We start from the raw sequence: 139,662 nt of genomic DNA on the forward strand, positions 1-139,662 counted from the left end.
TCATGCCGAACTTGGCTGTAATGTTTCCTTTATAGTGGACACAAATTATGTTTTTGGAGTGGCACAAATAATTTGTGGCATCTTATTGAAGAACAGCTGATTGTTCTGTAAATAGTTTGAAATGGTTATTTTTACAAAAGGGTAAAAGTTAAATGGCTGCCAATAACTTGTGCGTATGATTTTTAAATTGACCATTTATGTTTGCATTAAGTTATGAAATATGATTCATTAAAGGTGTTTGTGGTTGTTACAGTAAAAATATAACTTTTTCTACTTGAATTTGGTTTTTTTCTGATTTTAGATCAGTTGTGTTAATACAGTCAACATGAAAACATGACTGTAAATTCAGACACGTGAGGTTGTGCTGAACACAAAGTCAACAGTTTTTAAAGGTGGAATAGAGGAAACATCAAAAGTAGTTAAAAATGGCCGATACCCTGGACCCCAGAGGGTTCAACTTTGTTTGTAAGTAACGCGATGAGTACAGCGCTCTAGAGTGCGGCCAAATTGTTCAATGGTGTGACTAAAAGAAGTCTTAGGTGGCACCGGTGTGACCACCTGTTCAAGTAACAAAAAAGTCTGCGTGTGGTCAACAACAGCCACACATTATGCCCCTATCGTGGTCTAAACCAATCAGAGATAGTCAGGACCGCTCTGATTGGTTCATGTGGTCCTTCGTGTGTGCGTTTGAAAGTGCAGGCGGATAGACAGAGGTGAATATCAATTCATTAAATCCTGAATCGACTTTTAAATATAAATGTTTTTGCCAGAAACGCGAGAATCTCAGGTTAAAGCTCACAAAACTATTTCAACAAACAGTCAGTGAGAGCAGCTACACGGACTCTGCACAGAGACGTAAACGCAGACCCGACGCATCAGAAGCAGCTTTCTCGCCTGTACATGGACACGCGGTCAGGGCTGAACGCCCACAGCTCGCTGACAGCTCGCTGACTCTGAGGCATCGCGCTGTGTTTACATCTTTTTTGCGCTGATTCTGAGCTGCAGGTTTTGTTTCTCTCCACCCAAACTTCACTGAACCAGCAGCAAAAGAAGCAGCAAAAGAAGCAGCAAACTGCGCTTCACATTTGATAAACATCGTCACTAACTTTTGCTGTTTTGCTTCCCCCACGATAAAATCCCACTTCATGCACAGCTCTCTCTCTCAAGAACAGTTTCCTGTCTCAGATCTTTGTTTTCAGTATTATTCATTCGCTTATCACCCATCAGTCTACGGTTGTTTTCAGCGCTGTCGGCCGCTGCGTTTTGTTTTTGACTTAAATGACCTTGGACGAGAAAGCCTCATTTCTTACCTTGTTTTTTATAAGATTTGGCAACCAGTCATCAGCCTGATGAACTTAAGTGCTCTGTTTAAACATTTATGTGTGCTGTATCACCACCTTGTTGACTTGCCGTCCACCTTCTGTTGTGTTCTCTTGAAGGTGATTGTTGTATACTGTTCAATTATAAAATCAATAAAAATATATTGAGAAAAAAAGCCTCATTTCTGCTGTTCAATACTGAAGAAATGTAAACTTTTTAAAACTATGCAAAGTTGCAGAATATTTTTAAGCTTATCTGCTATAAACATCCAGACCAGGAGAATCTGCTTCATGTTTTTCTGTTTTATTCTCACTTTCACACAAAAGCCTCTGCTGTGATGCTCACACCTCTGATGAAGGCTCACAGTATCAGTGCTGATAAATGATCAGAATTATAATATCTCTGACTGTCAGAGGCTAAACTGAATTGAATCAGGATCTCTTGAATCAGAATCGAATGGGTTACAGAAATCAGTGATGATACCCAGCCCTGGTGAGCAGCCTAGGCCCGACAGAGTGGATGTAGCTGTGGGTGATGAGAAATGATGAAGAACAATTGATAACTTTTTTGTTAAGTTAAGGCCTGATCCGTCTGAAATTCACAGCCAGCTCTGACACGGAGCCATCAACCTCTGAACGCTGAAAAAGCAGCAGTGTGTCCAGGAAACACAATATATGCTGCGATAAATGCCAAGTGTCCCCGCGGCCCAGCAAACAGGTCGTCAGAGACGAGATGATTATTAAGTTTAACATGGTCTACAGTAGTGCCAAAGAGTGCCTAAGCACAAGCACAAGATTGTTAGTTAATCATTTACAAATCTATATTGTCTGTGTGGACAGCAGTTCCCCCCAAAAAAGTGCACGTGTAAAAGTGCACGTGTAAAAGTGCACGTAAGTAAGTAAGTAAAATTTTATAAATATAGCACATTTCTAGATAAAAGATCACAAAGTGCTTTACAAGGTAAAAAAACAAAAACAGTCAAAAGTTAACAAAATGCCATTTTAAAAAGATGTGTTTTTAGCTGTTTTTTAAAAGTAATCACTGAGTCTGCAGATCTTAAGTTCTGAGGAAGAGAGTTCCACAGTCTGGCGGCCACAGTAGCAAAAGCTCTATCACCCTTGGTTTTCAGTCTTGTATACTGAATAACAAGTAGGCCCTGATCACAAGACCTCAGGGACCTACTAGGGGCATAGGGCTGTAAAAGTTCGATGATGTACGCTGGTGCTTGTTCTTGAAGAGCCTTAAATGTCAGAACCAGAATCTTAAAATGGACTGTGCAGCTGTATAAGCAACGGTGTTACATGAGAGTATTTCGATGTTTTTGTCAGAAGCCTTGCTGCAGCATTTTGGACAATCTGCAGACGCTCAAGGGAGTTTTTGTTTAGACATGTAAACAGTGAATTACAGTTGTCCAATCGTGATGAAATGAATGCATGAATAACAATCTCCAGTTCAGTATGAGACACTATGGGGCTCAATTTAGAAATGTTTCTTAAATGATAGAAGCATGACCGAACCAGAGATTTGACGTGGACATCCAGGGTAAGAGCAGAATCAAAGGTTACCCCGAGGTTCCTGATAGACGATTTCACACATGTAGAAAGAGGACCAAGAGCATTCATTATGTTAGGTACATGTCTGCACATACAAGGACTTCAGTCTTTTCTTCATTAAGTTGGAGGAAGTTGTCAGCCATCCAACCTTTAATGGTTTCTAAGCACACATTTAGAATCTGCAGCTTAGAAACATCTTCAGGTTTAAAAGATATATATAGCTGGATGTCGTCTGCGTAGCAGTGGTAGCAAATGTCCTCAAAGGGGCTCAAAATATGCTGGAGAGGAAGTAGATATATTAAAAACAATAAGGGCCCCAGCACAGAACCTTGTGGCACACCATAGGACAGGGACGTGGAAGATGACCTGTACTTAGAGACCGCCACAGAAAAGTATCGTTCATAGAGATATGAGGAGAACCACTCTAAGGAGCCGGAGGTTTCTTCCTGTTAAAAGGGAGTTTTTCCTTCCCACTGTCGCCAAAGTGCTGCTCATAGGGGGTCATATGATTGTTGGGCTTTTCTCTGTATCTATGAAGCGCCTTGAGGCGACATTTGTTGTGATTTGGCGCTATATAAATAAAATTGAAATTGAAATTGAAATTGAAATTAAGGCAGACCCAGATACACCAACCCAGTATTTCAGCCTTTCAAGCAAAATATAATGGTCAACAGTGTCAAAGGCTGACGTGAGGTCCAACATTAGGAGTACAGAACACTTTCCTGCATCGTTTTGCATCAGAATGTCATTGGAAACTCTAAGAAGGGCTGTTTCAGTAGAATGAGCTCTACGAAAGCCAGACTGAAATTTGTCAAAGATATTATGTTTGTCTAAGACTGCTGTAAGCTGCTTAGCCACAACCTTCTCTAGTATCTTAGCAATTAACGGTATTTTTGAGATTGGTCTGTAATTGCTAGTGAGAGATGGGCAAAAAGTTAGTCTAGAGCCCTGAATTACTTTTCAAGTAATTAATTACTTTTAGAATCTTGTAACTCAGTTACAAACTCAGTTACTTTTTTGAAGAAGTAACTAGTAACTATAATTAATTACTTTTTCAAAGTAACTTGGCCAACACTGCTAATTACAGAGCTGTATCTAAATGACCACGTCACAGACAGTCGTTTATATCGTGTGTGGAAGAGTTTCAGTCGGGTTCTCGATCAGAGACCGCTCTGTGCTTCCCGTCTGCTGCCTTTGGCGTCCTCCTGTCTCAATCAAAGCCACTTCTGACGAGGTTCATGCCTCACCAGCAGAGGTTCCTCTGTGCTTGTGGGAGACTGTTCTTCTACAACATCACCTCTCGCTTTAGGAGTACCTCAGGGTCTATTTTACCTCTTTGCTAACGTGTGTGCTCACTCGGCTGAACAGCAGAGATCCTGGGAGCCTGAGCTAAACTGTTAGCGATTCAGCCCTGGATCAGGATACGTTTGTTAAATCTTAATGACAGAAAGACGGATGTCGCAGGCTTTACGTTTGACCCCTAAGCGAGTCTTCTGACACGCGAGTCGTTTGGCTCCTTACGGTTGTATTGCTGTAAAAAGTCTGGGCTGGTTTCATTAGAGCCCAGCTGAAGCCTTATCGTGCCGTCTTCACAGGTATCGAACATGCATGCATGACCACACCCCTTATCTTCACCTGAGAAGTGATTTTACGATTGCACCTGTGCACCTGTCTGAGCTGCTCCACATTCACACACCTGTGAGAGCTCTGAGCTCACCTGAGGCGACGCAGCTTTTGCAGCAGTAACAGCAGATCAATGGAAAAAGCTACCTTTCCATACCTGCACACATTTAAGTCTTTATTAAAAACACATTGGTATATATTTGACATCCTCACAGACGATCGGATTTTCTGATTTTATTTTAATGTTGATCGTTGTGTCAGGCTACGTCCACACGTACACGGGTATTTTTGAAAACGCAGATTTTCCGTTTTAAAAAATAATCCCGTCCACACGTAAACGCTGCTAGGAACATGCCAAAGCAGCAGGTGGCGCTATATTCCTAACCGTGCAGAAATGTTGGCCAATCAGAAGTCTAGAAGCCTCGGTGGGAAAAAGTAAACAAAGCTGGGGCATAGAAGCAGAACCGAGTCGTATGTGTGGAGGGACAGTAACTGTGTGTGTATATGTAAGCATTTAAACACTGCAGAGACAATTAACAGTAACAGTATTGTAGAAATTCATTTCACCGAAACAATAACGTGGCGCACAGTGTGACGTCAAAAAAGGCGCACACCTTTGACGCTGCGTTTTCTGCGTTTTTCTCGTCCACACGTAAACGCCAAAAACGCCGTTTACGTGTGGATGAAAGGTGCAAACGCATAGAAAAATCTGCGTTTTCAAAAATACCCGAGTACGTGTGGACGCAGCCTCGGTCAGCTCTGCTGTTTTAAATGTGCGACGTGAATAAAGTCGAGGTTCTGGCGTGCTCCACCTACAGGTTCATCTATGAGACGGAACATCACAACGGGATCGCTGAGCTGCTGGAGATCCTGGGCAGGTAACACACACACACATACACACACACACACACACACCCTGTGACCTCTGACCTCAGTGACACCCCCCCACCCACCCCCTCTGTGTGTCTCAGCATCATTAACGGCTTCGCGCTGCCTCTCAAAGAAGAACACAAGATGTTCCTGATCCGGGTTCTGCTGCCTCTGCACAAAGTGAAGTCTCTGAGCGTGTACCACCCACAGGTCAGAGGTCGCCCTGTCCGTCAGTTCGTCCGTAGCGTCCGTGTGTCTCTGCTGACTGCGTCTGTCTGTTCGTCCTCAGCTGGCCTACTGCGTGGTCCAGTTCCTGGAGAAGGACAGCGGCCTGACCGAGCCTGTGAGTCCCTGCTGAGCCTGTTTCCATGACAACCCTGGGTTTCTGCAGCGCCACACACAGAAACACACGGTCACGCACTGAAGTGCGTACCGAAGCACGTCAGCGCCTTCACCCAGCGGGGCGTTCGACTCTGCACCGGCCTCACTGGTCGCTATTGCGCCTGAGCCTGCCGAAACAGGAAGTTCAGACTGTCAGCATAAACCCACGCTGACGCAGAAATGTCACAAACATTTAAACTGTGCATGTGGACGCCATGTGCACGTTTGATCGGCCAATCAGACATCAGAGTTTAAGGCGGAGCAGATTTAACCCAGAAAACAAACAAACTTTATCCAAGTGGCACGATCTGATGATGTCATAATTATTGGCAGAGCAGGTCAGCTACTAATCGGAAGGTTGGCGGTTCGATTCCTGGCTGCAGGTGTCCTGCACGCCGGGCTCCATTTACACTTTAGTGAGAGCCGCTCTTCATCACATCGAAGCTCAGCCACTGAATCGTCACGCTTGTTTGGAGCGCTGCAGTTATGATCGCTGTAACTAAACTTTTGTAACACGCTGACCTTTGACCCTTGCAGGTGATCATGGGTCTGCTGAAGTTCTGGCCAAAAACTCACAGTCCGAAGGAGGTGATGTTCCTGAACGAGCTGGAGGAGATTCTGGACGTCATCGAGCCGTCCGAGTTCGTCAAAGTCCAGGAGCCGCTCTTTAGACAGCTCGCCAAGTGCGTCTCCAGCCCGCACTTCCAGGTACCAGGGCTTCTGTTAGCGTGGCAGCGCAGTGGTTAGCCTCGCAGCAGCAAGTGCGTCTGCCTCCGCAGTCCAAACACGTGCATGTTGGCCGCGACTCTGAGATGTGGGCCGGATAACGTGCTCAGTGACGCCGGGACACGGGGTCTGAACCGGGCACGGAGAGCACAGCCTTCAGTGTGTCGGATCCAGTGAACGATGTTGTGTCTGAGCGCGCTCAGTTGCGGCTGTTTGTTTCTGTGAAACACGACCGCGTCCTGTCCCGCCGCCTGGTGACACATGGGATCAGATTATGAACGTGATTGGTTGAAAAGGTGTTCAGTTGTGTCCATGCAAACCTGAACGTGTCATTTCCTGTGTCAGCTTTTGTAAAAATGTGTGACATCACAGCGGGCTTCTAACCCGAGTCCTGCAGATCAGACCAGAGCTCCCAGTTACTGCAGCTTTTACCTACACAGGTGTGTGTGTGTGTGTGTGTGTGTGTGTGTGTGTGTGCGCGCGCAGGTGGCAGAGAGAGCGCTGTATTACTGGAACAACGAGTACATCATGAGTCTGATCAGCGACAACGCCGCCAAGATCCTCCCCATCATGTTCCCTGCACTCTACAAGAACTCCAAGAGCCACTGGAACAAGTAACACACACACACACCACTGATTAGCTCCGCCCACATCTCTGTTAGCCAGTCAGCAGCGTCCTGACAAAGACAGCAGCAGCGCTGATGTGTTCAGATCAATACTGAGCCAATGAGAGCTGAGCTTTGGAGGGTTAGGGTGAGGACGTGAGCTCGTTTTCTGTCCTGTGAGATCAACAATGTCCTGCAGGGTCCTCAGGAGTGACATCACAGGTGTGACATCACAGGAATGTGTGTGACTCCTGATGGTTCTCATACAGTCGTAAAAATAAGTAATGAGCACATTTCAGTGGTGCAGCGAGCCTTTCATTTAAAACAGGAACTGACCAAAACACTCCCCTCACCCCGCCCACAGAGCTCAGTGTGACCAGTGAGGCCATTGTAGTCCCGCCTCCCTCACAGTCCCGCCTCCGTCACAGTCCCGCCTCCCTCACAGTCCCGCCTCCACAGACGTTACAAATGAATAAAACGAAGTCTTGGCTCCTGTTTGTTCTCCTCCTCAGGACAATCCACGGCCTGATCTACAACGCCCTGAAGCTCTTCATGGAGATGAACCAGAAGCTGTTTGACGACTGCACGCAGCAGTACAAGGCCGAGAAACAAAAGTACGGCTCGGGGACTCAGCAGCTTTCTTCCCTCTTCCTCTGCTCCTCTTTCTCACCGTGTGCGTCTCCTGCAGGGAGAAGTACAAGCTGAAGGAGCGGGAGGAGGTTTGGCACAGGATCGAGGAGCTGGCTCGGCAGAACCCTCAGGTACAGCATGGGGACGTGAAACACACTGAGCCCTGCAGATGTGACTGACGCTGGCTTTAACGTTTCTGTCAGCGTGGCGTCGTGATTGGTTGATTGGTTAGCTAACTATTGACAGGACGACACCTGGGAGGAAACGTCAGTGTGAGGGGAGCACTTTGTGCTGCAGGGAGTTCATGTTAAACCAGGACGTGTGTCTGTGGCAGGAGGCGGCTGTTCACTGTTTCATGTCCTCTTTAAACCTGATCACAGTATTGATCCAGATAAATGCTGATTTCACTTTGTGGACGATTTCTGTTTGATCGATCTGCAGATTGATCAGCTCTGTCCCCCGAGTCTCCAGATGAAATGTGGGTCAGAGGTCATCGGGATTCCTCCCCTATTAACGTTTTGTGTCTCTCTTTACTTTCAGAGCAGTAAGCTCCACCCCCTACGCCCAGGACTCCACCCACAAGAAGAGGTCAGCTCCCAGTGTGTAATTAATGTGTGTATGTGACGATCCACGAGGATCAGGCAACCTGTAACGTACGTGTGTGTGTGCGTGTGTGTGCGTGTGTGTGCGTGTGTGTGTGTGTGCGCAGTACATGGTGTACAGTAACAGCAGCGTTGCTGTGTACTCGATGGAGACAGAGACGCCAACAGCTGAAGACATCCAGCTGCTGAAGAAGACTGTGGAGAGCGAGGCATCACAGGTAACGCACACACGTGCACACACGCGCACACACGTGCACACATGCGCACACACGTGCACACGCACACACGCACGCGCACACACGTGCACACGCACGTGCACACACACACGCGCACACACACGCGCACAAAGACACGCACACACACACGCACACACACGTGCACACGCACACACACACAAAGACACAGACGTCCTCACTCACGTCCTCGCAGACAAAATGCTTTAATATTCTGGCGTGACATTTTCTCTGACTTCCTGTTTGATGTGACGACAGTTTGATTCCAAACTCTTTGACATCAAAGTCACTAATAATTATTAGTTATAATTACATCAATGAGTATTGTTAATGAAAAAATTAGATGAATATGAATATTATGAAACTTATTGTTAAAGATTTCCTGTAATTTTACATTTTAATGTTTGAATCAGAGCAAAAAAATCATTTTTAGAATTCGTTTCTCAGCGATTGTCTGACATTTAAATACGAGAAGAAAAACATTTAAATCCCAGAGAATATTTTTATTTGTACATTTGTTTTTATTTAGAAACACATTAAAATTTACTTGAATTTTATTTTGAAAAATTCAAAAAATTAGTAATTTCTAAATTTAACGCCGACCAAGATTAATGTTGTTTCAGTTTCAGAGAGTGTGAAATATTTGTAATCACTGAATCTTTGTGTGTGTGTGTGCGTGTGTGTGTGTGCGCGTGTGTGTGTGCGTGTGTGTGCGCGTGTGTGTGTGTGCGCGTGTGTGTGCGCGTGTGTGTGTGTGTGTGCTTGTGTGTGTGCGTGTGTGTGTGTGTGTGTGCTTGTGTGTGCGCATGTGTGTGTGTGTGCGCGTGTGTGTGCATGCAGGGTCTGAAGGATCTAAAGAAGGATAAGGTCCTGATGAGGAGGAAATCGGAGCTGCCGCAGGACGTCTACACCATCAAAGCTCTGGAGGCTCACAAGCGAGCTGAAGAGTACCTGACGGCCAATCAGGAGGCTCTCTGACCAGAGGAGGCGGCCCCTCCTAATCCAGACTCCGCCCCCTCGCGTCCGTCTCCGTGGGGAGGAAGTTGATGCCGTCGTGGAGAGCCTGGTCCCGGGTCAGACTAGGGCGGAGCTGACGCCGCCGCGTTCACCCAAAAAATAAAGTAAAAATAAATAAAAAAATAAGAACGGCTCAGCTCTGCCCCCCGGTGGCCGACCACACGTAGGACACTGTAGAAGCTCCGTCCGTCCACCTGCTGTTTAAACTGTGTCAGCGGTCCACCGTGATTGGACATCAGCTTTATGTTGCACTAACACTCCCACGCCTCCACCCACGCTTTAACTGCTGCTGTTTGTTCTGAACCCACATCGGGCACACCAACGCATCACCGGCAGCCCGTCCTGCCGCAGGACGCCACGCTGCACGATCTGCAGCTGCTGTCTCTGCATTTGCTTTCTGCCCACACGCCTCACCGTTACTTTTACAATCGTCTTTGAATGCTTCATCCAGCGAGCCAGCAGCAGGTCAGCTGGTTCCTGTTTTTTAGTGATCAGGACCTTAGCAGGTTCAGGACAGCAGAACAGCGATGATCGCAAACGCGCTAACAAATAAAAGTCGGCCGAAACGATCAACTAAAATTTTACCTGCAAAATAAAAACAGGACTGAAAATACCTGGATGTGTTTCAGAATAAGAGCATTAGCTGTAGCATCTGTACGCTTCAAACTAAATGCTTTTCATTTTCTATTTTTCAGAATAAAAGCATCATCTTCACAGTTTAACAAAAAGGCATCAGCTACAGCATTCTGACATTTCAGAATAAAAGCATGAACCGTGACAAGGCGGAGTTTTTTGTGTAGAGCCCCTTCCTCAAAAGGGGGGATTTTTGACCTAGTGTTTCCGTGGAAACGAGAAGTAGACGCAGAGTGGTCTGGGCTTCGCAGTGCTGCTGCAGCTCCTCACTTCTGTCCCGTTGCACCTGAACGCAGCGCTGATGCGTTCACTGACCCGCTTGGTTCTCCAACAGCGGCTTCACAGCTCCGCCCCTGAACCCTAGCTCTGCCAATCGACTGCTAGTCTGTACGTCCGGCAGACTGAAGCGGGCCGATGATGATGATGTGGAAGACGCAGTGAATGTAAACATCCTATCAGGACCCCCCCACACACACTGTGTATCTTTGTTTTAGTCCAGCTGAGGGCGCCTCGCCTCAAGTGTTAGCCAGCAGCTTCTTGGGTTAAAGGTCAAATGCTTCTGATTATTGATCAGTTATTGATTGACTGCACTGGTGCCAAATGGGAGGGACCTTAAAGAGGACACAGGAGGAAAGGTTAGCGACGCCGTCATCATGTAAAACAACAGCAACTTCATTTTGATTTTTTCTTCACATTTTATTTTTAAATTTGTAACTTTTTAAAATCTAATTTTCACCTTTTTTTTTTTACTTTTTTTATTACGTTTTGCTTCTTTTTAAGAAAAAATTTTTTTGCGTTTGATTTTTCTGTCAGTGGAGTCGGAGTCTTATTGGCTGCTGAGGTCACACGATCCATCCTTTATTCTTCACGGCGTAAACTTAATTAGTTAATCGTAATAAAAGCAGATTTGGAACAATGCGATTGGCTCGTTTTCAGCTTCCTGTTTGGCGTCGCTGACATGAAGTCAGTTGTTTGAATTTAGCACCTCATTGACCAAACATTTTGCACGCTGTGACACGTCCACCTCGCCGTTCGTGTGTTTTTGTTTAACAGTTTGAAACATGAGGAACAAAAGAAAACAGGCCTCCGTGGAGGTGGACGGTCTTTTCTGTAACCATCCCACGTACGGACTTGTGGCCACGCCGACATACTTTCTAGTCTTTGTTCTTGTGGGCCTGTTTCATTTGTTGTCGCTCGTGCACTTCTTCCTGCTGCCGTGTGGGCGTGTCCTCTACAGACCCAGCTGTCAGTCAGAATCGGAGACCGTTCCAGTGTTAGCCCCTCCGCCTGCCAGTCATTTGCTGCTGGAGTGAAAGCTTCCGTTTCCAGGCTGAACCAAACTTTCCTGCACTCAGTCTTTAAGTTATATTTTTGTTTTTTATGAGAGCTGAAAAAATGTTTTTGAATCTGCTGCTGAACCAAACCTTTAGCACAAACAGCTGTTTGTTTTTCCCTCCAGCAGTGACTGACAGGTGGAGCGGGGTCATGTGACGGCGTGCTGTCCACTCGGGCCGTGACAGTGAGACATTGCTTCCTGTCATCGTGTACAGATGTTTAAAGAGGTCGAGCATCACATGGTATGAAAGTCTGATTTTGTTCAGATGTTCATGTACAGCAGAAATAAACTGAAGTACAGTCAACCTGCCCACTGCGTGTTTCTTTCAAACGCACACACAAGTGAACTACAAAAAACTACAAAGATGGCGGTCTCACCTGTCTCACAGCAACACTCAAACATCTCAGCGGCGTCCCTGAACTGAACTCAGTCTGATTAACTCGTCCATTTAAACAACCTGAACTGCTTGGTGGGGCGGAGCCTGTTCATTGTTGACATCTGATTGGATGTAAACCCACGGCTGCTCCCCATCACGCACTCAGACTCAAGTTGAAGGAGGGAGTGTTTCAAATGACCCCAAAACTCTGCAGTGCTGCGTTCAAGCTCCCGTTGATGTTCTCGGACATGCTGACCCTCAGAAACATCCTGTTCACAGCTGGAATGAAACCAGCTGAGAACCTCAGGCTGGTGCACAAACAGTTTGGGGACCGATGCTGTTTCACAATAAAACACTGATGCAAACATTGAAGTCGGACTTTATTTGATCTTCCACTTCAGTTTAAAAACTCGTCACAGAGACAAGAAAAAAAATATTCCAGTGAAACTACATTTACACCGTGCGCCGGTGTGACGCTTTTATTTGGAAAGGGAAAGATAGGAAGGTGTTTTCACACAGGTGCAAAATAAGTCAGGCATGAGTTATCAAACAGTGATCAATAACTGATTTATATATCTGTATGATTTTAAAGTTAGTAAACGACATTATTGTCAGTTACATATCTGATTTTTTATCCAGTGACAAACAAACACCAGAACAATCACTCACTGAAACTGTTAATTGATTATTCATAATTACCATATTGATCACCTGGAATCTTTACGGGCTTCAATAAATTACACTTCTCTGGAGAAACAAAGCACTGTATTTATCTTTGGGCCCTGAAGTGGTCATAATGAGCTACAGGTGAGCTCAGCTCAGGTGTCCAATGTCACCTGGGGGCTCCTGAAGTGGTTGTGCTGTGCTCAGTCCATTAATCTGTAGGAATGGTCGCGATGCGTTCAGGGTCCCGCGGTGATGGTGATGTCTATGTGGTGCATTCAAGGACAGTCAGAGTTCAGAGTTGATGTAGTTCTTGTGGTGCGTTCAGGGCCCGGGGAGGTTTGCGCAGGGCGGCGGCGCTCTGTCGGCTCTGCAGCGTGTCACGCACCATGTCCTTCCACTGGTCGTCGGAGATCTCCCGCGCCCACGGCGGCACGCCCAAAGATGGCAGCGCCACGGCCGCCATCGTCCTCTTTACCAGCTCGACGTGATCTGCGGGTTACAGGAAGTGATGTCAGTGTTTATTCTGAGTCACCGAACAGGTGTCACAGGTGTGTGTCTCACCTGCGTCCATGGGGATGGAGGCGCGGCTCCTCTCAGAAGCTGCTCCTTCGGGGTCCTCTTCCTCGTCGCTGTCAGGAGGCGGAGCTTCGGGGAGGTGCAGCCCCAACACCTGTGGAAAGACATGCAGGTGAGCTGAGTGCCAGGGGAGGCGTGGCTCACCTGTCGTGGGGCAGATCTCACCTCTATCCGCTGCTGCACCTGCTGCAGCTGCTCGGAGTGGGAGGCCGCCTCCCCCGTCTCCTCCCCCCGCTCGTTATCCTCTGGCTGTTCGCCACCGTTCACACCGTCGGGCTCCTGGTTCAGAGGCTGGTAGTAGTACCCTCCCCCACTGCCATCTTCCTCGTCCTCCTCCTCCTCGCCATCCAGCTCCATCTCCCCCACTGCCTCCTCCTCCCCATCCCCCCCACCCCACATGGCACCCGGCGGCAGCGTTCCGTCCGTCGGTCGCTCGTCCTCTCCCAGCTCGTCCTCGGAGCTCGGTAAGACGCGCTCTGGTCCCATTGCAGAGCTGCACACTTCCATCCACAGACACACCTGATGACAGGTAACAGGTCATGTGACTGCCCAACCTAATGTGACATTATCATGCTGCTCACACACACAGATGCTAACAGTTAGCAATCATGATCATGACAGGGAGTGTTTACAACATCTAACCAATGAAACGAGTTCTCAGGAAAACAGCCAATCGAATGCCTCCTTCAGTATTTCAGTATCAATTTTTTTTTCATTCAAACCTTTATTTAAACATCAGTACAATACAGAATAGAATTAAACAGTGCCACATTAATGGTGTTGTACTTCAGAACCTACAATATAAATATGCTAGGGGGAAAGTAACTGATCAAGCCAAAGAATAAAGTGATTGAAAGATTCACAAACACAATAGTTTTTATAGCTTTTGGGTTAGTGGAGCTCTTAACTGAATTAAGATACTTTAAGTTCAAAGGAGAATACATAAAAAGGGGGAGGTCTTCCTAAACATTTGGACTTGTGAATATGAAATTCAGCCATTAAAATTAACAAGTTAATCATATATCTGTTATCAAAGTTGAATTGTCTTTGGTTTTCACACTGATAACCACTGTCCTGACACCTGCCACCATACAGTAATCAGAGTACTCTCACTGTAGTAATCAGAGTACTTTAGCACCTGCTAAAGTGCAGATGAAACAGAATTAATAATGCAGCATTTTTCCTTCTCATTTTATTTATTTTTATTATTTCATATTTATATATCTCCTTAACAGAGCGAGATTTTTAGCATGAATTACTTTAGGGTCAGTGTGATGACCCCTGAAAACCTTACTTCCGGCGCCCCCCTGTGTGGCAGCCTGTTACAGCAGCTCCGCTCATTCTGAGCTTCTTTCTTATCTCCTCTTTACTTTCTCGTACTTTTTTGTAACTAAAGTTTTAGCAATTAGATTCTGCAATCATGGACTACCGTTTGGTGCTAGTCTTGGTTGTCTTTCTCTCTCTTTTTTCCCACCTTTTTCAACCGTGTTTGGGGACCCAGCGCATGGATCCTTTGTTTACAGTAGGGATCAGCTGTTAGTGGTGCTGGCATGACACTGGCAATGTAGCATCATGATGCTAACGGAGTCCTGGCTAACACCGCTAACTCTGGACACGAGCGTGACGCTACCGGGATTCCAGCTGCTGCGGGCGGACAGGACGAGAGAGAGCGGTAAGAGGAAAGGAGGGCTGGCAGTGTTTGTGAATGACAGATGGTGTAACCCCGGGAACGTCACTGTGAGAGACATTGAGCTGTTAGCCGTTAGCATGCGACCGTACTACCTGTTCCGACAATTCTCGCATGTTATCGCGATAACCCCGCGCCCGCCCCCTTGGGCCAATGCGGATGCAGCCAGTGTTGCCAACTTAGCGACTTTGTCGCTATATTTAGCGAGTTTTCAGACCCCCCCCGGCTAAAAAAAGACGTGAAAGACATTACAAAAAACAATAATTGCTAAAAGAAATTTAATTTGTAGTTCTAAATAAATTATAAATGCATTTAGGACGTTTTTTGCTCACTTTATGTCTCGTCCACGATGTTATTTCTCTCTCCAGCAGCATAGGTTACAATTACATTAGCATGACCAATTATGCAAATTAGGTGATGACGTCATTTAGCGACTTCTAGCGACTTTTAGGACAACCAATAGCGATTTTCCTTACTGAGGAGTTGGCAACACTGGATGCAGCCTGTGACACTCTCCACTAGGGCCGGGTATCGTCACTGATTTCTAGAATCGATTCGATTTCAATCAGGGAAATTTCGCCTCCGAGAGTCAGAAATATTATAATTCTGATCATGCATCAGTACATTTCCATATTTTATATCTATAAAAACAAAGCTGACACTTGCGAGACTTTATCAAAGGTGTGAGCATCTCAGCAGATGCCTTTGATAACAACTGTGTGGGGTGATGGAGCACCTCTTCAACCTGAGGCTGGGGAGAGTCCCACAGCTCTGGAAAACCTCCTGTGTTGTACCAGTGCCAAAGACTTCACGCCACAAGGACCTCAACAGCTACAGGCCGGTGGCTCTGACATCCCGCCCGATGAAGGCCCTGGAGCGGCTGGTCCTGGCTCAGCTTCGGCGCCTGTGAGCTCATCACTGGACCCACTTCAGTTTCTGGCATCGTTGTATTATTGTTGTATAATTGTGTGGATGCTTTAAGGCATCCACACTATTGTTTTCCTGTTTCTCTTTATTCTTTATTGTGTGGATGCTTTAAGGCATCCACACTATTGAGTTCCTGTTTCTCTTTATTCTTTATACTTTATTATTATTATTCCAGTTGCTTCCGTACGTTTTTTGGCACTTAACTAAGTTACAATATTTCTGCCAAGTTCTGCTATGCTATTGTATTTCTGCCAAGTATTATGTTTCCTCTAAGATATTGCAGTTCTGCTAAGTTATTACTTTTTAGCAAAGTTCCTTTGCTTCTGCAAAGTTTTTACAATTTCTGCAACTTTTCAGCTTTTTCAGCTAGTTTTTGCAGACAGCTTCAGCTTTAAAGCATCCACACTGCATTTTCGCAGGAAATGCAAATTTTTCTAGTTGTATATAGCATTTGTATTCTGTTGTGTACAGTATCTTATTCTTATCTTATTCCAGTGGGTTTTTTCTAATTTTGCTGTGTAACACTGTCCACTTTCTGCTGTAACAAAATCTTATCTTATCAACCTCAACTCTGAAGACAGAACTAGCATGCTAGCAAAGCTACTGAGTTCAGCTCAGTAATCTGTAACTGAAGCGTAATCGAATTACCTTTAGTCAGGTAATCCGAGTATTTTACTGTTTTACTTAAACTAATCAAAGTAGTTGCTCTGCAGTACTCAGAGTATTTGGAGTAACCCAATTACTATGTTAGCATCTGGAGGCTAACCGGGTATACACCGGGCTCAGAGACCCGAAAGGCGTCACCTGTGACCGACACTACCTGCTGCTGCTGCTGCTGCTGCCGCCACACACACACACACACACACAGAGAGGAAGATGAAACAGCTGGAGCAGCTAACAGTGACTCAGACGCGGTGTGTCTGTCGTGAAGCCTCCAGCTGTTTCTTTCTTTGTTTGTCAGAGTCGTAAACACGCCGGTCGCACGTGAGCCTCACCTGTCTGTCGTTCCGTCTGTCCTCTCGGAGGAGCTGCTGGGACTGTTAGCCGCTGCTAGCTGCAGCCGCTACTGCGCACAATTACTTCCGGGTACGTTAGGACGCAACAGCGCTGACGTCAGAGTACGTAGTGGAGGTCGTCCAAACATGAGTCTCTTAAATTATTTGAATGTATGTAACTTTTTATATCACACCCCCTGGCTTATGTTAATTTTGTTCAAGTTGTACGTTTTCTGCGTGCTGTTACATAATAAAGTTTGTTTTTTAAAAAACATGTACAGTGTTTGTTTTTCCTCCAGCTTTATTTCAACGGGAATAACAACAAGCATAACACATGGAGGAGACACTGGAAGAGTACTTACAATTAAACAAACTCGACAGACACAGATTAAAAGGGAGGGGGAAAATAAAACATTAAATTAAATTAAACCCATAATAAACCCGTTTATTCCTGTAAAGAATGTTACAGTTGTTCCAAAAATAAAGTCTTTGTGGAGAAAAGTTATGTTTATAGATCAAGGAGCCAAAAGAGCTTGTTGATGAAAGTTTGAGAGTTTCATTGGGATTTTCTGAATATTGCAGAGAAGAATAAAGTCCAAGCCACCCAAATGTAAAAAGATCATCATGATGTAATAATTATTACTCTCTGCATTTAACCCATTCACTCAGTGAAGCAGCGGGCAGCCACCAATCCAGAGCCCGGGGAGTGGTGTAGGACAGCACTTTGCTCCGGGGTATCTCAGGATAGCCGTTCGGAGGAGTCAAACCTCCGACGTGGCGAATCACAGAATGACGTCAGGGAGGAAGGTGAGGGCGTGGCTGCCTTCATCACTCAGTGATGTCAGCAACATCAGACCATTTAAACATGGAGACAACGTCATTATAAAAAAGGGACATTTTGTTGGTTTGACTCCTAATATGAACAAAGTGATTTTCATACATTCAACAAACTTTAGTCTTCATTGATGATCGGATTATTTTAATGACTGAATCTATGGAGGGTATTTTTGTACTGGGAACATGCATGATTACAACAGCCACACAAACACGATAATTTTTATGAATTCAAAGAGGAAACTTGAACTTTTCAGATACCGTTCTGAATAAAAAGCTCATTTTAGGAGGAGAGTAGAACTGTAATAATAATTGTTATTATTGTTATGTTTATGGTAAGCACGGGGAATAAACCCAATGTCGATTAAGAGATGGAAGAAATGAGCCAATGAAAAGAGACTTAACAAAATAAAATGATAAAAGAAATAGTTGGTATCTGTGAACATGATGTCATTCAGACGGACATCGTCAATCTGAATGACATCATGTTTATCAGGATCTCAGAATGGATGTGAAGGAAAACAAATTTCAACGAATCAACAGCTACACTCTAAAAACCCGACAGCTATAACCGGCTCCCGCTTCAACTATTGAAAAACATCAAAAAGAGTCATGTGATCAGGAATGATCCCTGGAACAATCTGCAAAATCCCGGGGAATGACGGACACATCACTGACTTCTTATTACGTTTAGGTTTTTACACTTTTTATTCAGTTTCTTTCCCCTCGCCATCTCCCTCCTAAACAGTTGACCTGTCACACTGCTCCCACTGCCAGACCGCAACTGCACCTCATGTACGTTCTGCAGTTTCATTCCACCTCATTCATTTCTGTATTTTATGTATATAAGTTTAGTTAGTTATAGTTGGTTTACACAGCTTTGTGTATGCATGTGTATGCATGTGTAATGTATATATAGACACGTGTGTGTGTGTGTGTGTGTGTGTCTGTGTGTGTGTGTGTGTGTGTCTGTGTGTGTGTGTGTGTGATTTACATTGCTGTGCTTGAGAGCCTCCATCTACCGGAACCAAATTCCTTGTATGTGTCTGCACATGTACTTGGCCAATAAACACGATTCTGATTTATATTCAAAAACGTATCCAGCAGGCCATCCTTGCCCTTTCACATTTACCAGCCTTATTATGGATACGGTCATCCATCGTAATCATCGGCGTAACTTTGTGCTGAACATTGGGGTCAAGTTCCTCTCAGAGAGGCTCATCACTGTCGAATCTGTGAGTGCCCAAATGATGTACAGCCATCCAGTCCTTCTCTAAAATTGAACATTAACTTTCTAAAAAGTCCTTTAAAAGGCCAAACAACCCACAGCTGCAAACATCTGACTGGCACTACCCCCTCTACGTGTCCTACAAAGGATTCTCGTTGCATCATTATGTATCGGGTTAGCTCAGTCGGTAGAATGTTGGCCCCATGATCGGAAGGTTGGGGGTTCAAATCCACTGAGGTACCCCTGAGCAGGGTACCATCCCTACTCACTGCTTCACACAGTGAATGGGTTTTTTATATATTACACTCTCTCTCTGGCATGCAGAAGCAACACGTAGCTTCTACATGCCACAGTGTTTGCAGGATGACCACAAGGGGGCAGTATATAGCGGTGTGCCATACGCTTTACACAAAGCCACTTTGACTGGAAATGAACAAAAGTTTGGGTGCAGTAGTATTGCTATGGTTGTATGCGAAGAAATCAAGATCCTTCGATCGCTTCACTTCTGGGCTTAATCAGTTAAAACTTCTCCCTCTAGTGTATGGTAGGTTCGAAATAATGTTGTTTGTTTGTAGTTTACAATTTCTGTAACTACAACACCTTCAATGTAATACTGTTTAATTCTACTTTGTATTGTACTAATCTTTAAATAAAGGTTGGGGGGAGAGTACTGCATAATGTCATTATGTAAACAGATCTGTCGTAAATAATCATCCTTATAATCACGGGTGTAACTGTGTTAGAGCCGAATCATGCTGATCTCAAACAGACTGGAGGACGGGATTCCTCCTTCTGTGTGACTCGGATGTCAACAGAATTCCCATTCAGTTATCCAACTTCCACGCACAGGATTTCCGTGTTTTTGACACGGGTATGGTACATCGGAGCAGGTGAGTGACGTCATCACCCGGAGCTGCAGACACCAGCGGACCGGAGGTTGGGCTGTGATTGGAGACCGGCCCAGCTGGCAGCTCTCACCTGTCGAGCGATGACATCATCAGCCGTCTACCTCAGGTTTGTTGTTTATTCACAATAAAACTGAAGGTGAAGCTGTGACAGATTCAACTCCATCAATAAACAGGAAGCAGTAAGGCAGCTGACGTCACGCCATAAATATCTCCTTGCTCGTGCAGGTGAAAGACGCCAGAGCGTGAAGTTTTCCGCTTTTATTGTGAAAGTCAGCACCGGAAGCTGTAATAGGTGATCGGCTCAATTTTATTGGCTTCGTTCGTATCGTGAAAATCTGCTGATCGATCATTGATAATTAATCAGTGAGTAGAATCAATGATCAGAGGAGTGTCCGTTTCCATGACGACGCCAATCACAGAAGGTTAAAACGAGGCTTGGCGAGAAGTGACGTCACAGTCGTGAAGCTCGTGTATTTTGGGTGAGGATCCGCTCCGAGCAGGATTTGAAGTCTCTCTTTGACGTCACAGAGAACCCCAGACTTTAGAGTTTGAATAGAGTCTGTGTTTACTGTGTTTACTGCTTCAGTAGAAATTCAGCCTGTCAAAGGCTGTTGTTTTGTCATTAGCCTTGTTGCCATGGTGACCGCTGCTTCCGGTCCCGGTGACGCGCTCGGAGTGAGTCCTCTGTCCTCTGCGAGCTCTCTGGGTGTCATAGTAACGGTCACCTGCAGAAGCACACCGGGACTGGCGGAGCTCGCGGACCGACGGACAGACCTGCTGCCACACGCGCCCCAGCTGATCTAATCCATCGATGCCGGATCGATCGGCTCTGATGTCCGCCGCTCTGCATCGGAACCCGCGCGTGGCCTGCGGCGAGATCGGCAAATAATGACATCAGCGCGTGACAGCCCCGAACCTCCCCGCGTGAGCTGATCGATCATCTATCAGGTTAATTGGTTACCTCATCGATACCGATCAGCTGATCGGTCCCTGCCTCGTGTGGAAATTTAACTTCAGAATCCTGCTTTAGTCGAGTAAAAGTACTCAGTTACTTTCAGCTCTCGTTTAGGAGCTTTATCGGGGAGTCATCGAGGAGTCACGTGACCTAAGCTGTCACCTGACACCTGTCCTCCTCTTTGAGCTCAAAGATTCGTGAGTCAGTCAGGTGGACTCACCTGAGCGGGTCCTGCTCGGCCTCAGCGCAGCGATGCCACCAAGACCAGATCCCGACACGTTTGGGACGTAAAAAGTTTCCAATTTTACGTTCAAAATAAACACAAGAACCAGACTTCCTGCTCTTATCGTTAATTATGAAGAATGATAAGAAGTTAAAAACCCTGAAAAGTCGAGACGACATCATAAAATATTCATCTAACAACGAAAAACAAAAGTGACTGAAAATACAGCTGAGAAGCAGTTTAGAGTTAATATCCGTTTCATGAATGAAATGTTTGTATTTTAACGATTCGCCTGTATAATCCACTTTCAGTGCTCTGCGAATAGTTTCAGATGCGGTGGATTCCCGTCATTGAAGCGCAGACAGAAAACGCTAAACCCAGGCCAGAGTTTCTCCCTCTGTACCTGGATAACTCCACCCTAGCACCACCTGTCTCTCTCCTCCTTTTCAGTTCACCGCATCATAAACTCATCATCATTCTGTTATAATTTACTTTTATTTGTGTCTGACAAGGTCTGTGATCCTGCCACGTGTGTCACAAACCTCATCTTGCATGTTTGTAGCTCCACAAAAGTGACTCTGCTTACGATTATCAACTGAGCGCGCACGCGTGAGCCGTGACGCAGTTCACGTAACGCTATGAAAGGCAGAAGAGGAAGTAGTTCTTACCAATCATTTAGACGATCCCAATAATGTTGCTTTTTACTGTGTTCCTGTTAATGATAAACTCTCATTTTTTTCAAAATTACTAAATAATAATAATAATAATGGATTGCATTTATAAAGCGCTTTACAATGCCACTATTCATTCACTCTCACATTCACACACTGGTGGAGGCAGCTACAGGTGTAGCCACAGCTGCTCTGGGCAGACTGACTAAAATATCAATATTTTAATAGGAGAATCGATTCTAGAGCATAAATGTCTGTTATCAGAAGAATCAGTACATCAGTGTCCATCTGCACACCACTACTGTTGACCATAATATCCTATTAGAGCGATTAGAACATGCTGTAGGTATTACAGGTACTGTGCTGCAGTGGTTTGTATCATATCTATCTAACAGACTCCAGTTTGTGCATGTAAATGGAGAGTCCTCTTCACACACTGAGGTTAATTATGGAGTTCCACAGGGTTCAGTGCTAGGACCAATTCTGTTTACATTATACATGCTTCCCTTAGGCAGCATCATTAGAAGACATAGCATACATTTACACTGTTATGCAGATGACACCCAGCTCTATCTGTCCATGAAGCCAGATAACACACACCAATGAGTTAAACTGCAGGAATGTCTTAAAGACATAAAGACTTGGATGGCCACTAACTTTCTGCTTCTTCATTCAGATCAAACTGAGGTCATTGTACTCGGCCCTGAAAAGCTTAGAAATATGGTATCTAACCAGATTCTTACTCTGGATGGCATTACCTTGGCCTCCAGTAACACTGTGAGGAACCTTGGAGTCATTTTTGACCAGGACATGTCCTTCAACGCACATATTAAACAAATATGTAAGACTGCTTTCTTCCATTTGTGCAACATCTCTAAAGTTAGAAATATCCTGTCTCAGAGTGACGCTGAAAAACTAGTTGTAGTCAAATAATTCAAGTCAGATCTGTTTCTTTGTCACCTGATCAGGTGTAATGGTGGCTCCCAGTCCCGTTCAGAAAACTTGGGTTAACTCTGATCCAAAAACTAGCCAATAGCAGACTTTGGTGCAGTACCCATGTCTCACCAGGTGAGAAAACACTTCAGTGTTCGTTTTCCTGTGTAGGTGTCCCAGTGCTCCCAGTGGCGTCCGCAATGCTGCCTGCCTCTATCCAGATCACAGGCGAGATGCTGTCAGCGGCTGAAGTTCAGGACATCTGTGAGAGTCTGAAGGAGGATGGCGTGCGCCTGCTGTCTGTGCGTGGCTGCCAGCTCTCAGATCGCGACTTTGGGCGTGTCTGCCGCAGCGTTGCTGAGTCGCGCTCGCTTGCTCAGCTGAACCTTAACCTGGGCGTTGTCTCCAGTATTGGCCGGACGCGGCACCTGGCTGACGCCCTGAAGACTAACCGCTCCCTGCAGACCCTGTTGTGAGTAGAACTTAAAGCTGATTGGCCACTAATCTAACTGTGAATGGTTTGTAAGTCTCTAACTCCACCCCTCCAGCCTTCATGGCAGCCCACTGTTGGACGCCGGCTTAGTGACCCTGAACCCCGCCCTGTCCACCCACCCTTCACTGGTGTGCCTGGATCTTGGTGACTGCATGCTGGGAGACGAGGCACTGGGTCTGATCTGCGGGATGCTGCCGCCAGATGGCGCAAAGTCAGGTAACACCTTCTGCCCTCCCACCACAGGTGAGCCAGGTCTCTCAGGTGTGACCCTGAACCTGGTCCGACTCTCACAGACAGAAGCTCATTAAAAAACTCCCGATTTGAGGAAGCCTGAAATAGCAAGGATCCCTGAGGGTTATCCCCCTCAGGCACCCTTGCTATTTCAGCATGACTTTGGACTGTGGGAGGAAGCTGGAGTACCGGGGGAGAACATGCAAACTCCACACAGAAAGGTGGAGTGAACTCAGGACCTTCTTGCTGTGAGGCAACAGTGCTAACCACCGTGCCACCGCGCCGCCCGCAAATTCAGGTCATGTGAGCCAGTTAGTGGGGTTAGGTTAACTGGAAACACTGTAGGTGTGAATGGGGGAGTGAATGTGAGTGCGAATGGTTGTCTGTCTCTGTGTGTTGGCCCTGCAACAGACTGCCGACCTGTCCAGGGTGGACCCCGCCTCTCACCCTATGACAGCTGGGATAGGCTCCAGCGTCCCCCGCGACCCTGAAACGGACAAGCGGAAGCAAATAGATGGATGGGTGACCTGAATGGCTCTGCTCAGACCACCACGCAGCAAAGCATTCTGGGAGTTTTAACTCTTCACTGTGTGTGTGTGTGGTAGGGCTCAGGGAGCTCACTCTCAGTGCTAACCCAGGAATCAGCTCCAAAGGCTGGGCTCGACTCTCCATTGCTGTGGCGCACAGCTCGCAGCTCCGCGTGCTCAACCTGGACTACAACCCACTCGGTAACACATGTGTCATGATAACATGATGTCATAACAGCGTGATGTCATTATTGTTTGACGCTTTCGCTCTGTTTCCAGGTGATCAGATTGCAGGGATGCTGGCAGTTGCCGTGGCATCCAGCAGGACTCTGGAGGTTCTGGACCTGGAGGGAACCGGACTGACCAACCAGTCAGCACAGGTCGACCAATCACAGTGCTGCATTCTCTTCTTTGTCTCCAGTTCTCATCAGCAGAGAGCAGCTCTTTAAATACAACTAGAATGCAGTTTTCAGAGAAGAGATGAGCGTCTGTTGGAAATCATTCAGTCTAGTTTTATTCACACCGTCAGGGTTTCTCCTCCGCTCTGAGAACAAAGCCACCATCCTGCAGTGATGTTTAGTCTGACCTGGTGGTGGCGCTGTGTCCCTGCAAAAAACTGTTCCCAGACCCTGAGTTTGGACTCAGTTTTCAGTTCACTTGTTTGTCCACCAGGGGGAAGTGATATGGCAGCATTGTGGCCTCGTTAGCGCTGTGTTTCCTGTTTCAACTACTTTCACAATAAAAGCCTGAGTGTGTGGCCTGTGAAACTGCTGGATAAACAGAGACAATAACATAAATAAAAACACAGTGAACATCTAGAAACTCTGAAGTGGTTGGAGGTGGAGGTAGATCACCTGTTCTCTCTTGAGCTTCAAAATGCTCTGAATGTTTTTGTTTGTTTGTTTTTGTCAAGGTCAGGGAGTAAAATCCAGGAGAATGTAATTAAAACTCTGTCCTCGCTAAACTGCATTTCTCACTGATGTATGTAAATTGACTGTGTGGTCCAGCATCAACACATGGCATGCACATGCACATGCATTGGTGCGTTCCAGTACTGTAAACACAAAGGAGCACACCTGATTGTAAAGATGGTTTTAAACTGAAAAGCTGCAGTCACGACCGAGTGGGGTCAGGTTCACTGTCCTCCCTGTCACGTTAAACATTTTGTACAGTTTTATTTTGAAGCCATGCTGCACTTCCTAAGAGATTTATAATGTGGTGGTCTCACCTGTGTGCAGGTATTCCTGGACATGGTGGAGAACTACCCGACCAGCCTGCGGGTCCTGGTTCTGGCTGAGAACGACATTAGTCCGGAGCTCCAGCAGCAGATCTGTGACCTGCTGTCTGAGGGGGAGGATGACGATGACAGAGAGGCCTTGCCTCTGGTGCCAGATCCTGCCTCCATCACTGCTTTCCAGCAAATCAGAGACAAGTATCACCCAATCAGAGACAAGTACCAGCTTCCCGCCTGGCTACCCCACAGCAGTAAGGGCTGAACATTCACCTTGTCCTCAGTTACAGAGTGTCCCTGCTCAGACTGTCTCTCCCTCAAACTGCACAAAACCAATACAGACCCAGCAACCTGGGATTATTTGCCAGGTTATTGTACTGGCAAGAGCAATATTTCCCCCTTCCCCTAGTATAGACTTCTCTTTTCCACTTTAATCTATTATATATCCTTTTCTATCCCACTTTGCCTTGTATAGATCTGATTCTGTCCCACTTTACCCACTAGAAACCCAGTTCTGTTCCACTTTCCCCAAAAAACACCTGATTCTCTGTTACTGTAATCTGTACAGAACCAGTTCTTTGAAACTTTAATCTCTATAAACATGGTTCTTTCCTACTTTACGAAATGTAAATCTGGTTCTGTCGCAGTTTATCCACTATAGTCAAAGGTTTACTTTACTCAGTACAGAGCCAATTCTCCCACTTTAGCTTATATAGACATGACTATGTGCTACTCAACACACTATAGACCTGGTTCTTTCATTATTTACCAAAAATAAACCTGGTTCTGTTCCACTTTACTCAATTTGAACCTGTTTTTTCCACTTTGTAGATCTGTTTTGTCCCACTTTACCTTGTATGGACCTGGTTCTAGTTCATTCACTGTAGACTTTGCTCTTTTGTACTTTACTCAATAATTTACTTTACCAAGACCATTTTCTTCCTACATGACCCAATATAGAACTAGTTTTGTGTCACTTTACACTGTTTGTGTGTTTTTTCATTTTAAAAATATAAACCTGATTCTGTCCCATTGAGTATAGACTTGATTCTGTTGAAAATTCATCTCTATAGACCTGGTTTTGTCCACTTTATCCAGTTTAGATTTGGTGGTGTGCCACAGTACCCTCTACAGACTTGGTTCTATCCAACATTACCCACTATAAACCAGTGTCCCAATTAGCCAGGTATAGATCTGGTTTTGTCCCACTATACTGAGTATAGACCTGGTGCCGTCCTTTGTGTGGTGTTTAGGTGTCCTTGGTGACAGTAGGAGGTTTGTATTTTGTATAATTGTGGACAAAGTGTTAATCTGGGTTACCTGCTACATATCTAGTCCCACTTGGTTTTACAATAACGGATATTTAATCAATATTAATCAATATCCCTTTTAAGATTTTCTGTTCTTTTGTGGTTCCTCTGTGATCCATAACAGCAGTGTGAGCTTGTCCTGATCCCAGGTCAGGTGAAGACCAGATAAATTATTCTTAAAAGCTGCAGTAACTACTGAGCAACAAATTTAAAAAGACACAGTGCAGACTCTTTGCTTTTTATTTCATACAGTGTCATTAAGTTTGAAAACCACTGCATACCAGCGATGAAGTTGAATTTAAGACTGAGTGTGATTCAGCTTCTCAGCAAGTTCAGCAGCTTCATTTTATTTGAATGTGCCACAAATTTGGCAAACGGAGAGAAAATCTGCACACAAACCTAATCTAACAGCCTCTGTACACCAGGGGTGTCCAACTCCAGGCCTCGAGGGCCGGTGTCCTGCAGGTTTTAGACGTGTCAGCCTATTTAAATGGCTAAATGACCTCCTCAACATGTCTTGTAGTTCTCCAGAGGCCTGGTAATGAAGTCATCATTTCAGGTGTGCAGACCCAGGGTGACGTCTAAATCCTGCAGGACACTGGCCCTCGAGGCCTGGAGTTGGACACCCTGCTCTACACTGTGTCATTAGATGAACGAGGTGTTTTTGTCTTTTTCTCTCAAATGTTGAGACAAACTGATTGATCTTACTGTCGCTGTGACCGAGGCTTCAAATGATTGATCGTACATATTTAAACCTTTTCTACATCAGATTTTAGGTTGGTCTTCTTAAAGGAACAGTTCATTGTTGCCCTGTAGCTCAGTTCAGTATAAACAGAGGAATTACTGGACTTCCACCTAATTGTGCTTATTCCTGGACTTTTTCTGGAGTCTTTGAACCGACTTTTATTGATCCAGTGGAAGTAAATCAATCTAAACGTGTGATCTGGAAAGGGCACAGAGGCCGTGGCGTGAGCTGCTGGTCCTGGTTAGAGAAACCGTGCTGAACTATGGCGTTCTCAATGTCTTATTCTTTGACCCCACAGACTCCAGCACCCAGGCGGTTTTGCTGACGTCAGGTCTAGGTGAGAGCTTATTGGCTGAGACTGAGATGTGACCCCTCCCACAAACATACCCACTTCCAGTCAGGCTGCCGTCACTTTTTTCGGTTTGAATGGTTTTTTTTCTTCTGCACTGCACTTCTGTGGTTGTCAGATCACCTGATGGCTTGCACCCAATCACACGCCCCGCATGGTTCGATGTAGCACCTGAACACAGACGAGCAGAGAACTCAAACACGTCACGTGACCTCCACACAGGTGTTTGTTCTGCTTCTAATGAATGTACCTTTGGCTCTGTTGATTGGTTCTGATGTCACAATAATAAAACTGTTTACAGCTTCTTAAAAACAAAGGCTCTGATTGGTCGTTTGCTGCCAGCACACACTTAAACACACTGAACAAGTTTGTCTGAAACTTGCTCCCATGTTTGGCGTTTAAAGGTGGCCCTTAAACCGATCTCCGTTTAGCGAGCGGGCCAGTGGGACGAGCGGTTTCATACAGTCCCGTTACCAGTCTCGACAAACAGAGCTACTGCTTTAAAGTTTTGGATCATTTAAATGAAAATTTTCAAATATCAGTCAACACACAAAGTGAATCTGTACCAGGAAGTGTTGCGAAATCAGTTTCACCTCGGTTCTTTTATTCGTCGAAACTTCCAGAGACGGCACCGGAACTCAGTAGTCATTTTCACAAAACTTTTATTCATCTTTATTCATCTTCATTTAAGCATGCACTTCTAGAAGGGAAGACGAGGCCGGTGTGTCCCTCTGCAAAATCTTCACCCCTTTGTTAGTTGCTGCCAGCTTTATAGAGGCGTCCCCATCATAAAACCCCCCTACGGTGTGCTGCAAACTGTGTCTGTGTCTATGTGAGTGCTCGTGTGTGACTGTGTACGCATACCTGTATGCATGTGTGTGCGCGTAAGTGAGTGTGCGTGACAGTTAAAACACTGTGGGTGTAGGTGACTCCCTAGAGGTCATAAAAAACCCATTTCCCTTCCAGACCACAGTTATCCAGGTCAAATGTTGAGACCTTTCACAGTTCAACTGGGGGAGGGGTCTCCTACCATCTACTCCTAAGTTCATGACAGTCAGGCCTTTATCAAATTGAGGGCAGTGTCAGTATGTCTACAATAATTCTACATTCTATGTTAACCAGTGTTGGGACTAACGCGTTATTAAGTAACGCGTTACAGTAACTACGTTATTATTGTGGTAACGAGCACGGTAACTAGTTATTTTGCCAAAACCAGGAACGCGTTACTCGTTACTGGGATTTAGATAGGGTCGTTACTCGTTACTTCGTGTGGTGGCTATCGCGGAGCTTCCACAGATTCAATAACATTAGCAAGTGGTGGAAGCCAGCAGGTGGATGAAGGAAAAGGGAGGCAAGAGGAGAGACCCGAAGCGGCCGCTGGTCCGAGAGTGTCAGGTGAACTGAACTTCAGGTAAGAAGTTATAGCATGCAGTCCATCTGGGTCAGATATGAACCAAGTTTAGGTGGAGTTTATTTTCGTTATGCTGACTTTTTCGTACTGCCTGCTAGCTAGCATGACGGAGTTTCTATACAGCTGGGTGGGTGAGCTGAAAAGGAACACAGTTTGTCCCGGACTTCAGCTACAATGAAAGAGACACAAAGTTGGAGTTATTCTGTGTTTACGCTGCACAGCTGCCTCTTCTTCTCTCATCCTCTCACCCTCCCTCTCCTGTTTCTACTTCAATCATGAAACTGATCAATGATCAGCTGATCGGCTTTTCTCTCTTGTTTATTTATCGCCCACTTTGCTCCAGAAAGAGGAAACCAGCGGATGTCACGGTAAACAACAGCAGCACTTTTAAGCTTGATCAGCTGTTGTTAGAATTTATTTAATATTAATTAAGTATCAGCTGATGTTTGCTGGAGCCACAGCTGTAAACCTGCTGGTCATGATATCGGTTTGAATATGTGGTGAGAGGGAAACATGAAGATGAAACCAGGAGATGACAGCTGGTAACTGTGCAGGGGCGGGTCTAGCAAAGTGTTGCCAGGGTTCCATGTAGGGCATTAAAAGGGAAAGGGGGGCACAAGGAAATACTTTTCTTATTCTCATTTAAAATGTCTCACTTTAAAAAAAAATAATTATCTGAGTCTTTAAACAAACAATTGATAGATTGATACATATATACCATCAGAACAGTGTACATCACTGTCACAACAGTGTTTATTTTCATTCAAAGGCTTTATGATTTTTCCTATAATGGTGAGCCGGTCTCTAGCCAAAATGCCCGGGACGATTTTTTTTGTCAAAGTCCAGCCCTGTATGCAGCTCATCTGCAGTCTGGTGTTGCCTACATCTTCATATTCAGAAGGCAGAATTTCCGAGTTCTGAGTACAATCGAAAACACCATGACTGCAGTTTTTGTGTTGGATGTAAAAAGCAGGCTAGGATAGAATCAGGTGTGGGATTTCTCTCGTGGAAATGTGCACATTATTTTTTCCTTTCTATTGGTAGGTGGCACAGTGCACTTGTGGCAAGTAAGCAAGCTAGAAGACTGGCAATCTTGCTGGGTATCCAGTTACGGAAGCAACACATTAACAAGAGAATTCTGAGTAAAACCAAAGTTACTTTCCCTAGTAACTAGTTACTCTGAAAGTAACGAGTAACTTGAAGTAACTGAGTTACTTTTGATAGAAGTAACTAGTAATGTAACTAAGTTACTAATTTAAAGTAACTTACCCAACACTGATGTTAACACATTTCTAAACTCTAAAATAAGCTAAACATTTCTACAGAAGCGCAAAACTTCACTGTTTGATGAATTCAGTTTCACAGGTGACGAAAGATGGAAGGAGGAAGAGAGTTTTCAAAAGTCATAGACACGAACTGATGAAACCTTGCAGTTAGTTTCAAACGTTTTAATCAGATGCAGTCACCTGATTATTTAATAAATGTAACTGTAATGTGTGAGAGTATGGTGTGGTTCTGCAGGAGGTCTTGATGAGTCTTTATCTTTGTCTGAGTGTTGGTAAGTTTCCTGGCTGGTCTCTGTTTTATCGGTCGAAGGATAAAGATGCTCAAACACTTTGTGAAGGTTCGCTCAGACCTGCAGACGCCATAGAGCAGCAGCAGCACGCAGCAACAGGACGTGACGACCGTCATTACGGAGGTTAGGGCCGCACGGTGGCGAGGTGGTTAGCACTGTTGCCTCACAGCAAGAAGACCTCGACTCCACCATGTCTGTTTTCTGTGTGGAGTAGGTGGGTGCTTCTCCTCCTTCTCCTTATTTTAACCATGATTCTGAATTGGACATAAATGTGAATGGTTGTCTGTCTGTCTGTGTTAACCCATGCCCGCCTCCCGCCCTAGCTGGTAGCGAAGGGCTGTGAAAATAATGGATGGATGTAAGAGTTTTTCCTTTTTTCTAATGGTAATGGTTTTTACTGCCCCTGGTTTTTAATTTTACTTCACTGTAATGACCTTCCTGTGTTACCATGGCAACATGACTGCCTAAGAAAAGCCTGAAAAGACAGCGTTAAACCTGAAGACACGTCAGTGGCTACAGATCCAGGCCGCTGACTCCTACCTGCAGGTCAACGGTTCAGTCCTGCATGACTGACTCGGGGATCTCGGATCGGGACTCCTGCAGGCTCAGACGCCCCCTGGTGGAGAGTCCGACTGCTGCATCAAGTATTCAGACACGAAAGAACCCAGGAGGTAAAGTTCAGAAACAGCTTTAATGTCTGTGTGGGGATCTGTTCAGTGACATCAGAAGTTTCCGTCTGCGTTTTTGTCCCTGTAACGTGATGAGGTCTGACAGCTGTGTGTGTGTGTGTGTGCACACGTGCATGTACACCATACAATAAATAAACATGTTATATACAAATACAGTCGTAACATATTCACACTTCACTTTGATGTGAGTAGATTTCATCTCAAAGATCAGACTGTGGTCACGTCCCATCAGGCTTCACTCAGTAACCCACGACGACGCCAAACTTTCATTTAGCGGTTCTTGTTGGGCAGGAAGCTGCAGCTTTCTAAAAGCTGGCCAATCAAAGAAAGCTAAAACAGGAGGATTATTCTGAACTGTGAATCATGCAAAGCTGCTCAGTCTGAGAATAAAGAGGCGGAGCCAAGCCACACAGATCTCCACCTGAAAACTTCTGGAAGCCTCAGAACGCCATCTGATTTTCATCCACATTTAAATTCTGGACTTTTGTGTCGCTCGGCGTGGCCGAGTGTGGGCTGATGATGTCATTCTTTTAAAGGTCAATCTACTCACAGTTAATTTTATTTTCCAAGTGATTATAAGAAATGAGTTGATAAATTATTGATTTATAAAATAAAGCTTCAGTTTCAATTGACTTTTTCAAAATAAAAGCCTCCACATGCCCCTGGGACAAGCCCCTCTGAGCTGACTGCAGAGGTGCACCCTGGGTAATGTAGGTGGGGTTTAAACTGTCCATTCAGTCGTCCTGTGACAACATGGATGATGTCATAGTTCAGGTGCTCGCTGGGAGCTGAACCTGAGGCAGGTGGAGCTGTGTCCCGCCCCCTCGGTCAGTCTAAATGACCTCCGTGTTGAGTTTCTTCGGTTCTGCTGCGCTCAGAAACCTGATTTGTCCCTCCTCCTCGTCCGGCCACGCTCGCTGGCGGCTTTTCTGTCCTCTCTGTGAAGGCGATGATGTCACAGAGGACCAGCAGGAGGTGTGTCCACAGTTCCTGCAGTGACCCTGCAGAACAAGGGCGGTGGTCAGCACCACCATGGTGAGCGTCACCCCTGCCAGCACCAGCACGATGATGAGCTGCACCTCTGACAGGCCGGCGCCACTGCGCTCGCTCACAGTCACTTTCAGCAGTCTGTCACTGTGACGGCTGCTGTTCCTACCGTCGCCGCTGCTAGTTGTGATTCTCTGGCTCCTCCCTCTACGTCCTCCTCCCTCCCACCCAACCGTTGTCCAGCCGGGTTTGCCGGCGTCGCTGCTAGTTGGCGTCTCACAGATGTCTCCAGTGAAGCCAGGCCGGCAGACGCAGTGGAAGCCGCCGGCGCGGTCGAGGCAGCGGCCCCCGTTCAGGCACGGCTGACTGGCACAGTCGTCCAGGTTGACGGTGCAGAAGCGCCCGCTGAATCCCACCGGGCAGACGCACAAGAAGCGGTTGAACCCATCAACACAGGTGGCGCCATTGGCACAAGGCTTCATCAGACAGTCATCAACGTCAGTCTCACAGCGCGGCCCCGTGAAGCCGGCCAGGCAGCGACACGTCAGCTCTGGTGCGAAACCGTCAGCGTCCTCACAGAGACCGCCATTTTTACACGGAGACCTGCAGGTAGAGAAGAGGAAGATAAGAAAACCAGCAGACTGCAGCAAACATCAATGCCTGGTTCATAAACAGGAAGTACCAGAACCTGCAGTTCCTCTACCGTCCAGCAGAGGCAGCAGTGAGTCAGCCCCCACAGACTCCCATGTTAAAACTTTACAGCAGAAATTAACGTGTTTACAGCCTGATGCACAAACTGTTCTGGGCTCTGTAGATAACATCCCCTCCATAACACCTGTATTAAACTTTACAGAATAAAGAGAGGAGGAAGTAGACGAGAGCAGAAGAAGAGTGTCAGGATATGCAGATGACACCGTTTTATATACGGGAGAAGACGCTGACCGTTTATCTGGATTTCATGTCAGGAGTCAGAGACAAATGTAACAATGTGTAACAATGTGGGTGTAACAATGTAACACCCACATTGTTTTGAGGCTTAAAGTGTGGATCATTAGGGGTGTGGCCTAGTTGATAGACAGGTGGACGGTGACACAGGCAGCTGTCCCTAAACTCGACCTCATGACCGTGTTTGTGCCGTTGGAGCACTTTTAATGACATCATCAGGCCAATCATATGGCTGCTGTGAGGTGAGTGTACTAACAGAACATCCAGAAGGCGGAGCTCCAATTTCAGGATTTTATTTGGATGGAGCACTGATTAGCAGAAATCTGTGTCCATGTGATGCTCCGCCCTCTCATCCAAAGTGCTAACTGAAACGCTCAAATCAATGATGTCACAGTGGCCACGCCCATCTGTTCTACAGTTTACGGTCTGCAGTGTGTGCACCTGAAGCTACTTCTCCTTTACTGCAGTAAAATCTGTCAAATGTACTGAAGTCGTTTATTTTTACTGCTGCTGTCATGTGACAATCACTGAGCTCATTAATCAGCATAATTATTCTGCTAATTATTAAAAATAAATTCAGCTGAAAACGTTCAGGAAAAACAGGAAACCCTTTGTTGTTTGATCGGTAACGGTAGTGTGTTGGTGTGTGTCCTCCATAAGAGGAGCTCACACCTCCTCTGGTGACACGGGCCGGTCCTCTGCTGGCAGTTGTTGCCGTGGAAACCTTGAGGGCACAGACAGGTGAAGTCGCCGCTGTCCTGAATCACACAGGTGGCTCCGTTCTGACACGGCTGCTGCTGCGAGCACACGTTCAGGTCTGACAGACAGCAGGAGACAGATGAGCTCAGACGCACTGACGGAAAGATGGCAGACGTTAATGCACAGGTGACCTCTGACCTTTGTCACAGAAGCGCCCTCCCCAGCCTGGCTCGCAGGTGCACTGCCAGGGCTGCTCGCAGGAACCGTGCACGCAGCCGGGCATCGGCAAGCAGCGGTCGCACAGTTCGCCGTCCCAGCCAGGGTCACACCTGGAAGTGGGAAGGAAGCAAGGAGACATGAGGGGGAAAGTTAGTAAAATAGATCTGTGACAGAAACACAGATCAGGTGAGTTACACCTGTGTAAAGTCCTCCTGAACAAGCCACGAGCTGACAGGCAGCCGGGACATTGATCGGGCAGTGATGGACGATTGATTGATCGATCAATTGATTGATGGAGTGTCACCTGCAGACTCTGAACTCGTCACAATGGCTGTTGGCGATGCTGCAGCTGCAGTCAGTTTCTGCAGGGTGAGAAACAGGTTGCATCAGTCACACCTGCACAGACGTTTAACATAGAGCAGCAGAGCTCATGTGATGATGATGTCACTGTGACATCATGTGATGATGATGTCACAGTGCCCCTTTAATCAGATACAAACAGAAGCAGCAAACTGACGTTTGTTACCTGAAACAAAGAAAATTAGCTGAAAGAGCCAGAAACCTGATTGGCTGACCAAACACAGCCAATCAGCAGAGAGTCTGAGGGGATGCAATCATGTGTTGAGGTGTGGCAGGTAGAGTCAGGTGGAGTCCCTGATGATGACGATGATGATCCCCTCATCATCCTCATCCCGTTATCATCTTCTTCTTCGTCTTCATTATCTTTACCCTCAAAGTGTTTTTTATCTAGACACCATTTTGGGAGCTGCCGGGAACACTGAGCGCGCCTCTCATAACTGCAGCAGCAGCTGGGAGTTATGTGAGACGGGTCGGACAGCAGCGAGGGGGCTCCGGCTGACAGCTGGGAGAGCCCGGATTAGCAGGAACAATGAGCCGCCGAGCGCTTCGGAGCGTGCTCAGTGAGGATCCATCCATTCAGCCGTGACAGTGGATTGTGTGTGTGTGTGTGCTGATTGAATCTTCCTTTCTCACTGGTCTGCTGCTGTCTGATTGGTCAGGGGCACACCTGTGGCTCTCGTTAGCCATCCAATCAGAGTCCCTGATGGAGGCTGTAGTGGTGGAGGCGTGCCCACAGAAAGGTCATGAGGTCACACCTTCAGGAGCCCACCGCTGTTTCCTCCGAGTGTCCGGTTTAATTTGAGCGTTTGAATGTTGCCCTCGGCTGTCGCACCGTGCCGCTATCACGGAGTAAAGTAATCTCATTACTGCTGTATCTACTGATGTAATTAGAATACCTCCGATCTCACGCCGACGTCTGTAAGTGTGAAGATCATTTTAACTCAGAGAGAAGAAACTGTGAGTGCGGAGCACGCCGTGTTTCCACGTTAGCATGAAACACGTGACGACAGCTAGCACGTGGCGTTGGGGTTGCAACATTTGATTTTGCTCGTGTGCATCGTGACAAATGAATGCACGTTTGTAGCCTCTGATCAATGGCTGAGCCTTGAAGCAGCAGTCTACAGAGTGATTGGTGCACAGCAGGAGGTGTGACTATGTGACCTACCTTGACCTGCGCAGGGTGGAGTGATGATACCGTGGAGGACGCAACAGCTCAGCGCCAGCGTGGCGGCTGCGGCTCTGAGCACCCACATATCGACTGGGGCGAAGACGACGGCCTGTAACAGAAAACGGAAAGCTGGTCACGTGACCTGCAGGGTCGTACGCACAGCAAAGACTCGACAAGCTGCAGGTAAATGTGAGCGCGCTCAGTAACAGCACAGACACACGAGACATGACAACAGACGCAAACAAAACACAAGGCTTTTATTTTTAAACCCACAAAGGAAGGACAGAGCATCAACAGACGCCGGAAGACCGACGGGTACGACTGACTGTGTGAGGTCAGGAGGTCAGGGAGGCGGAGACAAGAGGGACAACCACAGAGCAGGACGCTACAGATACAGAGCGACTGGAAGCTCACCAAAGCGGACACACCATCTCCAATCCTACAAAATAAAGGTCTGAACCAAAAAACACAAAGACGAAGGTGAACACGAACCACAGAGCCCAGCGCCGCGGTCACACGGCGAGAGGAAGCTGACCCCAGATCAAACACGCATTGACTCCTGGGAGCTTTTCAAAGGCGTATCTGCGGCGCGGGAAGCTGAGACGGCGCTTATCAAACACAGCACTCTGTGATGACGCCACGGTGCATCTGAGAGAAGCTGTGAAGGAAAAGTTGGAGAGCATCAGGGATGAGGCGGCGAAGCTCAGACAGGAAGTGATGCTTCCTGAAGAGGAAGTAGTTCCTTCCAATGTAGACAATCCGAATAATAGTTTCTTTCCACCGTGTTCCTGTTAATGTTAAACTACAAATTTACTCTAAATTACTAAAATATCGATATTTTAATGTGAGAATCGATTCTAGAACATAAACGACTGGTATCGGAGGAATCGATATTTCAGTATCAATCCGCACATCACTAGCCGAAGCTTTAGACTCCCTCCCCGTCCTCCTTCAGGGTCTCGTGGTGCGCTCTGAGCTGGCCTGTTGCTGTAGTGACGGCGCCTCAGGTCGCTCTGCCCACGCGCTCGACTCGCAGGCGGGAAAGAGCGCGGATCATTTTTCCTGAGATTACAGCGACGAGCTCAACCTCCGCACGGACAGGAACCGACATGCCAGATCAGTGTGTCTGGCATACCACAGCACACACACACACACACACACACACACACACACACACTTTATCCTGCCTGTTTGCTCCAGAAAGAGAAGAATGAGGGGAGTGTATGAGGAGAGATGGCAACAGGTGGCCAATTTAATGCTTCAGCACACACACACACACACACACACACACACACACACACACACACACACACACAACAAGCTGACTCACTGCATCCAAGTGTTTCTGTGGAAATAAACCAGCGGTCTGTGTGAGCGGCATCGACAGGGGGCGGAGACAGGGCTGTGAGGTCCCGCCCCCCACCACGCCTGAGTGTAACCACACACACCTTCAGCTTTCATCGGTTTTTGTTTGTTTTGATGTGTTGTACAAACTTGCTGTGTGTTTTTCTACGATCGTGTTTAATAAGTGGAGGGCGTGGCTAAAAGAATGATCTCGCTGACTCATCTCGCCGCACACAGGCTGACCATGTGTCGGCCAGCATGCGGCGAGATTATTTAGTTTAGTTTTTATTACAGCATTTTCACGTGAATTTCATTTTAATATCTTTATTTTCATTTTCCTGTTATTTTAATTTTATTTAAATTGTTATTATAGTTTTATTATGTTTTGTGAGCAAACAGTGTGTGTGGCGAGGCGTCTGCGTGTTCTCCCTGGCGTCGTGCTGCTGATACTGATGCCTCCTTCAGTCTGAAAGATCCTCCAGCCTCAAGGGCGAGCTTTCAGCGGAGCTCCGCCTCTTTCACTGTTTGATGTTCAACTTGTTTTTTCCATTATAACTTCCTCCATCCTTCAGAGGTGGCGAGGGTTTGTACAGCTGTAAACGATACCTGTGAGAGACTCTGTCCCTCAATGGTTTGCTTCAATTACAACTTTAAGACCTACGTCCATCTGTGATTACAGCTTCTTCATCAAACCCGCAGACATCCGGCTGCAAAGATGGTGCAAAAGGACTCCACCCATTGCACAGCTGGGGGAATTTATGAGGTGTTTATGGGGGAGGACGAGGTGAAACATGCAGAAATGTTTCAGGAAATGAAACGATAAACGTGAGTGCGAGGCTGAGTGCACGCCGCTGGCAGCCAGGAAGCAGATGAGGAGGAACATCTTAGAGCGTCTTTGATGTCGGCGACTCTGACAGGTCGAACGATCCGCTAACAGGAACACTGAGAACGGTGCCTTGCACCGCAGGTCTGAGCCGTTGCCCTGGCAACAGAGTCAGAGAATGGGGGATAGGAGGGGCAGCGGGTTTCCGTGGACGCAGGCAGGATGCGGATGCTGTCCCCACTGTGATGTTTCTGAGGGTATCATCAGTCTGACACGGCTTGCATCACCGTGTGTTCACGCATCATAATGTCTGCTGCTAGGGTCAAAGGTGAAACAGCCTCTGAGAGCTGCAACATTTCACTTCACAGACTCTGCTGTGAAGCTGCATTTAACTGAATCTAGCTGGACAAGAGTTGACCAATCACAGAACATCTTCAGATACAAACCACTCATCCAAACATCCATCCATCCAAACATCCATCCATCCATCTAAACATCCTTCCACCCATCTAAACATCCATCCATCTAAACATCCTTCCATCCATCCACCCATCTAAACATCCATCCATCTAAACATCCATCCATCCAAACATTCATCCATCCACCATCCATAATTCATCCTTCCATCCTTCAATCCATCCATCATCATCCATCCATTCATCCATCCACCCATCTAAACATCCATCCATCCATCCATCTAAACATCCATCCATCCAAACATTCATCCATCCACCATCCATAATTCATCCTTCCATTCTTCAATCCATCCATCATCATCCATCCACCCATCCATCCACCCATCCATCGATAATTCACCCTTCAATCCATCCATCATCATCCATCCATTCATCCATCCACCCATGCATCATCCATCCATCCATCCATGCAAATATCCATCCAAACATCCAACCATCCATCCATCTACCCATCCATAATCCATCCTTTCATCCTTCAATCCATCCATCATCCATCATCATCCATCCATTCATCCATAATTCATCCATCCATCTATCCATCATCATCATCATCCATCCATCCATCCATCCATTCATCCATCCACCCATCCATAATTCATTCTTCCATCCTTCAATCCATCATCATCCATCCATCCATCCATCTATCATCATCCATCCATCCATCCATCCATTCATCCATCCACCCATCCATAATTCATCCATCCATCTAAACATCCATCCATCCAAACATTCATCCATCCACCCATCCATAATTCATCCTTCCATCCTTCAATCCATCCATCATCATTCATCCATTCATCCATCCATCCACCCATCCATAGTCGATCCTTCCATGCTTCAATCCATCCATCATCCATAATTCATCCTTCCATCCATCTATCCATCCATCATCATCATCCATCCATCCACCCATCCATTCATCCATCCATCCACCCATCCATAATTCATCCTTCCATCCTTCAATCCATCATCATCCATCCATCCACCCATCCATCCATCCATCCATCCATCCATCCATCCATCATCATCCATCCACCCATCCATCCATCCATTCATCCATCCATCCATCTATCCATCCATCCATCCAGTCATCCATCCACTCATCCATAATTCATCCATCCATCCATCTATCCATCCATCCATACATTCATCCATCCACCCATCCATAATTCATCCTTCCATCTATCATCCATCATCATCCATCCATCCATCCATCCATTCATCCATCCATTCATCCATCCACCCATCCATAATTCATCCTTCCATCCTTCAATCCATCATCATCCATCCACCCATCCATAATTCATCCTTCCATCCTTCAATCCATCATCATCCATCCACCCATCCATCCATCCATCCATCCATCCATCCATCCATCATCATCCATCCACCCATCCATCCATCCATCCATCTAAACATCCATCCATCCAAACATTCATCCATCCACCATCCATAATTCATCCTTCCATCCTTCAATCCATCCATCATCATCCATCCATTCATCCATCCACCCATGTATCATCCATCCATCCATCCATCCATCCAAATATCCATCCATCATCCATCTATCCACCCATCCATAATTCACCCTTCAATCCATCCATCATCATCCATCCATTCATCCATCCACCCATGCATCATCCATCCATCCATCCATCCAAATATCCATCCAAACATCCAACCATCCATCTACCCATCCATAATCCATCCTTCCATCCTTCAATCCATCCATCATCCATCATCATCCATCCATTCATCCATAATTCATCCATCCATCCATCTATCCATCCATCATCATCATCCATCCATCCATCCATTCATCCATCCACCCATCCATAATTCATTCTTCCATCCTTCAATCCATCATCATCCATCCATCCATCTATCATCATCCATCCATCCATCCATCCATTCATCCATCCACTCATCCATAATTCATCCATCCATCTATCCATCCATACATACATTCATCCATCCATTCATCCATAATTCATCCATCATCATTCACCCATCCATCCATCTATCATCATCATCCATCCATCCATCCATCCACTCATCCATCCACTCATCCATCCACTCATCCATAATTCATCCATCCATCCATCTATCCATCCATACATACATTCATCCATCCACCCATCCATAATTCATCCTTCCATCTATCCATCCATCATCATCCATCCATCCATCCATCTATCCATCCATCCTTCCATCCTTCAATCCATCATCATCCACCCATCCATCCATCCTTCCATCCATCTATCCACCCATCCATCTATCCATTCATCCATCATCCATCCATCCATCATCTATTCATCCATCCATCCATCTATCCATCCATCCATCTATCCATCCATCATCATCATCCATCCATCATCCATCCATCCATCCATCCATCCATCCATCCATCCATCCATCTATCCATCCATCATCATCCATCCATCATCCATCCATCCATCCATCCATCCATCCATAATAGCTGTTTCCATTAATGTGACTGTATGCAGTGAGCTACTGAGCTACTTTGTTAACCAAAGTGTGAGATGTGAAAACATCACTGCAGCTCTGTAGAGTTTTACAGATAGTTAGGACTGGGGTCAAAGTTCACATGAGCAGGAGTTCTCCCTGTCCAGTTCCAGTTCTGTGTTTAACTGTGAGTTAACCTGCATCCGCTCATTTTAGGCTAACCTAAGCTCTATTTAGACTGTTTTAGAGGTGCTCAGTAACAGCTTAATGAGTTTGACATGATAACGCTGAAAACAAAGCATCACTTTCACTGGTTTACAGAAACATTCAGATTCACAGTCTGGTGTGAAATCAGAGCTTGAAACAAAGAACAAAGAAACTCATCCTCACATTCAGTCACACAGGAGGTGAAAGGGTAAAACCTTCAAGAACTTCAAGAACACAGCACCGACTGATGGATCCATGACGTATAATGACTGCCAACCATCTGTGCAATGCCAGCTGTTCCTGATGAAGGTGAATATTCCTTTCCTCTTAAGCAGAGAGCTGAGGGACCATTAAACCTCACTGTAAAACTGCCCTGAATCACAGCATTTAATTCAGCTGCTGCAGCTCCTGATCCACCTGATGGTTCCACATGTCAGGAAGAGCCACACACCACACCTGCCTAATCTGGCCCAGACACTTGCTGCAGCTGGGTCTAGAGATGGCCTTATAAGTAACGCCACTTACTACAGCCGGCTTGAAGGCCTGTGGTACATAGCTGATTATTAGAGATAGGTTGATCATATTTAAGATTGAAGCATTAATTAATGGCAGGACTTCTTTGAGCAGTTTTGTAGGAATGGGGTCTAAAAGACACGTTGATGGTTTGGAGGAAGTAATGATTGAAGTTAACTCAGAAAGACATCTACTGTGATAAAGTCCACTCCCCACTGCTCAGTATCAGGAAACACTGTTAAATGTTCAGTTTCTATGCCATATGTTAAAACAAGATCTAGAGTGTGATTAGAGTGGTGGGTGGGTTCTTTCACATTTTGACAGAAGCCAGTTAAGCCTGAATTCCTGCTGTAGCGCTCTAAATGGCAGAGCCTCTTTTAGATATATGGGCTTCCCTCACAGACACATCACATTGTCCACCTTCATGTTCATGTTGTTCAGGTTATTATGGTTCACAGCCTCCCTTCATATGCACAGGTCTGAGGACACACCTGGGTGACTCGGGACTGGAACTGTGGCTGAGCTGCAGCAGCTGGACTCTGCAGGTGTGCGCCATATTTGACTGACAGACAGTATTCAAAAGACTGAATGCCTGAAACCTGATTTCTCTCCGATGACCAGCAGGGGGTGACTCTTGTGATCCGAGAGCAAATGTACGCCCTGCTCAGTGCACAGGCTCAGTCTCTGGTTGCAGGTTTGACTGAATGAAACACGAGCTTCACTTTGGAACCAAAGGTCATCACTGAATGGACTCTTAGGCAGGTTAACATTTACTTCCTGTCATGTGACTCGTGTTCCTTTGGTGGATGTTTGTGGTAAACAGGACAGTTTGTACTCAGTCATCCCTGTAGGCTCATAGCTCAGGCTCTAAACACTCAGTTTATCGTTTTTTTCTGCTCTGGGATCTGTATGATGTCAGAGAGAGAGGATGGTAGTCCCACCCACTTGCTGGCAGCAAATCAGAAGAAAGCTAGCTAAGAAAAAGGGAGGATCCCATTGGTATAAGCCAAAGATGGCTCATTATGAGCTGTGAATCAAGCACAGCTGCTCTGAGTGAGAGAACAAAAATATGGAGCTGGAAATGAACAGCACCGCGTCAAGCTTTACATTTTAGGAAATAAAACCCCAAATTACCAATTGTTCTGTAGAGGTCAGAGGTAGAGCTGACGTGGTCGTCCATTAAACCACCACAGAAGAAGTTTATTTGTTTGGTATTTAATTGTCAGTTTCTATCAATATCTCCTCAGCCCCAGTGATCCTTACAGTCACATGATCTTTACGTCATGTTTGTTCCTGACTCTGTTTCACTCTTTGAATTTACCCAGTGGAAAACAAGGAGAAACCTTGTGGTTTTGTCACCTTCTGACACGCGGCACAGACGTCTTAAAAATAACTGCGAGCCAAAGAAAACATCCAGCAGCCCCCACCAATCAGAGATGTCAGGAAGTCTGTACCTGCTGCACGGCAAAGTTTAGAGAGCGCAGCCTGGAAACCAGAGCCAGAGTGTGATCTGCGATCTGATCTGCGATCTGAGCCTCAGGAACTCTGGACTCCGCAGCAGCAGCGCTCAGTGACAGCTCTGAGCTGGTAGGGTGCTTACCTCGAGCTGGCAGCTTCCTCCTCGCTGATCCGCTGTCACAAACCAACTTGATATTCAGCTGCCGTCCACCCCGCGTCTCCAACACACACTCGGACACGCACACACAAAAACACTGTGGGACACACACTGCGCCGTCGTTCAGAGTGTGTGTGTTTGAAGCTGCAGACGAACGACGGGGAGGCGCTGCTCCGGCCGTCCTCCCCTCCACAGAAAACACTCCCCCTCTGCAGGGTACGACCCCGACACAGCCCCCTCTGTGTGTGTGAGGAGGAGGGGCTGTGTGCTGTTACATGTGATCAGAGCAGGTTTACTCACCTGGAGCAGGGCTCTCAGGTGTAATGGGTGCTGATTGGCCGATTACGCTCGGATCTGAACATACTCCTTTGAGCTTCAGCTTTTTTTCACACTGACTTTAAACAGGAAAACCCACAAAATCCACGAATATGATATTAAACATGTGACTACTTTTCCTGAAAATGTCCCAACAAACGGCCGGCTCACCTGACTGAGGAGGCGGGTCGAGTCTGTGGCGTTGTCACGGCTCATCTCTTTTAGCTCCACCACAAATCACAGAAACGTTCATAAGGACTTATGAAAGGTTTCTATAATAAAGTCTGAGTGACGGATCAGGTGACAGCGCTCTGACCACCTGCGCAGTCTGCAGGTAAACATCTACAGCATCACGCTGGCTAGCCTCTGTGCTACGGGAACTTCCTGTGGTGAACCCCACGCAAGGCCTCACGGTACTAAAGGCAAACTTATTACTGAAGTCGCTGCTTTGGAGCAGCAGGTATGAATACACTCAGAGCGGAGACTCCCACAAACAGCTGGAAGCAACGATGAGCCTGTAAGTCAGAGCGCTGCCTGCAGGGGGCAGCAGGATGCCCCTGTGTTTGTGTGGCAGAGATTAATGCACGATGTGTGTGTGGCTCACAGTTTGTGTAACTGGCGGCGGCAGAAAAACACTCTGCAGTGTTCCAAGCAAGTCTCCTCCCCCTCTCCTCCCCCAAGTGTTTGTTCAGGCCTCCCTCCTCTATCTGATCCTCCTCTCGTCTGTTATGTCTCTGCGCCTCAGCTCCCAGCAGGGCGAGCGCTGTGTGCGTTTGTTACTGAATCAGATCCGCCTTCAGATCGGGCGCCGGCTCACGTCCCGGCAGGCTCGGACTCGCCTTGCCTGGAACGCCGTGGTGCTTTTAAATGTTTTAAAGAGACTCTGAGGGAGCCACAAGCTCTCAGAGGAGAAGCTTCACTTTGACCCTGAAACAGCTCCACTTTGCACAAATCAGACCTTTCTTTATTCAGCAGACTGAACAGCGCCCGAGGAGGTTCCTCAGACTGTTCTACAGTTTGACCTTTGACCTTTGCTTGGAACCTCCCAACAGTTCGAACTGGTTCTGGTGTCAAATCGGTTTGCTTAAACTGCTCAACACTGCAGATATCCACCAAACCAGATTATTACCAGGTGTCACAGTTTCATCTCTGAGCATGAACACCAATACCAGGCTGAACCTTTACCCAGAATGCACTTTGTCAACTTTCCAAGTGAAAATGGGGGAACAGATGAAAGTGGGCAGTGTGTGAGGGATCATCACCCTGAAGCTGAGAGCAGGAACCTGGTTCAGAGTCAGACCGAGGGCCGGGCGGAGGGACTAAAGCTGATCTGGGTTCAGCTTTGATGGCTCTGGTTTGGAGCAGAGCAGGTGTACGGGGCTGTGACACTTTCACAGATATTTTTATCCGACGATGGTTTGGTCCTGCTCAGGTGATGAACCAGGTGATGCTGGGGCGGGCAGGGAACTCGGGCCATGCTCACGGGACGGTGTCGCTGCTGTGAGACGGTCCCCGGCCCTCCTCCTCTGGACCTGATCTTTAACAACCTGCAGGATCTGTGTGGCGGGAACATGTCGCAGCTTCAATGGTGGAGGACGAGGCTATGACGCCCGCTCCCTCCATCCTCAGCAGCATGTATCTATCGATCAATAATCAATACCTACTGGTTACTTGACTTCAGCTTAGCTGTAACTCGATCCCCCCGTGATGGCGTCTGGATCTGAGCATGTGCCGAGGTTTGCCCTGCGGTGGGTAGCGGGTCAAGCAGCGCTGTTGAGGCGTTGATGATGGTGTAACCTGCAGCCAGGGCAGCTGGGAGATTCCCGTGTTGGAGCACCGGAGACACATCGAAGCTCTGTTTACCCTGGGGGGGGGGGGGGTCAGCCTTGACCCCTCCGTCACCACAGCAGCTGAGGAAGCCTCTACCCACTCTCAGGGTGATTAATAACCAATGTGTGTGACCTCTGACCCCAACATGCAGCCGTTTCAGCCTGAGAGCAAACACCGACATGCTCGGGAGGTGTGAGGTTTCACTGAGAATCTCTGCGTCTCTGAAGCGCCACAGCAGTTTGTGTTTAACCCTGTGAGGCTGTTATCAGTGAGGACCCCTGACCTCTGACCCCTGAGCTTGGAGAGAAGCAGTAAACAGTGTTTGATGTTTATCAGAATGGCTTTTGTCTGACTGCTGAGACACGAACAAGTTTAAACCTAAAGAAATCTTGTGAGTGGGTAACAATCCTCAGTGAGGATGACTCAGACCAGCAGGCCCAGTTCTGCTCTGGTTCTGGTTTTAGAGAAACCTCCTGAACCTGGGCGTGTCCTTCCTGTCCTGCTGTAATGGTGTCTGAGTCTAATCCCTGACTGTAGTCTAAAATAATCCCGGCTCCTCTTCATGCAGTCTTCCTCCTGCCGGCTGGTTCCTGAGGTCAGAGAGACACGAACAGCTGCCGGGACTCAAACCGCCGGCGTGTTCTCCATTCCTCTCATTCCTCCCATAGCCATTGGGGGGGGGGGGGGGGGGGCATTGTTGTGGAGCAGCTGGACATTGTCTTCTTCTTTGCGGGCAGCGAAGACTTGATGAGCTCGGCAGCTGCTGTGTGTCATCACTTTACACACACACACAGTTGTTTTTCATATCCTTGTGGGGACATCTAATTGACACATAACCCCAACCTGAGCCCAGACCTAACCGTGACCTAACCGTGACCTAACCGTGAGCTAACTGTAACATTTTCAAAAATGCCTTCAAACTTGTGGGGACGGGTCCAAACACACACAGGTGGATGAAAGTTTAATGACCTGCAGGAGGAAGTGGGACACTGCAGAGGGGACAGCATGACAGTGAAGCGACACATGTCATGCTGCCACACTGCAGGGAAGCGTGTGCCCTCAGTCCTGTCTGCAGGTGCCAACAGACAGAGAAAGACACCAAAACTGTAACCGCCTGCTTCACGCCGTCCAAACTGATCTGCAGAATAATCATCACAGAAGAAGAACAATCAAACATCTCCTCAGTCACTCTGTCCTCTGTCAGGGGCTCGTTAGCATCACTGATATCCAAACAGCTGAGTCTGAGCCCCGCCCCCGTCCCAGGTTCTGCAGTTTGGGGGCTGAGCTCAGAGATCAGCCCACCTCACCCCTACTTGCACTCCGTATATAGATGTGAAGAAATAAAATGCAGTTTGTCCCTTGGTTTTTTGTTTTAACTTATGTTAAAATAAGTTCTTTAAATGATTTAATATGAGGACAACATGAGGCTGCTAGTTCAGTCAGAGAGTCACAAACGCATGTCTGCACAATGACAGCAGAAGTGCTGCCCTGTGTCTGCGCAGACAGCCGTGTGTTTATTTGGTCGTCCAATCAAAGGCTTCAGTTAGTTACAATCTGCGTTCACGTTTGTGGTTTTGTTTTGTTTGACAATATTTGATATTTAAAAAACAAACATTTTCAAAACTATTGCTGGGTGGTTTCTTGTTTATTTTTTGCACTACTTGAACACTTGGCTGTCCAATGAGACGACAGTGCCAGCAGCGGCTCATTTCAGTTCGACACCCCTTGTAGGAGCCACATGAGTTGTTCCTATTTTGACTAAGTGGGTTGGTTTAAATGGACTCACTGTATTGGTGCACGGGCGTGGGGCGTGTCTCATGGGTGTGGTAGATGATAAATGTGGTTGCACTCACCTGATGTTGATGAGCAGAAAGGTAGGGTGAGCATGAGGCAAAACTTTCTGTTGAGCACAGCTTGAATGATTTTGATGTATTTTAACTGTAACTTGATGGTTTTTGTATGTTTATGCACTAATTGATGCCATAGGCCAAGTTGTGAGTTGGCACTGTAATTAGTGCAGTTATTGGTGAGTTGCAGTTATTTGTTTGTGCAGTCTGTGAATTTGTCTAATAGTTATATTATATTATTGGACAGATATTGGACAGCTGCATGTGGAATAAAAGGAGCAAATGGTAGAGAAGTGTATTTTATGTTTATTGTTGCGCGTCATCTGTGTCCTCATGTTTAGCCTGCCGCGGCCGTTGGTTGGTTGAGCCGCAATACCCCTGATGAACTTACCTGAATGAACTCTGTTCTGTGGCCGTGACATCAGGTGAAAGGCAGACAGCTCAGGTAGGAAGGTCAAGAAACACCTGGAAGGTAGAGAGGAACAGGTAGACAAACGGCACACGTGCACGAGGTTTACTGGGTCGGCTGTGAGTGGCTGATTACAGCTACAGCCTCACACACAGACCCTGATCAGGACACACATGTGGATGCGCAGAACTTTGTGTCATCAGAAACTGAACTTGAATAAGTTAAATTTGAATATGAATTGCTCAGATTGAATCTGAATTGTAACTTAATAAATGCTTTTTGAAACTGAATTTGAATTAGCCTAATTTGAAATTCAGTGTATTGGTTTGAAAATGATCGGAACTAAATTGAAAATGAATTCATTTGTTTTGAAATGGTATTTTTATCCTTTAAAAATGTAGCTCTCAAATAATTTCAGTTTCAGTCCTACAATTCAGTTTTTTGGGACTTGCATCCGGTTCTGGTTCCAGAGTAATCGAGCACAGATTAATAGAACTGCGTTTTACAAGCAGACTGAAAGTGTCACTGACGGGAATCTACAGCATCTTGAGCTGGATTAAGACCTCAGCAGTCATTCGTCATATCGCATGACCAGCAGATAAACTCTCAGGTTGGTAATAAATGTATTACATCTATAAGAACAAGAAAGAAGACCGCTGTCCTGCAACTTTTCCATGTGTCCCTGTTGCAACACATCTGAATATGATTAGTAGGTCATTGGCAAGACTATCGGTCTTTAAGTGATGACATGACGAATTCTGCTTCCGGGCCCAAACTGCTCTGTTTATTAAGGCTGTTGTGTTTTTAACATGTTTTAATGTTTTGTATCTTGTTCTGTTTAATCTGAACAAGCCACTAAAAACAGTCAGTGATCACTGCCGGCCTCTGTTTTTATCACCACTGTTCATTTTAAAACTCAGTTTTAAACCCTTGTAATGTAACTACAGCCCAGCAGCAGTATATTAATGACTAACCTCGTATTGTGGATGGATTATCTCAGTTGTTCTCCTGACTGAAGTTTGGTCCGTTTACAGCATCCTGCCATGCGACTGCATTTGTCTCTAACCATCAGGAACCCTCACGTTAACTTTTATCGAGTGGAAAGAAGTTAGCGTTCATCCTCCAGCTTCACTGTGTTTTTGTTATGCTAACATAGCTGTGTTGCTAGCAATCACGTAGCACATCATTATATAGCAGCTAGCCCAACTTCAGTAACCCTACAAACGTCACTGCTGTTTAGTTTTCTGTCTTCATTTATGTTGGAAGTGGTAGCAGAGCTGTACGTTTGAATTTTTCAGAAATCTCTCAGTCAGAACATGCTATATCATGTTTAGATAGAAGCTAGCGAGCTAACTTCCTGCTAACTTCTAACTCTGTTAAATGTCATAAATTCCGTTTTCATGGATGCCTGGATGTTAAACTTAAGTGTTAGACCTGGTAAAGCAGCAACGCTGGTCGTTTTATTACAGATGAAACTCTCAGTAATGCTGCAGTGATCATTTGACTTTGGGACCTGCAGCGGAGTTTGGGCCCAGACATGGCTAATGACGTCAGAGTTAAAGACCAGATAGAACTTGACTGGATGCTGAGGTGGGCGTGGACCAGAAAGTAAGTAAATCCAAAGTGCCATTACAACCAGGAGAGGTTTCTTATATATTTTAGAAGAAGGGATTATTAAAAAGAATTCAAAATAAATTATCTCAATGCCAGATTTTATCTAGGAATCCTAGAGAGCCCTTTGCAAAATAACACATTCTTATCATTTCACCCTCTGATGGGCCAAGCTACGACTGTCAGGGAGGGTGATGTAGGTACAGAGCATGTGAGAGTGGTCAAGTAAATGTCACTTGTCTAGATGAAGGCACAAGAGGGATCAATGGAAAGGCGTAAAGATTCATTATCTTCAGTCTTCAGTGGACGCTCCATTTCTGGCACAAAACACCTGTAAAACATGGTCGATTTATGAAGTGCCTTGGTGACCCGACAACTTCAGCCTGTCAAACATAATAATGGAGCAGTATGTTTAAAAAAAAAAAAAAAAAAAAAATCCAGCTCAAGATGCTGTAGATTTCCGTCAGTGACACTTTCGGTCCGCTTGTAAAACGCAGTTCTATTAATCTGCGCTCGATTACTCTGGAACCAGAACCGGATGCAAGTCCCAAAAAACTGAATTGTAGGACTGAAACTGAAATTATTTGAGAGCTACATTTTTAAAGGATAAAATACAGTTTCAAAACAAATGAATTCATTTTCAAAGTATTAAATTCAATTTCAATTTAGTTCCGATCGTTTTCAAACCAATACATTGAATTTCAAATTAGGCTAATTCAGACCTTCCCAAAGTGTGGGGCCCGCCCCCTAGGGGGGACGCAGAGCCATTGCAGGGGGGCGCGGTATGAAAAGGGGGGTGGGGGGAAAACAACGCTTGGACACTGCTAGCACCGGGCGGCCACAGAAACTCAAAGCAGGAGATGAAGCATCGCTGAATATGTTTCCAAACCAACTTCATTCTAAGCCAAAGACTAGAAAATATGGTGAAGCAAATCTTCCCTTTGGCTTCACCTGCACAGGTGCTGAGGTAGGTCTCTCTGCAGGATTGGTTTCCCTGCGTCAGGAGCAGCTGGGCTGTTCAAATCAGGACGAACAGTATCCCACATTCTTGATTTTTAGTTCACAAACACTTGTTGTAATGACTAACTACTCCTGACATGTTGAAGATGTGAGCTCTTTATACAGTAAAGTTACAGCGGGATACAAATAATATCAGGCTGCCATGATTTGTTCCCCCTGTCTAAATCACGGACAAACAGGATCCTGTGATGTCTCTGCCTTTGTAAATAGAAGGACAGTAACTGCTGTAAAACCTGCAGACAGTCAGATTAACAGTATTTCGTCTCTATCTGCCATTCTGCAATTCATCTCATGTAAACAACAATGTGGCGGTGTATTTGCTTAATTGTTTACCAAATGTTTGAGGTGTGAAATAAACTGCAATGGATTGTGGTTTGCAGTGTTTTGTGTTGTTTCACTTTAAATTTGTTTAAAAGGAAAAAGCTGAAAATTTAAATGGTTAAAAGTTAAAATGTGAATAGTTGGTTTTTGTATTATATGATTTATTTATTACATTTTATGTGGAGTGAATAAATAAAATTATATTTACGGTGGCCGCTAAAGTGCTCCAGGATGCTAGGGTGCAGTGTTGAGCTTTTGTTACCTGGTGGCTACACAAGCCAGGAAGTACCAACGACCTGATTTGGTGTGTGGTAGTAACAGGTAAATTAACATTTTTTTTAAATTATTTGAATATATATGAATGCTTGTGTATAAATACACAAACAATACACACATGCTTTCAATTGTGTAATTTAAGTGATCTAGGTAGCTGTTTTGAAGTTCAGTTAACTCTAGAAATGTGTTTTGGAGTTTGTAAGTGTTTTGTCTCTGGGTCACCGTATATATTTATATATAAATAAAACCACTTTTTTTTTTTTTTTTTTTTTTTTTTTTACACATTACTAATTCCTTTTGTGCATAAATTAATTAAAGCAACAAAACAACCTGAAGAGCCAGTTCTCTAAAAAGAGCCGGAAATCCCCTCACCACCGTGCTGAGGTCTGCATACACTCAGCTTTAACGTCAGTCTGGGTTCATGGCTGGCTTACCATTAGCATGCTGTCTGCACAGAGGTTGGCTGCAGATGTTTCCTTCCTGGATGCAGTTTGCATGTCACCATCGTGCTCTCGTAACATCCACGCTGTCGACTGCGCCATTAATTTACTCCTCCAGCTCACAAACTGAAATCAGCTGATTGTAGCAGGACGGAAAAAACTTTTTAATGTTTTTGTCTTTCCATCCACAGGAGTGCCGGTAGCTGAAGTAACTGTAACTGTAATGAGATTACTGCATTTAGTACAGTACGTGTATGTTACATTACTGTGTTACTGAAAAATGTGATGTGATCACAGTAACACGGTACAGGCCGGAAACAGTGCACGTGTCGATTCAATTAAACTTTATTTACACAGCGCCAAATCACAACAGCAGTCGCCTCAAGGCGCTTTATATTGTACAGTAGATCGCACAATAATAGATACAGAGAAAACCCAACAATCATATGACCCCCTATGAGCAGCACTTTGGCAACAGTGGGAAGGAAAAACTCCCTTTTAACAGGAAGAAACCTCTGGCAGAACCAGGCTCAGGGAGGGGCGGGGCCATCTGCTGTGATTGGTTGGGGTGAGAGAAGGAAGACAGGATAAAGACATGCTGTGGAAGAGAGACAGAGGTTAATAACGGATATGATTCAGTGCAGAGAGGTCTGTTAACACATAGTGAGTGAAGAAGAAACACCCAATGCATCATGGGAATCCCCGGCAGCCTACATCTATTGCAGCATAACTAAGGGAGGATTCAGGGTCACCTGGTCCAGCCCTAACTATATGCTTTAGCAAAAAGGAAAGTTTGAAGCCTAATCTTGAAAGTAGAGATGGTGTCTGTCTCCTGAATCCAAACTGGAAGCTGGTTCCACAGAAGACTGAAAACTGAAGGCTCTGCCTCCCATTCTACTTTTAAATACTCTAGTGTCCATACGTTTGTGGTAGAGGCGAGTGGATCGATCCAAACACCAATAGCAGCTGTGGTACTGATATCTGATTAATAATTGCAATATAAGATCAATGCTTTATTTCTATCCTCCAAGTTCAGTATGTGGCCCAGCTAAATATATGATCTTTTTGGAAATGAGAAGATAAACTTCAACCATGCTCTAAACATCTGAAGCTTTTTGTGTTGTCACGTCTTTTGATTTGCCGCCTACGGCACATTCAAACATCACGCGACAGGCACATTTACATCCCTGCTGTCCAAAAAAAACCCACTTTCAAAATACATGCAAGTAAAACTGACAGTGAAATTACAAGTTGATGATTCATCTAATAAATCACGACACAGTGCTCTCAGCTACAAAAGCTGCCTTCACAAGTTACAAATATCGGTATCAGAATTGGGATTGGCAGCACCGGCCTGTATTTACCCACATGGAAAAGATATTTATAAATAATAATAATGGATTGGATTTATATAGCGCTTTTCAAGGCACCCAAAGCGCTTTACAATGCCACTATTCATTCACTCTCACAGTCACACACTGGTGGAGGCAGCTACGGTTGTAGCCACAGCTGCCCTGGGGCAGACTGACAGAAGCGAGGCTGCCATATCACACCATCGGCCCCTCTGGCCAACACCAGTAGGCGGTAGGTGAAGTGTCTTGCCCAAGGACACAACGACCAGGACAGAGAGCCCGGGGATCAAACCGGCGACCTTCCGGTTACAGATACAGAGTTTACATGTAAGTTGATGATGCTGAGGTTCATCCCCACTTGCTGAATCCACTGTGACCCCTGACTGTGCTTTACTGTGGAGGTGTGGAGGTGAAGTCACCCTCCACCATCAGGGCAACACAATCGTGTCCTACACAACATGCTGAGTACATTCATTACAATTAGAAATACTAACAAGCATAAGGTTCAGTTACTTGTATACAAACATGGTTAGTAGCAGAGTACTTTTTCACTTTTACTTGAGTACAGGAGTTTCTTCATTACTTCACCTTTTACTGGAGTACTTTTAAACACAGGTATCTGTACTTCTACTTAAGTAAAGAAAGTCTCCGCGCTGAGCAGCTCGGCCTGTCTGTAGGTGTGAGGAGCTCCATCAGGGTGGATGAACGAACAGCACCGTCCACATACTTCTGCACAACTTGAAACTTCTTCTTCTCTGGTTTAATTGTTTTCACGCTGTGACGTCACGTTAGAGCCGCCGCAGCGTTGAAAAAGCTCAGTCCTTCATCCTGAGCTCTCATCATCGTCATGATGTTCAGCCCCTCCTCTCCAGGTCTGTGGCTGAAGGTGACGTGAGTCACTCGGATCACCTTCCAGGTAGCCTCGTCACCTGCTTCTCATTCTGCTGCTTCGTCACGGTGACGTCAGCACGCAGGACGTGAGGGGGCTTTAAAGGAGGAGGGGGGGCCGGGATTCCTGAGGATTACCCGTCATGCCCCGCGGGTAAAGATGGCGACAGCTGAGCAGGGCAGCGGATCAACTTTCTTGGAGCGGCTCTGAGCGGATTTCCTTCCGCGGTCGGAGCGTCTTAGCCGGCCTCAACCCGACCCACTGCCCGGAGCTCCAGCGCGGACCTCGGCGCTGCTGTCCGGCCTCGGATCGGTCCGGAGCCCCCTCCCTTGGCTCTCCTGCTCCTCCGGAGGAGCGGAGCGGAGCTCGGACAAAGTTTCCTCTCCTCCCCGGGACCGAGCGGCGCGGACGGGGCCTCAGGTAAGTTCGCGCGGGGCGGGGTGGGGGTGTCCCTGGTGCGGGTCTTCATGACGAGCCGCGCGGCTCGCGGAGCGCGGAACTGGGCCATGGTGGGCCGGTTCGCGTCGGTTTGACGGCCTGTGCGCGAGGGGGGGCGGGGGGGGTGTCGTGTTTGTGCCTGTCAGACAGAGCCGAGGGCGTACAGCCGCGCCCCCAGCAGCCAATCACAGGACGAGCAGGACGACCCTAGAACGGGGGCCCAGGCCCTCAGCGAGGCCCCCGGCAGTTTCAATTGCAACTTTATTGATGCTCAGCAGGAAATGTCAAAATAAAAGCCTGATCAAAAGTTTCATTAGAGCGTTATGACGACATGACAACGATAAAAAGAATGAACCCTGATTTTAAAAGTTCAGCAGAGACTTCTGAGCCGGCGATGGCGGTAAACCCAAAACGTCTCCAAACACGTCACTGAGTTCACTGATCTGAGCTCAGTTACAAGACAAAGCTAGCATTAGCAAGCAAACCAGTTCAGTGAGTTAGCATGTAACAGTGGGAGTTACCGCACGACGTTATCGCGATACTTCGCTCACCACTCGACGTTATTGTGTCGAATCAGGTTATCAAAATTCATCTTTGTTGATTTGTTTGATCCACAACGATCGCGTTTGTCCCGCATCAGGTTTTTTCTCTAAAAGACTGACGATGGCATCCGGTGTGACTGAACGGGCTCCAGTTATTTCATCGGCGCCGAGTTCTGAAGAAATGAACGGTCTCCAGTTTAATTTGAATGCAGAGACAGAATATCAACAAAAACACGTCACAGTTTTTCGTTTGAGCCAATTTAAAATAAGTTTAGTGTTTTTTCACAGTGGTCATGCTACTTAATAAATTATTGATATGTGGTGGTGCTGTGAGAATGGCGAGGGCCAGCAGCTCTGACCAGCTGAGACACATACATGTCCTTCACACTTCCCAGCAGTCCCCACAAACATACAGTAAATACTAATAAACAAACAGTAAAAACACGAGCGACTCCAACATTAACTCGTAAACAGTTGGCTAACAGACGCGTGTCCGTCACACTGTGGTGATGGAAACGTACGCCCTTTCTCAATTCTCAAGTAGGCGAGTCCGCGTTCGCGTTCTCGGCGAGTCAATTGCACAATTGGAACGCCAGCGTACTCGATGATGTCACAGGTCCAGAGTTTTTACTGCCGTCCTTAATTTAACTGTAATATGTTATGAAGCTTAACTTTGGTCTCAGCCAGACTGATTTACTCAGGAACAAATAAAACACTGAAGTGATGATGATCTAAGAGACTTATAAATCATGTTTAACCTCAGTAGTGAAAGACTGCGGGTGCTTTGAAAATGATGTGCTGGGAGTCCGCTGTTCTCGCCGGCTCTAGTGACCCTTGACCTCCCAGTCAGCTATCGAGCTGGTGGGTCACAGACGTCTCTGAAAACATCGGAGCACTTTTGCGAATATGTGATATTTTGATAAACCGAGCAGATATTTGATGTTTACACAGCTACATTCTCACCTGAAAATATTTTGAAAGTTTATTTCAAAGAGTAATATTTAAAGGTTTTAGCCGCGCTCCTCCACCGTTGTCGCGTTTGAGTTTTGGACGAAATGCATTCTGGGATATTTAGCTGTCCCAAGTCCACACGAGTCACCACCGATGCATGCTCGATAAAACGGGCGGAGCGAGAACACATCCGGGAATTTTTCTCGGCTTGATGCTTTGAATTTGAACAGTACTTGGTCTCCGACTGGCGACGGATCACGAGTCCACGAGAACACAAGTACGCACGAATACGCATATTGAGACAGGCCCATAATCTAACCAACGTTACATTTATTGCATTAATATGTGAGATGTTTAAATTTTAAATACTGAGGGGACAGTAACCACGGAAACTCTCAGCAGAGGCAGAAACAACACATGCAGTGGAAGAAGAGAAGTTCTGTGTGATAATGAGAAATGACAGGAAATGCATCGATTACATGAAGCGAGGGAGGTGCACAACATCGGAGGGCAGGAGCTGAACGCCAGCCTGTGTCACACATCAGACCCTGATGATGCTGAAACTGCAGCACCGTCACATCCAGTGTTCAGCTTCGCTGTGTTTCCATTTCAGGACATAGAACATAGAAGAGAGATCCTACTGGCTCACCTACATTTGTCTGACTGTGTCGGGGTGAAATAAATTCATAACCTGTGATCAGCTGCATGTTTCTGATGGAGTCGTGTCCTGTCACTGTTTTAAGGTGGAGCTTTAAATGGGCTCGTTTTTCATCCCCAAACAGGAAGTAAACACAAACACTTCCAGCTGTTTCTTGGTTACAATCAGGCATTAAAGCTGATTTTTATACACATTTACATGTAAATAATTGGTGCTCCTCTTTTGTATAATTACTCTTTTATCAGGAGTACCAGAAACTACTCTGGTACTAAGTAGTTTCTGTATTGTTGCTCAGCACTCGTCAGACAGCCTTCAGCCGGCTCGTTTCTAACCCGAGGGAATCTGGTTTCTTCTGTGAAGCCATCAGGAGCATCATTCCTAATAGATGTATCAGTTTCTCGTGTACTCCATTATCCGAGCGTATGACGGCATATAAAGTAACGACTGTAACACTGCATCAATTCCCAGCATCCTGTTTTTGAACACGTTTCCAGAAATGAAGTAATGGAGGACGAAATGTATGTGTCAACTTCCTGGTTTTCCCCCCGACCACAACAATGCAAACACGTGACATCAAATATGATGTGACGCCGTACGTCGGCCTGCCTCTGGATATATGAAGCATATAAACACGTGCAGCAACAACTTGGCACAAACACATCACGACCGTGTCCTGACCTTTATTTTCAGTCTGGTGCTCAGTAACTCTGCTCTTTGTACTTTTGACTTGAAGGACATCTCCTTCAAGTACTACACAGTAATGCACAGTACAGCTGTCTGTGACTTAAGGCTGCCACGATTACGTCGACTATCAAAATCGTCGACGACTGATTTAATAGTCGACGCGTCGTTTGAAGCTTTGTAAGATCACAAAAGACGCAGGAATAAGTAGTAGGATTTAAGAGTGTAATAACGGACTGAAACAGAAGATGGCAGCACTGCATGTACAAGGATGCCAGCTGCCGTTAAACCCCGAAGAAGAAGAAGCTGTGTCCCAGAATTCATAGCGCGGCCCAGCTCAGTTTCCAACAATGGCGGCAGCTAGTTAGTTTTAATGTTACTCTTATTATTCTTTCTGGGTCACAAAATAAACGTTTAACATATTTTCAGGCGAGAATGTAGCTGTGTAAACCTCAAATATCTGCTCAGTTTATCAAGACACCACATATTTTCAAAAGCGCTCCGACGTTTTCGGAGATGTCTGTTACCCACTAGCTCGATAGCTAGCCGGGGGCTAGGCTCACTAGAGCCGTGAGAACACCGGACTCCCGGCTTCAAACCCACCGCCATCTTTCGCTACTCAGGTAAACATGATACATAAGTCACTTAGATAACTTAAAAATGTTATTGTTTGGCTTTTTTCAGTATTTTATTTGTTCCTGAGTAAATCGGTTTGGCTGAGATTAAAGTTATAGTTTTTACACAGCTGAATAAACGTCAAGCAGACAGCTGATCATCAGAAGTGTGAGATGCTGGAGAATTTACTCCGGTGTCCTGTTATATTTTAGATAGCAAGGAGTTTATTAAACTTCACCGAAACAATCTGCAGATTTCATTAAAATTTAATAAACTATCATCTTGTTTTTATTTTTAGTTAGCACATACCTTAAACACTTAAAGCTGTAAGCTAATGATAGTTATATAAGAGCAGATGCAGCTGGTGCAATAAGCTGTACGTTTTACTCCATTGGATGATGATCTGATTAGTCGACTAGTCTGAGCAGCAGCAGTGAGTCTCCACAGGCACCCGTGTTAAAATAAACATGTTTAGTCTCTGTGGATAATTGCCTTCTTCATAACAGGGTTACAGGTATGGGGGAGGATGTTTCTGTAACTCACCTGTTTTCATTATTATCACCTGTTTGAGGGGCGTGGCCTCTGACTGACAGGTGGATGATGACACAGGTGGATGTAGCTGCTACCTGTCTGCTAGCTTCACCTCTGCACCGTGTTTGTGCTGTTGGAGCGTTTCTAATGACATGGCGGCTGCTGGGAGGTCACTGTACTAACAGACCGTCCATAAAGGCGGAGCTCCTGTTTGGGTGAACACTGAAATTCTGGGATTTTGATTGGTTGCTGCTGCACCATCTCGTCCAAATATGGTCATTCCTAGAAACAAAAAGCAACGTGTAGGCAGAAAAAATGGCTGAAATTCAGCGAGGCTGTGTCCGTCTGAGACGTACAGTCTGTGGTGGCGTGTTGATCGTTGCTATGGTGAAGGAAGGTGTCGACACAGCGCCATCGAGTCGCTGCAGGCTCAGAAAAACATTCTTTGTCAGCTGGAATGGAAACAGGAAGTAGAACAATGGTGCCTTCCTGCTCCTACACAGTTACTGCGAGCTGATTGGCTTACAGTTCAGTGTGTGCTCACCTGAGGCTACGGGGTGGTTCTCAGCGAGTTTTAAATGTTCCTCAGACACCTGAAGGCACCGCTGTGGGGACCTCTGGGGGAGTCTGGCTCGCAGTAATCTGATTACAGCGTGAGACACAGGAAGTGACGCTATCCACCCCCCTTTGAGCCCCCTGCTGTGAGGTCTCATACACTGAGGTTACGGCGCTGGCGTGTGTTCTTGCAGGTAGTGAGGGACACTCGCCGTCATTTGTGTTGTTGTTGGAGTGACCAGAGGAGGAGGCGGAGCTCACAGTTGACTGAGACGCCATCTGTCCTCGCTGTCTCATGAGGAGAATGGGACATGCTCTGCCGCTCGCAGGACACATGAGCCACAGAGCTCACCTGCTCAGGTGTGTGTGCGGTTTCATGTTGAGGTGAGTCGCATTCAAACCAGTCAGCTGATATCGGCTCTCAGGTGGAAAGGTGACTGCTGCTCGGCTCTGATAGGACGCCTCGGGTATCATCGTTAGCTGTGAGACGGCCGAGCGCTCGGGTTTCAGATTTCATTCTGTGTGATAAATCAAACGCACCCTCTGCTTCTTGGCGCCGAGGTCAGGGGCAGGATCCCTGCATAGGAAGTTTCGGTGACCTTCGACCCCTTATAGGGTCTCGGGGTTCCCTCCGTTTGTTTGAAGCTAATCTCGCAGCACCGTCACAGGCCGCCATGCACTCGTTGCTGTTAGCTGTGACCTCTGCCACGCCCACGCTGGTTTAGGTTCAGCGCTAACTCTGGGGCAGCATCACATGATGCATTGCCATGACAGCTGATGCAGCAGACCCAACCTGTGTTCGATCAGAGTCAGTCAGCAGAAGTCGGTGCCTGTTGGCCAATCAGATGTCTAGAAATGGCGTCGGTGCTCCTGTTGGTGAGTCATGTCGACTCTGATTGGAGGAGCATCGGCAATTAAACGAGCAGAACTCGAGTTAACTCGAGTGCAGCTATGAGCGCGCTTGTCTGCTGGATGCCACAGTCACATGATCACAGAACCTGCGCCAGTCGGCACCAGCTCAGCTTCATCTGAGGTCAAAGGTCATGGAGGGTTTTACTGTGTTTTTACTGCGTCGACCTTCAGTAATCCTAGTACTGCGCCTGAGCAGCTTATTTACTGGCACAGCAGTCACATGACCTCCGCCCTCACAGATCCATCCTACCCATAATCCTCTCTGAGTGGAGATAAACCTCTGTGGCATGTATATTGACACACACACACTCCCGCAGCAGGTGGTCATCCTGACGCCGACCCTTGCCTCCGATTGGACGGTATTGATCACATATGTGTGATGGGTGCAGGATCCTTGTGGTGCATTGTGGGAGATGCGGTTTGCACCATCCAGCCTTTGTGATGTCACAGACACGGCGCTGCGGCTGCTGGATTTCCCACCGTGCCATCTGCTGCAGTTTGACCTTCAGCCGTAGATGAGTGAGCTGTGATGTCAGAGGCAGGTGGTCAGCTGCACTTCCTCCCAATCAGACGGCCGTGACGTGGGCCTGCGGAGCCTGCGAACTGACCCGGGATCAGCTCACTGTGTGTTTGGGTGAGTGTGTCTCTCAGGTGTTGAATTCCTCACTGTGATTGGTCAATGAGCAGCTCAATCTGCTAAATCAGTTCATGTTTACGTGAACACCTGTACACAGAGCAGGGCGATAGGACCACAAATATTTATCACCATATACATTTGAAATTTTGCGATAACGATATAACTGACGACATAATTGACATGAGACAAAATACTTTACAACTCCACAACTTTATTAGTGCAAAACCCCACCAATGTATTTTCACTTAAACAAGCAGCTGTTTTTATCTGCATTAAAGTTATATAAAATGTAACAGTGCAAATGCAAATTCGTTGCTGACAGTTTAACCAAAAAGCATTTCCAGTGGAAACTGGCCGACATATCCTCAGCATAACCATGTATAATATCCACAACACTTAAAAAGAGGTTATACACACACAATACGGTAACATTATGTTGAAGCACAGTACGTATCGCTCCGCCTACGACAGCCGTAATGCTCCGACAATCCATCAAGCGGTGCGGCTTCGTAGCTTAGCAAAGTCGCACTGAAACATTTGACAGATTTTCGAGCGCCGTGTACATAAAATCGTTTCGAGGTCAGTAAACACAACCAGAGTTCATACATAAGGCACACGGGATTATAAGGGGCTCTGTCGACTTTCAGAAAAATCAAAGGATTGATTTTAAGTGCGCCGTATTTTCCAAACAACACGGTAATAACGACGGCCCGCTAGCATGCGCTACCAAAAATAGTGCTTTGTTGTGTATCTGACGGACGAAAGCTAAACCAGTTCCACCAGTGAAGCTGCAGCATTTTTACAAACCAGTTCAGGTTCATCGTTTCATTCAACGATCCGCTTTCACTCTTCTCATTCTGCGTCGCCGCCGTGATTTTTTTCCGCCATGTGCGTATGTAAACAAAGGCACTGCGCATGCGTGTTTTACCCATATTCTATCACCATATTTCATTTTCTTATCGTTGCCCAACATTATACCGGTGTTACCGTGAACGGTATGATATAGCCCAGCCTGTCTGACACACCTGTGCAGGTTCAGTCTTGGGGAATAACAAACGTGTTGTGTATATTTACGTTTTTGCTCATAAATATGTTTCTGTTTTATTTCATTAAAATTTTATTTTTATTTGTTTCTCCTCTGCAAACGTTTTGTTTTCTTTTCAGCTAAGTTTTTCTCACTTTGGTCTTTACTGGTGTGTGTGTGTGTGTGTGTGTGTGCTTCGTCCTGCACCTTGTTGGCATCAGTCTGCTTCCTGTGTTGTGCGCTCGGCCCTCCTCTCGTGTCCTCTGTGTGGCGGCGGCGCTGACTCGTGTTTCCGTTCTTCCATCTTGTGTTTCAGGTACTTTCAGGCAGCGTGAGGGTTGCACGCCGGCAGGAGGAGGATCTGTGTGCGCTGACATACGAGGTGAGGATGTGTTTGTGGTCTCTGCTCTTTCCTGGTGAGGGTTCAGATTCTGCTGCAGCCGTTACATGACCAAAGCAGTCATATCGATTGGTCAGGTGACATCTCCATGGTGACGCTGCAGGTAGCACGCACATTGAGCTCTTCGTGTGGAAGGGTGAAATCTGACCCGAACCCGCAGCCAGGATCAGCTACAGGAGGATTATTCTGAGCATCACTCGTGCTAAGCTGCTCTGGCCTGGATCAGTCTGACGCGCTCGCATCATTGGCTCGCTGGGTCACGGCCGCACTTCCTGTCTAACAGCTGCTCTCTGTTTCAGGCTGGATCGTCCTGTGGATGACCTCCTCTCGGGACTCGCTCATCCTTCAGGTACAGACACCGTGACCTGATGATGATGTCACACACGTAGCACATGTACATTCACCTGTGATAGCCAGCAGAAGGAAGGGGAGGGACTAATCGCCCACATCGTGTAACCGACTTTCCACAAGCCGCAGTAAGCTCCTCCTTCTCTGTCGTCGTGTCATCACGCAGGTGAAATGTTTGAGGGGCGTTTGTCCTTCTAACATGCTGCAGGTCTGTCTCGCCATCGCCGCTCTCAACTCTGCAGCCTGTCATCAGATCTGCAGTCCACTGTTTTTGGGGTCCTTTAATAGAGGAAAGGGCGCCACCCAGCCCGTAATTACGTCTCCCAGTCTGTCTTTGTGAAATGATCCAATATGAACTTTTAAAGATGATTTATAAAACAACAAAGCTTCAGGCGTGTGCATGAGAGCGTGCATGTGAGCGTGCATGTGAGCGTGCACATAGGCGTGCCTTCGTGAGGTGGAACAGAGGGCGTTTCCATCGTGTGGAGAAGCTTTAAAGGACGTTCAGTGTGACATCAGAGGTCCTCACAGAGGGGGAATGTCAGAGTGTGTGTGTGTGTGTGTGTGTGTGTGTGTGTGTGGGGGGGGGGGGTATTAACATCTTCATGGGGACCAAAAATTGGTAGTTTATTATACTTGTGGGGACAAACAGCCCTCGTGGGGACCAAAATCCTGGGTTTGGAGGTTGGAGGCATTTTTGAGACTCAAAATGTGGTTTTAGTGTCAGGGTTACAATTAGGTTATGGTTAGGCTCAGGCTCAGGCTCAGGCTCAGGGTTCATTTTTGATGGGTAAGCGGATGGGAAAGGGTTATGCCAATGAGATGTCCCCACAAGGTTATAAATACACACGTGTGTGTGTGTGTGTGTGCGAGTGAGAAACAGGAAGTCGCACAGTGATCAATGGCCTGCCATTGGCTCCCCAAGGGCAGGACGCGGTCATGTGATGTGCATTAATTGGAGCAGAGTGGCGGGTGCGTGTCTGAACACTACATTCACACATTACCAATCAGAGCTTTGACCTTTGACCTCCACATGCCAGTTGAACGTCCAGTGAGCTCGCAGTCAGTCAGAGCAGACCGCTGTGGCAGCTGTAATCATGTGACATCATCATCAGCTGTTAGCACATTAGCAGTGTTAGCTCCACTCTGTCACATGCTAACATTAGCGTTAGATCAATGCAGCTGCACTTCCTGTTCTGGAAACAAACGCAATCAATGAGAGGCCTGAGGGACGGACACGCACACACACTTTACTGTAGTGGCGAGGGTGTATTTGATGCTGATGACGGGCGACCGAGCATCGATCTGCACACGCAGAGAGAGGGTGAGGGGGCGACGGTTGCAGCAGTCTAGTTGCGGTCGAGGCGTTGTGGTGGGTGGTTGTCGGGCGTCCGAGTCGTTTTGTGCCGCTAACTCGTCTTCTCCTGCAGGACTGACAGACCGACACGAAGTTACGCAGGAAGGAAGCACGGCCTAGGATGGCGAGTGCGGCGCCGGCCAGGAAGCCGTACCGTAAGGCTCCACCGCAGCACCGCGAGTCACGCCACGCCCTGCCCACTGCTCCGCCGCCACCTGCACCGCAGCCCGACATCAATCAGGTAATCAAACACACTTTAAAGACACCTCCACACCCCCCGCAGCACCTTGCCCGTCAGCGGCTGTCTGGCGATGGGATGAGGCCTGGCGTCCCAACCCCTCCGCCGCCACTCTCAGACAGCGAGCTGGAGGTTTCCAGCCTTTCCAGCCTGGAGCTCTGCACCCCGCCGCCGCTCTTCAGAGGACATATCCACCAACCCAGCTCAGCGAGAACCGCGGTGACGGGCATGACTGCATCCGGTCACGACGCCAGGATTCCTCACGGAAAGCCGCGACCTCAGCGCGGCACGAGTCCTCGCAATGTCAAGACCTCCATTAACACAGCAAACCAGGCTTTCCTGGAACATGGACGCTCCGCCCCAGCCCTGAAACACGCAGTGAGCTGCAACCCTCGAGGAAGACATCACAATTACAGCACGAACGCCGCTGGCCGGACGCGGACCGCCAGCGCTCCTCGGAGCATCCTGAAGCAGCCAACTTCACTGGGTGTGGAGCCCGTTGACATCATTAGGAAGTCAAAGTCGGTGGAGATGCTAGATGACGGCAGAGGGCGGAGCAGCGCCAGCCGGTGCCCTCCGACCCGTTCTCTGGATCGGGTAGAGCAGCAGGGGCTGACCTGGCGGCGGTCCTCGTCCCTGCCCTCCCCCGTCAGGACTGACTGGAACTGGAGGATGCAGGCGCTGCAGGAGAAGGTCCGCTTCTCTAACTTCTTGGATGAGATCACCTGTCGGGTCCTTAGCCCCGCCCGCCTAACACTGCTCGGCAGGTCGGCTTCTAAAGAGTATATAAGCCCCGCCTCCCAGCGCCGCCACCCCGCCTACAGAAACCAGCAGGTGGAGGGGTCTTCTGCAGACCGGACTCGACGCTGGGACAACTGGGTGGCAGCGCTGCAGCGGCCCGGAGGCACGCAGGAGGAGGGGGCGGCGCGGGAGACGGCGAAGCAGCGGCAAGGGTACGGAGAGTGGGCGGGGACTAAACGGCAGGTGAAAAGAGGAGTTAAGGTGGACAAACGTCCTCTCTCTAATCTGTCACTGCTGTCACACATCAAGGTAGGTCCACTCCACCTTTACCCCGCCCCCAACCGTTTCCTGTTGTTGTTTTCCTGCTGGGGGTCAAAGGTCACCAGTCCAGGGTAGCGGACTGGTCTTAGCGGTTCACATCAAGATGACATCACACAGGGGCCACATGCAATACATAGGACACCAAACTCCCAGTGACGCACTCTGACCTCTGACCTCTGACCTCGCTTTGACCTCTTGATTTTTGTAACTTTGTGATTGGCTCTTCAGCGGTTACGCTGCGATGTTGTCTCCGTGCCGACACCATACTGCAGCAGCTTGTTGTGCTTTAATGGCGCGTGCGTGTGGTGACGGCGTGTCGGCAAGCCGAGCTACGGCTGCGAAGGGTCCGTCCAATCATGTGACAGAGAGCAGAGCGCAGGGCGGAGTCCAGAGTGACGCATACACACGGTTTAAAGTGCAGTTTGTGTGTCTGATGATGTCGTGTTGTGTTTCAGGAGGCGTTGTCGGACTCGGACAGGATCAGGTGAGTCCGTTTGTAACTTCCTGTCTGTCATGCCTTCTCGTTAGCTTAGCCGTTAAAACAGGAAGCTGTTTGTCATCAAGCAGTTTCAAACTAAAGGTCGTGTGGGCTGTTTGTCCCGTTAGTGTCGGTTATTAACAGGAAGCAGCTTTTAGTTCAGCCAGGGTCATGTGGTCTCTGAACAGGAAGCTCTGTCTTCATCACTTCCTGTCTCCTCCCAGAATCCTTCAGCAGCAGAATGAGGACCTGCGGCGCCGCCTCTCTCTCACCACCCACAAGATGGAGGCCATGGAGGCGGAGTTTGACAGCAACCGCCACTACATGGAGGCGGAGCTTAGCCGGACTCGAGACGACCTGGACAAGATGAGAGACAAGTTCCGCAGGTGGGTGGAGTCAGTTCGTCAGGGACGTGTCGGTCGCACCGCTCGCTCTCATCCATGAAGTACACTCGCAGTACTTGTACTTTGATGTTTGCAGTACTTGTACTTTGATGTTTGCAGTACTTGTACTTTGATGTTTGCAGTACTTGTACTTTGATGAATCGTGCAGCTGTACGCTCACGGTTTTCTTTAACCAGCAAACGCGATCCTCGCAGCACCGATAAAATCAGCTTTCCGTGCGCGTGTGCTTTGCTCTGATCGAAGGTTAATCAGCTGACCGGCCTGCGCCCGAGTCTGCACGCGCTCCGTCACGCTGCTGTGTGTACTGTGTTTCTCGCCGATCAGACAGTACTCGTTCACGTAGCTGTCAGCGACGCCCGCCGTCACAGCCACACGTGGAGTCCACGTGGCAGTTTCTCGTCTCTACAGGCGGGGAAACGCTGATCACAGCGTCGAGTCTGTATCTGCTGCAACTCAACACTCTGGCTCCAATAAGCCTCGCCTCCAGCGCTCCGTGTCTGACGCGGCAGCGATTGAGGGGTCGAACGCACTGCTGCGGTCTGAGGTCGGGCGAGTATCACTCATACTTGCGCTCTCTCTCTCTCTCTCCCACCTGCAGACTCCAGAACAGTTACACAGCGTCTCAGAGAGCCAATCAGGATCTGGAGGAGAAACTTCACGCTCTGGTAAACCTCTGCCTCCCACTCACCTGACCTTTGACCTTGGGATACTCGGGAGCACCGTAGCAACAGGGTTGATCGAGCTCATCCAATAACTGATCAATACCTGAATAAAAACACTGAGGCAGCGTATTGATCACCTGTGGGAGAGCCACGGTTACAGTTTGGACGTGTTCAAACAAAATGTTCAGTTCTTTTACAAATCCACTGAGCATGTGCAGTGACCTTGGGTTATTGGGCAGTTATGGTGATGTCATCAGCAGGAACGGCGTGTTCAAGAACTGTCACAGTGACTATTCGCAGACCGCAGACAACGCTAGCTGGCATTAGTGTTGAAATTGAGTCAACCAATCACTAACAGTGCCAAATGAGTGTCAAGCAGCATGACTCCGCCCACTGACTCCGAATGAAAGAAACAATGAGCTGCTGTGGCTTCAGAGAGGACGTTAGAGTGAAGCTGCTGTCCGGTCTTTAAGTGATGACGTATGAATCCTGAGTCCAAACTGCTGTTTATTAAGGCTGTTGTGTTTTTAACATGTTTTCATGTTTTGTATTTTGTTCTGTTTAATCTGAACAAGCCGCTAACACAGTCAGTGATCACTGTCGGCCTGTTTTTATTGCTGCTGCTCAGTTTTAAACCCTTGTGATGTAACTGCAGCCCAGCAGCAGTATATGAATGACTAACCTCGTGTTGTGGATGGATTATCTCAGTTGTTCTCCTGACTGAAGTTTGGTCCGTTTACAGCATCCTGCCATGCGATTACATTTGTTCCTGACCATCAGGAACCCTCACGTTAACTTTTATCAAGTGGAAAGAAGTTAGCATTCATCCTCCAGCTTCACTGTGTTTGTTATGCTAACATAGCTGTGTAGCTAGCGATCACGTAGCACATCATTATATAGCAGCTAGCCCAACTTCAGTAACCCTACAAACGTCACTGCTGTTTAGTTTTCTGTCTTCATTTATGTTGGAAGTGACAGCAGAGCTGTACGTTTGAATTGTTTCAGAAATCTCTCAGTCAGAACATGCTATATCCTGTTTAGCAGGAAGCTAGCGAGCTAACTTCCTGCTAACTTCTAACTTGTTAAATGTGATAAATCCTGTTTTCATGGATGTTAAACTTACTTGTTTCACCTGGTAAAGCAGCAACGCTGATCGTTTTATTACAGATGAAAGAATTTAGACAGTTTGTGACTCTCAGCGATGCTGCAGTGTTCGCTTGACTTTGGGACCTGCAGCGGAGTTTGGACCCGGAAACAGCTGATGACGTCAGACTTAAAGATTGGATATTGGGTGTCAGTTTATTCGTGCTAGCATGCTAGCATGTGAGCCAACTGTCCCCAGGTTCATGCAGTGTAGCGGACTCACAGCTAGCTGGCTAACTGTAGCTATGTTGCTAGCATTATTGCTAACAGGCCATTTTCCAGTTTCGCTGAGCAGCTAACGTGAGCCTGTTTGTGTCTGTGGTCAGTTGTTATTTCACTCCTTAGGATATAATTTACAGGCACAAAGTGATGTAGCGTTTACTCTCCGCAATGGCGATTGTTAACCAGCTAGCTGTAAGTGGTCTCTGACACGGGCAGCGTCATAAACTGCTCTGTTTCTGGTGCTCAGGTGTGCACGCTGCCGAACACGCAGCTCATGAGTGGGCACAGGGGGTGCCAGCGACCTCTGAAAGTTTGGGTGGAGCTCAGCTGGGGTGGGTGGGGTTAGAGGTGGTGAACAGTTGACAAACTTCCTGTTTTTGTCTGTCGTTCTTCATCTGTTTCTTTCTTTCTCCTTTTTCGCACGCTGCTCCCTGGTGGATTGACTCACCTTCATCACCTCCACCTTCATCACCTCCATCCTCATCGCCTCCATCAGGCTGCTGTCAGTCAGACATGGGTTCATGCAGTTGCGTTTCATGTTCTTCTTCCTCCTCCCTCTCTGTCCCTCCTCCTCCTCCTCCTGTTTGAGCACCAAGTCCTCTTGTTTAGCTGTTAAACTGATTTTTCTGACCTGAGCAGCTTTGAGAGGCGTGAGCTCAGCCTCCATCAGCCTCCACCTGTTCCTCCTTTAGTGTTGCTGTAAGTTCTCTGTGACCGAGCTGGCCTGAAGATCCAGCTGATTTCCGCCGTAAAGACTCGGCTCGCTGCGTTTTGAACTTTTTGGGCTTGGTGTTCAAACTCCGCCCGTCTCCGCCGATGGCGGTCGCGGGTCCAGGTTTTCTGAGCTCGCCTGACGGATCAGGACGAGACGATAAAAACGTGTCCGATATTACCGAACATTCACGATAGTGAGGAAAATCATTCCCATCAAAAATACTTTTCTCCAAGAATATTTTCTCAATTTTGTTTTTCCTCTTTGGAGAAAAATCAAATCTCAATTTTAAATCCCGACTTTTCTGTCTGTTGGATAAAAATGTTGTTTGTATTTTTAGAATCAGACTTTGTTAAAATGTTGATTTAAGACTCAATATTTGTTTCTTGCAGCTTTTTAAAAAACATATTTTGACATAAAATGTTTCTGGAAATCAGAACTTTTCTCAGATTATTTTGACATAAAAAAATATTTAAAAAATGGCGATTATTTTATTTTTTTCCAGAGCTGCTGTGCACAGCACACCTGTTGGTCAGTAACTAATTGTGCTCGTTCCCACCTGCAGTGGGCGGAGCTCGTCCATTACATTTTCCGTGGTGCTGCACGCGTGCAGAATGCGTTCCTCTCGCTGCGGACGAAGGTCCTGATCTGACGATGAGCAGGAAACTGATGCTCACGTTTGAGACGTGCTTGCAGAGTAAAAGCTGAACATCGAGCTTTTTTTCCAGCTTCAGCACTTTGATCGGGATCTTATCGATCTTATTGATCTCCTAGCACACGCCGCTGCTTCCCATAATGCATCTGTAAGAGCTGCTGGCTTAATGCAGCATTCAAATGATCTGGGAAAACTAGCTTAACTTCACAGCGCTGGCTGAAGGAGGACTAGTTTGAAAAGCTGACAGAAGCCGAGCTGCACGGAAAACTACAAACATGTTGCCCACACGGAAAAATGTGCGATTCAGTTTTTTCCCACATGATCTGAATGTAGGTTTCCGCTGAAGGCCCACCTGCTGTTGCTTCAGGCTCCTGATTGGCTGCTTTACTGCGACTGATGGCTGGTACGCTAATGCTTTGTCTTTGCCCCGCCCACAGCTGCGGAAGGTGGAGAGGGACAAGAAGACGATGGACCAGGAGATCGTGCAGCTCACCAACAAACTGCTGGAGGCTAAAAACACCATCGACCATCTGGAGGAGCTCAACGTGAGAACAAACCGTCACTCAGTGTAAAAACGTTCAGCTTCCAGGTCAAAGTTCAAAGTGTCAGGTGTTTCACAGTGAGACGACTGTGTGATAACTTCCTGATTGACAAGACTTGCTGTGACCCCGTTGATGGTCTCTGTAAAACATTGTTCTGCAGGATGGGCTTTTATTTTGTTTAATGGTGTCTGTTTCCTGTGAGCGTGCTCCGACTGATGCCGTCTTCTGTCTGCAGGAGCGTTACAGGCAGGACTGTAATTTGGCCGTTCAGCTGCTCAAGTGCAACAAGTCGCACTTCAGGAACCACAAATTTGCTGATGTGAGTAACTTTTGTTATTACGAGTGGGAAATGCTCTGAATCTGCAGTCTCTCCAACGTCCAGCAGGGGGCGACTCTGAGAAAATGAACCTCCTGCTCAGCTGACCTCTGACCCTAGTAAACTGTTTCCTGATTGTTTTGAGGTCTGAGTGAAACAAACGTGAAGTTAACTTGGGAGGATTTTAGTCCCTGTGGCGTCACAGCACCGCAGGAAGCAGCTGAGGGCGGGCCTACCTGTAGTTACCAGGGCAGCGTAGCTTGGCAGTGTCTCCGGGTTCAAAGGTCACATCTGCCTCTCACTCTGCTCCAACTGTGGTAGTTTCTTGCTCCAGCTGACAGGCAGAGTGTCAGTACTGAACGTCAGAGCTGACGTCACTGGAAGGTCCTCGCCGCTGCAGATGGCGAGGAGTTTTCCACTGGTCAGCAGGAAGCGGGCGAATGAATCTCCAGTATAACGCTTTAATGGAGGAAACTGGCACACGCGCTAATGCCATTAAAGCGTGAGAGTGGGATCGATCCGCTGCATCAGACCCATTAGGTTAGACACACACACACACACACTCCTGGAAATATCCGTGTGTGTGTGTGTCTGTGAGGACTACTGACTTTGAAATGGGTCACCATGACAACCACTGCATATGACTTCAGCTCTGCGCTAGATTTCTGGAACAGGAAGTGACATATTTGGGTGAGAGGCGTGGTTATCTGGCCGTAGGTATCAAAGAGCTCCAGTTCAGGTGAAGCCTAGCAGACCTTTGGCAGCAAGAGGCCACGCCCCTAATAATGGAAACCTCAGTACAGTTTAGACGAGTGAGTTAAAAGCATCCTCGCTGTGGACAGGTGTTTCATTTGTCTCCGACTTTTCTTTGATATATAAAACTGTGTCGTCTGCATCTCGTGATAGAGGCGTTACCGTAGAGACCAAACAGTTTGTGTGTTCGGCCGTAAACACGTTCATTTCTGCTGTGATGTAACACGGGGACTGACTCACTGCTGCCTCTGCTTAGAGGTACTGCAGGTTCTGTAACTTCCTGTTTTAGACCTAAAGTTTATTGGCTGATGAAGACTTTAGTTTGTGACCCTGTGTGTATGTGTGTCTGTGTGTGTCTGTGTCTGTGTGTGTGTGTGTGTGTGTGTGTGTGCAGCTGCCCTCAGAGCTTCAGGACATGCTGAACAAACACATGAAGAGCAGTCTCCCGGAGCGAGGCCCCGCCCCCGGCTCTCAGGACCCAGACACCCTCAGTTTGACGCCCGCCGACGTTGTGCCGACCTCGGTCATCGCCCGTGTCCTGGAGAAACCCGAGCCTCTGGTCCTGAACTCTGCCCAGTCCAGCAGCTGCGGCCGGCCCGTCGCCGAAGACGTCTTCGTGCACGTGGACATGACGGGCCCCGGGGGGTCCGAGGGGCGAGGCCGGGAGAACGGCGCCGGTCAGGAGGCGTCGCAGCAGAACGGCTCGTGTCGCAGTCAGAGCAGCTTGGATGAAGAGGCAGGTGGAGCGCCATCTTTCGAGAAGCTGAACCCGTACCCGGCGCCACCTCCACCCCACCCCCTCTACCCCGGGCGCAAGGTCATCGAGTTCTCGTCGGACGACAAAGTGAAGATCCCGAAAAACTCGCCGCTGCCCAACTGCACATACGCCACGAGGCAGGCCATCTCGCTGAGCCTCGTGCAGAATGACGACGAGCGGTTGGCCCCTGGCAGCCCCGCCCCCTCCTCCTCCTCTGGAGCCCAACAGCGCACGCCACCATCACAGAGAGACGCCCCCAGCGAGCCGCTGTCCAGCCAGTCCAGCCCATTCAGCAGCCCGCCTCAGGTAACTGAAGCCCCACCCACCATCACACCAGTTAAATCTCAGATGCGAGCTTACGATGATGATGATGATGATGTTGTTTTTAACCCCTCCCACTCAGGCACCCAGTGTCCTCGCGAGCTCTGGCAGCTCTGAGGAAGACCTGCTCGCCAACTGGCAGCGGATGTTCGTGGAGAAGATGGCGCCGTCCAGCGACGGCACGCTGCTGCACCGCACGTCCTTCAGTAGCCAGACTGCTCAGGAGCTGCAGAGGAGGAGGCAGGTGGCGGTGGGAGTGGCCTCCTCCTCAGACCGGCACAGGGCTGCGTACTCTGACGGCGAGGAGGGCTCGTCGGCACGCAGCTGGACACCGAGCCGCGGCTCCAGCCTCGACACCGACACGGACACCGAGCAGCGGGTGGGGAGGCGGGGCTGTTACGGCGGCAGGGACTGTTCGGAGGAGGAGGGAGAGCAGCTGCTGATGAACCTGGACGATGACGGCGGGAGCGGGGACACTGCAGTCACCGTGGTGACCAGCCCCGGCGACGCCCACAGGAAGCTGGAAGAGGAGGGCGAGAGCTCAGGGGAGGAGAGAGACATCCTGCCCCACGAACTGCCCGTCATCTCAACCCGTCTGATGGACTTGGACCCCGCCCTCGGCGCCATCGCGCTGCATCGGCCCCAGAAGAGCCCGAAGAGGATGGGCGTGCACCACCTGCACCGGAAAGACAGCCTGACCCGCGCCCAGGAGCAAGGCACGCTGCTGGACTGATGCTCGCTCGCACTGTGCTCCGCTGACCTGACGCTGAGGTCAGAGGTCACACCCATCCAGGATATAGCCATACTCTACCGTATGCCGAGCTCGCCGCCTGACCCGGGTGTGCGTGAGACACGAATCACTGTCCACATACTTTTGGTCTGATGACGTGTCGAGAGCGGTGATGATGTAGCAGAGAGGAGACAGAAGTATGTGGACACGTCAATCGTAACGCTCAGCAAACCGTGTGTGTGTCTGTGCGCGTCTGTGCGGGCGTCACTAACTGCGTCCACACAAATCTGTGATTTCTGTTTTCGTACCCGAATCCGTGCGCGCGGTCAGAGAACGCCGCAGCGTCCACGTCACATATTCAGCACTCAGCCTGACGGTCACTTTGTTTGTTTACGTTTGAACCGTGGTCGCTCCCGTGGAAACACTGTGGAAAGCTCCGCCTCTTCTGGCCTCCTCGGACACTATTATTCAAGTTTCTTTTTCTTCGCCTCAGACACGTAAGCGTGTGTCCTTGGATAGAGAAATGGGGGCGGGGCCATATGTGGATAGTAGGCTAATTATATTGCAGTTGCGCAGGGCTGGTTAACGGATTAACGGCACGCATGTGAATCCAGCTGTAATATGGCGCCGTTTAAGAACGTTTCCGCGCAAATATTGGTGAATGAGGCCAATAGAGTTCTGATCAGCTGATTATCAATCAATCATCAGATAATGTCCATCTGTGTGTGGACAGCCTAAACTGAAGTTTGACGTTTCTGCGAATTTGGAAAAGAAATACTTTTGACTGGTTCTCCACGAAGGTGTCGACATATTTATGTCCATGTGGCGTCTTTGATTATGAGTCTGCACATAGAGTTTATACAGTATGAGCAAAAGTATGTGGACAATTAAAGGTTCAGTTAAATTCTGATCAACATTCAAAACCGTGTGTGTGCGTGCGTGCGTGTGTGCGTGCGTGCGTGTGTGTGCGCGTGTGACTGAGCAGAAAAATAGATTTTAAAAAAACTTTACCGGATGTATTTGCCTTTTTCATGAGCAGGAGCTTTTATTTTGAAGAGACACACACAGACAGTGCCTCGCTCGCCCTCAGTCTCTCACTCTCTCACTCCACGGTTGTGAGTGTGACACCGGGCACACAAAGTCTTTTTACTAAGACTTTTATTTTGAAGTCTGTACTAATCATTGATTTCCTGTTGTTTAGTCAGCTGATTGATTTGTTGTGGAGCTGCAGACTGAGGTTTGACCTTTGACCCAGATTCACCTCTGCCCCCTCGAACACTAGGACTGCGCCTGTGGGTTGGGGGCGGGGCTTCTTCTCAACTCACACCTGGAATGTACCAGTTTTGTTTTTTTGCTGTCATGTTTTTGTTTTTTGTTGTGAAATATTGAGTATTGATCTGTTATTAGTTTTATTGTTTGCCGTTTATAGATTTGTGATTTTTCTTTTCTTTCTTTTTTCCCCTGGTCAGTTTGTGCTTTTGTCGTGCGTCTACGGAAGCCTGTCGGTGCCAGAAATGCTCAGTTTCATTTAAATGATCATTGAAAACAAAAACTGATATTCCTTTAAATAGCAACCTGATTCCTACAAAATAAAAGCCTCTATAGTGGGGGAAATTGGGGTTAAAACAGAAATCAAAGAATCTGTTTGACTTCCTGCAGTGCCCCCGGTGGCCTGGAGGAGTTCCTATTTGTGGCACCTGTGAGCCTCCGTACCTGACCTCACTCTGTTCTTCTTCTGATTGAATGTCAGCTCGTTGCCTCCTCACAGCTCTGATTGTCACTCCCACCGAGGCCCGACGTTGGGTCATCGATCGGTCCCGCCTCTCTGACTAACGAAGGTGATCGATCATTGGACGGATTAATGGTGGGATGTTCAGGGGCTTTTTTACAGAAACAGGAGCTGCTCACCGTTTTCAGCCGCTTTCACGGGACGTGATGTCACAGCGGAGAGCGCTGCAGCCGCTGACAGGTTAAAGCTAGGCCGCTCGCTGATGTGGTGGGAAGGTCGAGTTGTGTCGTCGCGACAATCGGCTGTTTGATGAGTGTCATCGCTTTCTGAGATGTAAACTACCCGTGTGCATGCTGCGTTACACACCTGTGCGTGTGTCTGAAACTTAACTAAACGCTGTGCGAGCATCGTGAACAAGCACACGACAATTATCTGAAGTGACAGCAGGGAAGTTCACGCCTCTCTGGGGAAACGTCGAGGAGTTCATGTTCACGTTTATGGCATTTCTCAACGCGATGCGCCACCTGGTGGCAGATGGCTGCATGATATTTAGGACACAATCGATTACCGCCATTGGTCAATTTAAATTTTACCAACTGGATTAACTCGTACGTCTGGTAACGACTGTAGCGACCACGCAGTGACCGCATGTGAGGTCAGATGTGCCCGCTGCTGTAACTCACAGTTCAAACAGGAAGTGAGGCATCTTGGTCCAACCGAGGTTTTGTTTTTTGTTTTTTTTTGTTTTTTTTTAATCGTAACTTTGACGATGTGAATCAGCACGCGACGTCTCGCTGAAGGACGCCATCTCTGTTTGTGACCTCACAACATGCTGCATCTGCCCCATTATACACGTGATGATGTCACAGTGATGTAGTTTTACAGGGTGACAGAATGCATGATGGGAAACAGACCAAAAGAGTGCGCACTGCTTCAGTTGAAATTAAACAGCAGAAAAGGTAAACGAATCCGCACCAAACGTCACGCCGGAGCGTCGACCCCTGAGCTTGTGTGTGTGTGTGGCGGGGGGGGGTCGTATTGATAGAGACTTGAGGTGCTTGTGGACACTTCAGCCATTTTTCCAGTGGAAACACTGAGGTGAAGGTGGGCGGGGCTTCCTGCTCAGACTGCAGGTGAATAAAACATAAGCGGAGTGAGCAGCTCAAAGCTGATGAATCATTTAAACCTTTCTTTCCTTTTGCGAGTCCTTCATCCTGCAGACACGTCGTCCTCCTGCTGGAGTCGTCGGCTGCTGTTAAATTATTCACCTTTTTCCGTCTCGCTAATATTTCACTGTGTGTGTGTGTGTGTGTGTGTGTGTGTGTGTGTGTGTGTGTGTGTGTGTGTGTGTGTGACTCTGTGAGGAATGAGGTCACTGAGACTTTCCAAACAGACCAGGTTTCAGGGTCGGAGTCCTGGTACCGTTTGAGGCTGAGAGTCCTCACAAAACCAAAAGACCAGCGCGTGTGTGTGAGTGGGTATAAATAGATGATACATGAGGACTCGTACATCTTTAATGATGCGACTTGTCGGAGCGATGACATCACTCTGCTTGTTTTAACCTTCACATTAAAACGCTTCACAGCGTCAGTGTGTTGTAGCCTTTAGTTGATGCTTTTATTCTGAAAGGTATTAACTAAAGAGGCAGGAAACGGTGATGAACGACTCTGGTGATCTGAGGTCAGACTGAAGTGGTGTTTTCTTGTCTGCTTCCTGTTTAAAGTGGCTGTGTGTCCCAGCATGCATCAGGGAAACATGCAAGTGTTCGCGTCAGTGGGTCCTTGATTTCCAGGCCCCGTGACGGCGGCGAGCAGCTCCTGTTGTCGTGTTCGTCTGATGTTTTTGGAAGCTCCGTTATCAGTGCTTGCTAACGTGTGGTGTCGCGCTGTTATGATGATTTTTAAAAAATGGCGTTGATGAGTCAGCTCCTGTTTGGAAGCCTCTGTATTAGTTCGCTCACCTGTGCAGGTGGAGCTGGGCGGCCTCACTGTTGGCGCTAAAAAGGTAAACACACGTTTCTACTGTATTTTCTTTTTTCGTTCTGTTTCGATGTGTCTGCACCAAGCCGACGCCATCATGGCTGCGGGCGGGCGGGCGGGGGGCTTATGTGAAGACGACATGGAGTCATCCGAGGACCGACGAACGGTAACTAGTGGGGGAGTGTCTGATTGTAATCTCGCCCCTTATGCTCTCCCCTCAACGGGTGCTGTCTGAGGTCACCGACCTCTGACCCCAGGCGCGGTGTTTTCGGGGTCAGCTGGGTGGTTTCCTGTCCTTGCCGCGTCTCGCCTGGCGGACAGAAACGGACTGTTAATCTCTGACGATTTTATTTTCTCAGTTTGTAAACAATGTATATTTTAAAGCTAATAAAATATTTTAAACAAAGCTCCGCCTCCTCGCCTTTATTGTTTCAAGGACCTTTAAGTCAGGTTGGAGTTTATTTCCTTCATGCAGTACAAACCAATCAGATCGTCTCGTGTCTGAGCTGCGCTTCCTGGTTCAAATTTTATTAATACAGCAGCTCATGAACAGTGTGACTGACTGAAGCTGGCGCTCTGTGTTTGTGTTCTCATTGTGGGGTCACATGACCTGTGAGACCTTCACGTAGTTCCCTGAGGTGCTGCGCAAGTAAATGGGCGGTGCTTCTGTCACCGATGCCCGAGCAGGTTTTTATCTACTGGGGCGACCGTGGCTCAGGGAAGGTTGCCGGTTCGATCCCCGGGCTCTCTGTCCTGGTCGTTGTGTCCTTGGGCAGGACACTTTACCCTCCTGCCTACTGGTGATGCCTGAGGGGCCGATGGCGCGATATGGCAGCTTCTGTCTGCCTCGCTACAACCGTAGCTGCCTCCACCACTGTGTGAATGCTATATAAATCCAATCCATTATCACTGCGATGGTCGAGCAGGTGGAGCCGGGATGGACCTGGCAACCTCCTGATGGCGCCGCAGTTCTGAATGTGGATGCAGAGATGGACTGCTTCTCAGTGATTGATCAATAAATGCATTGAGCAGCAGATTTTCCCCCCCTGTGACACGTGAATGTTGGGAGGAGCAGCAGCCTTTCCTCGTGTATTTAAGGTGGAATTCCAGATGTCAGAGCTGCTGTTCTTTTATGTCGATCAAGTGGAATAAAGATTCCAACGTCCAGGTATGTCACACCTGGTCCTGTTACCTGCTTGCAAACATAACCAGGTTTATTAAGCTGCTCCCGAACGCCTCGTCAGCGGCTGTTTCCTCTGAGGCTGGACGGTAGCCCCACACACACCTTTGTATCAGGCTCTGCTGCCACCTGCTGGTAGCCGCAGGAACTGAGTCCTGCTGCGCCTCCCTCTGTGCGATAACAGCAAAGGATTGTGGGTAATGCAGTTTGAATCACCTGTAACAAGCTTCAGTGAACAAGGAATCAGCCGGAGAACGGATTTTAATGCAGGGGGACCTTTGAACTTTTACATGAAGTATGAACCAAATCAGAGTTTTTGAATTTAACAGTTTCAGGAAAAAAAAAAGAATCACCTGAAACATCAGAACCATAGAGACCATGTCAGCAAGCAATGACCTCAGAGACACGTGAAGCATGTCCCTTCACATTAAAAGCAGAAGAACGTTCACGATCTCAATTGGAAAAGAAATTGCTTTGATTTTAACAAACATGGACCAATCACAGGGCTTCACTTTATTTAGGAAGGCGATGCACATCTGGAACAGCTGCTTTCAGTTTTTCAGGCTACTGAAGAACTGTTCCAGAACCTTCTCCACCTCGTCCTCGCTGTAATCTCGCACCACAAAGTTCTCGACGTCAGCGGCTCCTCGGATCATGGCCGACAGGACTGCACAGAAACAGGAAGTCAGCACGAAGCAGCCAACCAGGTTGAAGCGTGTCAATGAGGAAACAGGAAGTGCACTCACTTCGTCCTGACGAGGGTCTAAACAGGCAGAAGATTTTTTTCTTCATATCGACGGCTCGACCGAGCTCGTAGCCAACACCCAGAGACGGCTGTGTCACCTCGGCAACGACCACTGAGGTCACAGAGGTCAGAAGTCACATGGGTCACTGGCTCAAATTCCGTGATCAACGATCAACAAAACGATTGGTTCTCACCATCAGATTGACGCAGCCAATCCAAATCTCGGTTGTGAATGGCCTGGTCCCCGGACGCTGCATTGTTCTCTCCTGTCCAATCACAGTGCAGCAGTTCAGTGACATAACACACACACTCTTATTTTGAAGGTCAGAACCAGAAAACCAAACCTGAAATCGGATACAGTTAATGTGACTCCGCCCATTTTTGTGACGCAAATGCTTTTATTTCTGAAATATTTTGTTTGTTTGTTTTTTTTGCAGGTGCTGGTGTGACCTCGCCCTCTCTGATGCTTCGCGTTTGATAAAGCTCGTCACTCTTTGGCTGTCACTTCCTGTACAGCTCCCTCTGTGTCCTCAGAGACCAGTTCACCATCAAAGCGCTGCTATTATCAGGCACCAGTCTGCTGCTGTGTTCAGTGTGTCGCCTCTGACGTTTCTGCTCTTCAATACTGAAACGTTTGCTCAGCTGTGTCTGTAACTTTGCTTCACTTCAGCAGCATCAGGTAATGTCCACATGCTGATTCATGGTTTGGCTTTTTACAGCCGATAACCTTAAAAATATTAAACTGAAGCAAAGCAGGAAAATGTTCTGTTTTTATCCTGTTACTTTGACACGAAGGCCTCTGCTGTAATGCTCACACCTCTGAGGAAGCCTCACAGCTCTGTCTTCATACACAGACATAAAATATGGAGATGTGCTGATGAATAACTGACTGTACCTGACCAACCATCCTACCCGTTGTTTCTACGCATGCGCACAACACGAACTTCAGTGGCGAACCTACCTTTGTAAATGTGACGTGCAAGCATACTTTAACAGCTATAATTAAGTGGTGAACCGTCCTACCTTTGTTCATATGAGCATATGAGTTTTCTGTGTGACCTCTGACCTCTGTCGCTGAGCTCGGCGCTGCTCACGTGCTCGGTCAATACGGTCCCGTAGCTCTGTAGCGCGTGCACGATCCTCCGGTACACGTGCACGTCGTCCCTCCCGCCGCGGATGCTGCCGCAGAAATAAACCTTCATCCCGTTTCTACTCAGACTCTACTGACGGTTCCCGCGCTGTCGCCTTACGTCACCGGAAACAGGCGACCGTGCTCGGAGCCTGCGCCCTGAGCTCAGACTGACAGGTAGCTGAACGTCACGGAGGTGAAAGGTCAACAGCCCTCCTCCTCATCGGGATCACGTGCCTTCACAGGGTCTGACACCTGAGGGTCACCCCCACCTGTATCTATGACCACACACAGGTGTTTATTTCCACTGCTGTGATTGGCTGCTTAGACTCTGATTGGCTCAGACAGAGTTTAGGGTGTCCTGACAAACTTCCTGTCTGTTTCAAAATAAAGGCATTTCAAAGCACAACATCGACTGTCAAAGGTCTCTGACACACTAAGTGTTTCCACTAACGAGTATTTTGCAGCTGGTTTCCGATTCTCCCTCCCTGTATTCCCGCCTGGATATTTTTCCAGTTTGGAGGCTTCAGGTTTTTGCAGTCTGCAAACAAACGAAGTTCCTCCGATTCTGTCGCAAACAGCTGTTGCTGTCCTGCACAGTAATTCATAAACACAGATATTATTTGATGGATGTGGCTCCTGGCGTTGTCTACAGGTGCTGTCAGCCTGCCAGTAGATCACCTGTCGGGAGTTTTCTGGCACAGCTGTGGGGGAACATCTGCTTCCCTGCAGAGCTTTACTCCACAGAGAGGTGACCTCTGACCCCCTGCTGTTTGGAATTATTGACTGTGTCATGATTGTGAAACAGCACTGGAGATCTTCATGTAAAGACAATCATTCATTGATACGACGAAAGAAGCGCCTCAACACAACCAGAAGATTTGTGGTTCATCTTGGAAAGGTGCTTGTGTTGGATCAGACTGGATCAGCACTCGTGTTCGGGGTTGTTGACGGCAGTGACTCACACTGAACATTTCTCTTCCATAAATATAAATGTAGGAAGCAGAAAACAACAAAATGCACTTTTGTTTATGATACATTCTTTTTGGAGTGAGAAAAGAATCTGTTACTGTTCCTGTTTCATATTTTTGTGCTGCTGCTGTAAATATTTGTCTGTTCTGAGTTTTAGTTACTAAACAAACAGTAAAGTAAACAAACATTATGAATATCTTCACTTTAACACACATCATGTGACCTCTTTGTTTTTTTATCTGAAGTAGACTCAGGTGAGTTTTCTGCTGACTTCCTGTTCACCTGTGACACAGCTGTGAATGCATCAGGACATTACTCTGAAATACAGGCTTTTATTTTGGAAAAACTGAAGTACAGGAAGTCTGAGCTTGATGAAACCTTTATTATCCCATATGTACACAATCAATAAATCAAAGAGTGAAGGTCGGAGAAGAAACAACCCCCCCCCCCCCACACACACACACACACGCAGGTCTTTGAATTGAGGCGTTTAAGTTTCACAGACATAACAGAAACCCCTCCCCTCAGTAGGCGCTCAGCAGCATCCCCGGGTTCCTCGCCGTGGCGTTGAGCGTCACCTCGGGCACGTCTCTGGCCACCCGCTGCATGGGCGCCATGTTGTGTCCTTCCAGGGAGTCGAGCAGCCCTGAAACAAACACGGAGGAGAAAACACGAGTCAGCAGACACCTGACCTGTGCAGAAGCATAAAAACCAGCGAGGCAGAGCACGCCGTGCCGACCGAACCGCCGACCGGCAGCAGAAGAACCACAAAGACCCATCTCTGTGCTTCTGGTTCTGACCTTCTACGATGGTGTGGTAGTTGAAGTGCAGGTACAGCAAAAAGAGCATGTGCAGCAGCCCCAGCGTCCCGCAGAGGAGGAGCCGCGGCGTCTGACCCACGGTCCGAGAGAGCAGCGCTGCCACCTGCGCGCACACACACACACACAGGTGAGCTCACACAGGGAGAGTGTCCTGGCACAGGGGCTGATGGGAAGCGACAAGCTCACCATGCGCAGCGTGGACAGGCCGCCGAGCAGCAGCCACAGCCCGTAGAACAGGAAGTGGAAGTGGATGTTGTAGGTGACGAGGAGGACGATGCAGGGACCAAACAGGCCGTAACCCTGGCAACGGGAGACAGGAGGTGAGGTCACATGACATCTTGTAGGAGGAGGAGGAGGGCTGCATTCAGGTGCAGCTCAGAAACCTGAATCACATCTGAGAACAGCAAAAACACACCTGTGTGTGTGTGTGTGTGTGTGTGTGTGTGTGTGTGTGTGTGTGTGTGTGTGTGTGTGTGTGTGTGTGTGTGAGTGCGTGTGTGTGTCTGTGAGTGTGTGTGTGTGTGAGTCTGTGTGCGTGTGTGTGTCTGTGTGCGTGTGTTTGTGAGTGCGTGTCTGTGTGCGAGTGCGTGTCTGTGTGCGTGTCTGTGTGCATGTGTGTGTCTGTGCGTGTGTGTCTGTGAGTGTGTGTGTGTGTGTGCGTGTGTCTGTGAGTGTGTGTGCGTGTGTGTGCGTGTGTGTGCGTGTGTCTGTGAGTGTGTCTGTGAGTGTGTGTGTGAGTGTGTGTGTGTGTCTGTGAGTGTGTGTGTGTGTCTGTGAGTGTGTGTGTGTGTGTGCGTGTGTGTGTGTGTCTGTGAGTGTGTGTGTGCGTGTGTGTGTGTGTGTGTGTGCGTGTGTGTGTGTGTGTGTGTCTGTTAGTGTGTGTGTCTGTGTGCGTGTGTGTGTGCGTGTGTCTGTTAGTGTGTGTGTCTGTGTGCGTGTGTGTGTGCGTGTGTCTGTGACTGTGTGCGTGTGTGTGTGTGTGCGTGTGTGTCTGTGAGTGTGTGTGTGTCTGTGTGTGTGTGTGTGTGTCTGTGAGTGTGTGTGTGTCTGTGTGTGTGTGTGTGTGTCTGTTAGTGTGTCTGTGAGTGTGTGTGTGTGTGTGTGTGTCTGTTAGTGTGTCTGAGTGTGTGTGTGTGTGTGTGTGTGTCTGTGAGTGCATGTGTATGTGTCTGTGAGTGTGTGTGTGTGCATGTGCGTGTCTGTGAGTGTGTGTGTGTCTGTGCGTGTCTGTGAGTGTGTGTGTGTCTGTGCGTGTCTGTGAGTGAGTGTGTGTCTGTGCATGTGCGTGTCTGTGAGCGTGTGTGTCTGTTAGTGTGTGTGTGAGTGTGTGTGTGTGTGTGTGTGTGTGTGTCTGTTAGTGTGTCTGTGAGTGTGTGTGTGTGTCTGTGAGTGTGTGTGTGTGTCTGTGCATGTGCGTGTATGTGTGTGTGTGTGTGTCTGTGTGTGTGTGTGAGTGAGTGAGAGTGTGCGTGTGTGCGCGCGCGTGTGTGTACGTGTGTGTGTGTGTCTGTGAGTGTGTGAGTGTGTGTGTGTCTGTGAGTGTGTGTGTGTGTGTGTGTGTGTGTGTCTGCAGTTCCAGGACCTACCAGCAGGGACAGCATCTGCAGCATGGTGATCTGAGCGTTGACCAGGTATGCCAGGAAGTAGATGAAGGCAGAGACGCCGAGCCAGTAGCCGAAACACGTGCCGATAGCAGTGCCCATGAGTGTGCCCTCTCTCTGCAAACACACACACAAGACTGTAACACACAAAGAAACACGAACAGGGTGTGTGTGCGTGTGTGTTCTTACGATGACAGTTCCTGAGGTCTTCATGCCGTGCAGCAGGATCGCCACCAGAGTGAAGACCAGCATCAGCGGCCCGTACAGCTCGCCTGCGATCTTCTGCACAGGAAGCACACGCGTCAGAGGAACCTACACCTGGACCTGAACATCACCTGTACAGGTGTGAATCTGACCATCGAACTGCAGCGAGACACGTTTGAACCCTTTATCGGCATCTCCACCACTAAGCTCCCTCACGAACATCAGCTCCAGCCTCCGGTCCAGCAGGAGGCGCTAAGCCTGCTCACTGCCATTAACACTACGACAAAGAGACTCATGCATACCTGCGGGAAGTTGATCATGCGGACAGGTATCAGCGACTCGATCAACCTGCGGGGGAGTCAGCCATTAGCTGTTAGCACTAGTCTCAGCAGGAAACAGCTGACAGGAAGGAGGATGTCTTACCTGTTGCGCACCTGTACCGGCTCTACGTCAAAGTATGGCCGCAGGATGTCGATGTTAGCGTACAGGTTGAAGGCTTTGGAGGCCTGACGCTTGCCCGCCTGCCACACCTGAACGCATCACACAGGTAAAACATTTCAGAGAAGAAGAAACGAGTTAGCGCTTTTCCACTAACACCTGCTCGGCTTTTAGCCGTAGTACCTGGTACCAGGTAAAGTACCTTTAGTACCTGCTTGGCCAGGTGATCTGATCCAAACATGTAACATCAACACACTGCATCCCACCGATTGGCCAGTCAGTGGCTTCACTCGATGAGTCATGAGAGCGACTCCATTAGGAAAACCGCCTTTTTTGAAACCCAACAACAAGGAACGTGGCCACACAAACCAACACCGCGGCGTCTGACGCCGGTCTGACTGAACGCCGGTCTGACTGAACGCCACAGACCGAGCAGCGGGTGCACCATCGCCTCGACATCCTCCACTGTTGTGTCGTGTTTGTGTCACGTTAAAACGACGTCACAGGACTGACGTCACCGTTGACGTCAAACGACTGAAGCTGAGCAGGTAGCAGTGAAAAACGCGGTAAGAGTGACGTCACTAAGTAACAACGGAAGCGTCCAGGAGCTGTTAAATAAAGCTGTTGTAATTATATTTATATACACACTACATGTGCTCGTATGGGTTGGCACTCCTTTGAAGGCCGAAAGCTTCGTCTGCCGTGACTGTCCGACTGATCAGCTGCAGGAATGACTGCAGAGGTTTGTTCGACACGCTTACACACAGATAATAGTTAGGTAAGTAACATAAAAGTCTAAGGTCTAAGGTAAAATAGGTCTCTGGGTCCGAGCGTCCGAACAAGACATTCTGAAGCAGAACGTAGAGTCAGTAGAAGAACGATGGATAATAACATTGGATTATCAAGGCTAGACAGGAAGGTGTTTTCCTTTGCTGTCTCTGACAGAGAAGCAGATACCGGACGATGGACGGGGAGGCAGACAGCACGACCGCCGCGTCTGTGCGGGAGCCAGATGATCTTTGTTTTTGTCTCACTATAGAAAGTTGTGCTGTGTTTGAGGGTTATCCTTTTGGTGAACCTGATGCTTGATGTCACACACAGATCCACAGCGCTGTGTAAACTTGTAATTTCAATTGCCAACACAAATTAAATCTTTTTAGCTGACAGACGTTTCTCCTGAACACGACAGCGTCGGTCTTTGTGTGGCACAGAGGAGCTTCAGCCAGCCTCTGTAACAGCAGCTAACAGCTACAGAGGAAGAAAATGTTTGCTAGTGTTTGACACCAGATAACCCCGCCCCCCTCACCTCGTCGGCCACCTGCCGGCCCAGCTGACCCTTTAACCCCTTCATGCCCAGGAACTCGCCGTCGTCGGCCACGTCGTCCTCGGTGGCGGCAGCCTCTGCCGCGACCTCCTCCTCCTCCTTCATCCTCTGGTGCATCTCGCCCATGTCCTCAAAGCTCGAGCCCGACGTGTCGTCCATGTTCTCCATGTCGATGACCGCTGAGCCGCCGCCCTGAATGCAGGAAACACGAGAGTGAGGGAAGGAGGTAGGAGAGGAAACATGGGAGATGTGGAAGGAGGTAGGAGAGGAAACATCGGAGATGTGGAAAGAGGTAGGAGAGGAAACATGGGACACGTGGAATGAGACAGGAGAGGAAACACGGGAGACGTAAAAGGAGACAGGAGAAGAAACATGGGAGACTTGGAAGAAAAGGAAACATAGGAGATGTGGAAGTAGACAGAAAGGGAAACATAGGAGACAGGAAAGGAAACATGGGAGACATAAAAGGAGACAGGAGAGGAGTCTTGCTGAGGTAGGGATCGATCCGTTAAACCGACCAACAGTTTGTTAATCAGTTTATCAGAGGAGCTTCCAGCTGATTACAGATGTTCAGTCGGCTGATCTCAGGTCAGCCTGCCGCTGGTTAGCCTGCTGTTAGCCTGTTAGCTCTCGGCTCTCCTGTTAGCATGTTAGCATGGTTTGATTCCTCACAGTGCTTTAACCTCGCGAGCTCACCTGTACGCTGTCGGGCTAACCTGCAGCGTCACTCAGGTGCTGTTACTTTTATAGGCCGGCTGCGATGCTCGTTAGCCTGTTAGCATGTAGCTCACCTGGATGAGGTTATCGTCGAAGCTTCCCCATGGTTCCGTGTTCCTGCTCCCGGAGCCCGAAGACATTTTCCCCACAGCAGCAGCGGCTCTCCGTGGGGTAGAGTCTGTGTCCGTGGTTCGGTCGGTGGATCCGCGGATGGATCTTTTTCTCTTCCTGCTTCTAAAACCTGATGTTTTGGTCCGTAGAACGCCCCGCCCACCGGCTGACGCCACATCCCCAGTCGACGTGGAGGTCGAAGATATCGCGATATTTCCGTGAGAGTTTTTTGTGGTGAGGGTTGCGTTTCGCTGCCGCTTGAATGTTTTATGTAGTTTTGAACATGAAACAGTAGAAACTGCTGAAGAGGGCTCCTCAACAGGACGAACAACCGCGTCTATCCAAAAAATGAGTTAATGTTTAAAGTTGAAGTTACCAAAAAATGTGTTGGAACTCATAACCCATCAAAACTGTTATATGAACATTAGCATTTGGGTTAAAGACTTCTGCCTACTCTTAAATTCAGCATTTAAAACCTGGACTGAAAACAGTCAGACTGTCTCAAAAGTACTTTTATTGCCACATGATACAAAGAATATAGACAGCAGACTAAAATGTATCAAACAAAGTCAAATACAAGTAAAAGAAATAAAAGTACATAATTCATTATACTACATCCCTTCAAACCAGTCTTTGGTTTGTCAAGAGATTTATTCTAAATGACACGTCTTCAGCTGAGAGTCTAAGTGAAGACACACACAGACGCTGAACAATGAAAAGGACAATCAGTTAAAAAAGGTCATCATGCAGTCACATGTAAACTTATATCATTAGAAGCTTATACTGACTACTAAGTACAATTTTCCCTTAACAGGTTCCAGCTCCAAAATTTCATAACTGACTCTGTTTTAGAACAAACTCATGTAAACACTCACTGAACAAGATGACATCATCATTATTTCATCATTACCTCTCAGATCGTAGCACGCACACTTATGAGCCACGTTTTACCCTTCCATCATTGCTAACTGAGCCCTCATTCATTTGATCGTATCTGATTCATGTCCTGAGATTCCACTCATGACAAATCGATGTTTTACAGACGCTCACCACTCCCTTTCTTCTCTGACATGCAGATGATGTTTGTCGAGAACAAAGGGTTCCAGTTTGAAGCAAAACTGTAAAATCAGAAAAGATGAAGATACACATTTTAAATCTCAGTCAGGGAGAGATTGAATTCTTTCTCGTGTGACACTAAATCTGCTCTGATGTTATTTTCTGATGGTTCACTGTACAGTCACACAGCTCTTCTGAGAGCTGATTAATGCCAAGTTGTCTTTAATCCTGGTCCAGTGAGCTCCAACAGCATGCTTATTTATGTGTCTGTTTAAAGATTTGGAAACATATCTTGATGCTCAATCATCCAGGTAAGTAATTCCCAAAAAGTTGATTCATCTCAGTTGATGCTCCTGACACATACGGGATCACTACCGGTTTTCTTTATGTGATGTCCTCTGCTTCCCTGGCTGCTGTGTCTGTGGGGATGGTGTTCGCTCCTGTTCACGTCCTGATCACACTCAGTTTATGCTCCAGTGGATGATGAGAGTCAAACCTTAAATACTGGTCTGCATGCGTAGGTTTCCCGCACACATTAGTGTCCGGTTTACTGGGTGGGATCAAAAACACTTACTGGGTTTGAGGTGTTGGTTTGGGTCGTTTTTTAACTTAAACCTGCAACTGCTTCATGACTTTGAGCATGTTTGTCTTCTCTGTCTCAAAATGAACCCAACAGGTCTAAAGTCAAATATAGAAGGTCAAAAATGTTGAATGTTAATTGTAGAACAGGACAATAGTTTTAATATGTGTAACTGGTGTGGTTCTGCGTTGTGTCTGATCAAAAAAGGTAAAAGAAAGAAAGGCCTCCAAGTAAATAATTTGCCCACTCCAGCTCCTCTCCCACAGGGGAATTGTAGAAAAGGATGGCATTTATTTTTACATTAAACATAAAGTATGCATTTACACGTAACATATTTGACATAAGATAAAACAAAAACAACAACATGAAATCCGACATACCTGATTAAAAAAAGGTAAAAGAAAGAAAGACCTCCAAGCAGGCACGTGCAGAGGAGGGGGGCTAGAGGGGCTTTCCTTTCCTGATGGGTGCCCAAAGTGCCCTTTTGTTGAGGCAACTTTTTAAAAAAAATTATTTATTTTTTTTAATGTGTGTGTGCGTGCGGAGTCCTGTCTGTGCCCCTCAACAATAATATTTAACTATTAATCACAGTTTTGCTAAATAAAAGGATCTGGCTTGCATCAGTCACATGATCACATTTAACCAATGATCGCCCTTGACGGCAGAACGCGCTGGTTACGAGCCGGGAACGAGCTCACAAAGAGCACGCGCATTTTTTGCAGTCCGGAGCTGTAGGAGAAACACAAGTTAACTCAGAGACACAGACTGATGCGACAAAACCAGTAAGTAGGTGTACAGCGTACACTGTAGTGTATAGCACACAGTATTAGCTTATTACGGACACGTTGGTCAGCTGTCTTGTTGCAACTGACGAACTGAAACAAAGGAGCGTGCTGTGTGTGCAACAGCGTGACAAACATTACCTGTCCTTTTATTAACTGCACATGTAGTGCTGGTCATAGCTGCTTGCTACCTGTGTAAGGCTGTCATGGGTCTGTAGCTCTGTCACCGTTTTAGGGAACATATTTAGTTTTAAAGTATTTAGAACATATTTAGTTTTTAAGTAAGTTTCCGGGCTTTTCCTGCCTTTCTGGAGGGATTATATTTCACTAAAAAACGATCTAATATGCATGTCCACATAATTATGCATTACTTTAATTATAATATATTAAAAAACACATGCTGTATTTTAAAGAAAATACATTAAGAAGCAGATTATATTAGATTTATATTTTAAATAAGACAAAATTTGGATTTTACAGCAGTAAAATTATTGTATCTCTACAGTTTAAAAATGTAATAAGCTTTGCCCCTGCACAGAGTGGATACTGAAACAAATGGAATCATCATAATGACATTATTTCATATTTATTACTTCCCCCTCCTCATTGCTTTATTATTGTAGCTCTAGTAATAAATAATAATGTAAGGATTCTGGATCAGCACCGTGATGCCCATAGTATATACAGTATTCTGAAGAAGGTCTAAAATGTCACTGTGCGTGCATGTGTGTGTTTGTTTTATTTAGATGGATTAAAAAAATATATTACTCATGATATAACATTGTCCAGACATGCCTGGTAAGGACATGAGGAGGGAACAGTAGGAGCTGTGTGAGGCTACTGAAGGCAGTGCTATAACATTTTTCTGTCATCATTTTATTATAGATTAAGTGTTAGGTGTGGATAATTAGATTATAGTTTATTGCAATAGCAAGTTGTGCCTTGTTCTCAGATAGACAGCAAGTGGAGAGTGATATATGAAAAGATGGGATGGAAGGAAGAAGAGAAGCAAAGAGTGATTCACAGGCAGAGCCTAAATTATTTCTCACAGTTTTTTTGTTGCCTTATGGTTCCAAGCGCTGTCACCAATCTTTGCATTTTGTTATTATCTCATGACACTTGTTTAATCAGCTACCATCTCTCCTATGGACTTTTTAATGTCTACAGTCTCAGATCAACACAGCCCTGCCCTTCCCATATTAGATTCTTGATGAATGTGTGTTGTTGTTATTCAGCCTGGTTCAATGTGCCCCTTTTTAACTTTGAGCACCCGCCCCTTTAAACCTCTCTGCACGGCCCTGCCTCCAAGTAAATAATTTGCCCACTCCAGCTCCTACGACCAAATACAAACAGTGGGGAAGAGGGTTAGCTCAACTTCCAAGCTAGCAAGGAGTATATATTCATGCTAGCATTTATGGCGCCTAAAACACATTTATGATACACACATACTACACACTTATAACATCTAACAAAAACAGGCTTAATAATGACAATAATTGAACTAGAATCGCAATCAGAAACATCCAGGTGGCTAAATATGAATTATATGTGTGTTTTACAGTGTTGGGAAAGAAATTACACCAACCTCTCCCACAGGGGAATTGTAGAAAAGGGGAGAGGCAAAAGGCGTACATTGTATTTATAGGATTGCACCAAAGAAGAAGAAGAAAAGAATGAGGAGGGGCTCTAACTGATAATAAACATAACTACAGGCTTGGAGGTCCTAAAAGTCAGGTATAAAAGGAACGGTTTGGAGGTTTAGAACACATTTTGTGTAATTATAACAATGTGATTGATGACCCTGTTACATATGCTCAAATGTTATATCAGTGGTGTACAGGCAGCAGAAAGAATCAAGTCTGTGACTGAGTAGCTGTGCAGGGATAAGGCTGCTGAACGCTGCCTAAAACACAACAGAACACCAAGAAGTGTTGGCCCAAGGATCGGCCCTGGTAACAGGTACTTATTTAGACATTGGCCTTGAAATGTGAAAGAGCAATCAAAGACTATGCCATCTTTATTGTTGTGACTTATCACGTGATGAGAAATGTACCAGGCGTCTTTGCCATCGTCAATCCCCTCAGAGCTGAGTTTAGCCACATAACTAGCTTGCTCTAACTTTAAGATATGATCTCTGTATGAATGGCTTTGTCAGGATCTGTGGCTAATCGAGATTCAGTATTGCAAAGCCGTGACATGACTGCAGATGGAGGGACACACAAAAGACCTGCGCTTCAAGGCATTTTCTCAAAGTGGACCTTTTCCGATGTTAGTTCATTACCTTTGGACTATAATGTCAGAGGGCTACCGGCTGTGTCCTAGTCTCACCAGCAGGGGGCAACCTCACGCTGTCTCGCGCTGCACGATAGTTTGCTATTTCTCGCGACACTTCTCCGCCCTCTGTGGTTCTTGTTCCTTGACGCGGTGGTGACATTGGATTCATTTTCCGGACCGTTGCTCTGGCTGTCGTGTTGCCGAACCGAGCGGATCATTAATGATATCGAAAGGGAGAGTCCACGGTAAAGGTTCCAGGTGAGTGCGGCGACACGCGGAGCTCGGAGCGGCTCCCCGAGGAGCTGTTAGCCGTTAGCTCCTCGGTGATCCTTTAAAACACGCTGTTGGCGTCTCAGCCCGAGAGAAGCTGGTTGATTGTGTGACTCTGAGTAAACTGTGTTGTTGCCGCGGTTCGGTATAATTTCTGTCGAAGGTAAAAGGCGCCACAGACGCTAGCCGCGTTAGCCGGAACACTGTGACCTCGTTCCGAAATGTTAAAAATAAACTTGGAGGGGTCAGAGGTCATCCTTTTTAATTTAATGTGTTAAAATGATTCTGCTACACTGATAGCTGTTGGGTTTGTAGCAGTTTTAACGCGCTGTATTTGTTGTTGTGAGCCTTTAAACCAGACTAGCTTTAAAAAACATGCATTTTTATCTCCTGCTGCTCCGTTCGCTTGTTTTACTTTGTATGAAATTTTCGTTTTTACATATTATGTATTTCTGGGATCCACTCTGTAATTCGGCTTAACCCAAACACGCTGATGCCTATCAGTTGTGACAAAACGTCGTCCTAAAGTCACCCTGGAAGTACTTAATTTAAACCAAAGAAGGCGCAACAGAGGGAAGAGTGTGTGCGGCTGTTGTGTCAGCTGTGCAGATCATTGCGCGGCACACAATATTCTGCGGACTTTGGCTGCGCTGTGTCACGCTGCCGGTGGTTAAGATGTAACGGATATCAGCTGTACTCAGCGACCCCATCGTCGCTTTATCTCGGCCTTTGGAATGTGTTCAGCGGATCCGCCTCGGTGCCCCCGGCAGGCCCCTCCCTGCTCTGGACCCGGAGCGGAGGGCCCTCGCCAGCCCCGCCCTCGGCTAGTGGTTACCCAGTGGTAAGACTGGGTTCTCTCTAAACCACGCCCCTGCTCTGTGGCTCAACGCGTACGTGCCGGCCGGCAGGCAGTAATGGAGGGCTGTGGCTCCTCCTCCTGTGAACTGTGGAGGAAAACACCAGAAACGCCGGCTCTGAGCGAGACTGCCTGCGGCTGAAACGGAGCTTTACCCTGCAGTTTTACCGACACTGACTCAGCATCAGGTAAAATCCCTCGGTTTACCGACTGTATTCCACTCTGTATGAGGCGGTGGTTATAAAACAGGAACCGGAAGAGACGGACTTGTGCTGCATTCGTAATTGACGGAGAAATTGTGTATTTTCTTATGAGTTGGTTCCTCGAGCCGCCCTTTAACTGCGTGTCCGTTTCGTTTATGTGACAGGTGACGAAGAAAAGCTTCCCATGTTGACATCGTAGTTGTTTTTCTTATTTCAGGTGGCAGAGCAGGTCAGCCACTAATCAGAAGGTCGGTGGTTCGATCCCAGGCTGCCTCCTGGCTGCATGTCAAATATCCTTGGGCAAGATACTAACCCCATGTTTGCCGCCTGGTGGTGGTCAGAGGGCCCGGTGGCGCCTGTGTCCCGCAGCCTCGCCTCTGTCAGTGTGCCCCAGGGTGGCTGTGGCTACAATGTAGCTGCCATCACCAGTGTGTGAATGTAGTGTGAAGCGCTTTGGGGTCCTTAGGGACTAGAAAAGCGCTATACAAATCCATTTACCATTGTTTTTCTTATTCCTAAAGGAGGTGCTGAAAGCAGCAGGAGGCCCTGTTGGTGCTGGTAGAGTGCACGGAGAGCTGGTGTTGTATTTACAGCCTGCAGGAGCGCTGACACCACAAAATCAATCCCTATGATGCAGTCATTTTCATTTCACTGGTGACAGACTGTCAGTGTTCTGACTGCATTAACTGATCAATCAAGTCAGTACCTGCAGGTTCAGGCATGCAGTTGATTTACAGTAGAAGAAATGTGTGTGTGTGTGGGTAGGATTTAGTTCTTGGAAAACAGCAGAAACTTCCTCGGGGCTTTTATTTTTTCTGCAGACAAAGAAATAAATTCCAGCACTGCTCTAAAAATAAAGCTCGCTTCCTCATCAGTCGTTATTGATGGTAAATATCAGGAACTAGTCGGTCTCGTTCATAGTTCTTTAGTTCACCTGTCAGGTCATAAATAAAGTCTGGATGTAACAGGTTTTATATCATAATGTCAGTCAGCTGAGCCCACAGGTGTTACACATTATTACACACACAGGTCCGGCGTGTGTCCTTCAGCTTTTAATAACTCGTGTCAGTAAACGAGTTTCCATATGAAGTTCAGACGTGTTGTGAAGGAAAAGTTAACGCTGATGAGAAATGATCAGTACCAGCTGTTAGCCTGTGTTCTGCTGATCAGCTGATTATCACACAGGAAGTGGGTGAGAGTTGAGCTGGGGTCAGAGGTCACACAGTGAGGGTTATCAGCTGCCGACAAGCGTCTGTTTACAGCTGATACTAAGACACTGCCGCACCCTGAGACCCCACCCCCTCTAACAGCTGATTAACAGTTCACAGTGGAGGGTTTCTGCACATGCTCAGGAATGCATGTACTTTGTACTAATAACAGAGTATTTCTGTAAAGTACTTCATGGGGCTATTTAAAGTACTTTAGTACCTTTTTGCGCCACGGACCGGTTTATATCTGACAATATTTTCACGGACCAGCCTTTAAGGTGTCGTGGATAAATACAACAAAATAAAGCCAGTACCGGTACCAAAAAAGAAGATCATAACACGCGGGAAAAGACCCCGGGACACCGAGTTAATGATGAAAATGATAAGAAATATCAATAAAAACCAAACGACTCGCGGACCAGCCCGGGGGTTGGAGACCACTGCTTTAGTGTCTTTCATTACTTCCGTGTGTGTGTGTGTGTGTGTGTGTGTGTGTGTGCGCGCTAGTGATGGGTTAATCTAATTGGTTTGTGGCAAGCCGCGACCCTCTGACCAATCATGGAACACAATGCTGCAGCGTCCACAAACAGCTGATTGAACAGGAGGAGCTTCTATGGGAAGCTGTTGTTGTGTGAGTGACTCAGAGGAGCCGCAGAGCTCGCTGTGTGACCGCGGCGGCTATTATTACCCCCTGAGGTCACGGGCGAGGAAGATGATGGCGTAAAAATAAAGTGAGGTCCTAAAGCGTGTAATCCTGAGTAGGGCTGGGCCACATCATACCATTCACGGTAACACCGGTGTAATGTTGGGCAACGATAAGAAAATGAAATATGGCGACAGAATACGCACATGGCGGAAAAATCACGGCGGCGACGCAGAATGAGAAGAGTGAAAGTGGATCGTTGAATGAAACCTGAACTGGTTTGTAAAAATGCTGCAGCTTCACTGGTGTGGAACTGGTTTAGCTTTCGTCAGATACACAACAAAGCACTATTTTTGGTAGCGCATGCTAGCGGGCCGTCGTTATTACCGTGTTGTTTGGAAAATACGGCGCACTTAAAATCATCCTTTGATTTTTCTGAAAGTCGACAGTTTCTTATAATCCCGTGTGCCTTATGTATGAACTCTGGTTGTGTTTACTGACCTCGAAACGATTTTATGTGCACGGCGCTCGAAAATCTGTCAGATGTTCCAGTACGACTTTGCTAAGCTACGAACTGTTAAATTTTTATATAACTTTAATGCAGATAAAAAACAGCTGCTTGTTTCAGTGAAAACACAATGATGTTTGTTTTTGCGCTAATAAAGTTGTGGAGTTGTAAAGTATTTTGTCTCGTGTCAATTATATCGTCAGTTATATCGTTATCGCAAATTTACAAATGTATGTCGTGATAAATATTTGTGGTCATATCGCCCTGCTCTAATCCTGAGCACACTTTAAAGTCAGTCGTCAATTTCAGTGAAATCACCGCGCTGTCTCCACTTCCTGTTTTCTGTCCAGGATGCTGGCAGCGAGTGGCCTGAAGCAGTGCCAGCAGGCCCAGGATCAGCTGGAGGACGCCATCGGCGCCGTGATGAAGGCGGAGCAGCAGCTGAGGGAGAATGCCAGAGAGGTGAGTGCCTCCTCTCTCTGAACAGGAAGTGCTTTAAGGCGCGATAACCTCAGTGTCACATGACCAGTGCAGAAGATGCCCTTTCAGCAGATCAGATGGTAACGGCACAAATGTGTTCGACATGCCACGACACAGGAAATGCAAATGATTCCTGTTCAGTCGATCAATAAAGTTTGTGCCCAGCAAGTCTGTGTTGGATTAGAACAATTGATCAGTGATCAATAACTGAACTGCTGATGAGCTCACGTGAGTTTGTGAAATGTTTTCCTGCTGATCTGCAGATGGGAGGAAGTGCAGGTCAGCTGATTCACAGGAAGTCCTTGCTGAAACCTGGATCAGCTCACCTGATCAGTGCGTTGGTTACCTGCCACCAAATGGAGCTGCTTGAAACTTTATTGACACCCAGATCATTTTACGGTGAAACACTTGTCCTGCTAAACTGCTGCGACCACTCAGCTGGCTCTGTGCCACGCCCCCTGTTTTTCATATCAAACCGTGAATCACTTGAGCTTTAAACACCTGAGGATTTACCTGTTGAGACCGACCAATCGCATCACTGCTGACTCGGCAAGGCTGAAACCACCTGAAATCCTGCCTTTGTCTGCAGCTGAGCCACAGGTGAGGGAGAGGGCGAGGCGGGTTATAAAGCCTGCAGAGGAGGTGAGGAGCTCAGAGGAGGTGAGAGCAGTGAAGTGCGACGGGCTGGACTTCATACTTTATCTCCAGGTAAAACTTCAGGCTCAGGTGTGCGTCCACGATCGTTGGTTAGGGACTCACAGCTTCGTTATTGGGTGGATTGATCTCAGCTCCCTGATGTTTTTTTTCTGTGAGATAAACTTTATTTAAACTGAGCAGAAACAACAGGACAGGCTGTTTTACTTTAACCTGTCAGCTGATCCACCTCCACAGGAAGGAGGAGCTCGCGTGTCCGTGTGAAAAAACTTTATTAACAAGTTGTTTACGCTCTGTGATCACATGACTGTCCGCAGCGCTGCTTCACGTCAGGACTGGGCGATATATCGAGTTTTTAAATATATCGATACATTTTTATACGAGATGTGACAATATCGTTTATATCGATATAATCTATGTTACCTTATAATCATACGTGTGGAGCCGCAAGTTTGCCTCTTTCGTCCACTTTTCTCTACTCGGCCTCGCCTTCACTGAACACAACTCCGCCATCGCTCCACCTGCAGGCAGGACGGACACGCAGCTGTCACAGAGGAGCTGCTCGGTAAAAAGAAAAAATTTGGAGACTATTTTAGTGCTGTCAGGGTGACGGTAACGACATAACTGCATTAACGGAGCAAATCTCTGTTAACAAGTTACCGCGGATCGCCCCGTGCGTGGAGGCTGGACGGCGTTAACAAGCTAACCGGGCTAACGCGTTGACGCCTAAAATCCTTTCATTTTCTCAAGAATCGACAGCACGCCTTTTGTATGAATTCTGGTTGTGCTTACTGACCGCAAACCGAGTTTCTGTGCTGCACGGCGCTCAGCAATCTGTCAAAAATGTTGTAGTACGACTTTGATAAGCTACGGAGCCGCACTGCTTGATGGATTGTTGGAGCATTACGGCTGCCGAGGAGCCTCGCGGAGTGATACATACTCTGCTTCAGCGTAATGTTACCGTACTGTGTGCGTATAAGGACCAAAGACGGCAGCTGTTCAGAGTCGTGGTTACGAAGCGGATTTCAAACTCCAGGCTGTCGGTCACGCAGCAGAAGTTAAGAACAGAGCAGCTGTGAAATCTTTGTTATGCTCAGCGTCTGTTAGTTTACATTTTGTCTGCACAGTTGTGAGCTTTTTGTTATGCACTAAAACAACATAGTTTTCTTTTATTTATGGAGAATTATTATTTAATAAATGCTGATCATTTATTTCTGAGTAATTTTTCATCTACACCTGCTGTGCATGTTAATAAAAGTGCCTGTGTGACATCTGGGACACAGCTGTGACTGAGAACTCTTTTTGTTCTTACTTTGACTTTAAAAATATCGAGATATATTTTGTATATCACCATCCAACTAAAGAATATCGAGATATGAATTTCGGGTCATATCGTCCAGTCTTACTTCACGGCATCGTCGGGTGTTTTAGATTGATCTGTCTGCTGGGGAGAAGGGGCGGAGCCTCACTGCTTCTCTGAAGGCTGAGCTCACTGTGGGCACGGAGGACTCTGATTAGCCTGCAGCAGTTTAAACCTCAGCCTCAGGTGTCTTTGTTCACCTGTTTTTTACTGTACAGCTATAAATCTGGACACACACACGCTGACCTATCACCTCAGAAATGACTCGCTCTGAGTCACTGTCCTATCGTCAGTGGAGACTTCTGGTGAAGTTTGCACTTAGAGGAGCAAACGTATCAGAGCCTGCAGGGTGAAGCTCACACCAAGGACAACATTAGTGAATTTGCAGTGAAGCACGGCCGAGATTTAAACCACATTCCCCCCCCCCCCACCTGCAGCCATCATATGGCTTAAAATGAGTGTAAGATGCAGAAACGAGCGCCTCTTGGTTGTTTTTTGTTTTTCTCTGGAAGAATCTGTTTGGTTACTGAACATTTCACGTTTAGGTGTTGCTTTACACGTCTCACCTGTGCGTCCCCTCAGGTGCGCTCAGAGTTGCAGAGCTGCGTGAGCCGCCAGCAGGAGGCGCTGCGCTGCAGGGAGGTGTGGCTGCTGGGTCAGATCGAGCTGCTCGAACAAGTGAAGACGGAAACTCTGCAACAGCAGCTGCACCAGCTGCACCGGGTAACTGGGGGGCGGGGCCTGTTCACCTGTGTTGACTGTTTGTTTACCTGTCTGCTTACCTGTGCTGTGTCTGTGCTGCAGCTCCGAGGTCAGTTTGACGTGATCGCCTACCAGCTGCAGAGCTCGAGCAGCAACGACCTGAACAACCAGCTGACCAGCTGCATGGAGAAGTACGTGCACGCACATGCACACACACACACACACACACACACACACACAGCTTTGTGGGCGCGTTCACACCTGAGCGGTCTGTTCTCCTTGCTGCTGCTCTCACCTGTTGGTGTAGCTAAAGGCTGATGTAATCAGATTACTGACATACTGAGCTGGTTTTACCTGTAGACTCTCACCTGTAGGCATGTGTGTCAGGTGCGGTGCAGTCATGTGATCTTCTTGTCTTCTCCTGTGTGCAGGTTGTCCTCTCTGAGTCTCACTCCAGAGGAAACACCTGAGTTGAGTTTCCATGCCGACTCTCGCTCTCTGAAGCAGGCCATCACCTCATTTGGCAGCATCAACGCCCAGGTAACACACACAGACACAGACAGGTAACACACACACAGAGAGGGATGGGTATCGTTTAGGTTTTATCCGATACCGTTGCCAAACCGGTACTTTTGAAACGGTGCCGGTGCTTAAAGAATGGAGAACACAAACTTTGTCCAAAAACCTCTCATGTTTAACTGTTTCCCACTTTTTCTTTGGTCATTTTAGCCTTTTTGTCCAGGGTGAAGGGAGTATCTGCCATCAAACAAGAAGACAGCCGCATGTAGCTATGATGGTGTTTGCTAGTTCACCTTACATGCATTAATGTAATAACGTGGTTAGCCTACTCAACGTAAATTACACACGAACAACATTAAGCTACTCACGCAGAGAAGAACGGCTGCTGCTGCATCATCATCCTCATCATTCCTGCTACACTGGCAGGGCTAGGGGCCAGGACTCTCCTCTTCGGGTTTTTGGGGGATGTTGCTAACTCCGGGTCATAACAGGCACCACACCCGCAGTAGATGTGCTCGGTGTGAGGTCTCGCAGCAAGCTATCAAATACGGCGCATTTCTCGGCTTTAAAAAAACGCTATGCGTCGCCAGGTGTTTCATCAGATTTGAGGTGTTACCTCCTTTGACAGTATCACAGTATCAGCTTAAAGCACTTGTTGCAGCTGCTGAGTTTGCATCTTTTGCTGTGAAGTACAGCCAGACTTTGACCGCTTCGCCTTGGACATTTTTAATCTGTAGCTCTGCTCTAAAAGAACGTACGTACCTGGACCCGCCTACTATCCCCGGAAACGTAAAACGATTGGCTAGAATCTAAAGTGTATCACAGCTCAGGAAAATAAAGCACCGAAATGTGCGCCGCTTTTCGGTCTGGTTACTACCGTTTATGGATGCCGGTACCCATCCTTACACACACACACACACACACACACACACACACACACACACACTGTGTTAGTGGATCTTTCAGGTGTGTTCTCTCTCCTTCCTGTTTACAGCTTGTGGACGGTATGTCCTCTCAGAGCTCCACCCACCTGAGACCTCAGGTGCAGAGTTGTCCAATCACAGCGAAGAAGCAGGTAAGTTGCGTCCTGGTGGTGATGCGATAGTGATGAAAGCAAGGTGATGCTGATTGCGTCTCCCTCTCAGCAGATGGCTGAGCCTTCCTCTCTGAGCGATTGGCTGCTAGAATCTCAACCCGCCAACAGCTTCACTCCCATTGGCTACCAGTCTAGCACAGACCCGCAGGATTGGCTGCTGACACAGAAGGAGAGTAAGGTGAGCGCTAAGGTGTGTTAGCTGAGAACAGGCTCTGACCTCAGGCCGTGCCTCTCACCTGCTTTACTTCCTGTCTCTGTAGCAGACTTCCTGTCCCGTGATGGCTTCCACGAACTTCATGAAAGCCTGGGGTCAGCTCAGGGACTTGGAGGCGTGGCTTATTCAAGACCACTCCCCCAACCGGGAGAGAAGCGTCAGCAGCTGTAGCTCCTCCTTCTCCATCGAGAAGATCGACGAAATGGAGCTGTCCGCCACAGCTGAGGAGGAGGAGCTGAACGACTGGCTTGTTACCCCGCCTACTGCTGCCATGGAGACCATGTCGGACGCCGAACGTTGGCAGCGTGTCTTCAAGCCGTTTGAGGAAAGCTGGTCAACCGATGATTGGCTGTCGCCAGCGAGCCGTTCAGTCGGCGACTGCTCGTCGTGCTGTCAGACCATCAGCGCCGTGGAGATCGAAAACCTCGGCAAGCTCAAGTGCCTGAAGACCACGCCTACCTCAGGCGCCACCTCGCCCACTTCTCCCGCCCCCGTGTCGATGCCAGCGTCTCTGGAGGTGTGGTTGCAGAAGACGCCGCCGACGCCACAGACCTGCCGCGCCAACGAGCTCTGCTCCGCCTACTCGGCCTGCGTCTGCGAGGAGAACTGCGGCAAGGATGCGCTGAGCCGCTGGCTGCTGCAGCAGGATGACCGCGACAAGAATGGCGTCCCCAAGAACGCCCCGCCCACTGCCAAGAACGCCACGGCCACACCCTTCCACCGAGAGCAGGAGCAGAAGGTAAGAGCCGATCACGTCAGCTCTGCTACGACGCTTCAGTAAGAATTAGGTGATTGATTAACTGATCACCTGATTGACAGGTTCAGGCCATCCTGGAGGCGTGGCTCCACCCCAGCTCCTCGCTCTCTGGCTGGGTGGCAGCTGAGGAGGAGAAGGCGAGCCGGGAGGAGAACGGTTCCTCCTCGCTCTTCCAGAGCCCCCTGGAGACGGACCTGTGGCTATTTCCACGGAAGAGCCCGGCGCCCGTTTCCGCAGCGCCGCCGCAGGAGGAGGAGGAAGAGGACAAGTGGCTGCTGAGGAAGAGGAGTCAAGCTCAGGTGAGCACCGCTGGAGCTGAACGCACACGTGGTTTGGTTGCTGCTCGCTTCCGGCTTCCTGACTGCTTCCTGTTTCCTGTTTAGGAACGCCTCGCTGTGGCGCTGCCCACCATGTGTGACCTGTTCTCTTGCATGAAGGTGGGCGGAGACAAAGAGAAGTGGCTGCACAGATCTCCCGTACAGGTGAGTCGCCTGCAGCGTGTGACGTGGTGGGTGTGTGTGGGTGTGTGTGGGTCTGCCTGTCTCACCTGTGTCTCACCTGTCTCACCTGTGTCTCCTGCAGATGTGATGATGATGATGACGACGATGCTTCTTCTTCTCTTCTGGAGTCACTTTATCGCTGATCAGCGCACACGACCTCATCTGTCTAACCGTCGTCGCTGACGCCTTTTTCTCCTTTCTGTGACATCATCGTGCAGTGCCGCCACCCACCATTGATCAGTCAGCAGCAGCCTAAAGCCCCTTTCAGATGTAGCTGGCCCCGTCCTTTGATTAAGGTGGCAGGAAGCAGGATGTAGGAAAGGGGCCTCGGCAGTTTCATCGGGTGAAAGTTCATATGGCCACAGAGGGTGTGGTGAGACGTTTCAGCTTCCAATCAATAACCGATCAGTCACCAATCAATAATCAGCATTTAGAGCTGCGAGTGTTTCACTTATTGTGGAAGAGGGGGCGGGACTATATGAAGAGTGTGTGGGGTGTATTTTAAACATAAATTAGACTTTATTTTATAATACGACTGATGTCACTTCCTTTAACCACTTTTTTTTTTCTAAAACCTGCTGACATCACAGAGGCACTTCCTGTCTGGCCTGCAGGCTTCCATCCTGTAACGTGGTTTGTTGGCATAAGAGGGACTCGGTTTCCCAGAGTGCTTTGTTGGAAGAAGCTGTGCAGGCTGGTCACGTGACTCTGGTCAGCGATTGGTGCTTTCCATTGCAGCTCTCATGTGAGGCGGGGGGGCGGGCTTTATCACATATAGCTGTGATGTCATCACTTTTTTCCTGCTGTGATTCTCTACAGTAATAAAGTTTTCTGACATCATCACTGTGTCTGCGACATCACTGTAAGGTACCCGTAGTTTCCAGGTGTGTCTGTTCAACCTGGCTGTGACGCTGAGCCCAGCGCAGCGGTTTGTGCTCGATGTTTATTTAAACAGGACGGAGTAGAGCTGTGCGATACGACCAAAGTCTCATATCCCGATATGAAACATCTATCGTCTGATAACGATATAAATCACAAAAATGTAACAGTTTCTGTAAATTCTGTGAATCAGCTCTACTTGCGTGAAGTGTTTCCAGCTGTGCGTCGTGTAGCTGGAGTCGAGTGTTTTAACGATGCATGAAACGATACATTTTTAGACATAAGTTGTAACGGCGCCGTTTTCTTTGTATTTATTACACGGCGTGCTGCGGGGAAAAGCCTGTTCTAACGTTTGAGTCTAAGGTTTATTTTTTAGCACCTGGCGTCTTTTTTACTTCTCATCTGTAAATAATCTGCTCTTTCACGTGATTCAGTTTATTTTGAAAAGTCTCGACAGGATCTTGAGCTTTATTGTGAAAGGTTTATGTGGAAAATAAACAAGCGGACACGCGATGCTGTTACCGTCGTTGTTGCTAACGACAACGCATAAAAACAGGCGCTTGTCCGTCCGTAGTGTGGTTATATTAAAGAGAGAAAGAGAGAACTTTAATAAATTAATAATAACTACAGTGACATCAGAACCATGAAAACAGCCGTAAACAGTTTATTTTGCGACACCACGAAACAAACGACAGCGTGAAATGAAACGATAGACGTTTTTATATCGTCCTCCGATATATATGGTTATATGAACAGCCCTAGGACGAGGCAGCGAGACACTCAGGTACACCTGAGAGAGGAGCATGCACCTGTGTCAGCTGATCAGCTGGAACTGAAACCAGTTTGACTCCCCACATGTCAGCTGACCTGTTCGACCTGAAACCTTTATACTCAGACGTGAACAGCTCGAGGCTGTATCGATCCAAATGCAGATCGATACGATCTCATCACAGGCAGCCAGGCTTTTAAATGAGTGAACTTTATTGACAGTAACTTTATTGACAGTAACAGCAGCTTTCACACAGGTGGGTCACATGATTTAAAGGAAGCTAAACAGCAAACGCACAGAAGGGCAGTAATCAGAAAGGAAGGGTTGGAAAGGAGGCTGGTTGCTGATGATAAACTTCCTGTTTACTGCTGGTGAGGCCACGCCCTTCATCAGGAGAACGCTGATAGGGACTGATGACATCACTTGAAACTGGGGGCTACAAGGGACAGAGGAGCAGGGACTCTAATTGATAAAGTTTTTGAGTCTGAGGATGTGTGACCCCTGCGGCGCGTGACCCATTGACCTCTAACATCGCTATCAGCGGGCTGTGGGCGGTGCAGCGCCGACCTTCAACGATGTTTGCAATAGCACACGAGCACGTTTGTTTCAATAAAGTTCGCTCTGGTGCAAACAGCTGTTAAATGCTCTGCTCGAGTTCAGAAGCACGTTGCTGTCCAGAGCACAGGTGTGCTCGCGCAGGTGTGTGACAGAACAAGCGCCTCAGGGGGAGGGGCGACTGCCTGGATAACAAATTTGAGCTGTGTTTCACAGTGACCTTTGACCTTCAGCTGAGTCCATACAGCTGTGTTTGTGTGTCCTTCAGGCTTATCGGGAAAACCCACCACTGAGGTCGGAATGAGCAGGGGTGGGTGATACAATCAGCAGTCGACCACCCTAGGGGGCGTGGCCTATCTTGACCTCAGAAGCTGGCCTTGTTCCTGTGCTGCCATGATTAGTGCCTCGGTGTCTTTCAGTCCAGACACGGGCTGTTTGTCTGAGCTCACGTCTTTATTTTTACATTTTGGGGGTTTTTCAGCTTCACTTCTCTATTTTCTCTATTTTCTGTCTCCTTCCTGTTTCAGTTTCAGGGTTTTTTATAGGTTTGATCAGCTGTTCGTGTGATGTTTCTCTCAAAGCAACAAACCTTTATTAATGCACACAAGTTAAAATGATGAAAGTTTCAGAGAAATTCATGAGCTGATCCATAAAAACGATGAAAGCTTGAAGCAGTAAAACTGCATGACGGTTGTTACGCGTGACAACATGAATTCAGATTGTTTTTAAAAGTCTGAAGCTGCAAACAAAGTAAACCTGAGCTTTAATCACAGATCAATAACATAAAACTGCATCAGCTGGGGCCAAAGAGGACAGGAAGTTCACACTGACAGGAAATGACGCTGCTGGTTTTGATGAGGGGGAACATATAGAGATGCATCTGATCGATCGGTATGGATCAATAACAGCACTGATTCTTTAAGAGCAAACGGAGACAGAACCATCAGTCTAAGCTGACTCCCTCCTGCTCCTGCTGAAGCTCCAGGGTTTGTGTCCCAGTGTGGTCCCACCTCCTCTCATGATCGGCTTCATGTCTTCATCACAGCTCTTTGGATCAGCTAACAGTCATTTTCTCCTTCTGTTGAACTCTGAGCAGACGCTGCCCCCTGGTGTTCTGATAGCTAGCTTCATCAGGTCAAACTGCCTCTAGCTTTAGTTTTTTTATTTACATTTTTATTCTGCTCACATCTGTGAGGAGGAGAGGAAGTGACGCAGAAGTATCTGAGAAATGGGGAGGGACTTTAGATGAAGCTGCTTCAAAGAAACATTATTGAACAAAAGAAGAAAGCACAAAAAGCAGCAGCTACGTCAGCAGCACAGAGATGACGTCAAATACAGAAGCTGAACACAGACGGAGGAATAAAGTGAGGACAGCAAACATAGAAACGACAGAGGAAGAACAATAAGGTTTAACTCTTTATGAGTGTTGGTCTGGATCCCATCATCACAAACGTCTGAATATGAAACTGGGCCAAAGGTTTATATAGTTGTCCTGTGGTTAGTACTGCATTAGCAGCCTCTCACTGACAGATCCTTGATGACTGAAACAGAAGTTTGATGAGCCTCGTCTTTGGTTCGTCTTCAGTTAGAACGACACCTCATAAAATCATAAAATCAATGTGAGATTTCACAGGAAGCCAGTGTAAGTCAGCTAAAACTGGAGTAATTCTGCCACCCGATAAAAGGCGTGCAGCAGCGTTCTGCAACCGGTAGAGAGGAGTGAGGGAGGCCTAAATAAAGGGAGTTACAATAGTCCAGTCTAGAGATAATGAGTGCATGAAGAAGCTTTTCAAGGTGCTTGGGGGAAAGAAAAGGCTTAGCTTTAGAAATTTGACGTATCTGATTGAAGCTGGATTTAACTACAGAAGATACTTGTTTCTCTAATTTGAAGGAGCTCCCCAAGAGTACCCCACGGTCTCTTACAATGTGGGAGAGGTAGCTAGCAAGTGGGCCAAGGGTAACAGTTAGTTGGTTCAAAGGGATATGGCTGTCAATAGGGATGGGTATTGATAAGATTTTCACGATTCCGATTCCATTTTCGATTCTGTTTAACGAGCCACCGTGTTTCCTGCCAGGTAAATGACGCTCCGCAACATGGTGACGTCATTCGGGGCGACTGGAATCGATAAGGGAATCGTTTGCAAAAATCGCAAACAAGTCCAAGGAACTGAAACAGTGGGAACCGGTTCTCAACAAGAACCGGGTTTCGATACCCATCCCTAGCTGTCAAAGACAATAACTTCAGTTTTACTGTCATTCAAGGTAAGAGAGTTTTGAGATGGCCAGTGTGTTGGGGCGTGGTCTGCAGGTGCCATGCAGGGAGGGGGACGCACCTGCACGGCATCCTTAATCTCGCCCGCCGAGTTAAAAACACGGGGACTCAGGAGTTGGTGTGTGATGTGATTTGAATAAAATCGCTCTAAATGATGATCTGTGGTCCCGCCATGCCTTATTCCCACCACAGGGAGTTTCTCACATCATGAAGACAGTTAAAGAACGTATGCGATGGATCTGTGACATGCAAACTCAAAGGAAAATACATTTGAATGTCATCGGCATAACAATGGAAAGAAATATTATATCTTTGGAAAATAGATCCCAAGGGCAACATGTACAGAGAGAATAACATAGGGCCCAAAACAGACCCCTGGGGCACACCACACTGTATTTATAGGGTTGCACCAAAGAAGAAGAAGAAGGATGAGGAGGGGCTCCAACTGATAATGAACTACAGGCTTGAAGGTCCTAAAAGTCAGATATAAACTGGCAAATAAAATTTGTGTAATTATAACAATATGTAATTTATGACCCAGTTACACCGATACTAATTTTAAAGATACTCTGGTAAAACCTGAAGTACTCATTCAACTTCTTTACTCAAGTAAAAGTTAAAAAGTACCAGCTCTGAAATGTCCTCAGAGTCAGAGTGAGATCCCTGAAGGATGTTTAACAGCTATTTTGAGCAAAACTAACTAAACCTTGTGCTACTTTACTATAATAAAGTAATATCAATATATGGCAATACTTTATTTCAGCCTAAATGGCTCAGTGTGAGCAAAGTAAATCACAATAACTTCTAATGTGAGACCCAGCACAGGCTGCTGCTCTTTGTGGATTTACACAACTTCACACTGTCTTTATACTAGACCGTGTACCGTTGGTATGAAGGTGGATTTCAGTCAGTGAGTCTCTGCTACACTTGATGTAAGCTAGCTGTGACCATGAACCCACAGCCACTGTGCACCATCACGCACTGTTCTTTACTTTAAACCCATCACAGTGCAGCAAACTCACCTGTTCATCCTGCACTAACCTGCAGCCTTTAAATAACACAGTCAGTCTGCCTCCGTTTGATTAGCAGCAGCTTAACAAACATAATGTGACGCGTACAGATTTAAAACCATGAGGACTTCCACGCAAGCTTTAAATGAGCATCCTTCCTTTAACTCTAAGCGCTCTTCGTCCTCTCCTTCTTTCTTATCTTGCTCCATCTCTGGGTGAACGTAGCTCTCTGTCAAATACAGCAGCTGGACCTTTAGCTGCTCACACTGTGAGACAAACTGCACACACACACAGTTTGTGTTTGCTGATGTTTGTTGAGCTGATAGAAACGCTGCATTTAAAATTACCCAACACTTAAAACATCACTCTCTGCTTGTCTTCTGTAGTGCTAGTTAGATCCTGAAGTACCGCAGTCACCTGTAGTCCATGAAAATACTTCAAATTCTGCTCAATTACTGAAATGAAGTATTTGTGCTTTGTTAATTCCTGCTTCTGGTGATGTCACACTGTGTCCCTCGCCCTGATCCTGAGGGTCATGCGGGGCTCTGACCTCAGACCTGCAGTTTAACTCATGAGGTAAATTTGCAGAGTAACTCTGGATCCTGCAGCAGAGCCGCTGGATTAGGGTGCTTACTTTTTTATTTTATTTGTGTAAATAATAATGGATTAGCCCTGTGTCAGGCTAGTGAATTGTCCAGGGTGTACCTCACGTTTTGCCTTACGGTAGCTGGCATAGGTTCCAGCCCCACTTCCACCCCCTCCACCCTGATAAAGACAAGTGGAGGAGAATGGATGGATGGACATTTAATTCAAGTTAGGACAGTTAAAATTTAAAACGTGTCAAGCATGTAAAATAAAAATAAAAACCTTTTCACTGGTTGTTTTTATCTCAGCTGGAAGAACCTGTGAGCTGGACACCAGAATTCATTCACAATCTGACCGATTTTATTCAACTTAAATTATAACTGAATTCATTTTTATTTACATACCGCCAAATCATAACAACAGTTGGCTCAAGGCGCTTTATACTGTAAGGTAAAGCCCCTACAATAATACAGAGAAAACAGAGATAACCCCGACAACCAAACAGCCCTCCTATTAGCAAGCACTGTGGCGACAGCGGGAAAGAAAAACTCCCTTTTAACAGGGGGAAAACTCTGGGCCTGGTTGTGCTGCGACGGGTTGGAAGTGAGGGGCAGGATACAAGACAAATCTTATGTTTATGTTTATTCTGTTGCCGAGGTGCTCCTGGGTGCTCATCTGAAGCCGAGATTAATCAGGTTTATTGTTTAGAAGAATAGCATGCCTTTCAGTGTCACTACACACACACAATGAGACAGAGTTAGGGTTAGGGGTTACACACAGAGCATCTGCTACTCAGTGCAGACATATGGGGAAACCACAGGGGTTCTGCAGCACTATATACATATGAACAATATATGAATTATTAGCTGGTTAAAGTGCCAAATTATAGGGGGGGGGGGGGGGGGGGGACTCTAGAGATGGTCCACATGTACAGCTTTGATTTTCAGTGCAGTGGAGCAGATATCCGAGGAAGATTCACTAAAACTGAGGATTTTCTCACGGAGTTCTGCAGGGCCTTTTTTCTGCCGCACTCACACTCATTGATCATTGGAGCTCACCAGAGATCGACTGAAATTTCGGTATAAATAAATAAAGAAATTTTTACGTCACAAACGGGCTTTTCAGTGCTTTACGACATCTCGCGACATTTGTGGACTTTAATTCCGCGGTCCAATCAGAAAGAGGCTGCGCAGGAGCTCCACCAATCAGAGGCCGTAGTGTATGCTGTGGCTCTGCCGCCTGTGCGCCGTCGCCGCTCATTGAGCGCGGCCGGGCACGCTCCGCCCCGCCGCCGCGCCGCCGCCGCTCTCAGCTGGATGTGACAGAGGCGCGGTCACGGCAGCGACTCACACCCGAACCGAGCCGAACCGACCCGGGAGCAGCAGCACCGCTTCGGTGTCTCACGTAAGTGCTTGTGACGAACGGAACCGCGAGCTAAGGCGGGAAAACACGGACACGTCGCGCGCGGTTTGTCACACAGGCGGTCCATAAATGAACCGGGGCTCAGCGGGAGGCCGGCGGCGGCACGCGGGCCGGAAACGGCCCGAATCCCCGACCGAGAGAGGCCGAGGGTCCGGGAGGAGGAGGGGGGAGAGGAGTGGCAGCGCGGGCTCCTCTCCTGCTCTCAGCCCTCCTTCATCCTCCTTCTCAGGACCTTATCTTCATCCTTCCCTGCCTCACGGTGATGATGATGATGATGATGTCATCATTTTAACGTAATTCTGAAGATGATAATGCAGGCCTGAGGTCACAGATGCTGCAGCGGTTGATCAGTGTGATTGATCACTAATTGATCAGCAGCTTCTTACAGAAAATAACAGTAATAATAATTATTATTATTGTTATCATTATCATATATTTTCAGGTTGTTTGTGACTAAAATATGTCAGAATACAATAATCATGAAGCCGGTTTAGTTTGGAATTTTCCAAAATAAAATTGTTCAGAGATCTATTTAAAAAAATTTAATTTTGTGTTATTAATAACTCCTATTATTGCTAGACTTCATGTTTTATCTGTAGCTTTAAGGTTTTTCAGAATCATGACTTACAGGCCATTATTAACTTCTCAGCTTAGAATTTTATATTGAAAATTATGTTGTTTTTTATTGTATTTAACATTTTATTTTTTATATCTTATATTACATTATACCTTATAATTTTATTCGTGTTATTTATGTTTATTTTCATTTTGTAATTGTTTTTATGATTTTTTTGGTGTTTTTATTATTTGGCTTTGTTTCACTACGCTCTTATTTCGAAGGACAATCCGCCGTACTTCCGTTTCTTCCAACCATTTAATCCTTTCCCACAATGCTCTGTGAGCTCGGAGGCTGCTTCCTGTTTATTGTGGCCGTTTCCCCCGGTGATTCCGACGTTTAACGTCGCTCTCCTGCAGCCAAAGCTCGGTGAGTTACCGGATTCCGGTCCCTTTTACCGGCGGCTCCGCGTCGTTTATCCCGCTCTCTTATTTTGACAGCGGATAAAATCCTCCTGCTTCCTCATCAGTGACAGCGAGCCTGACCGAACCGGAACTCCACTCAGAAAACCGTCGATTTTTCAACCACTCGAGGTGCGACGTAGAGAAAATGTTTTTCTTCATCACTTAAAGATTTTTCTGCATTTTACTCGGTGTTTGATAAAATTCGGCCTTTGGATAACTGAACAATAAGCTGTAAGTGCTGATGAACCTGGTGTCTTTAATAATGGATGCCCTGCTGGCAGCCGCCCTCCGCGGGCTGCTACTGGGAAATAACCGCTGGGATTGCTGAAAATGGCTCATATGTCTGCTCATATGTAATGTGAAAGAAACGTTAACGGTTTTATTCGACGTATAATCGATGTTTCGTTGATTGAAGAAGCGTTTTCGGTGGAAAAATCCGCCTGGCGCCTTTGCTCAGGTCGCGGCGCGCTGCGCGACCTTAAAACCGCGGAATTGTGAACGGAGTTCGGCGCGGCGGAATTCCGCGTTTAAGCGGAACGGCCGCCGGGTTTGAGCTGTCAGGTCAAACCGGCGGTGGCCACGTGACTCACTGACACTCCCAGGCTGGAGTTTAGGATGCCGAGGCAGGTTCAGAGGTCATTTGTTATTTACAGTAACGTCACGAAGGGCTAACCCTATCTGTCGTTAGGCTGAAACTGAAAGTCAAATTAGGAACAAAAGACGTCACACTGTGTGCGTGCGCGGAGGTGACAGACACCTGAGGCGCACCTGTTTACCCCCCCCCCCCCCCCCCCCTCTCCCCTGAGTCTGCAGGTACAGGTTCTAGGATCCTAAACTCCAATTCCATTTAAAAGTCGTCTAATTTAAGGTCCAATGACATCTGTGCAGCTCTGGCGTAACTCCTGCTTGTCTTCCAATGTCACCTCACCGTGACGCCGCTCGTTAACAAAGGAGAAGAAGAACACGAGAACCTGACCTTAGGATGAGGGAACAGGAAGTGATGAGGGAACAGGAAGTGATGACTTGTTTCTTGGTTTAGCGCGTTTGGTGGTTTTTACTCAATCGTCTGGTGTCCATGTTATTGATCACTGGCGCATCCATTCATCGATAATCGACTCCTTTGAATCTCTTCCTGTTTCTTGTTGTTTCTGTCAGATGAGACTGACCGCTCTCTGAGTGATCTGATTGGTGGAAGTTCTCATTGGTGGGCTGTGGTTTAGCTTCAATGTGAATGCTGTTGGAGCGCCGATCTGTACCTGCACAGATGTGCAGAGTTAACACCGTGCCTTATTTTCGTGGATAATTTATGTGTTCAGCTCCATGTTTGCAGATTCCTGCTTCGCGTGCAGCTTCTGACTTCCAGTCCACACTCCTTACGTCCACCAGCTCCCAGTCAGCAGCTCGCTTTTCTAGTTTCAGTGATGTGAACGTGGCGCCTTGCTGTTTTACTGCCCCCTTGAGGCCTCGAAGAGAAATAAAATAATAAATACAAGATAAATGAATACATTTATTTATACATTACACATAAGATGTAATGTATAAATAAATGTGTTACACATAATAAAAACATTTAAACCAAATGAATCTCATAAACTAAGTGTGGCGATCGTCAGGTCGTCTCAGGTGTTTATTTAACCAATCACTTGGCAGCTTCACTAATCCATTTCCCCGCCCCTTTCAGATCTGCAGCTGCTCCTCAGAAGTTCTTCTTCACCTCTTCGCTCCGGGTTCGCTTGTTCATGATGGAGGACTCGGAGGCGGAGCTGGCAGTGTCGGAGCCTGACGCCCTGGGTGCTGACTTCATTACGGTGGAGTTGGACACGCAGCCCATCGAGTACGTAGTGAAGTGGGCAGAGGTTGGCTCCAAGTTCACCATTTCCTGCGTGAAGAAGGACTCGGACGACCCGTCGGACCTGACCGCCGACCAGCTGAAGATCGAGGCGGATGAGGCGTTTTTCGCCCCGTATGAGGAGGTGTACCCTTGCGAGGTGACGGAGCAGAGCGTGGAAATAAAGACGGACTCTGACGAGGAGGACGAGGGTGTGGAGGAGCACGAGGTGCTGGTGGAGGCGGGCAGCAGCCAGTTGGATGGCGAGGCCGATTCGGACCAGGACAACTATGAGCCTGATGAGCGGCAGTTCCGCTGCAGCTACTGTGGGAAGTGCTACAGCCACGCCTCCAGCCTGTATCGCCACCAGCAGACGCACACGGGCAAGAGCTCGGGAGCCGCGCCCCTCGCCAAGCGAGCACTGGAGCCGACGCACCAGGACGCACGCTACACCTGCCCCCACTGCGGCATGAGCTTCAAAGGAAGCAGGTTTGTCTCCGGTCTCTCCGAGCTTGACGTGTTTTCCTGTTCTCTTGTGTGATGTCACTTCCTGTTTTCCGTTCTCTGACAGGATGCTGGGCAGCCACCTGCGGCTGCACGGGAAGCGGAGGATCCACCCCTGCAACATCTGTGGAAAGGAGTTCAACCACAGTTCCAGCCTGTCTCGCCACCGCCTCATCCACAAGAAGGGCAAAGGCATCCCAAAGGACGCCGCCATCGGTGCAAATGTGGCAGCCCTGCGGCACTCGCTGAAGGCCGGTGCCAAGAACCGGAAGACCAAGCGGCAGCAGCACGTGGCGACCGCCGTCATCCAGGGTGGAGATAAGTTCTACGCCTGCCCACAGTGTGACATGACGTTCCGGACGTCCACGCAGCTGTCGAAGCATCAGGTGACGCACGTGAAGGAGCTGCTGGACAACTACACGCCGGGCAAGGAGAACCTCGTCGAGACCTCGTCCGACCTTAAGATCCGCCTCAAGCTCTGCTCCCGTGACAAACCCAACTTCTACACGCTGTGCAAGAAGAACCGCCGCCGCCGGGCCGGACGGGCCGCCAAGCGGGGCCAGACCTCTTCCGAGGATGAGGACGCCCCAGGCGGAGGGCGCCATGTCTGTGGCCAGTGCGGGAAGCAGTTCAGCCACGCCTCCAGCCTGGCACGACACCAACTGACCCACCGGGCGGCTGACGGCGACGGGCGCGGGAAGCTTCAGCAGCACCCGAAGACCGGGCTCCCCACCAAGAACAAGACGTACACGTGCGCGGCGTGCAACAAGACCTTCATGCACTCATCCAGCTTCTCGCGCCACAAGAAGGCCCACATGGAGGAAGAGCAGCGTGCCCGCACTGCCGCTGCCAAGCGCCGGAAGAGGCCCGTACTGGATGAGACGGCGCCGCTCGAGTCCGACTCAGAGTGAAGGTGTCGGTCCGGGACCAGTTCTGGAAGGTTCTGATTGGAAGCGTTCTGGACCAGTTCTCCTCCAGTTCTGGACCCGTTGGGACAGATTCTGGTTGTCTGGGTTTCACAAACTGTTGGTTCCTCTCTGGTGTAGATAGCAGCAGGATATCCACTTGTGGCCGCACGGTGGGAGGCCCTCCGCCGCCACACATATCCGTATATGGTCAAAACTGACCGTTAGCTAAACGCTCTTACAAATGGATTAGATTCACCTGCCCCGCCCCTGCCCCGCCCCCTGCACCTGTCTGTCCCCCATAGGCCACCTGGAGCAGCATGGGAGTCTTGACATAATCATACCTGCAGGTTCAGTTTCCAAACTATTAGTGATCAATCTTTCCGATCAATCGGAGCCGATCGGTTGTTTTGATCGTCCATCAGACTGTATTCACCACCTCTGATCTCCACACATGGCCAACAGACAGATTATTGATCAGTGAAGGTGGTCTTAAGGTGATCTTAAGCCGATTGAATAATCAATGATTATTTTTCTCTTCCGATCATAATATTGGAGCTTGGATTAATCGGTGATCAACTACTCGCTCACTTCCTGCCTCTGTTCATCTCCATCGTTGCTCCCTTACTGTCAGACAGCCCCACCCAATCCCCTTTGACTAACCTGATTGGCTGAGGTTCTTCCTAGCGCTGCATTCTGATTGGTCTGCTGCGTTTCACCTTCCACACTTTTTTTTTTTTTCATTTTAGCATGTGACCCCCAACTGGTCAGTCATGTTTGCTGGTGTCGGAGGTCGAAGGTCAAACTGTTCTACTTATTTGTGAATTTGATGTAATATAGAACCCATATTTAAACTTTACCACAAACAATTTGAAGTAGCCCCGCCCATCGTTATCCTGTAGCTTCATCTTCGTCATCAACAGCAGGAAATGGTTTTCAAAGTAAAAGTCTCCAAATCAGTTTGGTTTGTTCCTGACTTCCACCCAGTCAGCTGTTTTCAGGAAGTCAGTGACACATAAACGCAGATGGTGATGCTTCAAGTGAAATCAGACCTGCGCACTCAGACAGACCTGTCCCGACCCGAACTCACAGATTGAGAGCAGCTGATTGGAAGCAGAGACACGATTCTTAGCCTTGCGCAGACGTCAAAGATCAGATCTCAGGTTTCAGCTCTGCCCAGAGCGCCTGAAGATCGGAACCACGTCTGAACACGAAGCGTTTTGGCCGCCAGAGCGTGCTCGGAGCAAGTCACCTGAACTCTGAGGCTGATGGTCAGGTGACCTCTGCTGCTCTCAGGTGTGCAGAGGCAAAATCCAAAAACTGAAATTCAGAATAATGAAGGAATGTGAAGGTTGGGAGTTTTTGTTGGTCGGTGCTCGAACTGATCGATCCGATCAGTGTTTGATCTGCTCAGAGTATCTGAAACAACCATCTGCTTTAGTGTCACTGACGGCCTGAAGCTGCTGGTCAAATCTGGTTCGCTCAGCCGGAGGAGAGTCCCTGTGACCAATCGGAGGAGACGTCCGGTTGGACTGGTTTGTATTTCTGATTTTGGACTTGACGTCTTACCGATGTGGTTCATTGATCAGATCAGTCCGATCTGAGATGGACTGATCAGAGCATCCGGTCTGATCGGAAGTAGACGGATTGGTCTGATTAGGAAAAAGAGTTTGAGTGTTAAACAAATTCCCAAACTTATTGATTAATCTGAGACTCGTGATCAGTGGGACTGATCGGACTGATCGATCTAAGACGTTAAAAAAAAAAAAAATCCTGCAGATGTTTTTTATTCATCAGGATCCTGATGGACTCTCCAAAATAAAAGCCTGTGGAGTGCGCCTGACCCCCCCCACACACACACACACACACATTCTGTTTCCTGCTTATTGACACTTTGAGACTTTTACTGTTTGAATCGATTGGATTTAATTTAATTCTGATCTATTTATGAGTGTGTGCAGGCGGCGGTGGCGTCCTGTAGAAAACAAGGCTCCTCCCCCGCCCCGTCCGCCTCCATGTTCTGGTTTGTTTTGGGCCTTGAAGCTGCCGTTTTCCTCTGTCCGCGGTGCTCTTAGATCCATGTTGTGTTGGTTTGTTGGGTTTGCAGCGCCGCCTGCTGATAGGTCGTTCATTGTGTCGTGTTTGCTGATAGAATAAACCAGTTGACATGTTTGTCTTGCGTTTTGTAATAAACCTTTGAAAGAACCTTCCTGAGTGTTTAAATAAACTCACCTGTTACCATGGTAACCAAACTGACCGGCTGTTCTACAGCGCTGAGCAGGCGGGGATCAAACCACCAACCTTCCACGCAGCAGGTGACCTGCTACACCACAGTCGGCGATCACTGATCTGATGTCACCACCAGGAGAGGACTTCCTGAAGGTCTGACCTTTCACCTGCTGATCTGGATCTTCTTCATGAACACCTGGAACAACGGCTCGGTGACATCATCAGAGCTCGTCGGGTGAGCGTTCCCCAGGTTCTGCTCTGACGCTCGTCACAGTGACAGGACGGGTGTGCGGTGTTAATCATTCCTGTCCGCTCTCGATCAGTTTATCCAAAATAAGTATGCAAAAACATCTGGCCAGTCAGATTGCTGCATTTGGCACCAACTGAATATCCAATGAGACTGAAATGGTGAATTACTTGGTCAGTCGGCTCTGATCGCGCTGACTTCCTGACGAAAGCTTCAATGGAACCTGGAAATCCCACGGCCTGCTCCGCAGACTTCATCGGGACTCATCGGGACAGCTCGTCATTGCTTCATGTTTTTGGAGGACGCGTTCACAGAAACCTATTTGCTTTGAGTATACGCTGCACCACGAGCTCGATAGAAAAAGAGTATCGTGTTTGCAGCGTGTTCAATAAAGATCCTTTATTTTATAAAGGTGTCCTGACACGCTCCTCGACTGTGCAGGAGGAGAGAACATTATATGCAGGGAGTGAATTGATTTAAATAAAACGAGCAGGATGGCTGTGACAGGGTCATGAACAGGAACTGGGATGTCTGTAAAAGTTAAGAGATATATACCGTCCTTCACATTTTCCAAAGCTCCTAGTGGACCAGACTCCAGTGCTCCTGCACCTTTATGTTTGACACCCTGCTTTAAAAGGATTATTATTATTAAAGGTTATTTACAGTTACCACCTTTAGTGAGTGTGCAGGTAGCTGTGCTGCACCAGAAACCTATGTCATCACTGTTTATAATAATAATCATTTATTATTGATATTTGCTTTCTGTGAGTGCTTCGCGTCTGAGAGTGAATGTGTACGAGCTTCATGTGCTTCTCAGTTTTAGACCTAAAATAAAACCGAGATATTTGCACCCAGCTGTAAATTAGGGTGCGGCCTACTCTTAAAGATCCAGTTCCTGGTTGTGGATCCAGATGTTAGTGTGACAATCTCAGAGCGTCGTCCTTCGTGCTGGAAACGCTCGGATTGTCCCTGAACTTCTCCTGAGTCTGATGGAGAAGCAGGTGTGGGTGTAACCCGGCAGACTCCACCTCCACCACCTTCCTGTCACCTGTGGTGACCTTCGTAATGGTCTGGGCTCACCTTCAACATCAGACGTGCTCACACCTGCCTCGGCTTCAGCAGCTCGAGCTCCTCTCAGGGGAGACGCCTACTCCAGGTTGGTGAGGAGTACCTCCCCCCATAGACCATCTCGCTCAGGTTTCTCCTGTTCAGGCTGACCTCTGACCTGCACCTGAGGTCAGTTTGAGTTCATTGTAGATCAGTAACGTGTGTGATCTAAGCTCTGTCACGGCTCCACCAGCTGCAGGTCGGTTTGTTCTGCGTTATGAGGGAGCGCGATGACTCACAGTCACGTTCCTCCGGATTAAAATGGGCGTTCTGCTCTGTGTTTACCTGTTGCCATGGTGAATCACTGAAAACTCACTGTGAGCATGCTCAGAGCCCACCCAGCTCTCTTTGGCATTTCTGGAAGTTCTCAGTTCATTAAACCTGATCCAGATGTTCGAATGAAGCGGCCACTGCAGGGCAGTAGACATCCAGCAGGACTGAGCTGCTCACAGTGAACACAAGAGGAAGAGAGCAGAGCCCTCCAGTGGTCAGACTGTGCAACTGCAGCTGCTCAGGTACACTTTAAAGATGAAAATAGAGAAAAATAAAAATGTTTAAATATTTAAAAATATAAAAAATAGATGTCAGAGGCCTACAGAGGAAACCAAAGGAGATGATCTCAGACTGCTTTCAGACAACAAGAAGCTGAAGCAGGAAGGTGCAGGTGAGCAGCCGGTCCGAGTGTCCTGGTGTCTGTGAAGGTCGTGTTTATCCTGGCAGATGTTTGATCACCTGCAGACGTGACGTGGCGCCTCTTTGCCGTCAGGCGAGCTGGTTTTGACACCTCACCCTCTTATCCCGAAACAAATGGCCTGGTCGGAAAATTAAACCACACAGTCCAGAGGTGCAGTACTGCCATTTGTATTGAGTTTTGTGATTACTTCACAAAGCAGCATATTTCAGATATTTGTCTGATATTCAACCACTGTTGTTGGCCCCACTGTGTTTGACCTCCGCACTAAGACAGGACACTTCGTAAATGTTCTTGTTTGGCAGAGAGGCAACGTCACAGATCCCAAAAGAGCTGCCATGTAGGGTTAGGGTTTGTTAAGCTGTGTCCCAAAACGTCGGCTGCATCCTCCTGAGGACCCGGCCTTCGCAGTCTACGTGGGCCGGGTCCTCAGAAGGTCGGGTAGGCCGGAAGTAAATGGCTGTGAAATGTGACGGTCTGGCCTTCAGATCTGCGTCGCCGCTGTCTCGGTGCAGTTTAATAAACTCGGCCATCTGCTCCTTGCTATCTAAAATATAACAGGAGACTGGAGTAAACTCTCGACCGTCTCACACTTCTGTTTAATCAGTTTTCTGTTTGACGTTTATTCAGCTGTGTGAAAACCAAGGAGGAACCCACCCGATAAAGTTTTATTTAATCTAATAATCTAATAACTTTGATCTCAGCCAAACCGATTTACTCACAAACAAATAAAACACTGAAAAAGGGTAAAAAATAAAATTTTTAAGTTATCAGAGTGACTTATATATCATGGTTAACCTGAGTAGAGCGGGGTCTGAAAACACTGAAGCCAGGAGTCCGCTGCTCTCGCCGCGAGTGACCATTGAACCCCCCGGTCAGCTATCGAGCTGGTGGGTAACAGACGTCTCCAAAAACGTCGGCACACTTTTGCAAATATGCGATATCTTGATAAACGAGCAGATATTTGATGTTTACACAGCTGCTTTCTCTCCTGAAAATATGTTAAAAGTTTATTTTGTGACCCAGAAAGATATCAGCTGTGTCCCAAAACGTCGGCTGCATCCTCCTGAGGACGCATTTGAAGGCCGATTACGTCACAGCCAGGCAACGAAGGCTGTCCCAATTCGTTGACTCCTTCAAATGCGGCCGACAAATGCGTCCTTCATTTCCCCGAATTTGAAGGATGGGTTGGGTGTGTCCTTCGTGGCCCACCATATCCCAGAATTCATAGCGCGGCCCAGCCAAACTCCAGTTTCTAACAATGGCGGCCGCTGCTAAGTTTTAAAATGACTGTTATTAATCTTTCTGGGACAGAAAAGAAATGTTATATCTTCCCTGTTAATTGATGGCATTAATGTCTTGGAGAATGAAACTTATACATCTGTTGCAATTTATCCTCCTCACAGTTCTCACAGGCAGACTGTGATGTCTTCTTTGATCAAATAGATCATCTGATCCTTAAAACTGATGAATCGTTGAAGGAATTTTGTGAATCTGACTTCAGAATTGAAGAGTTGGATGCATCTGTTAAGAAAATGGCGCTTAATAAATCCCCTGGTCCAGATGGGCTTACAGTTAATTTAAGACTTAAGGGAAATTTTATTCAAAGCTGGCCAGTGTTGAAAAGGGAGAATTGGTGTCTAGCATGAAACAAGGATTAATTACATTCATTCCTAAACCAAACAAAGATAAACGACCATTGGAGAACTTAAGGCCCATAACTCTATTAAATACAGATTATAAAATGTTCTCGAGCTCAATCGCAACAAGGCTTAAACAAGGGGTTTCAAGTATAATTAGTGAGACACAATCAGGGTTTTTGAAAGACAGGAACATTCATAACAATATCAGATTGGTTTTAGACTTACTGGACTACAATGATCTAATCATTGATGACAGTTTTATTCTTTTCTTGGACTTTTATGAAGCTTTCGATTCAGTAGAACATCCTTTTATTTTAGAAACACTAACTGTTAGGATGCCTGACCCAGGGTTTTTGAGTTTATTATATTATTGATCATTTCTAGTCTTTGGTCTGTCTTATGGTTCATGTCTCTGTCTTCTCTAGTTGCTCCGTCTCCCCTGTCTGCTGTCTCCCCGTGTCCAGTCAGTGTCTGTCCTGGTCCCACGTCTCTGTTCCCTCTGTTGCAGTGTCTGCGTGTGAGTCTGTGTCTTTAGTTCAGTCTGTGTTTCCTGTTTTATTTTGAAGGTCCATGTCTGATGTTAATGTATCTGGTTTTGCTTCCTTTGTCTCGTTAGGCCTGATTGGCCCAGCTGTGTTTCCCTCCTGTTTCCCTGATTGCTCCTCTGTGTGTTTCTCTGTGTTTCTCTGTGTCGTGATCGACCCTCTTCTTGCTGTGTGGTCCGTCTGAGTAAGTTTATTTGCAAGTTTTTTACATTTTCAGTTTAGTAATCAATCTGAGTTTGAGTTACTGTCCGCCTCAGAGTGTCTGCACATTGGGTCCTCCTGCTACCACTCCTGCCTGCACACAGCCCTAACCTGACACTAACTCGATTTGGGGATAAATTTAGGAAGATAATAGATATACTGTATGATGATATAAACAGCTCTGTGTCGTTAGGCTATGGCACTGGTGAAAGATTTAGCGTCAAAAGAGGAATCAGGGTGTGGAAGCTCTCCGTTGTTATTCATAATGGTTGTGGAGATGCTGCAATTCTAATTAAAAACAGCAGCGTTGCCGGTATTGAGATTATGGATTTTTTAATAATTAGTCAACTTGTGGTTGACACTACTCTTAAAAAATGAACATCAGATTCCCCTGGTAAAACAAATAATCACTATTCTCAAAAGCTTCAGGCTTAAAGTTAAATTTAAATAAATGTGAACTATTGGCGTTAAAGGAGTGTCATTCACAATTGCTGTACGGTATAAAGGTGAAGAAGGAGGTAAAATATTTGAGCATCACAATTTCAAAAGATCACAAAGTCTTAGAAAAAGTAAATATTTCAGATAATGTTGACAAATGTAAGACGATCTTAAATAAGTGGTTACAAAGAGACATCACAAGTTTTGGAGGAATATTATTACCAAAATGGATAGTTATATTAAAACAATTAATATCTTGAATTTTAATTTTATTTGGAGGAATAAGTGCCATTATATTTCTAAAGGTGATTTGGTTAAACCATACATTGAAGGTGTTGAAGTGTACCTCTGGTGCAAATTACTGACCTCTGTCATCATTTTAAGTGGGGGAACTTGCACAATCGGTGGCTGACTAAATACTTTTTTGCCCCACTGTATGTATGTATGTATATATATATATATATATATATATATATATATATATATATATATAAATATAAAAGATGGTATTCAGTTTTGTGATGTTAAATGTAATAAGTTTCTAAGATCTTCATTAAGGAGTCTTTATTCTCCAAATTTACTTAGACACAAAAGATTTCCAAAGGAAGAAATTGAAAGAATAAGAACTGATTATATCACCTTCCCTATCCGTCCTAAAGGGAAAGAAGTCCAATTTAAAATTTACCCGACAAATAGGTCGGGTAAATAACATAACACCTTGGTGATAGATTCAGAATAGAAACTGGTAATTGTGTATTTTGTGAAACAGAGGATTTGGACCATTTATTCTTTTTGTGGCTTTATTCCAGTGGGATTCAAATTACCCCATTTACCTTAATTAATAATGTTGATAATGTTTGTAGCTAATTATGGTGTTAATGTGTTATTAATCTTGTGCAAGCAAGTTATACATAAATGTCGTTTTTTTAAGACCAAACCAACCTTGCTGGAGAAATGACCTAAACCTGTTGGTTAAATCTTTGACTTTAGTTAAAAAGAAAAAAGCTTTTTTTGTTTCCTTTGTGGAATATTTTGATTTAGTGAGTTAATAATCTGTTAAATTATGTGACCCCATCTTTTTATTTTCTTTTTCCTATGTATGAAAGTTGCTAATATGTAAGGCAGGAGTGTCAAACTCAAATACACAGTGGGCCAAAATTCAAAACTGGAACAAAGTCGCGGGCTAACATTAACATTTATTGAAATATATTCATTCCTTCAGATACAAGAATGAATCTTTTCTTATGGACTCAAACATGTTTTGCTGAAAAACTGAATATGGAACAAGCAAAGCTTAATACTAAACAATATATATATTAGCTGTATAATACCAGTAGGCCAGCTCTAATAGTAATTTGGTATGGCTTCATGGGCCAAATGTAATTAGGCTGCGGGCCAAATTTGGCCCACGGGCCAGAGTTTGACACCTATGATGTAAGGAATGTCTATTCTCTGAATGTGTAATATATGGTGCATTTTGTTTGTATGTTAATTTTACTTAAAAAAAAAAAAAAAAAAGACTTTGTGGCCCAACATATCCCAGAATGCATAGCGCGGCGGTGGGTGTGGATAATTTTGCCAAAAAAAAAAAAACCGTCGGAAGAGGGGCACCCAAAGAGTAAACTTTAAGTACTGAATATGACATCACTTATTTATGCGCAAATGTTTAATAAGGAAGAACATTAAAACATTCCTGTTGGCCACATGTCGGCAAAGTTACAAACCTTAGTGATGTTTGTACTAACTTGGTTTTAAAGCCTTTACTTTAAAATATATCTGTTCAATATGATTTCATGGATATTTAAAGACCGCACTGAGAGAAATTTAGTAATGCCAACATATTAAAAGGTGTGTGTGTGTGTGTGTGTGAATAGACTTTGGTGAGCAGGGTTTACAAAGGGGTTATATATAAAATTAAAAAATGACCTGTTTTTCAAGTACAGTGGAACCCCGACTTACGAAATTAATTCATTCCAGAGCGTCTTTCATAAGTCAAAATCTTTGTAAGTCGAAGCACATTTTTCCATCACCTTTGAGTGAGGCGATGCTGGCTGAAGACGAAGTTCTTGGTGGAGGGGGTTGAAGAAAGCCTACGTATGCATGCATACATATGTACGTGTACATATACATAACATTATGGAATTTAATCTAATTTTTTTAAATTTTCTATTTGATCTATTTTGTTATACGGGCATTTTGCCATAACACAGGCAGAAATATTATATTAAGTGCCTTCATAACTTGAATTTCTCGTTAAATGGGGTCTTCGTAAGCCGGGGTTCCACAGTATCTTTATAACTCAGTGTTATTATACATTATAACCAATCCAGTCCAAGTATGTCAACAGAACTATTGTTATATTTGTTGCAATTCTGCTTTCCTCTTGTTAAATTACTCTAAAAATACATTTTTAATGAAAAATGAAAGAGACTGTCATGAGAGACAACCTCAAATCCCACAAACGTCGTGATTATCAGAGGAAAGTGTTCATAATGGTAAACGCATGCTGGGATAAAGCTTTTAGTAACTGGAGTGAATGGTACTGATGCAGTTGCTCCAGCAGGGGGCGCCTGCTCACTGCGTAGCTGCTCTGAGTCACAACTGATAAAGAAATCAATTTTAAAGGCTCCATTTTTATAGGTTACTTGCTTAAAAGGAAAACACTGACTTGTGTGTTTTATAAAGTTTTAGTGTTAAATTAAAAATTCTGAAGATTTATAATGAAAACAAAGCAAATCCATTAAAAACAAACTGATGACGGAGACTACAAACAAATTCACATAGATCAGAAAGAAATAATGAGATCTGATCTTAAGCTTCACCTCCAAACCCACGACACAGAAACGAGCATCACTCAGGAAAATATTTGATTTCAACAAACTCCAAATCCCTTTTTAAATGAGAGTTTTTAATAATAAAATGTGAGGTTTTCATAAAAACAATGAAATCAAAACGTGTTACAGATGATAACAGCTTGTTAAGCTGAAAGACGAAGCAGATTCAGAGCCGATGGACACCAACGCTGACGAGGAGGAGGGATGTTCAGGTGCATCCAGTCAGCCAATCAGCAACTGTGTTTCCCTGTCAGGGAATCTGAAGAAGTGAAAGATCAATACCTCCCCACCTCCTCCCCCTTCTTCTGTAATACAATGCAGTGCTGAGGAGGAGGGGTGTAGGAGTGATGAGGAGGTAAATGGTCTCCTGGGAGAAGCTGCGTCTCCTCAGCACAGACTGAAAGAGGAGCCTTCTGACCTTCACCTCCTGCCTCTCTCAGTGAGGAGACGTGAAGATGGAGGAGCTCCACCAGCAGAAAGGTCATTTGAACCCATTTGTTCCGCCTGAAGACGAGTCTCCACCAGCTCAGAGCAAAACACACCATCTCCGTGATCACACCGCTCGTGTTCTTCATCCCGCTCAGCAGGGACGGGAGGAAGAGGAGCTGTTCAGCTGACGTGGTTCTGACTCTGGAGCCCACTTCAGTTTCTGGGAGTTGTGGCTCTGAATCAGAATATTTTATTAATCTCTAAGGAAATGCTGCGACAGCAACAGATTGAACTAAATAAGTTATAAGAAATAGCTCAATTATAAATCTCCAGAAGTTTACAGAAATTAAATATACATGATTGACACAGGTAGGAATGACTTCCTGTGTCGTTCAGTGATGCATTATGGGTAATCTCAATCTCTCACTGAGCGTGCTCCAGTGATTGGCCAGCACACTGTGATGTGGGCGGGAGGTGTTATCCACCATTGTCCTTATCTCGGACACGTCCACCTCTCAGACTCCCACCTAAGAGAGTCCAGCTCCGTCCCCACAACATTACTGGCCTTGTGTCAGTTTATTGAGTCTGCTGGCATCTGCGACCCTCAACCTGCTGTCCCAGCATGCAACAGCACAGAGGATCGCACTCTCTCTCAGACGCATAAACATCCTGAGCGTTGTCTGACAGACGTTAAAAGACCTCAGAGGTGAATCTGGCCCTTCCTGTAGAGCACAGTGGTGTTTTTAACCCAGTCCAGTTTATTATCTGTGTGCACTCTGAGGTATTTATAGTCCTTCACATCGCCCCCCCGGACTGAAACAGGGGCCACAGTGGTGCACAGTGGTGAGTCCACGAGCAATTCCTTGGTCTTTGCCACCTTAATAATAATACTAAACATAAACATAAACATGTCACTCCTGGTCTGATTGGGGAGGGGACCAGAGAAAACTACAGAGTCCCACATTGTTTTGGCAAAGTTGCACACCGATTCAATATTGATTTTAGTGACCTCCGATTGGCGTAACCGGGTGTCATTACTGCCGACGTGAATTATGATTTTACTGAATTTACGTTTACCCTTAGCCAGCAGTTTTAAATTTCCTTCAATGTCGCCTGCTCTGGCCCCTGGAAGACAATTGACTATGGTTGCCGGTGTCTCTAGCTTCACATGTCTGAGATCAGAATCACCAATTACCAGAGTTTGACCCCCAGCGGGTGTGTCACCGAGTGGGGAAAAACGGTTAGACACATGAACGGGTTGGTGGTGTACCTGGGGCTTCTGTTTAGGACTACGCTTCCTCCTCACCGTTACCCAGCCGCCGTCTTTCCCCAGCTGCTTGGGGTCTGCCGGGGAACAGCTAGCGGGGCCTACGCTATCTTCGGCTGCACCAGCTACAGGGGCCTGGCTAGCTAAGGGTGAGAGAAGGGTGCAAAGCAGAGTCTCCAGTTCAGTAATCCTGGCCTCCAGAGCTGCAAATATGCTACATTTGTTACAGATATCATTACTGCTAAAGGAGGCCGAGGAGTAACTAAACATCTGACACAATGAGCAAGAAAGTGCAGGAGGGACAGGTGAAGTAGCCATGGTGCTAACGAGTCGGCTACGAGCTAAGCTAGCGAAACAGTACAGAGACAGTGAGTGAATATTGTGAAAATAAGTTTGTGAGCAAATCAACAGAGTGTGCTGATGAAGCCCGTGAAGATTATACTGTGAAATTCAGTTTCCTGAGTAAGAAGAGTCTTTGTTCAGAAACGAGGTGTTCAGTGACCACGTCAGACCCGAGGTAATGAGCACTCACCTCTCCCCTTGGATGAGGAGAGGTGAGTGCTCTGTCCTCCTGGACCTCCTGTAGTCTACTATGACTACAAGACTATGCAAGACTTGGTCTTGCTGGTGTTAAGCACCAGATTGTCGACTTGGAACGGCGAATCGAGGACCTTGAACAATACACAATGGATGGATGGATGATTTAGTCATAAGTGGACCGGAGACGCAACACCGAACCTACGCCAGAGTAACAGCTGGCGGAGGTAAAGACGGTGAAGATGCCTCGGTAGAGGAGCTGCAAACGCTTGAACAGCAAGTGATAAAATTCCTTCAAACGAAGACTGTAAGTATTCAGAGCCATCATATCGCAGCATGCCACACGCTCCCCAGAAAAGACAGTAAAACAAAGCCAGCAATTATTCTTCGGCTTGTGAGTCGCAGAACAAAGATTGAGTTACTGAAACAGGGTTAGGGTGTGTATTTAAATGAACATTTAACGAAAACGACTGCTGGAATTGCGAGACAGGCACGCAGCCTGAGAAAACAAAACAAGATACAAGCGACATGGACGAGGAACTGCAAAGTAATGATGAGACTAAATGGCAATCCCGAAGAAGCGAAAGTTGTGATGATAAGAGAACTCAAAGAGCAATATAAATAATCAGGAATCTATTGGAAAAGTGACGATTGGATAATGAACAATGGGTATGGAAAATGTTTCTGGCCTTACGGCTCAAAAAACAACAACAAAAACAAAAAACACATAAATGACAAGTTTAGACACAGATTATAGGTTTCCATTCAGAGATATTGAAGAGGAAGAATTTGATTTTAAAGGACTGTGGAGGTGGTTATTTTGCCACACACGCTGAGAAAACGAACTTCAAAACGTTTAACTATGCAGAGCACAACATGCATGACCCTGAAAGTAACACTGACCCCGATAACCACTTCTACAATAACAACAATAACACTTGTTCTATACACACGACCACTTCAATATGAATATTAAAATGACAAATGCATTGTCGGTCATACATTTCAATAGTAGAAGCCTGTATAAATTACAGAATGTTTAAGTTAAAAAAGTTTAATATAATTGCAATATCAGAAACATGGCTCGATAATGAGAAAGTTAGTGAAATGGGACTGGAAGGATACGAATTATTTACAATGAACAGGGTGAATAAAAAGGAGGCGGTGTTGCTTTATATGTAGATAAAGTTTTGAAATGTAGTCTGATTGAATGTATGTCAAGCACCATAGATAACGTATTGGAATGTGTCACTATTGAAATCCATGTTGAAAAAGCTAACAATATAATTATAAGTTGCATCTATAGGACACCAGGTTCATGCCTTGAGACATTCAATGAAAAACTTGCTGCTATGTTTAGCAACCTAAATGATAAAAAAGTGCAAATAATTTGTGGTGATTTTAATATAGATTTGCTAAACCCAAATGGACATCAGAAAACAACAGATTTCATAAATACAATGTATAGTAACTCCCTTTTCCCTGTAATTATAAAACCAAGTAGAATAACAATTGATACAGCTACACTGACAGATAATATATTCACAAATAAAATTGACCATGAAATAGTAGGTGGACTTCTTATAACTGATATAAGCGATCATCTTCCTGTTTTTGCAATTTTTCAAAATTATTTTGGGATTAAAACGAAACAAAAGAATCAAACATTTGATATGATACGACTTAGAACAACAAGAGCCATTGCTGCCCTCCAGGTGGACTTAAAGGAACAACTGGACTGAGGTTTTTGCAAATGAAGATTCAAATCGTGCATATGATGCATTCCTATCAACTGTAATCTCACTATATGAAAAACATTGTCCTTTAATGAAAATCACTAGAAAGCATCACAGATCAAATAAGCCATGGATCACAAAGGGGATAGAAGATGCATGTAAAAAGAAAAATAATCTATATAAGAGATTCATAAAACAGAGGACAAAAGATGCTGAAATAAAGTACAAGTTATATAAAAATAGATTAGTAAATATTATAAGAACAAGTAAGAAAGAATATTACCACAAATTATTGGAGCAAAGTAGAAGTAACACACAAGAAACATGGAGGATATTAAATAGTATAATCAAAAAGGGCTCAAAAAATAAGAATTATCCAGATTATTTTAAAAAAGATAAAGATATTGTGCTTGATAAAACTAAAGACATTGCAAATGAATTTAATGATTTCTTTGTAAATGTTGGCTTTAATTTAGCAAAAGAAATTCCAGAGTCAAGAAATAATAACGACCTAAATAAACATATTACTCAGAATGTGTCCTCCATGTTTATTGGTGTTGTAACTCATAGAGAAATAATTAACATTGTGAAGACATTTAAAAATAAAAAGTCCACTGACTGTTTTGGTATTGACATGACATTAGTTAAAAGTATTATAGAACATATAGTGCAACCTTTCACATACATTTGTAATCTGTCCTTTCAAACTGGTGTATTTCCCTCACAAATGAAAATAGCAAAAGTTATTCAATCCATAAAAATGGAGAGAGAAGTCAGTTTACCAATTATAGGCCAATATCACTGCTCCCACAGTTCTCAAAAATGTTAGAAAAGTTATTTGTTAATAGACTTGATAAATATATTGAGAAGTATAATCTCCTAAGTGATAACCAATATGGCTTTAGAGTGAAAAGGTCCACTTGGATGGCAGTGATGGAACTTGTAGAAGTGATATCTAATGCTATAGATAATAAGGAATATACTGTTGGTGTTTTTATAGACTTAAAAAAGGCGTTTGATACGATTGATCATTCTATATTAATGAATAAACTAGAGAGATATGGCATAAGAGGGTTAACATACAAGTGGATGAAGTTACCTGGATGACAGATATCAATATGTCAAAATCAATAATGTAAAATCTAAGCAGTTGAAGATAAATAATTAAATAAGTTAAATAAATTTAAATAAATATATTTAAGTTAAATATAAAGAAAACAAAATTGATTATTTTTGGCACTAGACAAATGAAAAATGTATCTAAAATCAGGGTTAATGGAATTGAAATTAAAAGAGTGAGTGAAAATAAATTTCTTGGAGTGATGATTGATGATCAGCTGAGCTGGAAGTCTCATATAAACCATGTGAAAACACAAATGTCAAAAACCATCGATATTCTCTATAAAACAAAGCATGTCCTTTGCTTCGAGCCCTGTGTACAGGAGCTGCATGCAAAAAGATGTTTTGTTAAAGGGTAATAAGCAAATGCTTCAGCCAACACCTTTTGATTAGCCTCGTGCTTTCTTGCTTTGTGGTAGATCTTTATTCTGTATTCACTGAGATATTTGAATGCTAATCAATCAAATCCAATCAGATTGTTCAATAAACAGCACTGGGATCTCCTCTCTGTACATGGTTTGTCATGAGACACGACTGTGGTGTCGCCTGCAAACTTCAGAACCGTGTTTGAGGAGTGGATCGCTGTGCTGTTGGTCAAAGAGTGAGAAGAGCCGGACTGAGCACACGGCCCTGTGTGGGACCGGATTGGATGATATCTGGCCCCTAGTGTCACCACCTGAGGTCTCATTTAAAGAAGCACAACTTTAACTTTCTGCATGATTGTTGGGGAAACTAACCCTACAGGGAGTTTGTTCAAATTATTTAACCCTGACTAAATTTTAGCTGAATTAACTCATAGGGTCAGGGTTATTTCTTCAATCCATTATAAGGGTGGGTTAAAGGTTTCTGAGGTAAAAGCTTCAGACACTAAACTCTCAGACAGAGACATGACAGGAGGACTCATGCTGCCCCTCGGCAGGCTTCCTGAAACTGTCCACTCAGAAAAAGGTAGGCATGAAGTGAGTAGCTTCACTGAGGTTCAAGATCACCTAAAGAAGCATTATTTTGAAAAGTGACTCAGAGCCTGAGAGCGTTTGTGCTGATGTGGACCAACTGAGTGAAATAAGACCGTTTCCAGATGAGGCAGGAGCCAAAGCAGGTTTAGTGGGTGACAGGTTAATATGAGGAGACTCACGATGTTCACTTCCTGCAGGAATGAAAGAAACTCAATAATTTTTTACTCTGTAAAACTTTTATTTCTTTTTTTAAATGAATCATTTCTGTTTAGAACAAACATGAGAGTCATGAAGCAAGGCTACATTTCCCTAACAGCAGGTTTGATGCTGGTGCTGCTGAAACACGTGAGCATCATAGAAACCTGAACAGGCCCCGTCTTTATCATAAATCCAAAAAGCTGCTACAGATTTTTACTTCTACTGCATCTCTTTGCAAAGATTCACATTTCATAAACACTTCTGCTCTTTACATCTCACATATATATTTGTATACTTTTATACATAAAAGCTACTCTCTCTTGGCGATAAAACTAAAATAATAGAAATAAAAAGACAGTAAGACACGACAGTGTCTGGAATGGTCAGATGCATTCATCAAGTCGAACATTTTTCTCTTCAAATCTTCTTGAACATCTGCTGTACTGACACAGGAGGAGGAGGAGGAGGAGGAGGAGGTCTGTTCCAGAGATCAGATACAGATTAAAATCTCATCAGGAACACCTGTCCCTCACCTGACCTCCATCATCACAGCCAGACACTCTGGTTTACTGGTTACACCTGAATGCAACCCGCTGCAGACCAACGCTAACGCTCAAAGTTTGAATCGCTCACAAACGTCCTCATGTTTAACTTAAACAGATCAGAAAGGTTCATTTAACCCCACGCTGCAACCTGAACAGAGCGAGCAAGTATCTGAACCGACCGCGTTTACATCCGACATGAAACGCATTAATGTCAGAGGTGAAAAATCACTGTCGGCTCGAGCACTTCCTGAAGGTCTCCTGGACCTCCACAGTCCTCCGTGTTAAATCTTCTAGGAAGAGGAAGTTTGTGTTCTGATCTTTGTATAAATGAGAACAAAATTAAACCATTTTCTCGATCCAAAGAAGGGCGGACTCCCGTCCCTCACTCTGAAGACGAGCTGTTCCTGTCGGTGTTTGCGATGAAGCAAGGCGAGAGGCCATCACAGCCTGATGTGTGAAGTCTACAACATCTCTCGGCGTTGAGTTTTACCGCGTTTTCACCAGGGAGACACCGTGATGAGAACGGTCTTGTGATCACCTTGTGGTACTGCACCTGGACGATCCTTTAAGTTCGGTTCTTTCAGGTCTTTCTGTACGTCTCCTTCACCCTGCAGCTCATCTCTTAAACCAAAGAGTTTTACAGGAAAACGTGACATCCTGTGAGAGATCCTCGAGTGCGAATAAAACGTCTGAGTGTTCGGACCATGAACTCGGTTAATGTGGCGGTCGGGTTTACGCCAGGTTTCTGTGCAATTTCATCGGATTAGTTTCATTAGTTGTGTCAGTGTTACCTATTGATTACTTTCTAACTACAGATTACAGTTTGTTTTAGTAGCAACCCCCCCCGGCAGACAACAGGTTTCTGATCTTTGCAAGTTCACAGAGTAAAATCATGTTTCTGATTTCTGGCGGGCAGTGACCTCACAGTGAAGCTGGGACTCGGCTGATTTAATTTAGCGGCCTGATTGGTCAACAGCTGCTAATATTTTAGCAATGTTTTACCATGTAGGCTTTTGTTTTTTCAAGAAATATAAGACAACTTAAAAAAATCATTATTTATTTTGATCTTTTGCCCTTTTTTGGAGAGAAAATCAGAAATGTTCACATTCATGTCTTGAGAAACAACGGCGTAGACTTTAGCTCTACACTGACCGTCAGCAGAAACACCTGGTTGGCTTTAATCACATAGTGATCCAGAATATTTGATAAATCTGTCACCTCCAGGGTTTTGGTCACATCACCACTCATCTCTGAGGTCAAAGTTCAGCGTTAAATCAGTCATGATGTCATTGATGTTTCAGACGTAGATCTGCACAGAGGTAAGTTCTGTTAGCAAACGTCATAGCAAAAGCTTCCTGTTTACTGTCTCCTCTAGAGTCACACCTAACTTAGCTATAGGACTGTTAGCTCTGCCATCTATCCACGCTGTAACATGTTTAAAGTAACATATGAAACCCACAGACATCTGTAGGTTTCAGGCCTTACCCTAGCTTAACTGAAAGTCTGACCTGAAGTGAACCCAGATCAAAGTTGGTTTGTTAAAAGATTCACTCAAAGACAGTCCGTTATTTTTCATTAACCTCAGAGGATCCGTAAGTCGTCTAAAGCACGGAGCTGTCTGTTCTGCCTAAAGGTGAACAGCTGTGCCACTGTCACACATCAGGACTGCGTTTCCCAGAAGCCACCTGGTTTCTTGCTGGGCACGTTTAACTCTGTGTTCATTGACATAAAGCGTCCACAGCCTGCAGCAGGGGGCGCTGTAAGCAGTTTTGTTGAATTATAGACTGAGTCCAAGTAAAACACGACTCCACGCTTGTTCTGTGTGATGAGTTATTCCTGAAATTTTAATTTAAAAAATCTAAGCTTTGATCGGCCACGGCTGTGTCTGGTTAAAGCAGGGTTTTATCAATCATTTAGTTTTTAAAGCTCCTTTCAGGTGTGTTTTGCATTACGGCTGTAACAAACTTCAGATCAAAGTGAATCTCTAACCGAATCTGTGGCGTGGGAAAGGTAGGCGTGCAGCCACAAGGGCGGGGCTAAGCAGCAGTTTAGCCCCATCAGCCCTTGGAGGACGGGGACAAACCTGTCCGTCGTGACAGAACAGGTACGTCATGACATCATCGCTGGTCAGTGATGAAAACAATAAGAAACTTGCATTAAGGCACACACTGGGAGACAATTTCACTCGAGATCTGAGAGGCTTTCAGGACGACTGTGACGTCATCACAAAGGCGACACCCCTTTGAGTGCTTCACTTTGATTGGTTACTGTGGCTCACAAAGGCCAAGGTAATATTTCATGCTTGGATGTGTAAATTTAGCTCTTCCTCTCACAATAAGTCCTCATTATTCTGATATTTAAACCTTTTTAATACTTTTCTCTGAAATTTTATTTCCTGAAGTTTACAAATTTTCAAATCACTTGAATCAACTTTTACGTCCTCTCAAAAATCGGTGTGTTTGCATCGACCTGAAAGCGTCTGCAAGTGGAGGCGTGTTTTCAATGCAGGAAGCTGTGGTCACATGACATCAGTGCTAGAAGGCAGTTCAAACATTTTCAGCCAATCAAACGGCAGATAATGATGGAGCAACGACGACCTCATCCGTCCAGCAGGATGCACAAGGCCGTGTGTTTGATCGTTCGTTTTGTCTCTCAGGAGGCGTGTCGGAGGACCAGTGTAGGGGCGGGGCTCCACTGGCCATGAGTGTGGTGGTGAGGGGTGGGAGAGCATTCACAGGAACAGGGGGGGGCGGGCTTACCCAACACCCCCCCAGAGTCCAGCGGGTACTCCAAGATGGACGCTGGTGCCGGCAGAGCGTACGGGTAATCGTATGGCGTCGTGTAGATCAGGCCAGACTCAGGCCCCACCCCTGCCATCAGTGCCGGTGTTCCATTGGGCAACACTGTCTGGATCTGACGAATCAGAGGCACGAGAGTGGGGCCTGTGGGGGCGGGTGTACGCAGGGCAGTGGGCGGGGCCAGTACGGGGGCGGGGCCTGAGAGGACACGAGAAGCCTGTTGCGAGACGCTAGATGCTGCGAAAGAAAAGGCGAGGGATGCTGGGTACGGGTAACAGGAAAGGGGAGGGTTTATAAAAAGGGGAGGAGTTTTAGTATGCTTGCTGTAAAAAGACAAAATCAAACGGTGTGAATCTAAAACACTGCATGCGTCACGTTTTTCATTTTAACCAATAAATTTGGCACAAATGATTCATGTTTAAAATGACTGTGTCTGATTGGCCAGTCTGTCTCTTACAGGTTTTGATGCTGGCGTCTCTGTACGTCCCGTTCAGGATGGCCAACTCCATCAGCTGCATCTTCTTCAGACTGTCCTCGCCCTCTGCCTGAAACAGACACGACTTTCAGACACGCGTGTGCTGTGAGAACATGCAGAACCGACACACTGCAGTTCACACAGAGTTTCATTCAGCCTGAAAGTATCAGATGTATCAAAAAGTATCAAAAACTGTAAAATACATTTAAAACGAATCTGAAATCAGCCACTACAGAAAGATTCATGTTGTATAAAACAATCTGTAAAATATCCAAACATCAGTAAATGATCACAAAGATCGTACGGCTACTATGTAACCTGGTCTCTCTCCACACCGTTACTTATATCCACACGCCACGACCCCACTTGGTCGTGGCGTGTGGATTAAAACAATCCGGCTCGCCCGGCTACACCCCACAGCTCACGTATAAAACAGATGTGCAGACGTGACACCGGTGATAGTTTGATTGGAACGTGTCTCCGAGCGGCCTGATGGTGGTTCTCACTAAGAGAACCGAGGTTACACAGTAACCGTACGTTCCCTGGTATATGGGGACTATCTCTGCACACTGTTACATATTCCGTATGTACGGGGTAACTCTGTAAGACACCCCGCGAGGAGACCGTGCAACGGAACCGCTGAGAATGAAGGTGCCAATGGACCATTGACAAAGTACATAAGCAGACCACCCCGGTCAGGGCTTCGCCAGACGTGAAGGCCAAGATAGGGGGTGGAGGCAGCAGTCTGCAGATGCCAGATTGGCCTGAACCGGTTGTGCAAGACGCAGGACCGTAAGTGATCGGCCGCTCAAGGTCAGCCCAGGACCGCGAGGCAGACTGCCAGGGAGCGCAGCACACTGAGCTGCCAAGTAGGATCCAACTCGTCGCATAGGCCTACGACATGCGGGCAATGCCAGACAGAGTCGGCGCTACAGGTGAAGCGGGCACCACGCCAGGGAAGCACAGCCTACAGTGGCAGGTCGAGCTAGGGATGAGACCTGTCCATCCACAGAGCCGAAGCCCCCCCGTGCTGTCGACAGACAGGGAGGGGGGCTGGTAGCCTAGCCTGCTGAAGTGGAGGGCTGAGCGAGGCGATGACCCGAAGGTCCACCCCCAGCACCGTCACCACGTGCTGACAGATGAGCCTCAAGAGTGAACTCAAACAAGACACTCGAGGTCAGTCATAAAGTCCCAGCTCACTGAGCAGGTCCGTGCTGGCCGTGTAAGCCCGTGACACAAAGGCACCAGATAGGGAGCCAGCTTTGCAGGCTGCAGAGCTCTCACTCACAGGCCGTGTCAGACACAGCGAGGTCTGACAAACATGTAAACCCGCGGCACGTGGTTAGCAGGCCAGAAAGCACAGGCAGTCAGCTACAATGAGCCTGTGTGCACGCGCTCCACATGATCTCTAGCTGGAGCCTGGGGTGCACAGGGCCTGAACCTGAAATCTTAGGAGCACAGTGAGGAGAGGAAGCGTCGCTCACCGAGCCACTGAGTGGGGACCCTACTGGACACGCAACCCAGCAAGAAGTGGGCAATGCCAGACAGGGAGCCAGTGCTGCTGGAGCGTAAGCCGGTGAACCGCGGGCAATGTGCCAGGGGAACGCAGCCCGCAGCGTCAGCACGGCCACTGAAAGCAGAGGGCTGAAGTAGGGACGTGACCCAAAGGGTCCGTCCCCAAGCTGCAACACCACCCTGTGCCATCTGCAGAGTGGTGAGGGGGCTGGCGGTACAGCCAGCCGAAGCCCAAGTGTGGAACACAACCCGAGGTCCACCCCAGGGCCGGGTGTCTGCTAAGTGCTGTCGCAGCAGGGGCGAACTCGCTACTCGTGCACGGTCGGCCCTACAGGCTGGAGAACATTTACTCACTGGCTGACACATCAGACAGCGAGGTCCAACTGGTGTGGAACCGGCGAAGCTTGGGCAAGACGGCAGGGGAAAACAGCATGCAGCTGCAGCAGCAGCGGCTCAAGCTGCAGTCAGAGCTGAGAAGCCGCTCCGCTCGAGCAATGACAGGAGCCCCGCTGGTTGTGTGAACGGCGCACTGCGGGGCAAACACGCCAGACAGAAACTGGCTACACTAGGCTGGAGAATTCTCACTCGCCGCAGCGAGGTCCAACCGGCGTGTAAGCCAGCGAATGCGGGCAATACGCCAGGAAAACACAGCCTACCGAGCCACTTGAGCACGGCAGCTGGCTATTGCCATGACAGAAACCCACGATATGCAGACGACGCTCCAGATGGGAAGCAAGAGTGGGCCCGACAAGACACCTGCAGACAGTCGGGAAGTGTCAGCTCACTGAGCGGGCACCTGATGGCCGTGTGACCTGTGACACAGGGGCAACGCACTAGACCGAGCCAGCGCCGCAGGCTGGAGAATTGTCAACTGCTGGTCCATGCCTGCAGCGGAGCTGGCCACTATGCCCAACTCAAAGGATGTCAGGAAGCAGGAGGGTGGCTGGAGGACAGCTGAACCTAGGCTCCGAGTCCTCCCCGCCTCACCTGAACACTGCCATCTCCACATCCCTGCATAGGCCCCTCAGCACAGTGAGGGTGGCCACAGGGTAGACAGGCAGTCCCATCGGCACAGGCCTCACAGAGGCGGGGCCATGGGAGGCAACGCTGCAGCCATCATCTCCATTTTAGCCCAAGAGGCACAGGATTGGGGAGGGCTCTCCATGTCCCCAGCCTGCCTGCAGCTGACGTGTCAAGCTCCATCCCTGTAGAGGGAGCGACGAAATGGCCGCCAGCAGGGCATCAGTTACCCTCACGCCCCTGTTAGGGCATGCTGTCCTGCCCAGGGAGGGCCCGAAGGGGCGTCCAGAGAGACCAGGGACAGGGCTATTGAGGGAGGGGCCAAACGCAAACTACTCCCGCCATGCATGGCAGCAACCATCTGCGGACAGGGGACCACAAATGCTGGGATGCAGCACACTCAACTGCCTGCAACCAGACCAATCAGGCAGCAGCGGCACCTGAGATAGGAGGCGCTGTGGCTGCGTGACATCATCAACCTTGAGGTTCACTCTACTAGACCTCAGGAAAGGCTAGTTCTCACACCCGGCATGCTCTAATTAAGAGCTGAAGGGACCCATTTTGCCCGACACTGTGCCTGGGGACCAGCAGGGGGCAGCCCAGGGACAGGTGGGTGACAGGTGACAGGTGAAAGTGTATGCTTGGAAATCTGACATCCTTCCCACTGTAGCCGAGCAACGAGCCGAGTCTTGCTGGCTGCACCCAAGCTACGGGCAACGCCAGACAGGCTAACAGACCGGAGAATGCTCACTCGCCGGCCGTAGCACAGCGAGGTCCCAGCGCCGTGAAGCCTGCAAGGCGGGCAAGATGCCGAGGGAACACGGGCAAGGCGCCACACACACAGACGCCAGCTCAATCGGCAAAGGAACCAGGCCACAGGAGACCAACTAGGGGAGACCGGGGCCAAGGGAAAGATAAAGGGGAACCAAGCTAAGGGGAACCACGGCTGAGGGAAACCAGCTAAGGGAGACCAAGCTAAGGGAAAGGGCAGGGGAGAGGCTAGCACCCAGGGAGGCTGCCGAAACAGGCTCCTGATGGATGCACACACACACAGCACTCTCGAAGAAAAGTCGCTCACACGCACAACACAAGTGGAGATCAAACAATCACGTCTGCACAGCTGTTATATACGTGAGCTGTGGGGCGTGGCCGAGCAAGCTGGAGTGTCTTAAAGAATTATCAACGCCCCATGACCAAGGGGGTTCGTGCCCCGTATATATGGAATATATAACGTGTGGTCTCGATATGCTAGAGACCATTCAAGTCCCAGAAATAAACTTTTGTCAAATTACGATGACTTGAACTCATGATGGTTACAGTATCCTATGAGCACGCTCAGTAACCAGCCTGCTTAGGGCTGTGCAGACCACATGGGGCGCTGCTGTCCACCACACAGCGGCGATTATTTCTACCGATTCCCGAGAGGAAACAACACAACATCAAACACACACGACACACCTGCCACGAGCTCGTTAGACAATCAGCTCGTCAGTTAACAGCTTTCATTTTCTCCAACTACAAACTGACTTCTAAACCACTTTGTGTCTCTGCAACATGAAACTAACGTCAATGCCTCCCTCCAACTTCCTGTTAGAATACACACACACTCACACACACTCACACACACACACACAAAGAGAATCATCAGGTGCCCAGACTCACTTCCTAGTTTTTTTTCTTCCTGCCCCTGCACAAATCAAGGAAGTGAGAGTGGAGGAAGTGAAGATCAGCAGAATCACTGCACTTCCTCTCTCTCACTCACACACACACACACACACACACACACTCCTAAATCTAGAAGTGATTCTAACATGAACATGAAGATTAAAGCCCAAGGGCTGAAACCACAGAGTGAGGTTGATGTCAGCGACCTGAGTCCGTTTACCTGCCGAATCACCATGGTGACTGATGCTGAGCATCACCAGGTGAGGCTCAGAGTTTCCTCTGATTCTTTAATGCAGCATGTTTTCAGAGTGAGAGGTTCTCTGTGTGCAGCATGTTCCTGAAGAAGCTCCAGCAGATCAGACTGAAAGTGCACGTGTTCACGATCGTGGCTCAAGAGTTGGGAGTTCGTCTTGTAATCGGAAGGTTGCTGGTTTCAAGCCCCGGCTTGGACAGTCTCGGTCGTTGTGTCCTTGGGCAAGCACCCGTTGCCTACTGGTGGTGGTCAGAGGGCCCGGTGGTGCCAGTGTCCGGCAGCCTCGCCTCTGTCAGTGCGCCCCAGGGTGGCTGTGGCTACAATGTAGCTGCCATCACCAGTGTGTGAATGCGTGCGTGAAGGATGTGTAAAGCGCTTTGGGGTCCTTAGGGACTAAAAGCGCTGTACACATACAGGCCATTTACCTTTCATGTGATCATGAAACATGAACGCCTTTTCAACCAATCACATTCGTTCCCTCTGATCTCACGTGCCCTTCATCAGGCTGTGGGACAGGAAGCTGTCACGTTTCACAGCTGTGATGTGAAGCTGTCACCTAGGAAACAAACAGCAGCGCTGAGCGCGCTCAGAGCAACATCCTGCCATTCAAACCTTTATTTCACACCTCTCACAAATCAGCGGATTAACCAGTTTCTGCTGCTCCACCTCTGAGGGGTCCACCTCTTTACAGGTTTCATCATCATCATAGACCTTTAATGTCTCTGGTCAGAGCACCTGGCGCTAATAGAGATCCCAGCTTATCAGAAAAAGTTGATAATTAGCAAGTTTTAGAGTTCATTGAGCCAGCAAACTTGAAGAAAGCCTGGATATGTAGAACTTTGTCCTCACAAAAACACACACAGGTCAGAGGTCAGGGGACTCACAGCAGGCACGAGCAGCTTGGTGACTTCATCTACAGCTCGTTTGAGTTTGATGTCGGCTCGGTTCTGGGCGTCTTCCACCGTGATGAGGACATGAAGGTCCTCGTTCAGGTGCTCCCAGTTTGGCTTCCCTCGGTTCTGGTCTTCCTGCAGGTGGAGACATGAGTGAAGACAGAGACAAGTAGTAAATATTCACATGCTGTCTAGTGTTCACAATTGACTGACTTTGGTGAAATGCATCCAGGGAGTTAGTTTGTTTTACATTCACTGTCTGTAGTGCTCAGAAGAGGGGCCTCAAAGCTAAAGGTCTGTGTCCCATTCTACTTTTAAATACCCTAGGAACTATAAGTGAGCCACCAGATCACAACAACAGTCACCTCAAGGTACTTTATATTATAAGGTTAAAAAACTGAGATTAGCTGAAGGCTTTTCAGGGAGTTTTTTGGACTTCCTGATAATAATGAATTGCAGTTTTCCAGCCTGGAAGTAATAAATGCATGAACTAGTTTTTCAGCGTCACTCTGAGACAGGATATTTCTAATTTTAGAGATGTTGCACAAATGGAAGAACGCAGTCTTACATATTTGTTTAATATGTGCGTTGAAGGACATGTCCTGGTCAAAGTTTAACTAATTAGTTACACTTTTTAACTCATTGGTGTGTGTTATCTGGCTTCATGGACAGATAGAGCTGGGTGTCATCTGCATAGCAGTGTAAATGTATGCTATGTCTTCTAATGATGCTGCCTAAGGGAAGCATGTATAATGTAAACAGAATTGGTCCTAGCACTGAACCCTGTGGAACGCCATAATTAACCTCAGTGTGTGAAGAGGACTCTCCATTTACATGCACGAACTGGAGTCTATTAGATAGATATGATACAAACCACTGCAGCACAGTACCGGTAATACCTACAGCATGCTCTATATTGCGATCTTCTGCTGGCGTTCAGCCTGTTAGCGTGTTAGCAGGAAGTCTGCTGAGTTAGCAGAGGATCGGCAGATGATTGGACGATCGTTTTCTTGCACAGATGAGTGGTTTTAACAAAAGCTGTATGAGTTTCAGCACGACATCAGTGCAAAACCAACACCCCCTCATTCATTGTCCTCCCTCCCCTCTAGCTCCATCTGGTTTGTGTTGAACTGTTGCTATGCCTGTCTCATGTATCTCTGTTAGCGTAGCGGGTGGCTAACCTTGTCAGCGTCACACGCAGAAACACAAACACGCATGTTTTTTCAGCAGTTTGACCTGAAATGTCTGAAATAGTTTCTTCACGGTGAATCATTCAGAGTCTTAATCCTGAGGAGACCGTGTGACTCGGCTGCTTCTGCAGACTCAGAGCTTTCACAGGAAGCAGCTCGTCAGCTCTTATTTTAGAGGCTCAGCTCTTCCTGAAAGTTGGCAGACAAACTTTCTGACACAACATCCTGTTTGGAGTTGTATTTAAAATCCCAAGCTAAAGACAAATTCATGTCACAAGTCTTCCTTCAGTCTGACAGGACCTAACCCAAAATGTCCCGTCCTTTCTGCCAAAGCAGAATGAAACTTTATAAAGTTCAGAATGCAAGCTGGGCTTTTGGCTTCAGTCTGAAGTTCAAGCAACAGAAGAGTTAAAAGCTTTTTTGGAAGGATGTGTGACTTTATTTTTATAGTTTTCAAACTGAACCCTAATCAGTGAAAGTCTCAGTTTTAGAGACAGACCATCCATCTGAGAGAGCGACAGATTTTCGGGCTTCGTTGGAGCCACAGATACTTCCTGTTTCGGACATGAACTATTTCTCCAATCAGGCCCATCCCACATTAGTCTGCACCTGCATGAAGAAAGACCTGGTTTGGTCCACTGAGCTCAGACTGGACCCTGCATGTTCTTCTGCAGGTATCTGTTTCGTGTTGAGTGGACGTTTGCTGTGATAGGACTAAAGTTCAAGTAAAAGACGCAGCTCAGCGTTCGTTGATTCACTCAGAACCTGCAGATTCACAACGATAAACGGTCACTTCACTGAGCGACCTGATTCTACTGACACGCTCTATCCTGACTGATCTCTGTGCACACATCAAACCGAATGTTCCTCCAGAAAATGCACAATAAAACACAAGCACAGAGTTAACCCTAACATCTGGAATAAAATTCATAAGCACACTCTCTGTGATAAGGAAACGTGTCATACCTCAGCAGCACGTTCTTTGAGCTTCTCAAACAAAGAGAAGGCTCTTTATTTGTTTTAAATGTTGAAACACATCTGAGTGATGCTCACGTGTTCTGTCTCTGGATCAGCAGATCTACACCACATGTGTATTTTCATATGTGTTGTTCTTTAAATGAAAATCTGCTGACTGACCTCTGCCTGTGTTCCAAGAGGCATTTTCACTTTTTAATATAAGAAGAAAAATTTAATCTTATGCCTTCTGTGTGCGTGCGCATGAGCGTGTTTTCATATCTTTGTGGGGACCAATGATTGGAAGTTTACTACACTTATGGGGACCAAAATCCTGAAGTCTGAAGGCGTGTTTGAGACTAAATGTGGTTTTAGTGTCAGGGTGACAGCTGGGGCTGAGGCTCAAGGTCAGGCCTTCATTTTTCATGGTTAGGGGCTGAGGAACGCATGGTGTTAATGACATGTCCCCACAAGACACGAATACCTGACATGCTGTGTGTGTGTGTGTGCGTGTGTGTGTGTGTGTGCATGTGTGTGTGTGTGTGTGCGTGCGTGTGTGCGTGCGTGTGTGTGTGCGTGCGTGTGCACGTTACCTTCTTCTTGTCTCTCATGGAGCCTCTTCCTCTCACCATGATCTTACATCCAGTTTCAGCCTCCAGCTGCTTCGCCGTCAGACCGCGAGGGCCCAGAATCCTCCCCACAAAGTTAAACTGACACACACACACAGGTCAGCCTGTTACCATGACAACCTAAGCACTGATCAGCCAATCCTCTTTCAGAAATAGCCATAAATAGTTAGAATGAATCTACTTAGTCGTAAACTTTGAAACAGAGCAACACTGATGGAGACACAGGAAATGAACTATTATTGGTGCGTCACGATGATGTCACTAAAGCCACACACACAGACGTACGTCGGGATGCTCCTTCACGGGGACGTAGAGTTTCTCCTGCAGCTGCACCGTTGGGC

General features: G+C 46.9%; 10 protein-coding genes across 31 annotated transcripts in view; 5 read left to right on the top strand and 5 right to left on the bottom strand.

Annotated features, from left to right (window-relative positions):
- The window catches only part of ppp2r5d (protein phosphatase 2, regulatory subunit B', delta), a 26,199-nt gene extending 14,366 nt beyond the window's left edge, over positions 1–11,833 (top strand). The window contains exons 7-16 of the mRNA XM_085182466.1: positions 5,309–5,374; positions 5,468–5,576; positions 5,656–5,709; positions 6,285–6,455; positions 6,960–7,087; positions 7,591–7,692; positions 7,767–7,839; positions 8,249–8,296; positions 8,418–8,528; positions 9,384–11,833. Coding sequence (XP_085038592.1) covers positions 5,309–5,374; positions 5,468–5,576; positions 5,656–5,709; positions 6,285–6,455; positions 6,960–7,087; positions 7,591–7,692; positions 7,767–7,839; positions 8,249–8,296; positions 8,418–8,528; positions 9,384–9,521 — 1,000 coding nt within the window. The 3' untranslated portion in view covers positions 9,522–11,833. The remainder of the gene's footprint in view (positions 1–5,308; positions 5,375–5,467; positions 5,577–5,655; positions 5,710–6,284; positions 6,456–6,959; positions 7,088–7,590; positions 7,693–7,766; positions 7,840–8,248; positions 8,297–8,417; positions 8,529–9,383) is intronic.
- A 435-nt stretch (positions 11,834–12,268) lies between these two features.
- On the bottom strand, positions 12,269–16,884 carry mea1 (male-enhanced antigen 1). Of its 2 annotated transcripts, none has more exons than XM_085181914.1 (4): positions 16,757–16,884; positions 13,313–13,666; positions 13,133–13,241; positions 12,269–13,060 (listed from the first exon to the last, which is right to left on the bottom strand). In XM_085181914.1, the coding sequence occupies exons 2-4, from the start codon at positions 13,652–13,654 to the stop codon at positions 12,864–12,866; spliced, it is 648 nt and encodes a 215-aa protein (XP_085038040.1). In that variant the 5' UTR covers positions 13,655–13,666; positions 16,757–16,884; the 3' UTR covers positions 12,269–12,863. The 2 variants fall into 2 exon arrangements, with proteins under 2 accessions (XP_085038040.1, XP_085038038.1); XM_085181912.1 differs by lacking the exon at positions 16,757–16,884 and adding an exon at positions 14,622–14,999.
- A 3,000-nt stretch (positions 16,885–19,884) lies between these two features.
- lrrc73 (leucine rich repeat containing 73) lies at positions 19,885–38,181 on the top strand. 3 transcript variants are annotated; one of them, XM_085181910.1, is made up of 7 exons: positions 19,885–20,205; positions 22,680–22,980; positions 23,057–23,217; positions 23,838–23,960; positions 24,039–24,139; positions 24,998–25,244; positions 27,344–38,181. In XM_085181910.1, the coding sequence occupies exons 2-7, from the start codon at positions 22,709–22,711 to the stop codon at positions 27,412–27,414; spliced, it is 975 nt and encodes a 324-aa protein (XP_085038036.1). In that variant the 5' UTR covers positions 19,885–20,205; positions 22,680–22,708; the 3' UTR covers positions 27,415–38,181. The 3 variants fall into 3 exon arrangements, with proteins under 3 accessions (XP_085038036.1, XP_085038037.1, XP_085038035.1); XM_085181909.1 differs by lacking the exon at positions 19,885–20,205 and adding an exon at positions 20,343–20,674; XM_085181911.1 differs by lacking the exons at positions 19,885–20,205; positions 27,344–38,181 and adding an exon at positions 20,339–20,674 and having other exon boundaries at positions 24,998–26,027.
- On the bottom strand, positions 31,904–46,429 carry dlk2 (delta-like 2 homolog (Drosophila)). The gene is made up of 6 exons (XM_085181907.1): positions 42,878–46,429; positions 35,446–35,557; positions 34,225–34,282; positions 33,900–34,030; positions 33,675–33,819; positions 31,904–32,660 (listed from the first exon to the last, which is right to left on the bottom strand). The coding sequence occupies exons 2-6, from the start codon at positions 35,531–35,533 to the stop codon at positions 31,904–31,906; spliced, it is 1,179 nt and encodes a 392-aa protein (XP_085038033.1). The 5' UTR covers positions 35,534–35,557; positions 42,878–46,429.
- Positions 46,430–52,968: 6,539 nt separating this feature from the next.
- On the top strand, positions 52,969–75,960 carry tjap1 (tight junction associated protein 1 (peripheral)). 7 transcript variants are annotated; one of them, XM_085181901.1, is made up of 12 exons: positions 52,969–53,622; positions 61,063–61,128; positions 61,446–61,622; positions 62,925–63,092; positions 64,607–64,635; positions 64,854–65,015; positions 65,632–65,698; positions 67,557–67,586; positions 68,865–68,972; positions 69,205–69,288; positions 70,433–71,101; positions 71,199–75,960. In XM_085181901.1, exons 4-12 carry the CDS (start codon positions 62,973–62,975, stop codon positions 71,847–71,849), a joined length of 1,920 nt encoding a protein of 639 aa, XP_085038027.1. In that variant the 5' UTR covers positions 52,969–53,622; positions 61,063–61,128; positions 61,446–61,622; positions 62,925–62,972; the 3' UTR covers positions 71,850–75,960. The 7 variants fall into 7 exon arrangements, with proteins under 7 accessions (XP_085038027.1, XP_085038024.1, XP_085038028.1 ...); XM_085181898.1 differs by having other exon boundaries at positions 53,150–53,622; positions 61,446–61,495; XM_085181900.1 differs by lacking the exon at positions 52,969–53,622 and adding an exon at positions 53,757–59,719 and having other exon boundaries at positions 61,446–61,495.
- A 1,017-nt stretch (positions 75,961–76,977) lies between these two features.
- Positions 76,978–78,959, bottom strand: dnph1 (2'-deoxynucleoside 5'-phosphate N-hydrolase 1). 2 transcript variants are annotated; one of them, XM_085181916.1, is made up of 4 exons: positions 78,546–78,959; positions 77,674–77,745; positions 77,481–77,591; positions 76,978–77,401 (listed from the first exon to the last, which is right to left on the bottom strand). In XM_085181916.1, the coding sequence occupies exons 1-4, from the start codon at positions 78,679–78,681 to the stop codon at positions 77,286–77,288; spliced, it is 435 nt and encodes a 144-aa protein (XP_085038042.1). In that variant the 5' UTR covers positions 78,682–78,959; the 3' UTR covers positions 76,978–77,285. The 2 variants fall into 2 exon arrangements, with proteins under 2 accessions (XP_085038042.1, XP_085038043.1); XM_085181917.1 differs by having other exon boundaries at positions 78,503–78,683.
- Positions 78,960–79,943: 984 nt separating this feature from the next.
- On the bottom strand, positions 79,944–84,982 carry yipf3 (Yip1 domain family, member 3). Its single transcript, XM_085181908.1, has 9 exons — positions 84,760–84,982; positions 83,951–84,160; positions 82,630–82,736; positions 82,509–82,554; positions 82,192–82,284; positions 81,988–82,119; positions 80,588–80,701; positions 80,381–80,504; positions 79,944–80,226 (listed from the first exon to the last, which is right to left on the bottom strand). The coding sequence occupies exons 1-9, from the start codon at positions 84,823–84,825 to the stop codon at positions 80,105–80,107; spliced, it is 1,014 nt and encodes a 337-aa protein (XP_085038034.1). The 5' UTR covers positions 84,826–84,982; the 3' UTR covers positions 79,944–80,104.
- A 4,600-nt stretch (positions 84,983–89,582) lies between these two features.
- ncoa4 (nuclear receptor coactivator 4) lies at positions 89,583–100,298 on the top strand. Of its 6 annotated transcripts, none has more exons than XM_085182825.1 (11): positions 89,583–89,746; positions 93,527–93,638; positions 96,253–96,393; positions 96,475–96,563; positions 96,804–96,912; positions 97,886–97,966; positions 98,040–98,165; positions 98,251–98,940; positions 99,021–99,257; positions 99,342–99,440; positions 99,541–100,298. In XM_085182825.1, exons 1-11 carry the CDS (start codon positions 89,709–89,711, stop codon positions 99,544–99,546), a joined length of 1,728 nt encoding a protein of 575 aa, XP_085038951.1. In that variant the 5' UTR covers positions 89,583–89,708; the 3' UTR covers positions 99,547–100,298. The 6 variants fall into 6 exon arrangements, with proteins under 6 accessions (XP_085038951.1, XP_085038949.1, XP_085038947.1 ...); XM_085182823.1 differs by having other exon boundaries at positions 89,584–89,746; positions 98,248–98,940; XM_085182821.1 differs by having other exon boundaries at positions 89,585–89,746; positions 98,037–98,165; positions 98,248–98,940.
- Positions 100,299–106,785: 6,487 nt separating this feature from the next.
- On the top strand, positions 106,786–114,205 carry LOC146505983 (uncharacterized). Of its 7 annotated transcripts, XM_085182832.1 has the most exons (4): positions 107,222–107,935; positions 108,007–108,099; positions 109,652–110,287; positions 110,370–114,205. In XM_085182832.1, exons 3-4 carry the CDS (start codon positions 109,710–109,712, stop codon positions 111,211–111,213), a joined length of 1,422 nt encoding a protein of 473 aa, XP_085038958.1. In that variant the 5' UTR covers positions 107,222–107,935; positions 108,007–108,099; positions 109,652–109,709; the 3' UTR covers positions 111,214–114,205. The 7 variants fall into 7 exon arrangements, with proteins under 7 accessions (XP_085038955.1, XP_085038960.1, XP_085038958.1 ...); XM_085182829.1 differs by lacking the exons at positions 107,222–107,935; positions 108,007–108,099 and adding an exon at positions 106,786–106,932; XM_085182834.1 differs by lacking the exons at positions 107,222–107,935; positions 108,007–108,099 and adding an exon at positions 107,008–107,209.
- A 13,198-nt stretch (positions 114,206–127,403) lies between these two features.
- Positions 127,404–139,662, bottom strand: part of qkib (QKI, KH domain containing, RNA binding b) — an 18,296-nt gene continuing 6,037 nt past the window's right edge. The window contains exons 2-6 of the mRNA XM_085181915.1: positions 139,607–139,662; positions 139,286–139,402; positions 136,540–136,683; positions 131,185–131,272; positions 127,404–130,988 (exon numbers count right to left, since the gene is read on the bottom strand). The exon at positions 139,607–139,662 is cut by the window's right edge and continues 81 nt beyond it. Coding sequence (XP_085038041.1) covers positions 130,582–130,988; positions 131,185–131,272; positions 136,540–136,683; positions 139,286–139,402; positions 139,607–139,662 — 812 coding nt within the window. The 3' untranslated portion in view covers positions 127,404–130,581. The remainder of the gene's footprint in view (positions 130,989–131,184; positions 131,273–136,539; positions 136,684–139,285; positions 139,403–139,606) is intronic.

This window comes from Neolamprologus multifasciatus, chromosome 13 (genome assembly GCF_963576455.1).
Source record: "Neolamprologus multifasciatus chromosome 13, fNeoMul1.2, whole genome shotgun sequence".
NCBI classification, from domain to species: Eukaryota; Metazoa; Chordata; class Actinopteri; order Cichliformes; family Cichlidae; genus Neolamprologus; species Neolamprologus multifasciatus.

Excerpts from the sequence above, each read along its gene's own strand:
- mea1 (XM_085181912.1), bottom strand. The coding sequence starts at position 14,699 with ATGCCAGCACCACTAACAGCTGATCCCTACTGTAAACAAAGGATCCAT. Across the intron at positions 13,242-13,312 it reads AGGTGCAGCAGCGGATAGAG|GTGTTGGGGCTGCACCTCCC; the intron begins GTGAGATCTGCC and ends GTCTTTCCACAG. Across the intron at positions 13,061-13,132 it reads CTCCATCCCCATGGACGCAG|ATCACGTCGAGCTGGTAAAG; the intron begins GTGAGACACACA and ends TGTAACCCGCAG.
- lrrc73 (XM_085181910.1), top strand. The coding sequence starts at position 22,709 with ATGCTGCCTGCCTCTATCCAGATCACAGGCGAGATGCTGTCAGCGGCT. Across the intron at positions 23,961-24,038 it reads CCTGGACTACAACCCACTCG|GTGATCAGATTGCAGGGATG; the intron begins GTAACACATGTG and ends CTCTGTTTCCAG. Across the intron at positions 25,245-27,343 it reads CGCCTGGCTACCCCACAGCA|ACTCCAGCACCCAGGCGGTT; the intron begins GTAAGGGCTGAA and ends TTGACCCCACAG.
- dlk2 (XM_085181907.1), bottom strand. The coding sequence starts at position 35,533 with ATGTGGGTGCTCAGAGCCGCAGCCGCCACGCTGGCGCTGAGCTGTTGC. Across the intron at positions 34,283-35,445 it reads TCCACCCTGCGCAGGTCAAG|AAACTGACTGCAGCTGCAGC; the intron begins GTAGGTCACATA and ends CTCACCCTGCAG. Across the intron at positions 34,031-34,224 it reads GACGAGTTCAGAGTCTGCAG|GTGTGACCCTGGCTGGGACG; the intron begins GTGACACTCCAT and ends TCCCACTTCCAG.
- tjap1 (XM_085181896.1), top strand. The coding sequence starts at position 63,168 with ATGAGGCCTGGCGTCCCAACCCCTCCGCCGCCACTCTCAGACAGCGAG. Across the intron at positions 64,636-64,853 it reads TCGGACTCGGACAGGATCAG|AATCCTTCAGCAGCAGAATG; the intron begins GTGAGTCCGTTT and ends GTCTCCTCCCAG. Across the intron at positions 67,587-68,864 it reads GTCAGACATGGGTTCATGCA|CTGCGGAAGGTGGAGAGGGA; the intron begins GTTGCGTTTCAT and ends CCCCGCCCACAG.
- dnph1 (XM_085181916.1), bottom strand. The coding sequence starts at position 78,681 with ATGAAGGTTTATTTCTGCGGCAGCATCCGCGGCGGGAGGGACGACGTG. Across the intron at positions 77,746-78,545 it reads CGCCGAGCTCAGCGACAGAG|GAGAGAACAATGCAGCGTCC; the intron begins GTCAGAGGTCAC and ends GTGATTGGACAG. Across the intron at positions 77,402-77,480 it reads TAGACCCTCGTCAGGACGAA|TCCTGTCGGCCATGATCCGA; the intron begins GTGAGTGCACTT and ends GTTTCTGTGCAG.
- yipf3 (XM_085181908.1), bottom strand. The coding sequence starts at position 84,825 with ATGTCTTCGGGCTCCGGGAGCAGGAACACGGAACCATGGGGAAGCTTC. Across the intron at positions 82,285-82,508 it reads GCATGATCAACTTCCCGCAG|AAGATCGCAGGCGAGCTGTA; the intron begins GTATGCATGAGT and ends CTTCCTGTGCAG. Across the intron at positions 80,227-80,380 it reads CTACCACACCATCGTAGAAG|GGCTGCTCGACTCCCTGGAA; the intron begins GTCAGAACCAGA and ends TGTTTGTTTCAG.
- ncoa4 (XM_085182821.1), top strand. The coding sequence starts at position 89,709 with ATGATATCGAAAGGGAGAGTCCACGGTAAAGGTTCCAG. Across the intron at positions 89,747-93,526 it reads GTCCACGGTAAAGGTTCCAG|GATGCTGGCAGCGAGTGGCC; the intron begins GTGAGTGCGGCG and ends TTTTCTGTCCAG. Across the intron at positions 96,564-96,803 it reads CTGACCAGCTGCATGGAGAA|GTTGTCCTCTCTGAGTCTCA; the intron begins GTACGTGCACGC and ends TCCTGTGTGCAG.
- LOC146505983 (XM_085182829.1), top strand. The coding sequence starts at position 109,710 with ATGATGGAGGACTCGGAGGCGGAGCTGGCAGTGTCGGAGCCTGACGCC. Across the intron at positions 110,288-110,369 it reads ATGAGCTTCAAAGGAAGCAG|GATGCTGGGCAGCCACCTGC; the intron begins GTTTGTCTCCGG and ends GTTCTCTGACAG.